Source organism: Pteronotus mesoamericanus, unplaced genomic scaffold (genome assembly GCF_021234165.1).
Source record: "Pteronotus mesoamericanus isolate MK-2021 breed Mesoamerican mustached bat unplaced genomic scaffold, CSHL_Meso_final scaffold_651, whole genome shotgun sequence".
Taxonomy (NCBI): Eukaryota; Metazoa; Chordata; class Mammalia; order Chiroptera; family Mormoopidae; genus Pteronotus; species Pteronotus mesoamericanus.
The window spans coordinates 43,700,875-43,845,053 of record NW_026555325.1 but is presented as its reverse complement, the minus strand read 5'-3'; the positions used below and the strand labels follow the sequence as shown (position 1 = coordinate 43,845,053).

The 144,179-nt window shown below is 35.1% G+C and overlaps 1 protein-coding gene across 1 annotated transcript; it reads right to left on the bottom strand.

Moving 5' to 3' along the window:
* Positions 1-59,614: 59,614 nt before the first annotated feature.
* FSIP2 (fibrous sheath interacting protein 2) lies at positions 59,615-134,048 on the bottom strand. The gene is made up of 19 exons (XM_054562722.1): positions 133,950-134,048; positions 133,527-133,652; positions 130,086-130,247; positions 129,309-129,398; positions 127,912-128,051; positions 126,689-126,830; positions 126,071-126,181; positions 122,998-123,124; positions 120,463-120,552; positions 107,739-107,836; positions 105,713-105,870; positions 96,321-96,357; positions 93,782-94,074; positions 85,029-93,667; positions 73,730-83,217; positions 70,143-70,532; positions 66,879-66,979; positions 62,665-62,711; positions 59,615-59,742 (listed from the first exon to the last, which is right to left on the bottom strand). Exons 1-19 carry the CDS (start codon positions 134,046-134,048, stop codon positions 59,615-59,617), a joined length of 20,466 nt encoding a protein of 6,821 aa, XP_054418697.1.
* Between the last annotated feature and the right edge of the window lie 10,131 nt (positions 134,049-144,179).

Below are 144,179 nucleotides of genomic sequence, written 5' to 3'. Positions count from 1 at the left end.
ACAAAACCCAACTGTCCTCAGCAAGAACAAAACAAAAGGCAGTGCCCAGAATTGCTGCTCCATTTAAAAGTACTGTCTTTTGGAAACTGTGGTGGCTGCTACGTGATCATCCAAGTAGCTTTATTCCCAGCTGCTTCAGGTTCCCTCCTGGAGGCTGCATGGGGAGCTGGCACTGCCACTGGCCATGTGGTTTCTAGGGCCATGAGGTCCCATGCTCCCAGGCTGGAGAGCATGCAAAGTCATCAGCAAATGCTTCACTGGGTTTGGCAGGGGGAGAGGCGGGGGGGGGGGGGGGAGAGAGAGAGAGAGAGAGAGAGAGAGAGAGACTCACTTCTAGAGGACATGGGCCATGTTACCTTAGCAGGTTGTGTCTGCTAAGGTCATGTGGCCCATGGAGGCGACAGGCCAATGCACCCTCTGAGTCTAGGTCTGAAGCATGGAGCTACAAACAAGAGAGAGATTTCTTTTTCCCCTAGAGTTTATATTAGTTTCAAGAGTGGGAAGGACCAGGTGCTTTCTCAGAATGACCAAATAACTTCAGATTCCTGACCGTCCACGTGCTTAAGGTGGGTCCACCTCCCAACCAATCCCTTCTTTCCCCTTCTTTCCTCTTTGGTCTAGCACCTCCCCCTGCTACCATTTTAACTTCTATTGTGCATGTGTCTGCCTTCCCCTGGTCACACACCTGATATGGTACTGGAAGGGGGTAGGAGGGCTTTTTCCCTCTTATGCAATTAATTATCTCATTAGCCTTATGCATGCTTAATGTAAGAACTTTTTTCCTGCCACCATCTTGCTGGGGGGTAGGAGGGAATGCTCTTGGTTCAACACAGAAATGCTGTGAAACTCAATGTCCTTGCCTTAAAGAACATTATTAAGAAAGTGTAAAGACAACCTACAAATATATTCAAAGCATATATCTGAAAAGGATATAATACCTGCAATATAAAATAACTAATATAAATTAACAAAAAACAAACACAATTTAAACATGAGCAATGAACTTGAATATACATTTTCCCCAAGAAGATATACAAATATTAAGAAGCACAAGAGAAGATGCTCAACATCACTGAGCTAAATGAAATAAGCCAGTCAGAGAAAGACATGTACTATATTACTTTACTCACATGTAAAATCTAATGAGCCAAAAAAGAGAGCAGGATGACAGAGCTGGGGATGTTGAGGGATTGATCAAAATATATATATATATATATATATATATATATAACAAACTCATGGACAGGGACAATAGCATGGTGATTGTAGGGGGAATGGGGGTGGGTGGAGGTGGAAGTGGGTATGGGGGAATAAATGGTAATAAAAAATTAAATTTTTAAAAACCCTACAGTGAGATTCCGCTTCATAAAATAAACTGATGTACAAAATAGAGACAGAGGCATGGATACATGGAACAGACTGACAGCTGTCAGAGGCGAGGGGTGTTGGGAGACTGGATGAAACAAGGTGAAGGGATTAAGCAAAAAAAAAAAAAGATATATGTGTCAAGCTATCTATCTATATCTGTCTGTATCTGTCTAGCTATATCTATACCTATACCTATATCTATAGCTATAATCTATATCTACATATACATAAACACAGACAACAGTGTGGTGATAGCCAGAGGGAAAGGGAGTGGGTATAGGTAGAGGTGGGCAAAGCGGGGAAAAATGGGGAGGGAAAGAGACTTTGCTGGGGGCAATGGGCATACAATACAGTGTGCAGATGATGTTTTATTGAGTTGTACACTGGAAACCTATATCCCAGTAATTTCAATAAAAATAACAATAAAGGAGAGAAATAGTAAATGTTTGCAAACATGTGAAATTGGAACCCTTGTTACATTGCTGTAGGAATGCCAAATGATGCAGCTGTTAGAGAAAATACTTTGGTGATTACTGAAAAAATGAAACATAGAATTGCCATATAATCCAATAATTCTATTTCCTAAGCATATACCCAAAGCTATTGAAAGCAGGTACTTGAACACGTATTTTTATATCAGTGTTTATTGCAACGTTATTTACAATAGTCATAAGGTGAAAACAACCCAAATGTTCATCAACAAGTGAATGGATGAATAAAATATAATACACACATTAATGGAATAATTTTCATCAATGAAAGGAATGAAGTTCTAACATATGCTGCAACATGGATGAACCTTGAAAATATTGCGCTAAATGAAATTAACCAGACACGAAGGACAGCTATTGCATGACTTCATTTATATGAACTATCTAGACTAGGCAAATTCACAGAGACATAATTCACAGTAAATTGGATGTTCCACTGGCTGGGGGAAGGGTAATGTTAAGTTATTACTCAGTGGTTACAGAGTTTCTATTTGGGGTAATAAGAGCATTTTAGAAATAGAGTATTGATGGCTGTACAACACTGTGAACGTAATTAATGTCACTGTATTATACACTTAAAATGGCCAAAATGGTAAATTTTGTTATATATATTTTACCACAGTTAAAAACAATGTATTATACATAAACAATTGAATTGTACACTTTAAATGGGTAAATTGTATCCATTGTAAATTACATCTTAACATAGCTTTTTTTTAAAAAAAATAAAGCTTTAGCATTAAGTAAATTATTCAATTCTGTTTTATCACTTAGCTCAAAGACTTTGGAAAACTTACCTAACCACATTAAAGCTTCAGTGTCCTCCTGTATAAAATGGGATAAACTTACAGCAAACTTCCAGAATGATTGTGAGAAATAACTAATGACTGTAAAATAATAAACCTAGCACATAGTTAGAAATCAAGAATCAATAACTTCTGACTGTGGTGGTAATGGTAATGATGAAAAAATAGCTGAGGTGGAGTGGAATAGCAGGAGGAAATAAGTTAGATGAAGATGCTGAGCAGGACATGCACTAAGATGTGGATTAGAATGGTACACTTACAGTCCAAGTAGAACCCTGATCCTTCATATTCTGACTATGTAGGTAGCATATTCCTTAACTGTCTTATTTTCTTGTATAAAAACTGGCAAAAACTGGAGAGTAACAATAGGTACGTCACAGGATTGTGTTCCCACAGTGTTGTTGATAGAGCTTGTTCTTAGTGTTCTTTACAAGTGATGATCGGCATTTATTGAGGTGTACTGTCAAGCAGGCATGAGACTTTCTGAGTTCTGCTGATGAAGGAATTCAAACACGGAGTGTTTTAAAAATTTATCCATGAGCACCTACCTAAAAATGGTGGAACTGGGACTCAACTCTAAACCACGTGGTTCCAAAGCCTTCTCATTTAATCAACTTACTTAATTATTAGGCAATGATTTTGAAACAGAATTCAGAAATAACACTTCATAATAACAACACTGCATTTCCCTCTTCTGCTCTCGCAAACCAAGAATTTTTCTTAAAATATGAGATTTGTGGTTGCATTAAGCAGCTAACATCAAGCACACAGGATTTTCATTTATTATTTCCTTTGTGGGCTGGGGATAACAGAGGGGTTGATCACATGCCTTTACCATTCCACTGTTCTCAAAAGGAAAATCATTTTAGCTTTGAAAACAAAATCTCCTAGAATAGTTACCAAGGCAACTTGTAATAAAGCAATACTACACAGTTGAAGGATTATAATAAAATGCTATTAATCAGTATGACTTGTACATTTATTTCATTACTTATTATTTTTATATGGCATTCATTTTCATAAATGATTCTCATAATTTAATGGCTGAATCTATTCACCACCAGGTTACATAAATAAAAGGTAAAAGCCAACCATCTCTGTGTCTTGATTGTTCAGGATCTAGATTATTGTTAGTTTAACACAACTATCTGACATAAAAGGAATTAAAAGATGAAAGGGGCAGCTTCCTCCTATAATTCTTTCATCCTGAAAACTGCTATGTGAAGCCCTCTTACTTTTGCATATATTCCTTTGATACTAAAGGGCTTTTAAAAGGAGATGAAGTGCACCTATACAAACTGGTGCATGCTAAAATAACTGTCATTTGAAGACTGAATTTATTTTTGTTTCAGAGCTTTAGGTTAATGTGCTGCAAAGACACTTTTTACTTGTTTTTTTACCTTTTCTTTTTTTATTTCAAGTTATAATGTCTTCAAATATTGTTAAGTTAAAAGTGAAGATGAAAAAGAATAAGATTTAAAGAAGATTCAAATACAATGGACTTATAAAAAATAAAGTCTGCCAGATACAGAATAAATAAAACTCTAAAGGAAAGAATTCAAATAAAATCCTTAAAAGATAAACTAATCTTTTATTGGCACTACAAATTGTTTGTTGGTAAATTATTTTCCCAAATGCATTACTTACCCATTTTAAAAAAACTCCCAAGATACATTACCAAGTTTTATGTAAAAATATGTGGTAATGACAACATTGCTATGCATTGGTAGTTTGTGAAAAACAAGGCAAATTAATTCTGCATAGATTCCATATAGATTGACTGTGTACTACCTACTTTAATAATTGAAAACATTATTATATGCTTTTGGGCAGCTGCTATTTATGAAATTTTATCTAGATTCATAGCAATGAATGCAGTCTTTCATTCCTCCTTTTGTTAGAGCCTAACACAAAATTATAGATTTCATTTTACAAGATTTTAAAGGCAGAGTACTTTTGATTTATATATACATATTTTAAAGATTTTATTTATTTATTTTTAGAGAGAGGGAAAGGGAGGAAGAAAGAGGAGAGAAATGTCAATGTGTGGTTGCCCCTTGAGTGCCCCCTACTGGGGATCTGGTCTGCAACTCAGGCACGTGCCCTGACTGAGAATGGAACAGGCGCCCTTTGGTTTGCAGACCCAGGCTCAATCCATTAATTGATATCAGCCAGAGCTTGATTTATATTTTTATAGCAAGGGTTTGGAATAATTCTGGGCATAAAGCAGGAGATAAAATATATTTATTAAATGACTAAACAGCTAATATAGGTAATTTAGTTTTTAAGAACTGGATAGGTAAGTCCTGAGAGGGGAATGCCTTAAAATTCAAGAATACCAGTGGGAATATCTTATCTATAAAAGGTGAGTTGAATATAAAATTAGAGTTTGTGATACCTCGCACAATTCAATATTAAACTTCTGTTGTTAATCTGTTTTTAAAATAATTTCTAATTTAGTGGCCTTTTAATTATATAGGAGAATTTTCCAGGGCAACAGATTTAAAATTTTATTTTGATCTTTGCTGTAAATACTTTAGATGCTCTTATAACATTGCTTACTGGAAAAATAATGAGAGAACTAGCACTTTTAGAGAACAGAGCATTTAGAATTTTGAGATTCTAGATATAGTTGTAAAAGCTTAATTATTACTCTTTTAAAGTAGTTCTGAGATTAAAACTCATATTTATAATAGGACCCTTTGGGTTCATTTTTTTTAAATTTTAAAATACTTTAAATTGATGTTTATATTCAATGTTATTTGATATTAGTTTCAGGTGTACAACATAGTACTTAGACAATTAAATACTTTACGAAGTGTTCCCCCTGATATTTCTAGTACCCACCTGACACTGTACATAGTTATTACAGTATTATTGACTATATTTCCTATGCTGTACTTTACATTTCCATGATTATTTTGCAACTACCAATATGTGCTTCTCAGTCCCTTCACCTTTTTTCACCTATTTGCCCAGCCTCTCCTTTGTCAACCATCAGTCTGTTCTCTGTATCTATGAGTCTCTTTCTGCATTGTTTGTTTATATTGTTCTTTAGGTTCCACCTATAAGTGAAGTCATATGCTATTTGTCTTTCCCTGACTTACCCCCTAGGTCTGTCCATGCAAATGGTAAGATTTCATTGCTTTTTATGGCCAAGTAATATTCCACTGTATATATGTACCAAATCTTCTTTATGCAATCTTCTGTTGATGAGCACTGGAGTTGCTCTCATATCCTGGCTATTGTAAATAGCACGGCAATGAAACTTATCTATTTTTTTTTCAGATCAAGACTAAATGTATGCCATATTTTTACATTAGAATGGGTAACATTATTTGGTCTTTATGTTAAATTCTACTTAAAAACTAATTTTTTTCTTGTGACATAAAATATATCTTTAGTTATAAAAGAAATGGATACTTACAAGCAGTAAACATAAATAAGTGAAAAAATAAAGGATAAGAAATGAAAACATTTACAGTGATATCATCCAAAGATAAATAATTATATTATTTTTATGGATTTCCTATCAGGCTTTTTCCTCTGCCTCATTGGAAGTCCTCCATCTGGTTCCTCTCTTTGTATTTATTCTTTCTTAGTCTCTGTTTTTCTCTGTCTTTGTTTATGTCTGTCTTTCTTTTCCTTTCTCTGCCTTTTTTCTCTGCCTCTTTATTTTTCTGTGTTACTTTCTCTGGTGTCCTCTGTATATTTTGCAATTAAAATGTGTAGAGTGTTTCATATTCATCACCTGATTTTATATTTACCAAGTTACTATAACTGTTGAAGACTGATTTGGAAAACATCAAGTCAGCCATCTTCTGGAAACATTCTGGAATGTGTCACATAAGTGAAAAATTCTCTCCACTGGAACAGGAATCTCTAGGGGCAGGGACTATTTTAAGGTCTGTTTCATTTTTAACAGACTATGGTAAACTGATGGAATCTCATGCTCTATTTCAGTCAGTTTTATTGAAGTAGAAGTTTGAACAGAATAAAGTGAAAGCTGGCTACTGAAATGATTTAAGACATGGACATAGTTGGAGATGTATGGGAGGACCGGTACGATGAACACAGTGAGACCGCGGTGACCAGGTGTGGGAGAGTAGGAATAGAGGAAGAGCACGTCAGTTAGTGAGAAGTTGACAGTAAATTCCTGGAGGTGGTGAGAGAAAGAAGAAAGAAGTTCAGTTTTTAGGAGCTAAGGAGAAAATCAAGGGAAAATAAAAAGAGAAGACAAGTGAGAAAATAAAGCACATAAAACGGAGAACGGGTAAGAATTGTTTGTTGAGTGAAAGAATGATAAAAATTGCCAAAATCTCCTTCTATATCAAGAAACTGAGTTTTTACATTTGTTTTTGTTTATGCACTTGTGTAAATGATAGACAGTTTTAGTTTTCAGGTTATTATATAATTCAATGTACATACACACACATGCACAGTTTTATCTTTATTAGACAACTCCTTATAAACATGTTTGGGCTCTCAAAAACCATATGGCATATTAAATATAAATTTGTAAGCCAAAGGCCAGATTCATTAAAATAGAATCTCTAGGAGCTTTCTGTATGATTAACAGGAGACCAAACTATTTTGTGTGATCATAAAAGCTCAAAAATATTATATAACTATTCAACCACTATAACATTTTCCTCTGTGAATGCCCCCTTTTAGGTAAAGTTGGAAAAATACTATATGAATTTTTCTTGTTATTGAATATTAAAATATCTACTTAAAATTTCTAATTCATACATAACAGAAATTGAACTGGCAAAAGGAAGTGGGAAATAGCTCTTTGGTACTATTTCATGTTGTTTTAATTTTATTGATACTCTAAGGCTGTAGTATGTAATAAAGTTGTCACTGGACATATGTGGTTATTAAGCGTGTGAAATGCAGCAAGTCCAAATTAAGATGTGCTGTAAGTATAAGATAAACATAAAATTTTGAAGTTATTACAAAAAAAGAGGAATATCTAGAGGTTTATGAAATTATAAACCTATAAAAAGTATGTTAAATAATTTTATAAGAAAATTAGTATGAAATAACAATAACAATTTTATGTATTGATTATATGTTGAAATAAAAGTATTTTAGATTTAGTAGGTTAAATGAAATAATAGCATTAAACTTAATTACATCTGTTCTTTTTTAGTTTTTTCAGTGATGCTGCTGACAAACGTAAAACTAGGTACGTGGTTCACACATTGCTAGGTGACCACACTGCTTTAAGCAGGAGTTGGCAAACTCAGCTGCTGCCAAACCCAGCCCTTCTGACTATAAAGCAGCCACACCCATGTGTTTCCACTGTGTTTATGGCCCCTTTCAGGCTACAGTTGGCCGAGTTAAGTGTGCTGCAACAGACAACATATGGCCTTTGAAGCGCCTAAAATACTATTAGGCTTTTTACAGAAAAAGTTTGCCAACCTCTGCTCTAGTGAATGAGGAAAAGTAGGGCAGATTCATTGAACAGCAATCTTTGTCTTTCTTTCCTCATTCCCACAAGAAGAATCTGTAGGTGAGCATATAAGTTAGAAAGTGGAAATGTTACCGAATAATGGGCCCATAGTGGGGAGAGCCCCAGATGCTATTACTGGAACATCTCCCCTCTTTCCCTGGGTCCCTTGGTTCTAGGTCCTTTGCCCACTACCCTTAAAAATTATGGCTCTCAATGGCAGAGTTTGGTGAAAAGGGAAGGAACTATTTATTCAAAAGTTAAACAAGTTTTTAATAATGGCTCAATATTGCTGTTAAAATATCAAAATCTCTTTAAAATAGCCAACAACACATAGTCCTGACTTCCCCCCTGCTTTGCCCAGTCAGGCCAGTCAGGGGTACCGTCCTTCAGAAGAAAAAGAACAGAAGTCCAGGGCTCGGCTAGGCAGGGCCCTCGCAGTTCCCAGCACCATCTGCTGTGCCACCGTGATCTCCAGCTCTTAATTCAGAACCACGTAGCACCTTCTCATGGTCCACTAGCAAGAGTCCTTTCTACTCTTTCCTTCCCGCATGGTCTCCACACTATGCCCCTGAGTCTGTGTCCGGTTGTCTCTCTCGCAGGCCCTGTCTCCCCTTCCCAGTTACATCCAGCTTTCTAAACTGTGTGTTCAAAGAGCCTCCAGCATGGCTGCTGCGCCTGGGTTTTAAACCCCTGCGCTGATCCTCTCCCACAACCCCATCTTCAACTCCTTCAGCAAGGGCTATAATCTGAGGAGCTGCTTCCCAGTTCCCGCTGGGGTTAAAGTTATGCAAACTTTCCTGGTTAGCCTGTTGATATGCAAAATAAACATCTTTGCGTATGAAGTCTGAAGCTATCCTCCTGTTATTGACATGCAAAATGACTCTCAATGGCCCTGCTCCCTGTCTTCCTATCCCCCATGGCAGCCTGCATGTGGGGAGAGCTGAGGATATTCTGTATTTTTCTTGGACACCCCAATTTCTGGACCCCATTACAAGTCCCCTTTGGGGGGTGCCCTTTCTGTTACAGAAAGGTAGCATATTCTAGTGAAAGGAGCTTCTCGTCATTTAAAAAATGTGCACATTCTAGTGCCTGAAATCATAGGTATTTCACCTGAAGAAAAAGATAATAAAACAATGATAACAAAATCAACCAAAAAATTTCAGTAATCTACATATACTTCATTAATTCCTATTCCTAGATGATGATTAGATGCATGTGTTCCCGTCCTGCTCTAACACGCTTCTGTTATATTTTTTGCAGCTAACTCCATTGCTGTCACATTTAAGAAAGACGGACTATCACTCATTGCCTAAAGGGCAAACAAGTGAGAGGCTGGTAATTTCAGTGGTGAGTGTACTACATGCAGAGGAAAAGTTTAAGACAGAAAGTAAAAGTAAACAGAGTTTGGAGAGACCTGAGGAGTAAAGATAAGGTGGAGATGAGCACTATTTTTCTATGTTCAGGGATGGGCTTTTGCCTAGTTATTTGTTGTTTTGCTTATATATATAGTGCTGTGTTACATTAACAAGGGATATTTCCTTCTAAACTTCTTTTAGCTATAAGAAGAAAAAAAATAAAACTAACAGTGCTTCAAGCACCTAATCTGCATCTCAAGGACTAGTCTGCATCTGAAGCCTGAAGCTGTGATCAGTGAGATTTAGGGGTTTTGAGAGAAGGGGATGAGTCTACTTTGCGTATTTTAGGGATGTGAATTAGCAAGATCTGAGGGGACTTTGGTGGACTGTTTTTAAAGATCTTTGCCCTCTGCAGTGTGATTTTGCCGCTCCTCCCATCCAGATTGGGCATTTACTACTCCACTGCTTGAATACCAAGTTAACTTCTAGCTTGCTGTCACCTATAGAATGGGATTGAAGTGACGTTATTTGACTATAGCATAGCGGCTAAACTTAAGAGACCTTGCAGCTTCTACTTTTATTCCCTTGTAATGCTTCCCTGGGGCCACTGTGTGAGAAAGGCAGTGTGTTAGTTACTATTGCCGCTTAACAATATTGCCACCAATTTGGTGGCTTAAAACTACAAACAGTTTGTCACAGTTTCTGTGGTTCAGGAGTCCAGACGCAGCTTACCTCAGTGTTTCAATTTGGGTCTCGGAAAGCTGTAATCACAGTTTTGGCTGGGGCTGCAGCCTCAGCTGAGGTTGGATTGAATTAAGATGGAGGAATTCGGTTTTTTGTTCCTAGAAGTTTACTGCATTCCTTGCCCTGTGGGACTCTTCCATGTAACTGTTTGCTACCTTAAAGTCAGTGAGGGAGAAAAACAAACTCAAAAGATGTCATGTAGTCATGTCATGTAATCACATACACATTATCACATACATACCATACTCTTTGCTATATTCTATTGGTTTGAAGCAAGTCACGGTTTCAACCCATACTCAAGGGCATGCAGTCCCATAGGGCAGGAACAGCAAGAGGTGGCATCAAGAGGCCACATTAAAACTGCCAATCACAACCAGTCTAGTTTATTGGAGGATGAAAGTTGTCAAGAATTGTGAATGGTCTGAGATTTTACCCGGTTAATCTCCTTTTCAAAGAATCACTTGGTCACATCCTTAGTGTTCTCTTCAGAACATGCTTTCCCATTCTTTACAGTCTGGAAAGGATAATATTTTGCTAAATTTTACATTTCTCCTCCCTTTTGATTAACAACACTTATTTAAGTCATTTCTCACACTTTACTGCGGGTATCCAAGAGAAGTCAGTGTTTTAACAACGCTTAGAAATAGGTTTAGCCAAATATCTAGTATCATTGCTCCCAAGTTCTACCTTCTGTGAAACAGGAGGGCACGAACACAATCCAGTCAAGCATTTGCCACTTTATAACAAGGGTCGCCTTGTAATGATGGAGAATTGTAACCCATCCTACCATTCTTTCAACATTGTTTCTGTAAATAGTGACTCTGACTAACATGTAGCTTGTAGGTAAACAGCATGTTTGTGTAAGAATCCTAAGAACTAACTTCAAAAGATACAGACTACCACTACAGGCACCCCAGCTCTGGAAGACTTGCTGACCTTCAACCATGGAGTCAGGATGACAGAAAGCCTAGATGAGGTGAAGCCATGATGACTAAACCAGGATGATGCACATGGGAGCATCATTTGTCTTATTGGAATGGACTGTGCTCTTCTGCACGTAGAGAACTTTTCAGGCCCCTTCCCTTGATCTCTTTGTTCTGCTCCTTCTTACTCATCTTATAAAAACCTCTCCCTGTACTGAGATGTTAAGATGGGCTTTGAGACAAGAGTCCCCAAACTTCCAGGTTGCCAGCACCTGAAATAAGCCACTCTCCTTTACACCAGCACCTATCGCTCGAGTACTGGCTTTTGAAGCAGCAGGCAGCCAGAACTGCAAAAGTTACAGCCTTTCCTAAAGTTTTCAATAACATGTTCCTCATTTCTATCTGTACTGCATGAGAAGGGCCTTACCATCCATATTTCTCATTCTGTTCTCAGCCACTTAGGTATTCTTTAAGAATACAGAGGCTCTCCTGCAGGTCTCCTGTTCTGAGTCCAAACCCAAATCACCTTCAATGGTTTGTTCATCAACAATATAAGTTTTTTTCTAGTAGGCAGCCTCTGCTCATGGCCCAGTTTCAAAGCTGCTTCCACACTTTTAAGATTTATTACAGCAACACTCCCACTTTTAGGTAACAATTTTTGTTTTAGCCCATTCAGGTTGTTATAACAAAAATATCACAGACTGGGTAGCTTATAAATAGTAGAAATTTATTGTTCACAATTTTGAAGGCTGGAAGTCTGATATCAGGCAGTGATGAACTCAGTAAGGTATATTTCCTAGGCTTCTTTGCAGTTATCCATATGACAGGTCTTGTCAATTAGACTAAGCAGAAGTATTTGGCATTTGGGGAAAGAAAGCTTCACTTTCCTCAGATAGGTTATACACATACTTTTATTTTATTATTTTGTTTTATTTTATTTTATTTATTTTAGTTTTACCTAAAATAGGAACCAATGTATAAAACTATCTGTTCACTTATTTGTTATGGGAAAGAAATAAACCCCTAAATTTCTCATTTATTTAACAGTACTAGGATCCGTTATATGCTGTCAAATTCAAATCTCTAATATACATACATTAATAGACAATTAAGTTCAACTGAAATGCTTAAAGACATGAAAAATAAAAAGAGGAAATAATCTTCACTTCCTTTTATATCAAAAATTTTTTAAAAACAGAGAATATTTATTGTTTATAAGTATGTATAAAAAGATGCTTTGACATAATTCTCATACATTTTAGTGGAGTGTAAATTAGCCAAAACTATTTAAAATATTTAAGATGAAAAAATTTAGATCTATAATTTCACTTATAAGACCTAATCCTTAAACAATATTTGTATTGGTATCTTTCTCCATTGTATATTGGTAATGCCAAGTGTTTTGTAATAAGAAAATTTTGCAATAGAAATGGGTGGAAGAATATGTTTCCTGCATGTAAAATGCTATTTCATTGTAAAATATAAACTAATAATAAACAATACCAATAACAACTGAACATATTTAACATTCATTTGTGAGGTATTGTATTAAAAGCCTTACATGTATTATCTGCCTGAATTTTTATTAGAATCCTATGAGTCAGACAACATTATCTGCATTTTATGTATTAGGAAATTGGACTTTTGAGAGATTTACACAATTTTCTTCTAAGTGACATAGCCAGTATGAATTTAAATGCAGCCTTTATGATTATAAAGACCATGCTATTCAATATGTTAACAAAATTTTAGACAGATGGATTTAGATATGTAGATATTGTATGTATATTTATATAATGTAGATATTGTGTGTGTGTGTATATATAATGAAAAAGTCATTTTATAGTTTCCATAACATGATCTGATAACATAAACATACATATATTTATATGTAAGTATATATTTTTTATATATGAAAGAGAGAGATTCAGACAGGCATAGATACCTAGAAATACATTTAGAGGGAAAAAAACATAAACTATGAACAATGGTTATCTTTTATGGATGGTTTTAATGGAGACTTTCACTTAGAACACTATCGTGAGTTGGAGTTGGAATTTTTACTTTTATTTATTTATATTCAAGAAAAACAATCAAGAATATTAAAGTGTAGTGAAATGGCATCATTTCTGTGGAGATTAAGAAATAATGCACTTACAATATTTTAGGACTTTAATACATTCACTCAGTCATTCCAGTGTTCATATTATGGGTGCTGCTGTGTTAGAGATACAAGTTCCTACTTTGCTCCCAAAGGTGAAATGCTTATATTGACTGCAAAATTGGCACTTAAAATAACAGGTGATTCCTAGCTCACATATCTGGATAACACAAAAGACTGTTTGCAAACTAAGCTCATCTTTGTCCAGTAAATATTTTATTTTCTGAATCAGATTTTAAGCTCCTTATAGGCATCCTGCTTATCACAAAATATATAACATATGAAGAGACCAAGTTTTTGTTTGTCTATTTTGTTTATACTATTTATTGTTTCTCTCTTTCCCCATGTAATTAAAGTATTATTGCTTGTTGGTGAAAAAAATTTTAAATTTTTGAGAATACATCACCTTAAAAAAACTGTGATCTTCTTATCCAGATGTAAAATTAACATTGTTTTATTTGCCTACTTTTAAAATTTTTATAAAGTTTGCAATCATACTGTATCTTGTATTTTTTGTTATTTAAGATTATACTGGTATGCCATTAGAAATTTTTCATAGACATAATCTTAATATTTGCATATTCTCTTAAAATGGTGTGATAGAACTTGACTAATAATTGCTCTTTCAATTATTCATCTATTTAAGTCTAATTTTTGTTTGTTTCTTGGGTGTGCATATCTCATTATTCTCCTAAATTCTTTTATTTTTATTTATTTATTTTTTATTTATTGACTTTTAGAGAGAGAGAGATTTATTGTTCCACTTATTTATACATTCATTGGTTGCTTCTTGTATTTGTCCTGACTGGGGATTTAAGCTCAGCCTTGGTGTATCAGGATGATGTTCTAACCAATTGAGATACCTGACCAGGGCTCCTAGATAAACGCTTTTAAAGTTGTTAGTTTTAAGGTTATAATTGCTTTAAACTTAAGAAACTACTAATTTCACAAGATACTATTCAAAACCAGTTACTATTATTTGGAAAGAAAATTCTTTGCTATTTTAATAGGTTAACTTTTGCTTCATTTTTATTTTTAAAAAAATTTTATAACATTTAAAAAAAATATTTATTTTTAGAGAGGGCAAGGGAGGGAGAAAGAGAGGGAGAGAAACATGTGTGACTGCCTCTTGAGCACCCCCACTCCTGGGGACCTGGCCTGCAAGCCAGGCATGTGCCCTGACTGGGAATCACACTACCAATGCTTTGGTTCACAGGCTGGTGCTCAGTCCACTGAGCCACACCGGCCGGCGCCATTTTTTTATTTAATAATTTGTATTTTAATGATGAAAAACCCATTTTTTCTTTGACTTTTTAAAAATCTTGTCTACCTCATAGATGGTTTCAAATCTTGGTAACTTTGTGTTGAGGGAAATGCTTGTAACAGTTGTTTTGATTTCCATAAACATAGCCATCATCATTGTCATCTTCATCACAGTATCAAAGGTCCAAAATCCCATTCTCTGATTAATAGTATTCTAATTTTTGTCCTGGCTGGTGTGGCTCAGTGGATTGAATGCTGGCCTGCGAAGCAAGGGGTCTCTGGTTTGATTCCCATTCAAGGCACATGCCTGGGTTGGGGGCCAAGTACCCAGTAGGGGGCGCCCACACATTGCTATTTCTCTCCTTCTCTTCCCCCTCTAAAATAAGTGAATAAACAAAAAATAGTATTCTCATTTTCTTTTTCATTCTATGCTAATCTAATCACATTCTCTATGGAATATTTTATGAATTGATTTCCTCATGGTCATTGTTAAATGCTTTTTTAAAAAAGCTACAGGTAGAAAAATTGATGAAGGTATCCTCTTCTTTTTCTAGCATACATGGTTATTAAGCAATTTTCTCACAGCCCGCTTAATACTTGTACTAGTTAGGGTTCTCCAGAAAAACAGAACCAATAGAATGGCTGTTTGTTTGTGTGTTATAAGGAACTGGTTCACACAGTTATGTGGGCTAACAAGTTCCAAGATCTACATGGTGAGTTGGCAAGCTGGAGAACTAGGAGACCTCATGGTGTCGTTTTATTCTGAAGACCTGCAGTCTCAAGATTCAGGGCATACTGATCTTTCAGTTTAAATCCCAAGTAATAAAGAAAGCTGATGTCCCAGTTAGAAGGTAGTCAGCCAGGAGAAATGCATTCTTCCTCAGGGTGGCTCGGCTTTTTTATTCTGTTCAGGTCTTCAATGGACTGGATGAGGTCCACTAACATTAAAGAAGACAATCTGTTTCACTCAACCCACCAATGTCAATGTTAATATCATTGAAATAGAGCCTTACAGAAATTCCCAGATTCATGTTTGACCAAATATCTGACTATTTTATGGTCCAGTCAAATTAACACAGAAAAGCAACCACGACAACATTCATTTATTGAGTGATTATTTTGGATTGGCCAAAAATTCTGTATGGTGCCCTGGCTGGTGTGGCTCAGTGGACTGAGCACTGGCCTGCAAACCAAAGGGTCACTAGTTTGATTCCCAATCCGGGAACCTGCCTGGGTCGCGAGCCAGGTCCCCAGCAGGGGGCATGTGAAAAACAACCACACACTGATGTTTCTCTCCTTCTCTTTCTTTCTCTATTCCACTGTCTAAAAAAATAAATAAATAAATACTCTTTAAAAAAATACAAAAAGTTGGTGTGGTTTTGTCCATGAAAATAAAAGATACATTTTTCATTTTCACCGATAACTTTATTGATTTGGATATTTTGCGTATGTCAGCTATCTTCCATGTGGTATGACACTGATTGTTTTCAATTAATGCCTCGATTTGATCACTATCAACTTCAAGGGGACTACCTGACAGCGGGGCAGCGTCCAGCAAGAGATCTCCAGCCTCAAACTTTACAAACCACTTTTGACACATTTGATCAATTACAGAAGCTTCTCCATAAACTGCACATTTTTTTTTGCCTATCAGTTGCATTTTTAGCTTTCTTGAAATAATAAAGCATAATATGCTGAAAATGTTATTTTCTTCAATCTTCAATATTAAAATGTCTATACAAAAATTCACCAATTTTGGTGCTTTTTCAAATGCACTCTGATATGACAGCTGTCACAATACAATCTAACAAAATTGTTTTGAATGAAGCTAAAGACAACTAGACAGCACTACAAGAACCATCTTATGGGAAAAAACAAACAAACTTTTTGCCCAACCCAATACTTTATGACAGTTGCAGGCATACCTCATTTTATTGTGCTTTGCTTTATTGTACTTCACAGAAGTTGCATTTTTTACAAATTTAAGGCAAGACTCTATACCAACAAAAAGGTTACAAAATATTTTATTGTGATACTTACTTTGTTGTGGTGGTTTGGAACCAAACTGGCAATATTTCCGTAATTTTATCTGGATTTTACATATATTAATTTATTGACTACTCATAACAAACTTGAGTTCCTATTACTTTTTTTCTATTTTTGAGGTGATGAGCAGTTTAATAATTGCCTAAGAGCAATAAAGAAAAAATCTGAAAAAACAGTGGTTTTAGTATTTTAATTACAGTTTTTAGAACTGGCACTCCTTATCACAATTCCAAACTGCCTCTCCAGACTGGCCAATTGTATTATAAATGCAGTTGTCAAAAATTATTATTTTTATCTGGGGTGAAAATATGAGCTAATGCTTATGCTGGGACAACAAGCATACATTGGGACTATAACCTGGAGATATATTCACCCCAACATAAATTTTTAGTAAAAAAAGCTATTGCATAACTATATAAGATTTCAAGCATATTTTTTTTATCCTTTTTCCTACTACTTGTAATGAAAGTAAGAATAAAAACTCACATTTGCTCTAGCATGCAGAAAGGACACAGCTGAGTAAAAGGTATTAATTAAAGGCAAACCGATTAGTCACAGAAGGACCTAAACAGGAAAGCAAATAGGTAACAGTTATCCCCAAGGTTAACAAGTAAATTAGGTAGTTGACCTTTGTGGAACACATTAGAAATTGACTGCATTGAAAATGAACTGATAAACATCCAGTACTTGAGATGTACTTGCAGCATTGAACATACAAAAGCTAAAAACTTAATACTAAAGGCATTGAAACAAGTGGAATTCTAATACGGATGCTATCAAGAAATAAAAGAATATTAGATCCACAAAAGAGAATCAGTAAAAATGAAACATACAGAATGGAAATCAGGGGAGAAAAGATATTCTTCCCCAGAAAAGGAAAGAGCAGAAAAGCTGCTAGGTTAACTTCTGTTGCTTTGCAGAAAACCTAAGAGACTGCTATTGGAACCATATCTACATTCATATAATTCTGTTCATTTATTTTAGTAATACTGTATCAGTTACATATTGTGCTAAAAATTACTTCAAAATTTAACAGGTTAAAACTGCAAACATTATTTTACAATTCCTGTGTATCCTGAGTTCAGGAACAACTTAAATGGATAATTCTGGTTTAAAGTCTCTTATTACATTGTGATCTTACTATGAGCTAGGCCTCCATTCTCATCTGAAGGCTTGACTAAAGTAGGATCTGCTTCCAAAGTCACACACAAGATTTTGGGCAAACTTCAGTTCCTTGTGGGCTATTGGACTGAGGGTGTCAAGGCATCCCTGGTTGTTAGCCTTTCTGTGTGGACCTTGCTGTAGGACACCTTACAGCATGGCAGCGGGCTTCACCCAGAGCAAGTGATGTAAGAGGTGTAAGAATGCACCTTGGATGTTTATAACCTAATCTCAGAAGTGATATATTACCACTTATATTGTATTTATTAGAAGTGAGTCACTAACTCTAACCCGCACACAAAAAGAGGGAATTATACAAAAGAGTGAATACTTGGAGGCAGAGATGACTGGGGGCCATCTCAGACGCTGGCTTCCACAGTCTGCTTTCTGACCGCTGATCATTCAAGTACCTCCCACATACAAAACACACTGTCTCCCTTCCAAGCTGCCCAAAGTCTCATCCCATTATAGCATCAGCTCAGAGTCCAAAAATCTTGCCTTTTAAATCAGACCTGGCTGTGGATGAGGCTTCTCAGATGAAATTTCTTAAGTAGAGCTCTTTGAGCACAGTTCATTTTGATCCGATAAATGAACAAATGAGTTATGTGCTCCCCACACACCTAACATACAATGAATGGTGTGACAGATATATGACAAGCACTATAGACAGTCCTGTTCAAAATGTGGGAAATGGGAGGCTCAAGTGACTCACTGGTCCTCAGAATTTCTGAAATCCATATAGAATGTTGTAAGTTGCTTGAATGGTCTGAAGGGTCTGAACTTTCTCATCAGGGCTCTTTTGAGCTGTACTGCTTTTTTTCGGGAAATGTAGCACGTGTTCACAGCTGATCAGTTCTCCTCAGTCTACTTCAGTTTTCCCATATTCATTGGAATCTCTCCTCTAACCATATTCCAATGGTTAGAATCTCATTCCTTCCCAATCAATGCCCTAAATTTAACAATGGAGACCCCGCAAGTTTAGGAGTTCAATTTGATTGTTTTGTTTTTTCAGAAATATGGGCCCTGTGACAACAGGAAGAAGACTTTCTTTCGTGGAAGTCATTAAGGCTTTCATGTTCCTTATTCAGGACCTTGAACTAGGAGTTTAAAGCTCTGAGCTCATTTTCTTTCTTCAAGCTCTGCAGTGCAGTTAGAAGCAACCAATCAGCCATTTGCATTATGCTGTTTCTGTTCAGCAACATATTCTATGGGAGCAAATACATAATCACCCAGAGCCTTGCCTTTGGCACGCATTTGATTATAAGCATCTTAGCACGATAATCTGAGTTTTTCCAGAGTATGTCATATACTCTCAGTGCTGCCTTTACTATTGGAAGCAAAGTCATTAATGCTTTTATATCTAATCAACTCAGACATCTCATTCCATAAATCCAAGAACCAATTCAGAGAACTCATCCTTCGTAGTCTGTTTCTCTGGAGTCGCTCTCAGTGCCAATTCTGCATCCTTCAGGTTCACTTAGAGAAGTAGAACCAATAATTGATAACAGACCACCCTTACTGGACCACTTTAATTCACCAATCTGAACTGTAAGTTCTACATATCCTTTTTCCCAAACCATATGAGCTGAGTGAAGAACTTTATGTCCTTTGTTGAACCTACATTGTAATTCCATTCTTTTCTCATGGTCAGTAAATTAATATCTTATATGATAGCAAATTATACCCCTTGCTCAGGGATACCCAAATCTACCTGATGGAATTCAAGAACTGTGAATCTTAGAAAGACCGAGGTTCAGTTTGATCTGCTTCCTTGCTCTCTCTCACCTCCAAGGAGAGGTCTTGTTTCCTTATTTAAATAGGTCCATTGCCTTCTGATTCCTGAATATTGGTAACAAAGCATAGTGCAGTCATGTTATGTTGAGGATTTTTCTTTTTTTTTTTTTGCACAATGTGTTCATTTTATTTAAATGTGTGTAAACTCAGAGTTTCTCAAAGGTATCTGAAGAACAAAGATTTATTCTAAGGTGATCTGTTCCTACTTACATAGGGGCATGGCCAGTAGCTTCTCCAAATTGAGAAAGAGCAAAGGAGTTCATTACGTTTGGTGCAACAGGGGAAAAATATTTCTGTTTTCCTGGTCTTAATAGTATCAAAATTCCCCCAAGTGCCTCCACAGTTTTTATATGATAGCTTTTTTTTTTGTTAGTATTCTAGAAACTAATAATAGAACCACAACCTGTAAAATTTATTATTCTGGATATTATTCTGAAGTGTTTTATTATTTAAAAATCCTGCCAGTTAAATAAAACTTTAGTAAAAAATCTACTTCAGAAAATGATACTGAGAGAAATTTGAACCTGCCAAATAGTAGTGCCCAAAGTACGTAAAATCAAATATGGAGGCTGCTTTGGAAAGATTTCTCAATCTGGTGACTGGAAAAACAAAGAGAATCCACTGAGGGTCCTACATTTGTTAATAATAAATGTAGTTTGATAATAATATATGTAACTCGATAAATTACATATATGCATATATGTAACATGTATATATAAATGTGTGTACACACATGGATTTTCTTGGGAGAGTTAGTTGGTACTTATAGCACATTCTCAAAAGCATCTGTTAGCTCAAAAATGATTAAAAACCACTGGTTTAGAGAATTCTGTCTTGGCTGAGCTTATATTACAACTATAAATAGTGTATATTTCTGGATTTTAATTAGATGATGTGAAGACTGAATTGTAAATGCTCTGTGGCAACAAATTAAAGAATTTAAAGGAGACCTGGAAGCAACAAGGAATCTGAAATTGTGAAACACATTTGGTGAACAAAACAAGGAGAGACGCAGCCTACGGATGTTTGGTGTGGTGCACACTTCTCTGGGAGGTAAGCTAGTGGTTTTCAACTTACATTTGAATTGATTTCTGTACTTCTCCTTAAAATGTGAATATAATCTCAAATTTAGAAGAAACAGAAAAACGTTACATTAATTTGAAGGAGAATTATTGGTTTGTAAGCACGTTTTTAAAACTACTAAATGAAATGAAAAAAAGAATCTTATAGTCAGATATTATCTGCATAGTAATTTTTATATCATGAGTGAAAAAAAATTTAAACAGATGATGCATTGACTTGAGCTCCAGTTTAGCCTTTATCAGTGTTATGAGCAAAATTCACTCTCAATCAGTACAATCATAGACGTAGGCCACTGAGCTGAACAATTAGATCTTGATATATAAAACAACAGGTAGTTTTTTTGAAGCTGACTGAAAACATCAAGCAAATACTGCACATTGAAATTTTGTTTTGTTTTAGTTTCCATGAGATGATAAACCAGTATATTCATTTACCAGAAAAGAAAGAGGTTTCTATCTTTTTATTATTTATGCATTTTCATCCCAAAACTTGAATCACGCATATTTTCTTTGACTAACAGAATTCTCCCACCCACGATATCCTCAATTTTGAATTTATTTTTAGAGCATTTTAATTTTATATTAAAACTTTAGCTTACAATGTTGTTTAAAAATACCAAAAATGTAGTTTGAATCTTTAATATTTCTATTGTATTTATATTATTAGGCACTTCTACTTCTAAAATATCACAGTGTATTTAGAAAGTGAAATAATAGCCAAAAAGCCTGTTTTTCAGATGTGTATGTTTTTGTTTATTATTGAGATATAACTAACATGCAAGAAAATGAACAAATTTTAATTGTATATTTGACGGCTTTGTCAAATCAAGGTATAAAGCATCCTAATCATCTCAGAAATTTATGTTCTCCCCATTTACCCAATATCCTAAAACCACCCAAAAGCAGTCACTCTTCATACTTTTAGCACTTTAGCTTAGTTCGTTGATTTTGAGAAATTTGTGTAAATGCATTTTATACCATGTGTTCTCTTTTGTCTGGATTCTTATGCAATACACAGTGTTTCCCAGATTTATCCATGTTTTTTCATGAACCAGCAGTTCATTCATTTTTACATCTGAGAAATATTCCATTATATGAATATACCTTAAGTGTTTTATTCATTTATCTGTGGATGGACATTTGTGTTTTTTTTCAGATTATTAAAAATCAATTTTACCAAGGTAGAGTTTACATAAATTAAAATGATCAGATTTTTAAAAATTATATTTTATTGATTATGCTATTACAGTTGTCCCAATTTTTCCCCCTTTGTCCTTCTCCACCCAGTATCACCCACTCCCTCAGGTAATCCACACACTGTTGTTCATATCCACAGGCCATGCATATAAGTTCTTTGATTATTCCCTTTCCTATACTGTACTTTACATCCCCATGACTATTCTGTAACTAACAAATTGGACTTCTTAATCCTCTCACCTCTTCACTCATTCCTCTAGATATCCCTCTTTTCTGGCAACTATGGAAACATTCTCTCTATGCTTCTATTTCTGTTCTATTAGTTTGCTTACTTTGTTTTTTAGATTCAATTTTTTTTCTTAAGATTTTATTTATTCATTTTTTAGAGGGGAAGAGAAGAAGAAAAAGAGCGAGAGAAACATCAATGTGTGGCTGCCTCTCAAGTATCTCCTCCTGGGGACCTGGCCCACAAGCCAGGGATGTGCCCTGACTGGGAATCGAACCAGTGACCCCCTGCTTCACAGGCCAGCAGTCTATTGAGCCATCCAGCCAGGGCTCAAATGTTGATAGATGTGTATTTATTGCCATTTTATTGTTCATAGTTTTGATCTTTTTTTCTAAAGTAAGTCCCTTTAACATTTCTTATAATAATGGTTTGGTGTTGATGAACTTCCTTAGTTTTATCTTGTCGGGGAAGTTCTTTATCTGCCCTTCAAATCTAAATGAAGCTTTGGTGGGTAGAACAATCTTGGCTGTAGGTCCCTGCTTTTCCTGACTTTGAGTATTTCTTGCCAATCCCTTCTAGCTTGCAAAGTTTCTTTTGAGAAATTGGCTGACCGTCTTGTGGGAACTCACCTGTAGGTAACTAACTTCTTTTCTCTTGCTGCTTTTAAGGTTCTCTCTTTATCTTTAACCTTTGGAATTTTAATTATGAGGTGTCTTGGAGTGGGCCTCTTTGTATCCATATTGTTTGAGACTCTCTGTGCTTTCTGGCCTTGGCATGCCTATTTCCTTCACCAAATCAGGCAAGTTTTCTTTCATTAATTTTTCAAATAGATTTCCAACTTCTTGTTCTTTCTCTTCTCCTCTGGTACCCCATGAGGCGAATGCTGGACCTCTTGAATTTGTCCCAAATGCTGCTTATACTATCCTCATTTTTTTGGATCCTTTTTTCTTTTTGTTGTTCTGATTGGTTAGGTTTTGCTTCTTTGTGTTCCAAATCATTAATTTGATTCTCAGCTTCATCTACTCTACTGTTGTTTCCCTGTAAATTGTTCTTTATTTCAATTAGTGTAGCTTTCGTTTCCAGCTGGGTCTTTTTTATGCTACTGGGGTCCTTGCTAAATTCATCAAGCATCCTTGGAACCAGTGTTTTGAACTTAACATCTGATAAATTGCTTATCTTCATTTTGTTTGGCTCTTTTTATGGAGTTTTGATCTGTTCTGTCATTAGGCCATGTTTCTTTGTCTCCTCGTTTTGGCAGCCTCCCTGTGTTTGTTTCTATGTATTAGGTAGAGCTGCTTTGGCTTACTGTCTTGGTAGAGTGGCCTAATGTAGTAGGTGTCTTGTAGGGTCCAGTGGCACAGCCTCTTATTATCCAAGCCTGGTACTCAAGGTGCACCCTCTGTGTAGGATGAGTACCCCCCTCCTTGTAGTTGAGCCTCAGTGGTTGTTGGCAGGTCAATGGGAGGGATTTACCTAGGGCAGTCAACTGCAAAGACTGGCTATGAACACTGACTATCAACCTCTGCCCTCCATGGAGGATCAGCTATGCCAGGGCCCATTCCACAGAGCAGGACTTACTTCAGCAGGGCTCTGGTGTCTGCTGAGTCTGCCCCTAGAGTGTGTTGTTGTTGGGGTGGTTGGGTGGTGGTGTTCTGACATGGTCTGTAGCTGTCCACTAAGTACACAGGCTCTGGGTTTTCTTGGGCGGTACAGTCCAAGGTTAGGTACTGCTTATGTTCTATCTGGGGCCGCTTGGCATAAGCTATAAAGTGATCTGCAGGTGGCTGCTACTTGCATTGGACGTGGAGGTACCCAAGTGTGACCAGGCTATGAACTGTGGCCTGCTGCTGTTAGTGCTGGGCCTAAGGGCACTTAGCAAGAGTTATGGGGACTTGCTGTGGCCAGGTACTTCTTGTTTGAATGGATTTAGGAAGATCTGAAGCATGAGACAAGCCAAGCCATTTGTATGGAAAAGCCACTGTTAATAGTTTGGGTAGGCCTGTAAGTTGGGTGGGATGGAGCTTCAGGGAATCACCAGGGTGGAGCCAACAGCGTAAGCAACATTGATGGATTCTCAGATATGGTGCCTTTGCTTTATGGCTCCCTGAAGGGAGGGCTCAGAAAAGAAACAGTGGCCTATGCCAACAGTTCTGAGAGAAACTGTCCCCCATCTCTTGCTGAGGCTTTAGGACACACTGGGTGGAGAGTTGAAAAGGGAAAACTCACCTTAGCTGGGCTGCCCCTCAAGGTGTCCGAGATGAATGGGAGTGAGCAGCAGAACCTGTAGGGGAGCCGAGAGGCAGGGGCTCTGTGGAACAGGGCAACCTGCTGCCTGTCCTGGGAGGCAGAGCTTGCTAAGTGCCGTTTCCCAGTGCATGGAGCTGAGGCTCTTCTGCCTCAGCACACTGCTCAACTCTGCCGTCCTCAATGCCTGGGCGGAGGAGTTCTCTTCACTCTTACTCCAAAGCTGCGGATAGGGAATGTTTATCCCCACTCACCTCTCCAGAGACAGGAGCTTGCAGGAGTAGGGGGAGGTCTGAGCCAGAGAACGGAGAGGTTGGTAGGGTCCTGAACTGGGCTCTGGCCACGGGGAACGTTGTGGGCAAACAAACAGCAGCAATGGGCCTGGACAGTCTGAGGGCAATGGTGGCTGTCCCTCACCTCCCTCCGTCTATTAAGAGCTGACAAGGCGCCTGTCTTGACCAGACTTGGTCCCTGCCCTAGGATTCTCTGACAAGAACAGGAAGTTTACACATAAAGAAAAGAAGAAACTAGCTTGCAGGTCTGGCTGGGGGAGTTGGGGCAGGCTTCCTGAAGGAGCTAGCCAGAAGCAGCAGCAAGAAGGGAGACGCTCCAGGCAGAGGGAGCAGAAGGGAGGTGGCAGCGATGGCAGGGCACAGGCCAGGCGGCCTGAAAGGTGTCAGCTCCTGGAAGTCTTTGCAGGGAAGAGTGGGGGTAACCGGGGGAGGGAGGGGATCGCCCTTGAAGCCTGTTTCAGCAGGTGTAAAAAAAAAAAAATAGTTTAGACACTTCAGTTCCTTCCCATATGCCACTGGTAACTTTTAAGCTGCTGCCTTGTTGCTGGACCTCAGAGGGAGTAGATCTGAGTAAGTCCATGCATGGGGTCTTTAAGAGGAACTGCTTGGGACTCCTGAAGTTTCTTCCACCAGCTAAATCCCCATTGGTTTTGATAGCCAAGGGTTATGGGGACTTACTTTCCTGGTCCTGGAACCTTGGGCTGGGGGACCTTGTGTGGGGCTGGGGGGCCTGGTGTGGGGCCGAGAACCCTTGCTCCTAAGATTTCCCTCCTGATCTTTATCCATCACATGTGGATATGGGGCCAGTCTGTTTTGCAGTCTGTGTCTCCATGTCTCTGCCCTTCCTACAGTTTGGATGAATGCGGTTTCTTATTTAATTCCGTATTTGTGGACTTCCATTCAGCTTGACTTCTGATGGTTCTGAGTGATGATGGTTGTTATAATTTAATTGTAATTTTGATGCTGTTGTGCAAGGAGGCAAGCCATGTTTATCTAGGCCGACATCGTTAAAAAAGGATCAGATTTTAAGAACACAGTGTAATGAGTTTTGACAAATTTATACACTGTGGAACCAAAATCTCAATCAAGATAAAAATTATCTCTACAATCATTGAAAGCTTCTCCTGATTCTTTGCCTACAATGCCCTGACCTCTGGGTAATTTGGTCTGATTTTATCCTTATAGCTTTGATTTTCCTATTCTGGAACTCAATATAAACTAAATCATAAAGTATTTCTCTTTTGGCTTCTCTAACCTCTTGTCAATGGGCATTTGTGTTGTTTCCAGTTTTTAGCTATTATGAATAAAGCTGATTTAAATATGTTTACAAATCAAGATATGTCAGAATGCAGAGAGAGTAAATCCCAAAATACAACATAAATTCAAAGAAAACAAGTTTCAGTCATCTAATATGATTTCTCTTATAGGCTTATGGTTTCATTTCTTCCTACATCATACTGTATGCTCCAAGTATCTTTAATTCTTAGCCTCTGAAGTTACTCTTATGGATTTTAGTTTTATTATATGGCTAGGTACACACACCATAAACAAATACATAATATATTAATGATGAAAAATATTAAATACTAGTTTCCCCAAAATATCATGGAAGTAACATTAATAAGGCAAAGGTAAGATCACGATTTTCTGTGATAAGAGAGAGCAATGTATAGATTCTTAGCAAGTCAAAGCAGAGAAGACAGAATTGTGAACTTTTATGAAGTTTTCAAACTTCATCTTGATTAGGACTTGGTCAAGGTCATGGCATAATAGTTTATTCCTGGTGGATACAGCAAAATGAGTGTTTTGAAGAAAGGTTTAGAAGAGTCTAGGAAAAAAACTATCATTTGAAATTATTGATAGAAAGATTATTAACCTGATGTTCAGTGAAATAAGTTTGTCAAGAAGTTCCTGATATGAATAACAGAGTTATTTCTAACTTTTCCGGGGCAAAAATATTCTGGAAAACACAACAACTACAACAAAACATCAAAAGCCATACCACTTTCTGTCCCTTTGATTGTGTTAATAAATACCATGGAAAATTAAAGTCATTAATACAGGCAGTAAACTGTGTGGATTTACTGTAAATGGCTTGAATTCTCACATGTCTTAATGGAGCAAAATAAGGATGGAGTGCCTGTGGTGGGGAGCCTGGTTGCGATTTTAAACTGGGAATTTATGGAGGATTTTGCTGAAAATAAAAGTGAAACATTAAGGAGGAAAGTGATTGCTTCTCTGTGGTGAATTATCTCCACAAAACTGCTAAGGCAATCTATTGATTGCTGTGGTGCTGTCAGATAACAATAAAGCCACACAGATGCTTCAATTGGAGCAATATAAACTCTCTATCTTTGCTCTATAGTCTCTGCATTTTGAGACAGAAATTCGAAACCTGATATTTCAAATGTCAGGCAGTAAACAGCTGTCCATAAAATCTGATAAGTGCCTCCATTTACTCTTATTTTGGCTATTATTTCAACATTATGTTTTATTTTCTTTAAAAAAAAGAAAGCATTTAATACTTTTCTAGAAAGCTCATTTTTTTTCAAAGTGCAAACAAAATTGTGTTGTTATTAAGCCCACATTTTGTCATTACAGTTTCTTTTCTCTCCACCAAGTTTGAAATAAGTTGTTTTCCCCTCTTCTTGAACTAGTATAGCAATATGTTCCTCTCATATAGGAACAAAGTTTCTTATTTTGAAGTAGGAAAATGTTAAATATTTGCTTTCTATTTTCTTATTAAATTTCCTTCTCTGTTGTAATTCATAGAAATTTTATGAACGAAAACTTGTAGAATATTTTTCTTTAACTAATTTTACTGCAGTAAAATTTCTCTTATTTTTTATAGCTTATCTGCTACATAATCCAGAAATGTGACCCCACATGCCCAGGGTCTGAGATTTAGATTTGTGGGCCTGAGATTAATATGCAGAGGTCAATACTTTTTATTCCTGTTCTGAACTAGGGACTAATAATTTAAGCAAATAAGGCACACACTATTTAGAAATATATAAACTAGTAGGTTAACTTAATTTATAATAAGAAATGAAATGGAAATTGCATTAACATAAAATGGATTTTGTCAATAAGCATTCCTTATTAAAAACTACAGACATCTATAAGAATAATGCACTTCCTATCTTTGGTTTTCAAGTCTCCTGATAATTTTTGATATTTGTTTTTTTAAAGTAAAATCCTAAATATAAAATAATATAAAAATGTAAGGAGATGTTTTGCACGAGAAACAATCTCTGAGATGTCCCAGAGAGGCCCTGGAAAATCACAAAGATTTGTTCTTACACTTTACAGAAAGAGAGGTGTTAGAAATAATTAAGTTTATTTGCTGTGTTACTATTGATGAGTTGCATGAAGAGTGTCAAATGAGAAGAGATGGTATCCTTCCTCTAGGTTAAATTTGCATGCATAAAATGTTATTTATATAAATATTTTAAAAACTATATGCTATATGAGAAGTTCCTAAAGATTTTTTCATGCCTAGCTATTAATGATGCATTTCTATTTATCAGACTCCTGGTAGCAGTATTGACTTATATCAGGCATGAACAACTTAATATTATCATCCATGTTTTCAGTTATTTTTTTAAATGTTAATTTGTTGCTATTTTACTTCTTTAATTTGAATTTTGCATCATTTAGGGCAGTGATTTATATTTGGGGATTTATGTCACTTACTTATTGAACTTTATTAATATACATATGTTTATATACCTTATGTCAAACTTATTGAACTTGTTAACTGATATTCTTGATGTATTCTTAATATAGTCTAACTATATTCTTTGTATAATCATAGTATTTCAGGGGGACCCAAAAAATGTGTACTTATTCTTTATGTTTAAACTTCAGTCACTTTCAAAGTATTCTCCATTTGATGCAATATGCCTATTGATACATTTTTCCATTGCTCAAAACAGTTTTTGAATTCATCAATTTTGATGCCTTTTAGTGCTTCTGCCATTTTTTGTTTTACCTCGTCCAAATTGGCAAAATGTTTCCCTGTGAGGACCTTTTTTCATCTGGTGGGGTCAGGGGGAGTTGTTGGAGGTGATGTCTGGTGAATAGGGTAGGCAGGGCACAGGGTCATGCCGTTTTTGGTCAAAAACAGCTGAACACTTAGCTTGCTGTGAGCAGTTGTGCTCATAAAAAACCCATCGTGAAATGGACAAGTGCTTTGAAGGAGTCTTCAAAAAAAATTCAGCTAAACCAAATGCAGCCTCTCACAACAATGCCAGCTGGTGCACTGATACAGATGGGTTCTGAGAACACTCACCCAGCTGGGGAAGCCTGTACTAAAAGGGCCCCACCCTCTATAAGACAATTCCTCTTTTTTGTTCTCCCTTGTGTTATGTCTCAGGATTATTATACATTATGTCAGAAGATTTTTTTTTCTGTTATAATTATATTCATCCACCTTTATAAATTAGATGTAATATTCACTCTTCTTCAAAAATAGGGGTAATCATAATATTTATACTATTTTGTCTAAAATGCTTTTGGACAGATTCTATTATCATGTTCTGCATGCCACAAAAACAACCAGTTTTCATTGTCAGTTCCACTCTTCATATGAACTTTCAAGAGCGTTTACTTTGGAAAATTATCAGTGGTAAGTTAACCACAGCAATTTAAAGTTTTTTTTGTCATCTACCAATAGTTTTTGGTTTACTCTTATGCTTCCCCAAAAGCACTTGTCTTCAGCTACCTGCCATGGCACTTTGACTTAAACAAGGAAGTACTCTCTCAGAGCTCCTAAGAAAAGGACTATGTCAGGTACTTTTGGGTACCGCATATCATTTAAACAACATTGAAATTTATGACTGAGTAGTAGTCCATTATGTATAATTATCACATCTTCTTTATCCAATCATCTATCAGGGGACACTTTTGTTGTTTCCATGTCTTGGCCACCATGAATAATGCTGCAATAAACATAGGAGCACATATATCTTGTCAATAAATATTTTCAAATTTTTTGGGAGATATCCAGAAGAGGTGTTGCTGGGTCATATGGTAACTCTACTTTTATACTTTTGAGGAACTGCTATACTGTTTTCACAGTGAATGTACCAGTTCACATTCCCACCAGAAGTGACTGAGGATTCCTTTTCTTCCACATCCTCATCACACTTATTATTTATTGATTTATTGACGATAGCCTTTCTGACGGTATGAGTTGATGTTTCATTGTGGTTTTAATTTGCATTTCCCTCATAGATAGTGAAATTGAGCATCTTTTCAAATATCTGTTGGACACTTGTATACTTTATTGGAGAGGTGTCTGTTCAGGTCCTCTGTCCATTTTTTAATTTAATTGTGTGAGTTTTGTTGGCATTGTTGTTGAGTTGTTCTTGTTTTTACATAGTTAGTTTGTTATTTCAGATTTTATAGTATTTTAGTTTTCTTCGTGTTTGTGTTATGAAAATAAAGACTATTAATATTTTTAAATTTTTTGTCACTGAAAGCAAAATGAAGAACTTTAGTGCTTATTATATGGCATCAATTATGCATAGAGTTTTATTTCACTATACTCAGAAAAATTAGCTTAAAGATATGAGAAAAATCTGTGTAAATCTGTCAACTGAAGTGAACATCAGGTGTGCATTTAAGATTGTAAGCTTTTAAATGTTATTCCATAAATTGAAGTTTATTATCTCTCCAAAGTGGATAATAGTTTTACAAAGTAGAATTATACACAATTTTAAATTTAGAAAGGATTCAGCAATTTATTTCAGAAACAAAGGAAAAATGATTCATGTGAAAAGTCCTGAGCTTCTCCTTCTGGTTATTTAGAAACTACTTATAACTTATATTAAAACTTTTTATTTATTTCATTTAATGGTCTATGAGAGAAGATCAAGGAACATGAAGTATTTATTTCTATAATGGCTGCTTACTGTGGTTTTTTAATATGAACAAGTTTTAAATTCTTAGGATACTTTGAATTTAAATTTTTGATATTTTTAAAAGATAATGCCTTTTTTAAAATTTTTTTATTGTAATGTTATCTGAACAGACCCTTCTCCAAGGAGGACACACAGAGGGCCCATAGATGCATAAAAAAATGCTCAACATCGTTAGCCATCAGAGAGACACAAATTAAAACCACAGTGAGGTACCACTTCACACCAGTCAGAATGGATCATCAGCAAATCAACAAACAACAAATGCTGGAGAGGTTGTAGAGAAAAGGGAACCCTAGTACACGTTGTTGGGAATGCAGACTGGGGTAGCTACTGTGTAAAACAATATGGAATTTCCTCAAAAAACAAGATGGACCTGCCTTTTGATCCAGCGATCCCACTGCTGGGATTGTACCCTACGAATCCTGAATCACCAATTCAAAAGAACTTGTGCATCCCTGTGTTCATAGCAGTGTTATTTATAATAGTCAAGTGCTGGAAATAGCCTAAGTGCCCATCACTAAATGAGCAGATCAACTTGTAGTTCATTTACACAATGAGATCTTAGGCAGCAGAAGAAATAAAGGAACTCCTTACCTTCGGGACAGCATGGATGGAACTGGAGAATATTATGCTAAGTGAAATAAGCCAGGTGGTGAAAGACCATATGATCTCACCTGTAAGTGGAACCCAATCAACAAAACAAATGAACAAAATAGAACCAAAGACTTGGAAATAAAGAACAAACTGATAGTGACCAGAAGGGATGGGGGGAAGAAGGGGAAGGGGCAAGTCAAGGAACATGAATAGAGGATTCATGGGCATGGGCAATGGGGGGAATTGACTGTGGGAGTGGGGGGGATGGGGTGGGGAGAGCAATGGGGAAAAAGGTGGGATGATTGTAACTGAACTAATTTTTTATTAGATAATAAAAAATATTATCTAATTATAAGATTGCTGATTACACACACATATAAAAGGAATGACTACTGTGACAGCATTTATAAGAAAAAAATTTTTCCCACTCTTAGAAATTAGGATATTTTTTCATAATTGAAAACTTTAATTTTCACAAAATATCCATTTTTTCCAACAAATATAGCAATGGATAATATACTCTGGTTTTGAATACTTCTCTTCAATACAACAATAGCTTTTCATTAATTCAAAGATACTAATTGAATGGCTAATATATGCCAGCAAGATCTGTGCCAGGAACCAGGTCCACAATGGTAAAGACATATCATGCTTACCCTAAAAAATTTATAATTTTCTTATGAAAAAATAAAAATAAATATACAAATAAATACACAAGGAAATTTTTGGAGGTGAAAAATATGTTTATTACCTTGATTTTGGTGAACTATCATGATTGTTTGACTATGTCCAAACTCACCAGATTGTATATGTTAAATACAAGGATACGTTCAATTTTTTTGTAAATTGTCTATTTCAATAAGGCTGTAAACAAAAATAATACAAAAAAACACTATATTTTAAAACAAATGTAAAATTAAGCAATTCCAGCATTCTAAACACTTATATAATTTAAAAAGTCTCTAGAAGGAGTTCTGCTTATGCTTCAGTAGAAAGCGGTAAGAGAACATCTTTGCCATCCTGAGAAAAGGTCAGGTACTTAAAAACCATACTGTTACATAAACCCATCAGAGATTGATGTTATTAGGCAACCAAGTAACCTGAGGTTTAAAGAATTACAAAGCTCTCCAAAGGGAGACAGCTCACAGGAACTGTTTCAACTTAGAGCGTGTAATGGTTGACTGCCATCAAAATAGGTGAGAAAAAATCAATTATTTTAACTAATGTCTAAATACTATGTGTAATTAGTGTTTTAACTGAGGATGGCTAGAGTTTCAGATACAGAAATTCACAATGACTTGCAAAGTCCTTGAGAGTCACTGGGGTCTCAGAGAAAGAAGAGAGAGACCTGTGCAGGAATGCAAGAGCTGCTCAGGGGCAGGTACAAACTGTTGCATGCTTCCACAGACCCTTGATGGTCCATCTGTTTAAATAATTTATTCGTTTCACTTATATTATAAAATGCATGGCTTTAATTTTTTCATAATTTATGTTAATCTTTAATTTTTAGTATTCCTTATATTGATACTTTTAAACTTGTTTCTATTCTTTTCCCCATCAGTCTAGCAATGATTTTTCTATTTTAACAGCTGTTCAAAGAATCATATTTTTAAAATTATACTTTAATAAGGGCTTTGACTCTGAATGAGATAACCTTGGGAGTAAGTGGTGTGCAGACAAGATCAGATCTGAGGTGAGCATTCCAACAGCTAGAGGTCAGATAGATGATGGGGTACCACGAAGAGAGACTAAACATCCATAGTTGATGAGGGGGAGGAATACGTGGAGAATGATATCCTGAAAGAAAGGATGTTCAGGGAGGATGAAGTGATAAGGTATATCAAACTCTGCTGATAGGTCAAGGAAGGGCAACTGGCCATTGGACTTTCTACGTGGAGGTAGTAGTCTATGTTAATGTATTTGATACCTGGAGCAAATCATTTCTTACCACATTCCTCCTCTATACAATGAAATTTTTTTCAGTTATAATCATGAAAGATCCCCAGATAATAACAATAACCTAAAAGAAATACAGTGAAATTTTCTTTTATAAACTTTATATATATAGTCATACTAGAAGTTGTTACATGAGAAACACATTTATAAAACACATTTATAAAACAAGGATGTGCAATCATCCCTCAGTATCCATGTGGGGATTGATCCCAGTATCCCCATGGATACCAAAATCCTCAGATGTTCAAGTTCCTTATGTACAATGGCATAGTATTTGCATATAACCTACATACATCCTCTGGTATATTTTAAACCATCTCTATATTAATTATAATACATAACACAATGTAAATGCTATGTATTTAGTTGTTACACTTTATTGTTTAGAGAATAATGGCAAGAAAAAGCAGTCTGTACAGGTTCAGCACAGATGAAATCATTGTTGGCCTAAGTATACCCGCAACAAGGTAACATCTTTTTTCCAAGTATTCAATCCATGGTTAGTTGAATACACATGTATAGAGGGACGACTGTTCAATAAGCTTAGATTCAGGGCACAAGGGGAGTGTTTGGCCATATATAGGGCCTAAGACAGATGAACCATAGTAACATGAGGAAAGGCAGAGTATACAGAAGAAACAGATTCAAGTAGGTAGTAGACATGATAGTGGGAGTTCTGTTTGTTTTAATGTATGTAATAAGAACCAAGGTTATTAGCTGAAAGCAAGTGAGAAAGAGACATTGGAGGTGAGAGAAGAGAAAAAAACATAGGAAAGAGTTGAAGATAGTTGGAGAGTGAGTGACAGAGGGAAATGTAAATAAATTATGGAGAAGCACTTCCTTGAAGTTAGTGTGACTGCTCGGTGTCTGCGTGTGTTTGTGTTTGTGGTGATATATTTGATGCCTACTGAGGCATATAACAGAGAAAAATATTTTAGTCATCACCTCCTATCTATTTGGGGCCTGTAAGAACTTGAAAGCAGGAACAATATTTTATTCGTACTACATACTTTGTCTCTGCACTGAAGGGACTAATAATATTTTTCTGCAAGACATATACATATTAATTATATTTAAACAAACCATAAGTGTCAAAACATAAAAAATAATATGAAAAAATATATAACACTACACAAAGAAGTATGTTGTCAGTATTTTCCACTATACATAATGTAAATTATTGGTGCAGTTAGAGGTGAATAAATGTAAGTAGTCAGGAAAGGTATCAAGGTACAGGTGGGGTCTGTTCTGGGACATCAACGAGGTATAGATTTTATAATTAGAATCACCAGAGGATGCCGAGTGATATTAATGTATTTGACACCTAGAGCAAATCATTTCTTACACATTCCTCCTCTTTACAATGAAATTTTTTTCAGTTATAATCATGAAAGATCCCCAGATAATAACAATAACTAGATGAAAAAAAAGATGCTAAAGTGGTACCTAACACATAGTTGGTATTCAACGATTTGAGCAAATTACAAATGACTTATGTGACAGTAAGTAGACACGTGATCTTTAAATGCAAACTTTCTGTAAGATATTAATGGAAAATATAGATGAAAAATGATGTTGGCAAGATTGTAAAAGACATTAAGTAAGATAATGAATGTAAATATTTTTCCTACAGACAATGGAGAATTTATGACTCTTCAAAGAAATTATTTGAGGGTGCTTTTGAAAGAATAAGCAGATGGTATTACGCTGGGATAATTCAAAGGAAGGAAGCTGGTGGTAGGGAATGTAATGGGAGATTATTACACTATTCCACAAGTGAGTACATGTTAATTTTGTCTTAAGAGGAAGGACAATAAATGGATATTTATGGATATTTATTGAATATTCACATTATGTGATGCATTATGTTGTGTGTTTTTTGAAAATTATGGTCACTTAACACTGCACTTGCCAACTTATATTTAACATAACTGAAAAGTTGCAGCAGTGTTACCCAGTTAGTTAGTTAGACATGTTATTTTTAGGTTATATCCAGATAAGCTAAAATGCATATTTCAAACATCTAATTCTTCTGGATATAAAAATTATAAACTTGATTCTAATTTATTAATTATTTACCATTCTACCCTTATAACTGGACATGTGAAAAGAGTGAACATCTTTCTTAAAAAGGTTAAAAAGGATTATAAAACATTTAATTAAATCTAAGCGTTGCAGTTGTAATTTTGTGGGTAACTTGGGATGCAGTGGTTAATGTGATTTAATTTATTGGCATTGAAATCCTAATTAATGAGAAGAGAAAAGCCTTTTATAATGTGCTAAATTAACTTTGTTTGATGTGGTGCATGTGGTATATGACTTATGCAAAAATATTTATAATACAATCATGAGGAGAGGGAGAGCCTATAAAATTTTTAAAACAATCATTAAACAACACTGGTTTGTTGACCAAAAAGCTATTGTAAGCGTTTATAAGTTTTCCTATTTAGGTTAGTTTAAGGTTAAGTGGAAATTAATAAATACTTGGAAGCAGTTTTGCAAACATGTTACTGTTTAATAGTATTAAATAAAAATTCATAAAAATTATTGAATATATCTTTATACCGAATTTTCTGGAAAAAAAGAATTTACAGCAAATTGTGCTTTAAAACATAAGGTGGGCAAAAATAATCAGTAATTTGAGTTATAATAAAAAATCTATCAAATTTTACTTGGAATTATAATTACTAATGTATATAATATATTATTAATGCACATGTCAACTTCTTGAAAGGGGTTTTTTGTCGTATCTATTTTTTGTGGTCCCTATAGTAATTTTTATATTTTTAATTTATTAATTGCTCAATAATTTTTGATGAATTTATATAGGAAACTGTTTAGATCAAAGTTATAGTCGCTAAATAAATGTACATTTATCATTATGTTTTAGAGTAAAATTTATCAAAAATTTACCTTGTAGTTTGTGTTTTTTAGGCACTGTATAAGAAACTCTTCCCATTTCATAAAGTCATCATAGCTTTATCTTCTTGGGCTTTATGATTATGCTTGTCATATCTAGGTATTTGATCCACCTGGGGCTTATTTTCATATAGGATGTGGGTTAGTGATAATAAAATCTTAATTCTTTCATATAGCGAGTCAAATTTCCCAAAATAATTTCTAGAACATTATATTATTTTCACATTTATTTGTGATGATACCTCTGTACAAACCATAATGATATCTGGATTTTTTTTTTCTTTTTTGGTTTATTTGCCTATATCAGTTCCTTATTGTTTAATTGCAATGGTTTCAGACAGCTTAATATCTGTTTGGATGTGTTTTTCTTGGTTACTCTTTGTGTGTATTCTCTTAATTGCTCGTTGTAGGTTTTTATTTTCCCATATAAATTTTAAGAATCCTTTATATAATTTTATGTTTTGGTGTGTATCTATTCACATTTATATTTAAATTATTTTGGAGAGAGTGGCATCTTTACAATATTGATATTTTTCATCACATAGTATATGTCTGCATTTATGTAGCTATTCTTTTATGTTCTTTAATAGAGATTTAAAATCATATGTAAAGTTCTTTCATATTTTTGTTAAGTGAATCTATTTATGCTATTATGTTTTGTTTTTTATAGTAAAAATACTATCAATTTATAAGTTTTTCTTAGATTCAAAAAACTTTCTTCTATTAATAGTTATAGCAGTTTGTTTCTATTTGTGCCATAAAATTTAAACTTCTTGGGGCCTTTACCCATATATGGCTTTGAGTCATATATTTTCATAAATACCACTGCAGGCTTCTGACTCCTCATTGATATACGTCACTCATAAAGTTTCTTGAATAAAAACTTCCATAGTGAGCCTGTTGCTCATTTCTCTTACAAAAATGTTGCATTCTCTTTCAAGATAGAAATCTTTGTTAGAGTGAGAAATAGCAGAATTTGCAAGGTGGCAAATGTTACCGTATCTTATCAGAAGAAAAGATATACACTACATAGTATAGAAAAAAAAATCAGAGAAATTTCCTCTTCCCAGCCACACCTGAGTGGAGTATGTAGCATACCACCCTTTGGGAAATCACTCTTTCTGACAAGTTGCTTCATCTTAGGGAGACATTCCAGGAATCTAGACTTCCAGGTTTTAGAGGAACAATTACCAAGATCAGGCTAATTATGGCTTCTCTTTCTTTCTTGTTTGTCAAAAAATTGGGCATGTAACCTGAAGAGTGCTAATGAGACACACTTTTAAGTACCGATTTTAAGAAACATGAAGAAAGTCCCCTCCAAACCTGCTATATGAAGAAGTATGACAATGGGGTCTCCTGTGGTCAACCTATCAATATGAACAGTGGAAGCCTATCTAGAGAGATCACAAGGGCTGTATGGTAAGACTAAAGCCAAGTTAACATGAAAAGAGAAGCTTGAATTCAGTTCCCCTCATCAAATTCTCAAGTTAGACCCTATATTTTCTTTTTCTTTTTTTTTTAAAAATATTTTATTTATTTATTTTTAGACAGAGGGGAAGGGAAGGAGAAAGACGGAGAGACGCATCAATGTGTGGTTTCTTCTTGAGCGCCCCCTACTGGGGACCTGGCCCACAACCCAGGCATGTGCCCTGACTGGGAATTGAACTGGCAACTCTTTGGTTCACAGGCCGGTGCTCAATCCACTGAGCCACACCAGCCAGGGCTGTATTTTCTTTATTACAACTAATTTGAAGTGTATTGCTATCATTTGCAGTCAAAATTTTCCCAAGACTTAAATCTGATACTTGGAAGTAAGGTGTCATCTGACAGGCTCTAAAGTATAAAATTTTTGATGCCATTAGATGGATGTGGATATTTCTTCACTAACACATGGGAAATTGGTAATCTTTATTTGCTAGTAAAGCAGTTGGTTAAATGATCTCTGAAATATTTCAACCTGGTACTGTTTGTGCTGAGAGAGCTGAAAGGGCATTCAGGGGTCCCCAGGGAATCAGAAGGAGTCAGTATTTACAGATACGTTAGGTTATTTGTTTCTCAATTTGTCTGGTTGATCACTATGAGACGGATATTGGCCAATTGCCTTTCATAGTTAGTATGTCGACACTGACCTATATATCTGAAACTCTAACCACTTCTTACTACGTCCACCACTACAAACCTGTACCACTACCATTTCTCAGTTAGATCATTATTACAGATTCCTAACTGGATGTTCATTGCATTTCCGATGTCCATTCTCTACCCAAAAACCAGAGTGAGGCTTTAAAATGATTATATTAAATCATCTAATTTTACTATTCAAAATGATTTAGTAGCTCTCCATTTCACACAAAGCATAAATCAAAGTTCCCACAATGGTCTGCATGATATTCCAATGCATCTAATTCTTAGTAAAGTTATGATGCTTCTACCTCTTTCAAGAAAAGACCACGAGAATAAGCCAACAATTCTACAGTCTGATATTTTTCTATTTAGTTCTCTAAACATCCAAACCCTGTAGGCATATGATATATGCCCTTTCCAACATACACTCACATGCACACGCACTCAGAATACCAAAGCAGCATAAAGCTCCCTACCACCTCTGAGTGCGGAAACCAAAGGAAAGAGGTGACATTACCTGGACCTAGTGGAGGGTACATCCTGCATCTGATGCTCTGGCCTCTGAGAAGCTGTCGTTTGATGAGTTCAGAGTGCAGAGGAGAGGTGGATGTATCTTGGTGTTTCTGAAACTGCAATTCCTGAGTGGTTGTTTCTGGGCTGTTATTTATAACGGAGAAGGTGCGGGGTATGTCAAAAGGAGCTGGGCTCTGGACTTACCTGTCCTAAGCAGAGTAAGATCAACAAGACCAGGGAACTGGAAGCTCTTCTCCTAACTTCCAGCCTTCTAATCTTTCACCACTGGCTACTACTAGGAGAGATTAACTCTCAGCTGGTAAGGAGTTAGCTAAATACAGTTTACAGATTTCCAAAGCCAGCATCACTGAGAGAAATTTTGAGGGGTAGGTAAGCAAGTGCTCCCTGATAGAATGTTGTAATGTTCATAGGTTAGTAAAACCTATGTTGCTACAAAGACCCTTGATTCACTTAGGTACTGGTTTAGCAATGTTGTCACAGGTCAGGTTCTAATGAACAGGTGCTGAGAAAGAACTGGGATGTCAGTCATGGAAAGAGAGAGGAAGAAGGATTGAGATCAGTTCTCAAACATCAGAATCATCCAGAAATTGTTGCTACCCACTCCTAGAATATCTTATTCAGTTGTTCTAAGACTGGCTGAGACTTTTCATTTAAAAAAAATATCCCAGTTACTGTTGTTGCTGTGCGGTATGGCTTTGAGTAGAACACTCAAGCTGTAATGGAAGCTCAAGAAAAGTCTTGGTTAACCTGGCAGGTAGCTCTCAGGAGTATGTTGCCCGTCGGTTGGTAGCCTGTTGGGCCAAAGAGTCTGGCCTTTGTCTCCTTATTTCTCTCAGTCATAGGATACAGGGAAAGGTGTGAAGTAAGCGCAGGCCAGCTCTGCCTCTGAGTCAGGCTCTGAAGAATTTACAGTCTTCATATCTTCTTTTCCACTGTTACACAGCAAGTTTCCTGATGGTAGATCTTGTGGTACATCACATCTAACAAAAAGGAGGAATTAGTTTCTTCACTATGGACTACTGTAAGTCTTTAAAATTTTTAAATAAGTTAACATAGTATCCAGTATTCAAATAAAATACAAAATACAGGACTATAGTTCCCTACACAACCATGAAGTACAATGAAAAGAAAAACGTGCTTATAAAATGAATGTGAAAGCTCCGTGTCCTCATATTGTTCTGAAACAATCATGTGATAAATCTATAAAAAAGAAGCATTTTGCAAAAATAATACAGAATGCAATTAAGGATGTTAGAGCTCTTCTGAAAGATAAAGATGTAAAGTCCAGGTATAATGGGTAAAATTTATGATTTAATTATGCAAATACTTTCTTTGTTGCAAGCTAAACTATGTTCAAACTGTGTTTGGTCTAATTATGAATTCATACTGAAACCAAAAATAAACTCATTGATGAATTATAACATATTTCAACATTAATATATAAAGTATATTTAAATACACTGTATCTTCAGATTAAATTCTTAAATCTAGAGACATTTTAAAGCACTAAAACTTTATTTTTATATAAATCCAGAGCCATAAAAATATTTTTTTAATACAGAAGGTAACTAGCAGGAGGTTTTATTATGAGAAATTAATCAAATATGTACTACATAAAGTTATTTCTTCTATTTAAAATCTAATCATTTTAACAGAATAAGTTAGATTCTCATTTGCTTCAGTTTGCAAATCCTATTGTTGCTGTGTATATACCTCACACCTGTTACATACTGGCCACTCAGAGATAGTTGATTCCAGCTCCAAGACAGTAGTAAGTTTGTATAAAAGTTGCAGTGAAAACGCTAATGGCCAGATTAAAAGATGAAAAGCCTAAAATGATCATATAAGTGACCAAAAAAGGTGTCAATATCTAATAAGAAACATACAAAAAAGTTCCATTCATCATGACATTCACTTTAAGGACTAAAAGTGACTCCTTAAAGATCTGGAGTAAAACATCACCCAAGAAATAATATATTTTAAACAAGACAGAAGAGATATGCTATATAGTTGCCAATGTCTCAAGAATTTTTATGGATATTTTATATTACAATACTAAATGTAGTTACTCAATTGTATTTTGATATTCTCCATTATATCACACAGATGTTTAAAGCATGAGAATATATTAATATGGCAAGATTATTTAGATTGATATTATTCCAACATTTATAAGTGCATTCCAGTTATACTTATGTATGTATATGTAAATGTATGTCTATATGTACATTTGTGTGTATGGGTCTTTTTTATAGGCAGATATGAAGGGTTTCAATGTGATGTAAGAGTGAGAAGTTGTGAGAATGAGAGAAAGTGGAGGGTGTCTATGAATGGATTTTTGTTTAAGTAGTTGATATATTTCTTTTAATGCTGTCCCTTATACCTATAATTATTTATGCATATGGGTATGCATGCAAGTGTTTGTATTGTGGTATTTATCAAAAGCTTTAATATTAATACTTTGGTTTAAATTCTATTTAACAGATATAGTGACAAGTTTTAAACTCACTGTGCTTGCTTGTAGTTTTGTTAGCAACACTTCAAGTGATTTTTTGAAAAATTAGACTGATTTGTAGATGTAAAAGTTTTTCAAACACTAGGAAGCTGGCTACATTTGCAAGCAGCTAAGACTAAATTTTCAGACGTAATTTGAATCATCTCAAAAACAGATAAAATCAAGTTTGTAAAAAAATGCTAGATGTTTAGGAAAATTTCTCATCAAAATGAATATTAATTGAAACCACAGTGAGATATCACCTCATACCTATCAAAATGGCTACCACCAATAAATCAACAAACAAGTTGGTGAGGATGTGGAGAAAAGGTAACCCTAGTGCACTGTTGGTAGGAATGCAGCTTGGTCCAGCCACTGTGGAAGACATTATGGAGTATTATCAAAAATTAAAAATTAAACTCTCTTTTGACCCAGTGATTACACTGCTGGGAATATATGCTAAGAATCCTGAAACATCAATACAAAAAAAATATGCATCCCTATGTTCACAAAAGTACTATTTATACTATCTAAGATCTGGAAATAACATAAGTGCCCATCAGTAGATGAATGGATAAAAAAGCCATGGTACATTTATACAATGGAGTACTATGCAGCAGTAAAAAAGAAGAAACTCTTACCTTTTGCAACAGCAAGGATGGACCTGGAGAATATTATGCTAAGTGCAAATGAACAGTCAGTGAAGGACAAATACCACATGATCTCACGTATATGTGGAATCTAAAGAACATAATAAACTAATGAACAAAACAGAAACAGAAGCACAGAAGTATAGATACATGGAACAGACTGACAGCTGACAGAGATGGGGGACTAGATGAAAGATGGTGAGGGGATTAACCAAAGAACATCTATATGTGACCCATGGACACGGACAATGATATGAGGATTGACAAAGGGACAGGAGAGGGTGGGCTTGGGTAGAGGTGGTAAAAAGGGGAAATAAAAGCAGGAACAACTGTAACAGCATAAACAAAAATGAAAAAAAAGATTATTAATTGAACATTAAACATGATTCCACCTATATAAAGTATCTAAAATAATTAAACTCATAGAAGCAGAGAATAGAATAATAGTTGATAGTGGCTAGGAGTGGGAGAATGGGGAGTTCAATGGATACAACATTTCAGTTATGGGAGATGAATAAATTTTAGAGATCTGCGTATAACATAGTACCTACAGTTAAAAATAAGGTATGGTGCACTTCAAAATCTGTTTAGGATGTAGATCTCGTATAAATGTTCTTATTTAAAAAATAGAAATGGAACACAAGGAAACTTTGGAAGGTACTAGATGTCTGTTATCTCGACTATAATGATGGTACCACATGAGTTTGCCTACGTCCAAACTCATCAAGTCATATACATTAAATCATTCTTTGTATATCAATCACAACTTAATAAAGTTTGATTAAGACAAATATCCCAAATAGAGGTATTTAGTGATAACCCACGTTACTATATTTATAATGGAATGTACCAGATTATAACCGTTTTTAGAAGTGTAAAGGAAAATATATTTTTAAATTTGTCAACTGAATAAATTGAGCACTAAAGAAAACACAAACAATCATAAAGCTTCTTTATCTGACACAGAAGCCACATGTCCCCCGGGGACAAAATCTCAAATAATGAATATGCACAGGGCTCAAGAAAATTCTCAAACAACCACACACATGTGCAGATGAAAGGTCATTTCTTCTCTACACATAGTTTCTTTTTCCTTACAGGCCCTCCCAAAACCCTTTCCTGGAGTGAAGGTAAAGGAAAATCAACAGGAAAGCTAGGCTTACTATAGAAAACAAATTAGTTCAAGAATCTTTCAAGGGAATATTCATCCTCTCTAGGTAAAGAATGCTTTGTCTCTCTGGCTTCTCAAACTTAGGCTTTATCTATAAACAGTGAGAGGTGTTTGGCTGCGTGGTTTATGGAATCTCTTATTAGGGTGTTGGGCAGGACACTCTGCGTCCTCTGGGCAATCTTTGCCCAGATAGACTTTTCAGTCAAAGTCATTGCTCAGCACTTAGAATACTTCATAGTTTCCATTCCACCAGTGTGGCATTGTTGTACTTGGGACATATAAGGAATGCACTGAAATATACTTGACACTCCAAGTTTGTTCTGTCATATGTATATTCTTCTACTCCTCCATGTGGCTTTTTCCCTCATCTTTCAGGTCTCTGATGAAAGGTTACTTTGTCAAAGAGTTCATCCTGGAATATTCCATATAGAACACTCCTTTGTACCACTGTACTCTAGCTGTTACTTTGCCCTAACCTTCTTAATAGCGTTTATATAGCTCCAGAATACAACTACACACCAGGGACTGTGTCTATTTGGTTAATTATTGTATCCCCAGTGTTTAAAACAGTGACTGGAAAGTAATAGGTCCCCAATTCTTATTTCTTTTTCCTTTTAAATTTTATATTTGTTTCAGGTGTACAGTGTAGTTGACAATTATGTAATTTACAAAATAATCCCCCTGGTAATTCTAATACCCACATGGCCCCATGCAGAGTTACTACAATATAATTAATTATATTCCCTAAACTGAACTTTACATCCTGGGACTATTTTGTAACTTCTACGCCCTTCACTTTTATTACCCATCCCTCTGCCCCTCTTCCATTTGGCAATTCTCAGTCTGTTCAGTGTATCTATGAGTCTGTTTCTGTTTTGTTTGTTTATTTAGTCCTTAGTTTCCACATATGAGTGAAATCAGATGATGTTTGTTTCTTTTTGTCTGCCTTACATCATTTAACATAATACCCAATGGGTCCATCTATGTTGAAAAGATATATGCACCCTTATATTCATTGTAGTGTTTTTAAAAATAACCAAGATATGAAGCAACCCAAGTGCTCATCAATAGACTAAAGAATATGCCGCATCACGAATAAAGATGTGGTACGTATATACAATGGAATATTAATCAGCTATAAACAAGATTGAAATCTTACCATTTGTGACAACATCGATATTTATTTCTTATGTGAATAATATATTTACAGCTAACTTTGAAGATGTACTAATCTAGGTATGAGGTGTTATATTAAGTGGTTTAAATATATATTGCATAATCATAACAAGAATCCCTTGTTGTAGAGAAAAGTGACCAGTTTGTTAGTGGCAGAGATAGGATTTGATCTAAGGTGGTTTAATTTCAGAGAGTACACTATTAATCATCATATCAAATCAGCAGGCTCTGAGAAATGTCTTTTAGTATTAAAAGTACAGCATTACTTTTTCTTCTTTGAGGTTTTGGTATTCTTCACTCTTTTATATGAAGGAGCAAATGCAATGACATTTATTTTTACTCTACCTGAGAGATAGCTCGAAGTTTTGTTTGTTCTCCAGTCATTATTTTATCAGTGCCTTAGAGTATATGTCTTCTCTAACATGCTAATCCAAGTTTTTTTTTCTTTCCAGAAAAAAAAATGCAGCAAATTAAAAACATAATTTGCCCTTAGGAATGCAAAGCTGCTGATCTTGTATATGAATTAATTGTGAATTACATTGCATTTGCACTCCTCTGGGAAACTCCAGGCTTTGATTTTTTTTCTGCTCAGGGTTTCAATGTACATTCAGGCTTATTGCACTTAATTTTGTGCTTTTTGAGCACTTTTCCTACTTTACAATGTAATTTTAATTCTAATACATATAACATATTAGCGTTGCTTTCTTTTCACGTATAAAGTCTAGTTTTCAGAAAACAGTGCAAAAGAATATATATTACTTAACCTATATTCAGAAACTGACAGTGTAATTGGGTCATAAAATTCTGTACTAATGTTCTACTGCATTTTCACTGAAACACTGAATATATAAATGAGTAATAGCCAGATCATGTATAAAGTCAAATTCTGCCCCTCAACCTGCTGTAAGCAAGTCTGAGGAAACTGAGCCATAGCCTCACAAGACATTGGCCCTAAACAGTCAGAACTTGATCGATAACTGACAGCTTCACTAATTTTTGCTCCTGCTTTCAACTTAGGACCAACCGGGGAAAGCCAATTATGTACAAAGAGCCAATCATATAGGACGCCCTGCTTCCAGTTAGCCCACTTACAGTTTCTCTATGGTATCAGACTCCAATCAGAGGATACTTGAAACTCTTCTGTATTTGTCTGTAGAAAGCTTTCCCATTCATCTGTCTGCTTTTGAGTCTCTGCCAAACAAAAGGGTTGGGGGCTGACTCCCTTGCTACATAGCTAGCTCTAAATAAACAGCTTTTGCTCATTCTCATTTGGGTAATCTTTGAGTATTTCCACAGTTCCCTTATTAATACAGTCATACTTTAATTTTAATTGGTTTTAGATGATATATTCCTAACATATTAAAATGTAGACGTTTACTTATTTATAAATTGCATGTATGAACACCCAGTTTTGAGAGTTTACGTGTGGAGGGAGTGGCAGTCAGGGACACAGCCCCCAGCCCCTGGCAAGCCACGCTCATGTGCATATCAGCATTTCTAGCCCAGGCACCTCCATTCAGAGACCGCAAGAGCTGAAATCTCCTTCCTAAGAAACTTTTCACCACTCTTATGCAGCAACATCTCACTCTTAACGATCCTCGTTCCCCTCCTTCCGGCCACCTGGGTCGATGAAGAGTAGGAGAGAGATTTTTCCCAGGATCCTCAGCCCTGAGATGATCTCCCCCCACTGCATTACATATTATACAACTGACCCTCTCCCAATACCATTCCATGGGAACATTGGCAAGCCTGTGCTTTTCTTTTTTTTTTTAACCTCTTGGCTGCATTATCTCAGTGTTACGGGCTGAATTGTGTCCCTGAATAGTCATATGTTGAAGTCCTAACCATCACATGGCAGTACCTCTGAATGTGACTATATTTGGAAATACAGGCTTTAAAGAGGCAATTAAGGTTAGATGAAGTCTTGCAATGGGCCTTAGTCCAACATGACTGGTGTCCTTATGTTACCAGTGAAAGTGGAGTTCTTGTGGGGGTAAGAGGAATAGAATTTTCCGAGACCCACATGAGAGGATAGGGTTCTGTGGTAGACGTTATTGATGATGTAAAATTAAGGGGGTTCTCCTCCTAACTTCCCAATGTCCCATCTCCATCTCACCATGTAAAATGTCCCATATTATTTTCATTGGGGACAGAATAAAGGCCACTGTCCAGAGTTTCTGCTCCATAGGCAAGTCCAGTCCAGTCCAGACTCTGGTTAGTTTAGCATGCTGTGGTATTCACAGTCTCCCCCGGATCCTGTGTGTGGGGTTCTCACGGCCATGGCCATGCAGCTGCTAGGGCCACGTGACCCCGGAGAGAACAGGGGAGTGCATGATGCAAGTATGGGTCACTGTGCGGGGAGGGAGGGAGGAGGGGAGAGAGAAAGAGAGAGAGAGTTTCTTTGTTCTCCTGGGGTTATAACCAGGAGCTTGAGTTTGGGATGGACCAGGTGCTTTTTCAAAAAAACCAATCAACTTCCCAAGTTTTTCCAGGCTTTTGATAGATCCACCCCCTTGCGCCCCCTAGTTAGACTGACAGGCTTCATTTTCCAGCACCGCCTCCTTTGCCCCGCAAAAAGCTGGTACCAGGTCGGGGGAGGGGGAAACGGAGGAGTGTTAATCCCCTTGGCGGAGCAATGTTGTAATCCCCTGGGGTATAAAACTGGAGTTTCCTGGCTAAGCGAGCAGGCTCATGTTCCCCAGTTTATTAAGCTCATTGTCTAGTTCCCTTTGCTCCCTTTTTCTTATTATTAATCAACTAACTAAATACTGATGTAACACTTATAAAAGAGGAATTTAGGACAGAAACTACTGAGGGAAGACTATATGAGGACAGAGGGAGAAGATGCTCATCTCTAAGACCAGGTGAGAGGCCTCAGAAGAAACAACTCTGCTGACCTTGAACTTACAGCCGCCCAGCATGTGGGCTTATTTATGGCAGTCCTCACAAACTAGTAAATACATGAGGTAAGTGAAGAACGCCTTGATTGTTACTTTTGGTTTGGCTAATTGTCCTGATTTACCACCTTGGCACCTGGCAGCTCAACAGCTTTTCCCTGAATTGTATAAATGATGCCTTTTGAAGAAGAGTTTTGTTTTATGAAGTCCCAAATTATAATTTCTTTCTTTTATGTTTCATGTTGTGTTAAGCTTATCTAAAAAATCTTTGCAAGATCACACACTTTTTTTTCAAGGAATTTTCCGGTTCTGGTTGAACATTTAGGTATATGTTTTATTTTGAGTTAATTTTTATGTGCGGCATATGAAAAATGAGAATGCTCAGTATTTATGCATACAGATTAAATTTAATTGCTTTGGAATCTGTCAAAAACAAATTGACACTGTGTATATGGACCTCTTTCTGGATGCTCTATTTTTTTACATTGGTCTACATATATGTTTATCTTCTCACTAATACTGTTGTCAGTGAAAACCAGGCTTTTCCACGGGATCACAAGGAAAGCATTCCAAGGATCCATGCATGGAAAATTATGGTGTGGCATGATGGTTTATTCATGTGGAAGGCTCTCCTGTGTCTCCAATGTCCTGTCTCTGTCTCTCCCATCTTGGAAAAAGTCCCACCCTGTCCTTAGAAAGGCCAAAACAAAAGCCAGTGCCAAGAGTTTCTGCTTCACGTTAAAGCTTAGTCTTTTGGAGCTCATCCTATCTGCCGCAAGCTCTGTTAGTTTTAGACACACATAATCAAGTGCTCCTGGAGGAGAGAGAATGTACAAATGCACAAGCTTGTTCCTTACCAGGTTGGGGAGGGAGGGGTGGGAGGTAGGGGGAAGAGAGTGAGAGGGAGGGAGGGAAAGAGAGAGAGAGGGAGAGCGAGAGAGAGAGAGAGAGAGAGAGAGAGAGAGAGAGAGAGAATGCTTTGTTTCCCTTGGCTTATATTAGCTTGTGTTTGGGATGAACCAGGTACTTTTACAAAAAATCCAATCAATTTTTCAAGCTTTTGTAGCCTTTTTGTTGGTTCCACCTCCCCTCTTTCCCTAGGCAAGATTGACAGGCCTCTAAGGTCAGGCACCACCCCCTGTGCCCCCCAAAATTCGGTACCAGAGTGGAAGAAGGGAGGAGTGTTAATCCCCTTGGCAGGGCAATGCTATGATCCACTGGGGTGTGAAGCTAAACAATACCAACTATTTTCGTTTTGTAGCTTTATTTTTAAATTTTGGTAGAATAAACCTTCTAACATTTTCTTTTTATTCAAAATCTTTTTTAGAATGAGTTTGTCAATTTGCATAATTGGAGCTGCATTAATGCCTAGTTCAAATTGGGGTGAAATGTTGTTCTCAATAAAATATTGAGGATTATAGTCCATCAATATTGATTATCTCTCCATTTAGTTACATCTTCTTTATTGTAGAGATATTGTACATCTTTTGCTAGATTTTTTCCTAGACATTTTACTTTTTGGGTATAGTAATAGAAATTAAATATTTTATAATTGTTGCCACTGGTTATTAAAAATATGACTGATCTGATATTATTATTTTGACCTTTTTTCCTTGAACTTTGCCATATTCCTTCATAAATTTTATTAATTTCTTTGTAGATTCCAGGGAATTTTTTTTTTATTTAAACAACTGTACTTTCTGTAAAAGATTTACTCCTTACCTTTCTGTCTTCTTGTCTTTTACTTATTTTTTGCCTTATTGCAAAGGCAGGGACAATGTTAAATGGGAGTAGTGAAAGTGGGAATCATTATCCTTTTCCTGATTACACAGGGAAATCATTCAGGTTTCCTTTATTAAAGAAGATATAGGCTGTAGATGTTTCTTAGATTCACTATATCAGATTAAGAAAGGTCTCTACTATTTTTAACAGCTTTATTGAAGTATAAATGATATACAAAGAACTGCAGATATTTAATGCGTATAATTCTGAGTTTGGACATATGCAATTACCCATGAAACCATCACTACAATCAAGTTAATACCCATGTTTAGCATCTCCCAGAGTTTCCCTGTGTTCCTTTTTTATTTTTCATTTTGTGGTAAGAACACCTAGTATAAGATCTACTGTTTTAACAAATTTTAGTGCACCATACTATATTGTCAAATATAAGTACTATGTTGTACAGCAGATTCTCTAGAACTTGTTCAACCACAATAGTTAAAACTTTATATCTACCTAATAACAATTCTCGATTTTTCCTGCTTTAATGAAATTGACTCCTTTAGATTCCTCATTAAAGGAAACCGTACAATATTTGTCCTTTTGTGATTGGTTTAACATCACTTAGCTTAATGCTCTCCAGGTTCATCTTTGTTGCAAATGGCAGGATTTCTTCCATATAAAAGCCAAATAATATTCTATTGTATGCATATACCACATTTTCTTTATGATTTCATTTGTACAGGGACATATAGGTTTTTTCTGTATCTTGGCTATTCTGAATGATGCTTCAATGAACACAAGAGTGCAGATAACTCTTCAAGATCCTAATTTCAATTCTTTTAGATATATAATCAGAAATGGAATTGTTTAATCACCATTTTACATTCCCATCAACAGTGTTCACGAGTTCCAATTTTTCACTTCTACCAACACTATTTTTTTAAAAAAATAATAGCCATCTTATTAAATGTGAGATGATATCTCATTGCAGTTTTGAACATTTCATATACCTGTTGGCCATTTGAATGATATCTTTGGAGAAATGCCTGTTCAGGTCCTTTGCTCATTTTTTAATTGGCTTCTTTATTGTTGGTTTTTTGTTTTTTTTTTAACTTTTCAGTTGTAGGACTTTCTTATGTATTTTTAATAACCCTTTATCAGATTTTTGGTTTGTAGATAATTTCCCCCATTCTCTAGGTTGCCTTTTCATTTCATTGATTGTTTCCTTTGTTGTGTAGAAGCTTTTAGCTTTTGTAGTCCCATGTGTTTATTTTTGGCATTTGTTGCCTATGCTTGTGTTAAAGGAAATTAGTGTAAAGGTCAATGTTCAGAAGATTCTCTTCTGTTTCCTTCTAAGAGTTGTACAGTTTTAGGTCTTATATTTAAGTCTTTCATCCATTTTGAGTTTTGTGTTATTGGGCTGAAATGTTCCTTTCTTATTATGTCTTTGTCGAGTGAGGGTATCAGGATAATTTTGGTCTCTTAAAAAGAGGTAGGATGTGCTTTCTCCTCTTCTGTTTTTTGGAAGAGTCTGAGAAGGATAAGTATTAATTTCTCTGTAAGTCTTTGGTAAAATTGACCAGTGAAGCCAAGTAGTCTTGGACTTTTCTTTCTTGTAAGATGTTTGATTACTGATTCAATCTTCTGACTAGTAATTTTTCTGTGCAGATTATATATTTTTCATGATTTAGTTTTTGTAGATTAGATGTTTCTAGGAATTTACATATTTCTTCTAAGTTGTCCAATTTATTAGGGTAAAGTTGTTCATAGTAATCTCATGATCATTTGCGTTATGTCAGTGGTAATGTCTTTTCTTTCATTTCTACTTTTTATTTGAGTTCTCTCTGTTTTTGTTGGTATGTTTAACTAAAAGTTTGTCTATATTGTTTATCTTTTCAAAAAATAGCTTTTAGTTTCATCTTTTCTATTGCCTTTTTGGTTTGTATTTCATTTATTTCTGCTCCGATCTTTATTTTCTTCTATGAGTTTGGGCTTAGTTTGTTCAATTTTCTAGTTTATTGAGGTATAAATTTAGGATGTCTTGAAAGAGTCTCTTGAAATATTATTTTTTAATATAGGAGTTCATCATTATAAACTTTCAAAATTACATTTGATGAATCCCATAATTTTTGTTATGTTGTGATTTAATTTTGATTTGTAGCAAGATATTTTCTGATTTTCCTTTTGCTTTGTTTTTTGAGTCATTAGGTTTTTTATGAGTACGTTGTTTAATTTCCACATATTTATGAATTTTTAAATTTTTGACCTTTACTGGAATTGTTTACTTGTTTTTTCCTCTACATTAAAATATTCTACTCTTGATATAGATGTTTTAGGCAGTCACCAATATAATGATTAATTAAGTAATTGTCATGAATCTAAAAGTTCTTCATGTATAATGATGAAATATCAAATTAAATAACAATTTTGACCCACATTATTAATATTAATTTTTACTTTATTCTCCAATGCTTAATGATAGTTTATCAGTATTTTCAAAATATTGGGAAATATTAAAAAATGTTTATCTTAAAACTCTTAACTACTGCACCACAAAAGAGAACTCATTAAATTATATCTAGCATAAGCAGAATCTGTTCCCCTTTGAAAAGATAAATATATTAATTATGTACCCGGTATAGCATACTCTAATAATTTAGGGTAGTGGCTCTCAAAATGTGGTCTCAGTAACTTTTTAAATTCTTAAAAATTATTGACAGCCTTAATGTGTGTAAGTTCTCTCTACATTTATGATATTATCCAGTTAAATGGAGAATTTTTAGAATATTTACTTATTAATTCATTTAAATATATGCTATGTGTAATACATGACAAAAAATAAATAATACAAATGTATTTATAAAATGTTTTATACATTTAAAGAACTATAAAAATAATATTATTATACAAAGCAAAAACATAGCAGGAAGAGTGGTATTGTTATATCATTTTGAAAATCTCTGTGTTTGGTCTAACAACAAGAGCTTTTTCACTCTCTTGTAATATCATTCACCATGTGATCTGGAACACTTATGAAGTATAAAAAAGACAAACATATTTTTAAGAAAAGTTTTGCAAACCGATGTCATTCTAATAAATTCAATTTAAAAAATTAAAAAAGCAAACATTAAAAAAAGGAAAATAGTTTTGACCTTACTGATCATTTCATGCAATGTAGAAAATCAAGAGGCAGCCTTTTGAAGCTACCTACTAGTTTGCTATGGTCATTTATTATACCATTTGACAGCTATGGAAAAATTCTTCTCACTGAGGACAATTTTGTCCAATTTTGTCCTCAGTGTCAGACCTTTGGGGATATATAAATCCTGATCAGTGTTGCCTGTTGAGCATTTAGCATCTCAAACAAATTGACAAGAATGTCAGTATATTCAGAATAGAGAATTTATCTACAAATTATATGCATAATAATGGGGTTTTTATGTATACAAATGCATTTCTAGCTATTGTATAAAAAGATATAGGATGAAATATTGATGAGAACATACACGTTCATTGGAAATGACTTTGTAATCAACTCCTTTCTCTGCTATTTCTCTACTATAAGCTCTTTTCTTAGTTCTAGCATTATTTCCCAAACTTGGTATATTAATATTATGATGACTTATTTTGATTGTTTTTGTGTACTTTATCCTCTTCACAGTCTAGCAAACACAAAGACCGCAACAGCCTGTTACTTATCCTTCTGAAATTAGAGGTCTTATCTCAAATGAGGCAATAATGCTTTCTACATCTTGCATAGGTGCAAATTATAAGGTGATATACAAATAAATGTTATAAATATTTCAATAAAAGTAAATGCAATATTATTCCTTTGTTTTATGTAAACTCAAGACATATACATGGATCCATGAAGAGATGATGCCTAGATCACTAATATCCAAATAGTAGTGTGAGAATATGATAGCTGGTTGAGAGTTGATACATAGCTTTTGGGTAGGTGTGTGGTTTCTCCAGTTACCAAGGTCCAAAACTCAGATTAACCATAGGTCCTTATAGGTTAAGTGGTTGCTAGAAAATACAATTAGTTCTGAAGACACTTTAGGAAATTTTAATTTTGTTATAGTAGTGTTACTTCTGATAGTTGATAAGTAAGGGGAGAGTGTGCGTGTGTGTGTGTGTGTGTAAATTGATGAATTACCTGACAGTGTCCTGTTGAAACATGCTCTATTTTCACAACCCCTAATGGTTCTCGAAACATAATTACCTTTGGAAATGTATATAGTTTTTATTTTTTGCATAAATTGTATGAATTTAGTACATTTCTTCTTATTTATCATTAAAGAACACTGTGGCCTCTGCTTACAATAGAAAGTGGACATTAATTGCTTTGTGGTAGCATCAATGAACTGCATTCTGTCACTCAGCTGATACCAGTGACCAAGTGAAATGAGATAGTTTCTTGGTAGTGAATTCAAAAGCTCTGGAATGTTTTCCTCAGGAATGTTAGTATGCCCTTGTCAGTATAATATTGCTGATATAGTGACAACTTAATTTCCCAGTAAGTATTCACTTTAGCCATACCAGCTGCTAGGCTCTACCACTGTCTACTGCTTTGATATTAAATAGAGATAGTCATTTTTGTAAAGAAGTAAGTTGCTTTATTTATTACTGATGGTGCTTGTGTCAGTTATTGAAACACTTTGTCACAGCTGGACAATGCAGCTGCTTTCTTTTCCCCTATGTTACAATAAAAAATAAAAGAAATACACTGGAGAGTAAAATAGTTTATTTAGTGTTTAAAATAGGCTTTCAACTAGTTAGAAATATATAATTTTTGGAAAATGAATATGTAATTTAAAACAAAACATATTGATGATGATCAATTATTTTAATTGTGTTGTAGTATTATTTTAAAACTTATTTCTCAGTTAAAATAAGTGAAATGCCCACAATTCAAACTTTAAAGAAAAGTGAAGTTATTGAAATTTGGAATCATTTGTGTAATCATCTACAAAGGATGATCAGATGTAAAATATTTTATAAATATATTTAATTATATCAGAGCCTGGCATGTTAGCAAGGGGAAACTTGAAAACACAAAATGTAATTGTTCCTGAACAACATGATGAACTGGTTTAGAACATCAAAAAATGATTTATCTAAATCGCACTTCTGAAGTCAATACAAAACAAAACTCATATACTTTAGGTTGTTTTCTAAAGTCAAATATATTTAGACTTAGTGGTTCAAACCCAGAGGGAATTCATGTGCACAACTGGGAATGTATATAAAACCCTCTTGATTATGACTGAAGGATAAAACCCTAGTGTATAAAATACTTGTACTGGAAAAATCCATAAAATATCTTAATATATTAGCTGACCAGAACCTGGTAGAAAGTTTCCAACTGAAATTACCTAATAGAATGCTAATGAAATTAATTTTTAAAAAACAGAGTAAAAAGAAAACAGTGATTTCCCTTTCTATTCATGACAAAATAATCAACTGGATTAACTCTCTCTCTTTATGCAAAAACAAAATCTAAAGGAAAAAAGAAATGTATGAAATAATTGTTTTTAGACATTGGGCAAAATGCAGTATAAACCCATAATAATTTAGGAAAAACAAACAGGGCAAGTCCTGCAAATTTTCCCATATTATTACCTTGGAACACTTTTCTCACTGCAGGGCAAGAAGGGATTCTGAGAGCCCAGTCAGGGTAGGTGAGATTTTCACATTCTCATGTTTTAATGGAGTATATACCATCTCTCTGCACAAGCCTCAATGGCAGGGTGAGTATTTCTGGCCTGCAAAGATATACTAAGGCATTGTTTTAAATTGCAGGGTTTAGTATATTTGATCTGAATGAAAACTGTCCATGAATTATACATCTTCATTCATTAACTTTAGAAAAAAATGACAAAATGGTAAATTCAACTAAAGTCTATTAACATGTTTCACAGCTGAGTAACTATTATTTAAAATAAATTGCTGTAAATCAAGCTTTAAACTGAGCAATCTGTGACCATGGATCAGTCTATTAACTTTTCTAAGTCTCAATTTTCTCATCTGTAAGATGCAATTGATAAACAGAATTGGTAGTTGGTAATAATTGAAAGTGATAAGAACAATTATTCAGCATCATGTACATGTCTCAATAATTCTTCAAAACATCTCTATGAAATAAGAATTCTTAGTATCCCATTTTACAAGGTAAAATAGCTGGTAGATGACAGAGAATGAATATGCACCCAGTTGTAATTGTTTCCCAACTCTGTTATTATTCACCAGATTATAATGCTTAGGTATAAATTAACCAAAAACCATATACTTGGACATGCACTTCATAATAGAAGGAAAACACAGTAGTAGATGGTTAATGTAAATAATGAAAAAGGAAGATTGATGCTGTTATACGAAATATTTACAACACCAAATTCTAAAAACATAAAGCTACAGTCTGATCTCTTGGGCCAAGCTATTTTGGCAATCTAGTAAACTTTAGTTATAATGATGCCTCTTTGAACATTAGGAACAAGTTCTGGTTTTAGTGGAGCTGATTTAGACAACTGGATTAATTTAAACTCATATTGAAAGTAAACCATGTTTTAATTTTCTATTTAGAAATTATAAAATTAGAATAATTTTAGAAATAAGTTATTCTAATTATTCTAATTCTAAGGATGTTCATCCTTATACAAAGTACTTTCATTTATTTGTTTTATCTGATTCTTGCTATAATTTGTACAAATAATCCACTAAAGTATATAATTCTATGAATTCTGAGCAGTAATATACCTGTAGAGTCATTCCCACAATTAAGAAAAAGACTGCATTCAACAAGACAAAAAAGATTCCTTATGCAAATTTGTAGCCCATCCCTTTGTGTGCCCCCAGTTCTGCAGACAATCTGATTTGCCCCTTGTCACTAATATGTTTCATTTTCTGAAATTTTATATAAGTGGAATCATGTAAGATACACTTTTTGTGTGTCTATTTCATTTTGCAGAGGAATATTATCTTTAGATTTCACCCATGTTGTCGCATGTATCAGCAGTTCACTTTTTATTGTAGTTGTATACCATGTGTAAATACACTATCATTTTTAAATCTACTTACCTGTTGAGCATCTTATCATACAATTACTGACCAACCAAGAATTTTTTTTGTGAAGTGTCTGTTTAAATATTTTGTCTACTTTCAAAGAAATCTTTCCTTACACTAGATGGCAAAGAATTTATCTGATATTTTCTTCCAGAAATTTTATAGGTTTAGCCTTTGTGTTTAGATCTATGATCCATTTAGAGCAAATTTTTGTGTATTATGAGAGGTGATAGTTGATGTTTATTAGTTTTTGCTATGTGGATATGAATAGGGAATAAATTTAAGTATAAGTTTGTGAAAGCCAATTCATATTTTTTTTTCTATTGCCCCAACACGTCAGCTGGCTTCATTTAACATGTTACTATTCTTAAATGATGGTGGTGGCAAATTTATCTTCAATAAAGTTCTCTTTTTTCTCATGTTCTTTTATGCCCTTTATCCTTGAGTCATAATACAGTGTCTGGTCCCCAAATACAAGAAAATATTCTCCCAAAAACTCGTTTGGCCCTGTGTTTGGATTCCTTTCCTTCATTTTTGTTCTTTGTGTTTACAGAACTATGTGGTGGGGGTAGAAGGTGGTTTTTCTGCTTTATGTAGTCTTCTGTTGATTCCATCTAATGTTTCTTCCTTTGTTATAGTATTATTCATTTCTGTCAGATTCTTTTTTGTTGTTGCTGATTTTTTTTTATTGCATTTATTGGGATGATACTGGCTGAAATAAAATTATATATGTTTCAGGTATACAGTTCTATAATACATCATCTGTACATTGTATTTGTGTGTCTGATTATTTTTTAATGTTTTCTATATCCTCTTTTTGTTTCCTGTCTCTTAGTTGAAGTTCTCACAGAGGTCATTTATTCTTCCCCTAAGTTCATTAAGCATCCTTATAAACATTCTTTCAAACTCTATATTTTGTTTATTGTTTGCCTCCATTTTGATTAGTTATTTTTCTAGTGTTTTATTCTGTTCTTTCATTAGGGACATCTTTCTTTGTCTCCTCATTTTGGTTGCCTCCCTGTATTGGTTTCTATTTATTAGGTGGGTCTGCTATGCCTTTAATCTAAGCTTTGCGGCCTTGTGTAGTAGGTGTCCTGTGGGCCGTAGTGGCACCGCCTCCCTATTCACCTTAGCTGGGTGCTCCCGGTGGGTCCCTTGTGTGGATTGAGTGTACTCTCCTATTGCAGTGGAACCTTGATTACTGTTGGCATGTCAGAGGGTGGTATTGCCCCTCAGGCTGACTGGCTGTGAGGACCAACAGATGAGCTATTGTGTGGGTGCTGACCTGCTGTGGAAACTGACTCTACTGAGTGATATTCACTTTATTGAGGCTCTGGTGCCCGCCAAGTTTACGATGTGGGTGTGTCATTTGTGTAGCCAGTAGGGTGGTGCTCTGGTGTGGTCTGGGGCAGGCCACCAGGTGTGTTGGTTCTGGAACCGCTTGGGAGGGGCTCTGGTGTAGGCCAACTCTTGCCCATGTCTGTCTTGGGGCCCCCTTGTAGGAGCTACAAAGTGATCTGCATGTAGTAGCTGCTTGTGCTGGACTGGGAGGTGTCTGGGAATGATTACACTGTGAACCCAGTCTGGCTGCCACTGGTAACTGGCCTGAGGCTGCTTAGTAAGAGTCACAGGACACAGTGAAGCCAGCTGCTGCTTGTTTGGAGTTTGCAGACTGTTGAGAGTTTTAGGAAAGTCTGCAGCATGGGCCCAGGCCAGCTGCTTGCGTTGATTAGCTTCTGAAAGATCTGAGGCTGGCATATGGATTGGGTGTGGCAGGGTATCCCAGAATCAATGGGGGCGTGGTGGTGAAATTGAGAATGATGTTAGCCAAATTTGGTGCCTACATGTGCCTGCTGTGTGGAGGAGGGATCAGATCAACAAAGAAACAATGCTTCCTACTGAGGCTTTAGTCCCAGGGAGAGCTGCCCCACTAGCGCTTCCCCTGAAGCCAGACAATTCATTTTTCCTCCATATTGTTCTGGCATGTTCATGGTATTTACTAAGTTGCTGTCCGTTCTCTGGAACTTAGGTCAAGTGTTTGTGAGTGAGCCTGTGCCTGAGCCTTCTAAGAGGATGCCTGAGTCTCCTGCAGCCCTCCATCTCACTAGGTGCAAGTCCCATTGATTTTACAGCCAGATATTGTGGGGACTCTTGTTCTCAGGACTGGGGCTGGAACCCTTCATCCCTCAGAAGAACCTCTGCAGCAGAGATATCCCTCCTGATCCTTAACTGCCACAAGTGGGTATGGGACCAACCTGTTTTGCATCTCTACCCCTCCTACAAGTCTTGATATGGCTTCTTCTTTATGTCCTTAGTTATAGGAGTTCTGTTCACCTAGTCTTCAGGTGATTCTCAGGGTGAGTGTTCTATAATTGAGTTGTAATTTTGACGTTTTCGTGAGAGGAGGTGAGCACAGTGTTTACCTATTCCACCTTGACCAAAATCCTACTGAAAATAGCTTTAAACTGGACTGCCAGTCTTTTCTCATCAACTGTCATTTTTGAAAATGTCTTTGTCTATAGGTTAGATTATTTTGTATGATCTTTGAGATTAAATGTTATGAGATTATTATGAATTGACTAAATTCCTAATTGGATAACTTTATTATCATTAGAATGCAAATATTCTACTTATATAATCACATCTTTTTCTCTGGAGCTCCCAGTCATACCCACACTGACTAATTTTATTAGAGGAAATCCAATTTGGTAAAATGAAATTTTCTCCAATGCTTCTGCTTTTAGCACAGGCTACTGTCAAGAAAATTTTGGGTAAAAAAGAAGATACCACACTTCTTAAAATTTATAACTCAGCATTAGGGCTGATAAGTGATGATGACTGACACTCTGCTGTTTGGTCCACCTTTTTGAATCTTTTAAACAAGGCCCTTAGATTCCAGGGGCAAACATGCTGAAGTTGGATCAATATCACAAAGTATCAAGTTAACTGATCTTGAAAAATTTCTTTTGTCACTGTATTAGACACCCACTTTGTTAAATTTTCTTCTTTACTTTTTTTTTTTTACAAATAGAGACTTGATATCCATTTTCATGTTAAAATACTTACATAAAGGTTTTAATAAATTTACTAACCAATGATTTATTTAGAGATGTTATTTTATCTACAAAGGTATTATGTCTGAAAAGGTTTTTTTTTGTTTTGTTTTGTTTTGTTACGGGGTCAGTTTATACATTTCTAGTATTTTATATGCAGTAATTAGTTACTTCTATATGGTGCTTTATCCATATTTAGATCTTTTTTGCTTGGGAGATAGATATATTATAAAATGATGAAATTTTATCTTCAGGTGGGAACAACTGATTTCTTATATCTGGTATAAATACTTTTATTTGAACATACACCCTTAACAGTGAACCAATTGGTTTTATAGCTGTGTCATAGAATCCATCTTGAGTTTTATCTGAATTTGCTAACTGTTTTGGTAAAAATACCTCTAAAAATATAACAGAAAAAATTCAAGTTCATTTTCTGGTGGTAACTGAGGACTGACTGGAGTACTAGATACACTTTTTGTCTCTTTATCCTCATGGCACACAGGTAAGGCTAGCACTAAACATCTTCTCAAACCAAAAGGCTTATCAAAAAGATTTACCAAAACTTTTTCTTACACAGGCCTCTATTTTACTTTCTTTTGCCCTTAATTTTTTGCTCAATATTATGTAAATCATCTATAGGACACTATGTTATGCTTTAAAAATTGTTTTATTTTTCTAAGGGAAGTAAGCAATGTTATATCAAGTATAAAAGCTTCAGTGTTTGTCCTGGTGAGGTGGTGATGAGGATTTGGGGTTTGTTCGAGAAAACACCTTTGACAGAGCTGAAGATACCTTTGCCAGCATTTTAGATCCATGTTTGGAAATACTGGCCTTGGGAGTTTCTGTGGATGAAGCAAAAAAGTAATATGGATATTTATTAGGTTTTTTAATACTACAGTCATATTACAGCATTGGTTATTTTTTATTTTAGAATTTAGAAAATGACACATAAAATACTTATGGTTTTAAAATCATTTACAAAGATTCTTTGTTTTCCTGTGAAGGAAATGGGAAGAATGGTATCTCCATTCTTGAGCACTGAATATTGGTGAGGTCAAACAACTTGCCTAAGGTCACACAAGTGAAAAGTGGCCAAGGCGGGGACAGGGTCCAGCCTTCCGATTCTCTTTACATCATTATACCTGTGGCACTCTGAGGCTTCTTCAGTCAGGTGTGCAAAAATTGCCTTCCATTTCCTAGTGGGAAACTCTCTGAAGAAGTCTGATGAGCTAAACTCACATGGAGAGCTGGCTTTTAATTCTATACAGTTCAGGTGTCTATTTCAGAGTGGTCAAGTGAAAGCAGACGTGCATGTTTTAAGATATTTCAAACAGATAACTGAGCATAGACTGGAGTAGAGATATCTAAAGCACTCCTTCTTATCATTTCTGCATAATAGAGTAATCTATTATGAGTCTTAATATGGTAATAATATGAGTCTTGGATCACAAACCACCAATTGAATGGAAACCCCTGAGAGTGGGGCAGATACTGATATTCAAAAATGAATGCCCACATAATTCTAATGTGAGAAAATTAGAGTTGAGAATCCCTAATTTAAAAGCGGGGAGCCGATACTACCATATGTCTCAGATGAGTAAATACACTTAAGTTCTGCTGAGAACCTCTGTCTTTCCATTTGATTTGAGCACATTTGCCATTACTTCATGGAAATTTTTATAACCAAAGCTTTAAAATTTTTGTCTGACAATTTTAAAATCTCAGCTACATTGGAGATGGACATTGTTTGTCCTCTATCTTAAAAGTTGTAGACATTTTCTTGGTTGTTTGAAGAGTTGCTGAAAAATTCTTGATAGTTGAGGTGTTCAGATATTCAGATTTAAACTATTTAGATTTCATTGTATATTTTATATAAAACTAAAAATGTATATTTTCAACCCTCACCTCTCCATTGAACTCCAGACTCAAATATCCTATTGCTTCCGTGATACCTCAACCTAAATATTCTAACTGTACCTCAGTCTTAACATAACCAAAGCAGATTTTTGTGTCCCTCCCCTTAGTCACTCCCATAGTCTCTCCTATTTCACTAAATGCCTCCTCCTACTATATGCCTGTTTTAGCCTCTAGAAAATACAGCTGCGATATTCATGGAGCTTACATTCTAGGAGGAGATGGTAAAAAACAAGTTGACGGTCAGATAATAACAAATGTCAGAGAGAAAAATAAGCAAAGAAGTGGAGTAGGTAGTGTCACGCTGGGAATGAGGTTATGATTTCAAAAAGCTTAGTCAAAGAAGACCTAAGTAGGTGACATTTGAGTAAAGATCTGAAGGTGAGGACGGAACAATGCATAGAGGGAAGACATAGAAGGAAGAGAAGTGCATGAGGATCAGCAAGAGCGAGGGCCCCTGAGGCCTGGGATGTATAAGGAGCAGCAAGGTGGTCAGCGAGGCTGGAACAGAGTGAGTCAGAGAGAGGAACAGAGGAGGTGCTTAGAGAGGTGAGAGGGGATTAGGGTAATGTCCAGACAATGTAGGATTTTGCAAGTCATCAGTTTCTTTGGTTTTTATCCCAGATAAGCTGGCAAGCACTTATTATCTCAAACTAATGTTCTTACCCTTTGATGCCCTGCCCCAAGTTACAATGTAAATTCTGTGACAGCAAGGACTTTGTCAGGTTTGTTCACCCATGGGATGTAACACTGAGATGATCAGTAACTTTTCAATTGAATGAATAAATAAATTATTGAATTGGACAGCTGTAATACCACTAAAGAATTAAGCATGATGATGACAAAAAAAGTAGGAAGAAACAAAACAAACTGAATTTATGAGTCTAGACTGGACTCTGTCTCTGACTCAAAGCAACCTTGAACAAGTCCCTTGCTCACCCTCAACTCGAGTCTCCTCATGCAAACAATTAAGGATATTGTATTAAGTAGTTTCTGTCTGACTCTAACAGCCTATGATTCCATAATACAGGTATAATACCAGTGATTACTGTGACACCTTCTGGTTATGGTGTGTTCAGAGAATTCCAGCACACTGACTCCTGCCGTACTATGAGCCATCTTAATGAAAATGCTTTCCACCTTGACTTTCCGTGAGAGAACATATTTCTTGAGTGGGCTGAATGTTTGAAATACCCAGGGTAAACCTGCGGTTTGAGTTTCAAGGCTACTTAACAGTAAACAGCACTCTATTGTGTTGCACATGCTATCACTGTTAGAACCACACTGATCCTCTAAGGATTCAACAAATAGAACACCAAAAAGTCCTCACAAGTTATCTAAGGAGTAGAGACTAAGAGATTTTTTTAAAAAGGGAAGTCCATACTAGCCAGATTGTAATGCCAGCAAATAAATTTAGCTCTGAAAGCCCCTTGATCTCCATTTTTAAGTATATTTTGGTAGGGCTAAGCACAAAGGAAAAATCAACTTTCAAAAAATTGTTAAATCCTAGTATCATAGATTCTAGCTCTGATGGTAACTATGGTACGATAGACCCTATTTGGTGGATATTTCTCACAGGAGCATGGTAAATGTAAATTCATATCATACCATATTCTTGATCAAAATCATTAATAAAATCTTAGTAACAATTTAGACAAGGCAAACTATTTGGCTTATTTAAACACCTGAGTGGTGTAGGACTAGATCATATTTCTTAAAGTAGTTAACACTCACAGGAATTAACAACACAGTATAAACTTTAGATGTGATAACTAAAAAAAATATTAAAGCAGTAAACAATGTGCTCTTTTGAATACTTTCTACTTTAAGTTAAATAAAATAAATCTAACCTTCTAATATTTTAGCATGTGCATCAGGAGTACAATCTTCGGTCTCACTAAAACAAAAGAAAGAGAGCATTTAATTTTCTGTGTATTTAATGAATAAAGGAATTACTGGTTAAACAAAAGAACAATCTGCCAATCAATCTTCATATAGAAATAAACTTAGAATACTATATTACTGAATTTCCCAATTAATAAATATGACTCTTAAATTGACTTTTTTCCACTTTCAAAAATTTGGTTAAATATACATAGCATAAAATTTAACATTTTAACCTATTTTAAGTGTACAGGTCTATGCTTGAGTACATTCACATTGCTGTGCAATCATCACCATTATCCAAGTTCAGAATTTTTTCATTTTCCTTAACTGATACTCTGTACCCATTAATTACTAACACCCCATAGTCCTCTGTCTCCATCCTCTGAAACCACTATTTACTTTCTGATTTGACTACTCTAAGTATCTCATGTAAATGGAATCATGTAGTTTGTCCTTTTGTGACTGACTTATTTCACTTAGGTATAATGTCTTCAAGGTTCATACACATTGAAGCATGTCTCAGAGTTTCCTTCCTTTTTAAGGCTGAATAATATGCTATTGAATGTGTATAACACAATGTATTTATCCATTCATTCACCATGGAGTGGCTCCCATGATTTCTATTATGTATAATTTTGCTGTGTACAAATTTCTGTTTGAGTCTCTGTTTCAATTCTTTTGGGTGTTTACCCAAAAGTGGAATTGCTGGGTCATGTGGTAACTATACATTTTATTTTTTTGGAGAAACTGTCATACTCTTTTCCACAGTGACTGCACCATTTTAAATTCCCAACCACAATGTGTGAGGGTTTCAATTTTTTTCATATTCTTGATGACACATTATTTTCTGATTTTTTAAAAATAACTAGTTTAATCAATGTGAACAGCATCTCAGTATGGTTTTGATTTGCATTTTCCTAATGATTAGTGATGGTGAGCATCTTTTCATGTGCTTATTTCCCATTTGTATATCTTCTCTGGAGAAATAGCTATCAAGTCCTTTGTCCATTTTTAATCAGGTTACATTTGTTGTTGGTGGTGATGAGTTATAGGAGTACTTTATATATTCTGGATATATTAAGTATATGATGTGCAAATACTTTCTCCCATTGTATGGGTTGAATTTTCACTCTATCCTTTGACGCACAAAATATTTTAGTTTTGGTAAAGTCCAATTTATTTAATATTTTCTGTTGCTTGTACTTTTAGTGTCACAGCTAAAAAATGATCACTAGTTCCAGTTGTGTATGGTTATATAGTTTTCCCAACACTATTTGTTAAGAAGACTGTACTTTCCCCATTGAATGGTTTTGGCATGCTTAGAAAAAATTCACATGACCAAGGAAGAATGATTTGTTTTCAGACTCTATTCTATTCCACTAAAGAGAAACCTAGTTGTAGGTTTTCTATATATAGCTTTTATTATTTTGAGGTAATTTCCTTTTATTCCTAGTGTGTTCAGTGTTATTATCTTGAATAGTTTTAAATTTTGTCTAATAGTTTCGATGCATTAATTTAGAAGAGAATGTGTGTGTTTCCTTCACCCTGTTAATGCATTGTATTGTATTGATTGATTTTTATATGTTGAACTTCCCTTGTGTTCTTGGGATAAATCACAGTTATGGTATGTAATCTATTTAATGTGCTGTTGAATTTTGTTTGCTAGAATTTTGTTAAAAGGTATTTGCATCAATATTCATCAGAGATATTTGTAGTTTTCTTTTCTTGTAGTGTCTTTGTCTACCTTTGGTATCAAAGTAGTACTGGCCTTATGGTTTGAAGCTATCCCCTCCTCTCCAATATTTTGGAAAATTTTTTAGGAGCATTGGTGTTAATTCTTCCATAAATGTTTTCTAGAATCTGCCAGTGAAAACATCTGGTTCCGAGCTTTTCTCCTTAGTAGGTTTGTGATTCCTGGCTTAATCTCCTTACTTAGTCTAGGTTTGTTCAGATTTTCAATTTCTCAGTGATTCAGTCTTGGTGGGTTTTGTGTCTCTATGAATTTATCTGTTTCCTCTAGGTTATCCAATTGTTGTCATATAATTGTTCATAGTACTCTCTTATAATCCTTTCTATTTATATAAAATTAGTTGCAATGTCCCTTTAGATATTTCAGTAGTCTCTCTTTTTCCTTAGACAATCTAGAAAAAAGTGTCAATTTTGTTCATCTTTTTAAAGAACCAACTCTTGATTTCACTGATTTTTCCCTGTTGCTTTTCTAGTCTTTATTTTATTTGTGCTCTAATCTTTATTATTTCCTTCTGCTAGTTTTTGAGCTTCGTTTTTCTTTTTCTAGTTATTTAAGGTGTAAAGTAGGTTATTGTTACGGTTTTTTAATGAAAAAATTACAGCCATAAATTTCACTCAGCACTACTTTGACTGCATCTCATACATTTTAGTACTATATTGTTTTAATTTTCATTTGTCTTGAATATTTTCTACTCTCCCTGTGATTTCTTGTTTGACCCATTGGTTGTTTAAGAAAGCATTGCTTAATTTCCATGTATTTGTGAATTTTTCAGTTTTCCTTTTGCTTTTGAATTCTAATTTATTCCATTGTAATTAGGAAAGACTTTGCATGATTTATAGGCATATGTCTTTCTGGACCTATTTTTGTGTTTTTTCTTTCTCATTTTTCCTGATCTACTTTTAAGTGTTTTATTTTCCAGGGGTCTTTATCATGTTTCTTCACAGGACCTTAGATGTTCTATTGTATTTCTCTGCCTACAGTCACCCTCTTGCTCTCAGGCGCTTATGCACCTGCAGTTCTCTATGATTTTCATGCATTGTGGCACCCATCAGCCACCTTCTGTGGTTTCTAGGCCTAGATCCAAACTAAGCCACTGCTCCCAATTAGATCTTCTCCTCAGGCAAGAAGGAAAACATTCCCTCAGAAAGTCCACAAGACAGGCCAGAATATTGCTGATCAGTTAAAATCTAGTTTTTCCATTCTCAGGGAAGAAACTGGGAATTGGGCTAACTCTTCCTAACTGTGCCACATCATGTTACAGAGGGGGCTGAGAAAGGGCAAGTAAAAATCAGTGGAATTTCCTACATTTTGAATGTGGCTTTTCCTTGATTGAGCATTCACTTGATTGCTGCTAATATTTGAGTGGTTTCCAGAGTTCCTATGAAGTTGTTTTATCAGTCTGATTTATTTTTTGTTTCCTTGACCAAACAAGGGCCTTCAGTTCTCTGCTCTTCCATCTTGCTCTAGACTGACATTTATTTGGTATTTTCTGTGTCTTTGTCTTCATGATTGAAATAAACAATAGGGAGATGCTTGCATTACTAATCACATATGTTTACATAACCATTTTGCAGGAATAAAAGGCAATAATGGTCCAGGAATAAATGTCCCCAAAATAGTGTCAGTGTCAAAAAGAAATAATTCCTTTATGTTGTGTGGAAAAAATATATAACCAGGTATATTTTTCTTCTTATACCCATTGTTTTCCCACAACAGAAAATGTTACCCCTTCCAGCTTAGGCATAGTCTTATAAACTTAAGAACAATTTTAGATAAGTTTTAGCTTTTCTAGATAGAGTTATTAATCCGTTGTTAAGTCTAGAGTGTATTTTGCTCTCTGTCCTCCAAAAACGCCACACCATCCATACTCTGCTCCTGCAGTCATCCTAATTTGGGTTGTCTTCTCCTCAAATAAATGCTCTCCAACCTTACAGTCCCACATCAAAGTCCATTGCTTTCTAGAATTTATTTTGGTATGCTCCAACTTACATGGCTCCTTCTCTCTTTTGGATTCTTCTTACAAGTAGTTAGTTATAAGACTAGAACATTTAATTACTAAAGAGATTTGTGCGGGAAGCCTTTGGGCAGGTGATACAAATATGACTGTGACCCAGTACTTATCTCCCAGATTAAAATGAACAAACAAACAAACAAACACACAAAATGTACTAGCAAGTTCTTGACCCAAGACACTGCTAGACTAGACAGAATGTATAGACTGGGGAAATAAAAATGGGATATCAAATAGAGAGGTGAGGCCTTAGGAAGTATCTATGGTGGGGAGAGATGGGAGGTAAGAATAAGGGATGAGGGGAAGTCTAGGACTAAATACTTGCCCAATCATCATTCTACCAGGGAAGCCATTCTTTCTATAGGCATTGCTTTCATCTCAGATTTCTACTTTTGTATTGCTTTAATTTCATGTACCTGGCAGATGAAGTCAAATCTTCTTGGTTGTATGAAGATGAACTCATAATTCTGTGTATGAAGTAACGTGTTGGTTCAGTAATAGTATATATTTCTTCTTCCTGAAAAAATGAAAACCAGATATTACTGCCCACTAAACTACAACATCAGAAAAGATTTTTATAGATTATTTAAAAGATAGATGAATGTTACAGTTCTAATTAAAATATCTTTTTCTAATATAATTCTCTAGAATTGGCCCAATGAAGATGACCGATTATTATAATATTGGAGTTTGATAGATTTTAAAGACAAACCTAACACAATGTTGAAGAATATAGTTTACCATTCCTCCACTTTACTAATATTTTAATCATATCTTACTGAGTTCAAAAATAAAAGGAACAGATATAACTCTGGGCAATTCAGAAGCTTGTTAGGTCAGTCATCATAACCAGAGTTCTGATCTGTTTGTTGGGAAATCATGTGCAATTTCATGGCCATATTTTTTATGAGAATGTCTTTATTTTGATGTTTGTTAGAATCTAAAAACAGGCTACTATTACTAGGATTTATATTCATACAGTCTATTATGACTTTTGCTAATGTTACATACTAAGACAATTTTAAAAAAATGATATGTTTCAGGTATACAACATTATAATTCAACATTTGTATACACTAAAAAGTGATCACCCATATAAGTCTAGTTACTATCCATTTTGATACAATTGACCACCTTCCACCCTGTCACTAATCTCCCTACTTTCTTACCTTCTCATCACCACTGATCTGTTCTCTGAATCATACGGGTTTTTTTAATGTTTTGTTTGTTTTTCTGGTTTTTTTTCCCTAATATTTTCACATATGAGTGAAATCATGTGGTACTTTTCTTTCTCTTTCTGACTTAGTTCATTAAACATTACACCTTTAAGGCCCATCCATTTTGCCAAAAATGGCAAGATTTCATTATTTTTTTTTTTGGCTGATCAGTATTCCATTGAATATTTAACCACAACTGCTTTATCTGTTCATTCATTGGTGGACACTTAGGTAGCATGATAGTTTTATGGCATTGTGGCCAGAAAAGAAGCTGGATAGTTTCAATCTTCTTGAATTTATTGAGGCTTGTTTTGTGGCCTAACATATAATCTATCCTGAAAAATATTTTAAGTGCACTTGAGAAGAATGTGTATTTTGCTGCTTTTGGATTGAATGGTCTATGTGTGTGCATCTATAGGGTGGGGCAAAAATAGGCTTCCAGTAGTGACTACATGAAATAGAGTGCCTTCTTACATCTTTATTTATTAATTATTTATTATTTTTATATGAAGAACTTTAAGCCTACTTTTGACCCATCCTGTGTATATTCATCTGGTCAAATGTGTTATTCAAAGCTGATGTTCCCTTGTTGATTTTCTGTCTCAATAATCTATCCATTAATGTAAGTGGGGTGTTAAAAAGTCCCCTGTTATTATTGTACTGCTGTCAATTTCTCTCCTTAGAGCCATTAATATTTTGGTACTCTTTTACTGAGTTCATGTATATTTATAAGTGCTACAGTCTCTTGCATGGTTGCCCCTTTTAACATTATGTAGTGCTGTTCTTTGTCTTTTATTACAGTCTTTGTTTTAGTGTCTGCTTTGTCTGATAGGATTTTAGATATAGAACTTTTGTTTTCATTTGCATAGAATTTTTTTCTGTTCTTTTACATTCAGTCTCTGTGTGTCCTTACTCCTGTAGTGAATCCCTTTTAAGTAACATATAGATAAGTCTTGTTTTTTTAATCCATTCAACCACTTTTTTTTTCAATTGGTAGATTTAGTCCATTTACATTTATAGTAGTTATTGATAAGTGTGTATTTATTGCTATTTACTCATTTTCTGGTGCTTTTGTATTTACTCTGTTTCTTCTCTCTTTGTCTCTCTTCCCTTGTGGTGTGATCACTTTGTTTAGTGTTATGTTTAGAATCCTTTCTTATTTTCTTTTGTGGGTTTACTCTAATTTTTTTTATTTGTGATTACATACATAAAACATCATAAATATATAGCGATCTAGTTTAAGCTGTTATCAACTTAAATTTAAACACATTCCAAAGCTTTATATTTTTATGCCTCCCTTTTATTTTTTTGATGACACATTTTACTTTTTTTTACTTTATGCTTCCCTAAACTAATTATTTTAATTTTGGTTAATTTTACTTTTGTTTTTTGATTATTATTCATGCTTTATAGATGATTGTTATAATATTTTTACTATGTGTTTAACTATACCACTGAGATTTTTTTTTTTACTTCTATATGTTTTCTTGTTATTAATTAGTGCATTTTCTTTTCAGCTTAGAGAGGTCCTTTCACTTTTTTTTTTTTTTTTTGTAAGACTGGCTTAGAGTGTTTAAAGTAGAGTGTTTAAAGATGATGAACGTTAGCTTTTGCTTATCTGGAAATCTCTTAATCGCTCCTTCAATTATGAATTGATAACCTTACCAGGTAGAAAATTCTTGGTTGGAAATTTTTCTTTCTAGCACTTGAAATATGTCATGGCCCTCTTTTTTGGTCTCTGCTAAAAATCTGTATATATTCATCTGGTCACAGACTGAATGTAAAATTCCTTATGAAATTTCCCTTGTATGTAATGAGTTATTTTTCTCTTGCTGCTTTTAATATTCTCTCTTTATTTTTATTTTTTACCATTTTAATTATAATGTATCTTGATGTGGCTCTCTTTGGGTTCATTTTATTTGGAATTCTCTGAGATTCCCAGACCAGGATGTCTATTTTCTTTCTAAGATTAGGGAAGTTTTTAGCCATTATTTCTTCAAATAATTTTCAACTCAGACCTATAAGTTCTGAATTTGTGTGGATCTTTTTATTTCCCTCTTACTTTGGCCCACTTTCTGGTCACATCCTACCTGCATAAGTCTTCTGTTTGCAGAATTTTCAATGGGTATTTACTAAGTAAAATACAAAAGGATTGGAATCTATTAAGTAATAAATATAAAAATTAGCTTTTATTTTTCTTACTTGGTTTCCATTTTTCTGTTTTCCTTGGGCTTCTAACTAATTTTGGTCTCTTTTCATTATCTGCTTTCCCTCAATTGAGATTTATTGCTTCATCTGCTCATTATTTCTCTTAGCCTGTAAATGTTCCCAGGCTTAGGAAAAGACTAGAACCATTTCACTCTTTTTTCCTGCCTAACTAAAGTACATTTTTGAACAGAATTTCTGAAGATCTTTACTCTTTCCATTTCTATCTGGTCATGGACAGTCATGTGTCTCACTCACCTTATGCTGTGGCTTTTTCTCCCCAGAGGAGTCTGTCACAGCCTTGGCTGTTGAATGGGTGGACACATCAAGCTCAGCAACAGATCTTTTCACTTCTTTCTCCTTATATTGTATTTTATGATCTGAGGTGGCTTCAATGCTTTCAATGTTTGTTTTTGTGGTTCCTTTTACTTGATTTTCAAGTTGTTCTCCTTTAATAACCTCTCTCAAAACAACTTCATATTCATCAGATGTTAGGTCTTCTTCTTTTATGTTACTTTCTAAATCTTCTTCAATATCATGAGCTACTAATCGGATGAGAAGATCTTTTTTGTTCTTAACATCTTTTAAAAGTTCCACCTTGCTGATATCAGGCTTCCTTATATTCTGAAATGAATTTCTGCAAACAATCTGAAATTGAAATTACAGTAACAAATCCCTCAATCACTTTTCCTATGGTTCTATTGTAATATAACTAAGTTAGTATGATTTTTCGTTTCAATTAGGTAATATTGAGTGGTATTCACATGCCACTCGCTTGTAGTTAGCAATGTTTTAAGAAGCTACAAATGAAAATTATAAGAAAATTTATAAGAAATATTTTGTGTCTATTATTTCTTTTACACTCAGAGATCACATTAATCCACCATAACATTTCAAAGTATAGAAGGCCTAACACAGTTCCTTTTTTCTTAAACTTTATATTTTATTGCATCATAATTTACTTTTTGAACATTTACTTCTAAAGTTTTGTGACAGTAGACATGATCATCTGTTTTTCTAAAATTCTAGATAAGAAATCATACAGAAACATGGTTTTTAAAAAATAAAAAATCTCATTATTATTTAATATTGACTTTTGAAAAATGAATAACCAAAAGCATGACGTTTTTGATTTCTTCATTCATCTCCTTTAACTCCTCATCCTTTGGACATAATCTCACTTCCCTAATCAAATCTCATTTTCTATTTTCAATGACTACAACAGTTCAAAAACAACTATAATTCAATATAGAACTTCCCCACTCCTGTAGCCTTTGATGATGCCACAGAACCTCCAAACTGACTTAAGTTAATAATCATAGACCTCACCATGTCTTTGTAACATGGTAAGCCAGTTTTCAGAGAACGGTGCCCTGAAAGAATATGTTCTGTTAAAATAAATTATAGAAACTGCCTCCATAAGAAATTAAAACAATCAAGTTTGATTTTCTGTATTAGTGGAGGGAACCAGTGGTTTAGAAAATCTGAAATCATTCTATATGGCTTTGAAATTTGTTATATATTTTTTTACTTTTTAATTAACAATTTTTTACATAGTTCATTTTTGTTGTTAGTTTTCCATTATCATTCACCCCCCCCATATACCCTCTTCCATATCCATTGTGTATATGGTTAGTGTGCTGGGAAATCATGGTGCCCCAAAAAAAGATAGTACAGCATTGAGGAGAAGCCAACGTGCATCTGGGTTCTCTGATCTAATTTACTGCTCTTTGTCTCTTCTCTTCCTCTATGCTGGAGATAGACAGTATTGGTATCTCAATTAGTACAAATCACATACCTTAACAGAGTTTGCTATAAGGGGAGGCCCCCCCCAAAAAACAGAGTTGATTTATAAAAAACTGTATTTATTCTTCTATGTTTAAATTTCAGTCACCTTCAAAGTACTCTCCATTTGATGCACTACACCTATCAAGATGTTCTTTTCCATTGCTCAAAACAGTTTTTGAACTCCTTGATTTTGATGCCTTTTAGTACTTCTGCTGCTTTTTGTTTAACCTCTTCTACATTGGCAAAATGTTTCCCTTTGAGGTCTCCCTTTTATTATCCAAGGAAAATTAAAAAAAAAAATGTTACTGGAGCAAGATCAGGCGAATAGGGAGAGTGGGACCCAGGGGTCATGCCATTTTTGGTCCAAAACTGTTGAACACTCAGCATGGTGTGAGCAGGTACACTGTAAATCACCCATCATGAAATGGGCAAAAATGTTGAGTAAGTCTTCAAAAAAATTTCACAGAGGCTGAACACAGCCTGTCTCAACACCAGCTGGTACACTGATACAGGTGGGTTCCTAGAACACTCACCTAGTGGGGGAAGCCTATACTACAAGGGGCCTGCCCTCCAGAAGATAATTCTGTTTTTGGGGGTTCCTCCTTTTATGTCTGCTTCTTTATTTTTTTATTTTTAGGATGACTTTTCTTTCCCTTAAGATGACAGGGCAACTACTTGATTAAATTATTTCCTTCCTGCTTTCTAGGGTCTATAAATGAATTAAGCAAAGAGAGCTGGTAAATAAGTGTAAAATTTGTGATAGAAAGTTCTACAGGTAACTAAAAAGTGATTTTGAGTCATTATTCTACAGTCTGGCCATACAAATTTTACTCTTAAGAGATTACTTGTATATAAATGAAGACTACCAAATAATATGCTAATACAGTGATGAGAACTCATATGGAATAGCAAATATTTGAGCTGAAAAGAACTGTCATCTAGTCCAAAAGGTTTAGGACAAAAGAGATGAAATTAGTGTGTCAGTGTCTGGGTTTGAAAATGTAAGGCACTCATTAACATATGTGTATTTACCAGCCCTGAGGCTTAGTTCAGTGGGCAGCAGGGCAGTGCTAGAGAAAATCCACTTTAAGTTTATGCCCCAGGGGAGAATGGTTCTATAACTTTTTTCTCATTTTCCAGGCCACAGATTATATATCTAAACATGCTTAGAGCTCTTATGAACAAACACCATGAGTATGAAGAGCTTTGATAAAAATCAAAACGTGTAGCAGATCAGAGTAACTCCATTGCCCAGATAATCCCTTTGTCCTTGGTGATATAGTTTCCTTGTAACAACGACATCATTTTGGCATTTTAAAGTCCTGATTAGTTTAATATATTTGGGGCCTATGCAGAACTAGGTCTGTGGTAACAGGAAATGGGTTCATAAAAATGTCAGCATTAGAGCCGCTGGATCTAGAACAAGGATAAAAGAAGAAAGAACTGGGTACTTTGTTCGAGTATAGAAGAAACTGAAAAAAGTTAATATAATTAAAGTGAAAATAGTAAGAAACAAGTATAACTTGAGTTTGTAATCTAATGTTTGTTGATAAATGTTGTTAAAAGAGTACTACTGCTATAGAGCCTTAAGTTTGAGAAATTAAAACATATATATATTTTTAAAACTTCATATATCCTGATATTCTAACTGGCCCTTCTAAACACTTTTAGATATCCAAAAAAAAGAAAGAAAAAACTATAGGAACTACGTGAGACTATGTTTCTTCTGAATCTTCAAATGAAAATTTTAATCGGTTAGCTTGATGTTATTATTAAGGGTATGTCCATATATTCCTATTATATAACTTTTTTAAAAGCAAGTTTAAACTGACTATCTTAAGAACACTAGCCTGAGACCTTTAAAGTAACCCACAGATAGGTCAAGTCCAGTAAGTCATGTGACTACATGGACGAACCAGTACAGCCATTCCTCCTATCAGACTGGGCAATAACAACAACAACAAAAAATGCATTCCAAAATACTTATTTGAGGAAGGGAATCAGAAAACTACCATGTCTCACTTCACCTGTTTTTCTATGGTTGCTTTTGCACTTACCTCTAAGGGTTTTATATTCAGTCGTCCTGTGTTATTCAATGAGGTACGCCTTTCTCTCTTTGTCCTTCCCATATTAGATGTGTCTGAGGAAGAGTAAGTTCTCCCATTTATTGATGCTCTTCTCACTTCTGCTATGCTATGTCCAGTGTTTCTTAAACACTCCATCTGAAGTTTTTCAAGAGGTTGAGTTTTTATAGAAATTACTGCTAAGTGGTCTGAAATAATGTCTGGATCTACTTTGACTGGTTTATTCCCAATATATGGAACTATTTTAAGTGGCACTTCCCCTCCAATTGAACCTTGATCTGACTCTTCTTTTTCCACGTCAGGGATCATTTTACAAGCATGTTCTTGTGCCTTTTCAACAATTTTATTAAGGTCTAGATCTCCAAAGAGATCAGCATTTGAATTCTTTGAGTCATCTGTGTCTACTGGAAATTTTGAAACTTCATTAATGATTAAACTAGCTACTTTTTTAGGGAAGACTCTGTTTGCACCTTTTATATCATAGTAAAGATCTTCATGGGTTCCTGACTGATGCAGCACATTACTATAAATAGAGTCAATAACCTGAGAAATCATTTCTACACTTTCTGGATTTAAAAACTGTTCTTCAGGATCAGCAGCAACAAGACTAATATTACTTTTGGAAATTTCAGCTGTCACAGATTTTGTCAGTTGAGATGCAATTTTATTTAACTCAGGCTTTGATAAGTTTTTTGCATCTTTGCTTGAGGCACTAGGCAACCTTATTATTTTAGCCAAGAATAAGGCCAATGCTTCCTCCAAAAATGCAGTATCTAGCATAGAACCTTTTTCAGATGAAGACTTTTCCTGGGACTTAAATTCATTAAGAATTTTGACCACTTTTTCCATAATTTTGACGGCTTCCAGAACTGATTCTGAGCTTGATACTTCTTCCTTTGCTTGTGATTGAAATTCAGAATTGGAAATTTCCTTCACCACTAAAAATCCTATTATATCAGAGAGGACATTGCTCTTCCCCATTAAATCTTTGAATATAGAAGTATGTGAGCCAGAGTGGTTTAAAACACTGGTATAAACAGAATTAACTACTCTTTCAATAGTTGCATTGTTAGCTAAAGTTACAGTAGGCAATTCCTTTGCTGGTGGTATAAGTTTAATCTTACTTTTTGAGATAAATTCTTGTATTGAATTTAATATTTTTGTAGCTATGTTTTGCATTTCAGTTGGTAGAGATTTGTGTCTTTCCTTATCCACTTTTGGAAACATACATAAAAGCTTTGATAAAAACTTTACAGCAATTTCTTCTATTATGTCATAAGGCAGTATATGAGCATGCGATGGTTGTGCCTGGGGAACATCAGTAGCATGTATAACATTTTTAAGAATATTTTCAACAATGCTGTCAACTTCTGCACACTGGTGTGGAGTTAGCTCTCCAGAAAAATAGTTCTGCAACTGATTACCAGCCACTTCCCGTAAAACTAAATCAACTATGGTTTCTGAAAGGATTCTGCATCCACTTGCTACACAATTTTGTATAATCTCTTGTGATCCAAACTGTGCCAAGAGATTATTATAAATAGAATGAACCACTAATTGAATAATTTCATCATCATTGGGATGTAAGGATTCCACGTACTGAATAATCATATCTTCATCGTTGGAGATCTCTGTTGTGACTGTACTTAATAACTTCATTTGAAGGAAATCAAGTTCCGTGAGCCAGTTGCCCTCAGATGTTTCTGCTTTGGTTTTGGATACTATGGAGAAAATTTTAGATAATAGAGAAGAAATCACATTCTCTAAAAATTCATGAGGCAGCATGATGGTATATGGTGATGACGTTTGACATTCTTTGCTGGCTGTTTGAGCTGCATTTTGGACTTTCTTAACAACATCCTTAGATTCCAGAGGCAAACATGCTGAAGCTGGAACCTTATCACAAAAGAGCAAATTAAGCTGATGTTCACAAATTTCATTTACTAGTGCACTAGTTAATCTTCTTGCTAAATATTTCCCATTGTTCTTTATATTCTTACAAATGGAGTCTTGAGATTTATATTCCTTCAAAATACTGCATACAGAGGAGTGAACAACTTTGTTAACCAAAGTTTTATCGATTGATGGTGTTCTATCTAAGAAAGATATGTTATTTGGAGGACATTTTTTAGTTACTTTATGCATATGTGGCATTTTATCCACAGTTATTTTCTTAGTGTTAGATGATGCTTCATCTGTAGTTGATTCTTTATGCTTGTGAGGAAGTTTAGAAACTGATGACACTTTAGCTACTGGTGGAAAAGACTCATTTTCCTTATTTGGCTTAAATACCTTAATTTGAGCCTCTGAAAACTCCTTTAACAGTGAATCAATAAGCTTCATAGCTGTGTCATAGAGTTCAGCTTGATTTTGGTCATCACTCACACTTTGACACCTACCTTGTGTTTCTGGTGAGGTAGAAAAGATCAATTTGTTAATCATTTCGATGATAACATCTTCTAAAAATTTAGCAGGAAAAATTCCAGGTTTACTTTTTGGTGGATCCCGAGGACTGTCTAGTTTACTAGATTCACTTTTAATCACCTTAACTTTCACTGGCTCTTTTTCTTTCTCTTGTTTTTTCTCTATTTCATTCTCTCTCTCTTTCTCTTTTTCCTTCTCTTTGGCGGGGAGATTTTCACTAATTGACAGGGATAAGTCCTTTACTGAAACAGGTTGTGCGATATCCTCACTAACCTCTTGAGTTACAGAAAATGTATCACATAAGGGACTTCGAAGATGTGAATTGTCTACTGAGTCTTGAGAAAAACCTACTTCTAAGATATTGCCATAAATATTTTCAGTGACATTTTGAACACATTCATGACCTGAGTATTTCTCATTTATATTTGTTAGAGGTGGATTGTCGTTTTTCGCCTCAATGTTCGGCTTTAGGGTTGCTGTTTTCTCTGTTGTTTCTGTTGTGGTCCCTGCATCTCTTCCGTTGGGTGTCAAAGCTAACTGAAAGGGCTTCTCTTCTTTTTTAAATACATTTTCTCTTGTTTTGCCAATCTTTTCATTGTTTATTTCAAAGTCTGGTCCAAGTACTTCCTCTTTAAACTCTGTATCATTAGTAGCTGCTAGAATTTGTGTGTGTACCTCATTACCTTGCCTCTCTTTGTCTTTTGAAGCTGATTTGTGTTTCTTCTCGGTTTCATCATTTTTAAGTGTTACCCCAAAATCTGGCTCCTGAGTATCTTTACTTTTCACACTAGTAGTTGGAGATGTAACTTTTGATACGTTCCCAGTATATTTTTTAATTGAAGTTGCCACTTTATTTTCATTCTCTTTCTTTTTATTTGTCACTCCTGCAGCCGACCCTGAAGCCGGCCCCAAACACAGGTTTACAGTGTTGTCTTTCAGAGTTCCAGTTATAGAGGTAACCTTCGGATCTTGAATGTCGCCTTTTTTAATAGATGTCTCCTCAGTTTGGAAACTTTTCTTTCTACTCATTTCAGTTCTATCTATTTTCAAAGTGTCCAACAAATTGTTCTGGTCTGAGGTTGGAGGAGAAGTGTGTTCATATGGTTGTTCTGAAAAAGTAACTTGGTTTCCTTTTGCACTTCTCTTCTGTGCAGAGGTTTTCTGTGGTAGGTGTTGAACCCTTTGTGTAATGTTCTCTGGATTTAGAAATGAAAAGAAAGTGGATGACCAGTCTCCTGAAAAAAGTGGCTGAATCTTGAAAGCAGAGATTGCCTTTTGGGCTACATCAGCAATCATTTCTATTACACTGTTACTTTTATCATCCTTCTGAATTTCATTAGACTCGCACTTTCCTATGAATTGATCATACACAAAATTGGATATCTTATCAACTGTTTCTTTATCAATTGGTGGAAAAGAAAACACTTCTTCAGCATTTTGTAGAACTTTAATTTCATTTTTCCTAAATTCTCCTATCAGAGAATTTGCAAATTTTATAGCCAAGCTCACAATATCTGTCTCTGGCATTTCTTTTTTCTCAAAATATTTAGTAATACTTGGAAGAGAATACAGTTTGCGAACAAGGTCAACAATTACATCTTCCAAAAATGTAGCTGAATATAGAGAAGTCTGTGTCTTTTGTTCACCAGGTTTGGTAAGTACAGAGACATGGTCATAATCACTACAAGAGGATTCTTCACCATGTAAAAATGGATGCAGGTGATGATCCATGATTTCCTTCATAATGAAACCAGCTATTTTACTGAGGAATGAGCCCCCTTTTTTGTCTGCATCTTTCCTCACTTCAGCTTGAAATTCAGATTTTTTCAAGATATTACCACACATAGAGTCAACCAAATTCTCAATCACTTCTAATTGCGTACTTTCTGCATTGTCTTCTGCCGTGGCAATACGGATTTCATGTTCAGAAATTTCTTTGATAATTTCATCAGTCAGTTTTGAAGCTGCATCCGCAAACTCATAACCTGGTGAAACATCTTCCTCTTTTAGCTCACTCTCGGTGTCAGCTGAAGGGAAGAAATGCACTAGAAGCTTGTAAATTATATCTTCTAAAAGAGAGCGAGGCAGCACAGTAATACATGATGGGAAGGTGTGACTATCCTTCAAGATGACATTTAGCACTTTTCTGATGATATTATCAGCTTTAGGGGAAGTATAGGAAGAAGACACTAATTCTCCTGAAACTAATGATTGCACCTGATAATCATAAATTTCTTCCAGCAGCAAATGATATATTTTCCTTCCAAAACAAATGGTGTCACTTTGTATAGCTCTATATACTTGAATCAGAGATTTATATTCATCTAATATTTTTTCATAAATTTGGTTGACTGTTTTTTGAACCATTTCTTTGTATCTTTCTGAAAAACACATACCATCATCAAAATAATCTGCAACTAAAATCTCTGATGTGGTGAACTCCAGAATAATTGATTTTACTAATGTTGTAACAATGCCAGTAATTTTGACTTTTACTGTATCTGGCTTTTCAGCAGCCAAGACATTATGTGAGAATGCATAAAGGAGTTTACATAAAAGTTCAGAAATTACTTCCTCCAGAAAGACAGCTGAGTTCACAATAAAAGACAACTCTCTTTGTTTAGGATCGATTGCTTTTTGTCTATCATTTTGATCAAATGAAGATGAAATGAAAGTTTTATCTCCAGATGAAAATGACTGAAGATGATGGTTAAATATTTCTTTTATTATAAAACTTGCCATTTTTGAAACAGGAATGTTACTTATATCTTTTTTATCTTTTGTAAGAGATTGGTAGAGATTTGAATATGAAAGATCAGCATAAATGGAATCAACCATAGACTGGATATCTTTCTCTGAAATCATATTTTGTTTTTCATTGCCATGTTTAATAATACATATTGCATGTTTTGAAATTATTGATATAATTTCATTTATCAGTTTTATGACTGCATTACTTAAGTCTGATTGGGAAGTATCTATGCATTCTGCACTGGAGGCCAATGGACTCAGTTGAGATATAAGTTGAGTGACAATTTTTTCCAACTGAGTATGTGATAAGTTAGTTGTATATAGTGTTGATGCCTGTCTTCGGAATCTTGATTTAGTAATGTCACATTGAACTCTATTTATCAAGACATTAACATTTAGTTTGGAGAGTGACTGAAAAGGAAGCTTTCCTATAATATTTGGATGAATTTGGAAATCAGAAATTTCAGCTAGCATGATTTTAGTTATCCTTGCAGCCAGTGTCTTTGCATCATTTAGAAAGTCATTATTGGCCATTATTTCCTTATCATATTCTTGCAAAACTTTGCTGAACACCACATCAATAATGTTTTTGACTATATCTCTCTCCACTGGAGGCAAACACAACTCTTCCTCTGCATTCTCTATAATGCTAATTTGGGCTTTTGAGAATTCCTCTGCTATCAAATGTATGAGTATTTCAGCTTTATCAGAAAGTTCATCTTCTAAATCTCTTACTGATTTTGTCTGTACAATGCCTAACACCCTGTGGAATATTTTGTACAAAACTCCAGAGACAACATCTTCCAAAAAAGTTGAGGAATAAACACTGGTATAAAACCACTGCCTTGTCTCATTGTCTAGATATGTGTATGATGATGAAGGCAATGACTTTCCATCCAGAAATGGCTGAAGATGTTGTTGACAAATATTCTTAATGATGAAACCTGCTATTCTATCAATAAGAACATCATTACTTCCTGTGATATTTTGCTCAATTGATTCTTCAGACTCGGAGTTTTGTGAAATATTTTTGAATACTGAGTCAACAAGATGCTGAACATCATCTTCTGAATAAACAAACGTGGTTTCTTCTCCATCTTTTGAAAAGTGAATTTCATGTTGAGAAATTTTCATCCTAATATCACTGATTATATTTGAAGCAATTTCATTGAAATTCACTTTTGATCTATCTTTTAGAGTTTCTGTGTTCAGGACAGTGTTAAATGCAGAAGGAAAGATTCTAGATAATAATACTCTGATCATGTCTTCTAAAAATTTGTAAGGCAGCAAGGTGTTATATAGAGATAAACTCTGACTTGGCCTTGTAGATGTATTGATACTACTAATAATATCCTGAAGTATATTCTCAGCTGTGGAAATAGAACAGGAAGATGACAAATCCCCAGAAAACAGTGGATGAAGAAGGCAATCTGAAATAGCTGCTACAATTAAATTGGTAATATTTTCCACAAAAATTTCACTTTCTGTAGTCTCTTTATCAAACTCAGGGTCTAGACCATGCTGTTTTAAAACATTTCTATAAACTGAGGTGACAAGTTCATCCACAATGTCTGTGTTGACAGAGGGGTAAGACTGCTGGTCTTTGCCATCACATAGAATAGGAATTTTAGCTTTGTCAAAATGGCTATTTATTGAGTTCACTATTTTTTGTGTAATGTTTTCCAGCTCAATTTCAGCGTTATGCTTTGGACTGAAAATCTTTGATAAAAGTCTGGCAACAATTTCCCCAATGAATATGTCAGGGTAAATACCTACATGTGATAGTGTCTTGGGTCCATGTGACTCTATGACTTCACTGAGGACCTGTTTAACCATGTCTGATATTGCATCCAATGGAGTATTTGGACGAGGCGAACCTTCTTCACACAAAAATGGTTGAAGATGATTTTCAATAACCTCTTGGATAATAAAACTAGCTATCCGGTCAACCATAGTTGGGCTTCGGCAGACTATACTTTTCTGTACTGAAACAAGAGAGTCAGATGTTTGCATGATATTACTATAAATGGAATCCACCATCTTCTGGAGGTTTTTCCCTGTACATAGATGTTGACTATCATACATGGTGAACCAAATTTTATGTTTGGAAATGGCTGATATAACCTTCTTTATTATGCAGTTAGACATTTCATTAAAATCTGAACTCATGAAATATTTTTTACTCAAAGAAGAAGGCTTACTGGGTGGTACAATGAGTTGAGATAAAAGTCGTCTGATGACATCTTCTAAAAATGAGTGTGACAACCTTGTGCTATAGCATGTTGAAGACCTGGATTTAGAAGTAAATTCTCTCAGGTTATTTTGTAGTTTCTGCAGTATTATTTCAGCTTTGAGAGGGTAATATAAATTAGGTATAAGCTTCTCCCTGATGCAAGATGGGAGTTGGTAGTCCAAAGTCTCTAATAGTATGCCATTAGTTATTTGTTCTGCCATTGAGGTATTGTCATGTGCCACGTTACCACCGCAGCTTACTTTCAATTTATATTTCTGTAAAACATCATAATAAACTGAGTCAACAATCCTACTAACAGTTTCTTTATGGACTGGTGGAAAACACAGCCTTTCTTCAGCATTCCGTAAAACAGTGACATGTGCATTATTAAACTCATTCACTACGTTGTTGACAAATAATGTATTCATCTCATTAAGCTGGGCCTCAGTAATGTTTTCATTTTTGCCCCACAATGAAGTAGAGAGATTAAAAAACAGTTCCGAAATTATTTCCTCTAAAAATGTGGCTGAATAAACTCCTGTATTCATATCTCCCAGATTTAGTTTATTGTGGATGGCTATTGTATCCATACCCTTTGTTCCCTGACTTTTAAAAGGTGACACAGAAGAGGAATTCACTGAACACTTCTTGCCAAATGTTGCTTGTGTTGTGGAGCTAACCATACTGGGATTATTCAGGGCTCCTGTCAAAGCAGTACTGTCATAATGCATGAATCCTAAAGAACTTGTACCTTGACCTAATTCTGCTAATTCTGGCCTGTTTGCTTTTATAAAACTAGACTGTATTTCTCCTGTTCTATATTTTAAATGCTTGTTAGCAGTAGGTGGACTCTGGGGGAGTTGCATACCGTGACACAATTTGTTCATCAACGATTTAACCAAACTGTGGGAAATGAGAGTGAGCATAGAGTCTGATGACAATAAATCTTGGTCCATTTTTGCCAGATGTTCCAAAAGATCTGACATATAACCTCCTTGAAATTGTTCATGGTCCATTGCTCCCTTACAATCAAATTCTTCATCTTCTACACTTTGAAGTATTTTTAAAAGTTTACATTCTTCTGCTGATATTTCATCAGAAGGAGAGTCATTATCAAGAAAGACAGTGCTTGTGCATTTTTCCAAAAGTGTCCTAATAAGTTTCTGACACACAACATTGAGAAGAAAAACTGAGTTGGGGGTGAGCCCTAAATTATTTCCAAGTATGCTATTACTTTGCTGATCATTCAAGAATGAGGAAAATTTTCTTGCTTTTTTATCAGAATCCATAGTGTCACCTGCGTGTTCATCTGGAGAAAATAAATCTAAAACAATTTTGAAGACTTTATTGACTACTTCTTTGGATTCACAAGTTTCTAGGTTGCTAACTAGCCTGTCTAACTTATATGCAAGATAATTTAATTTATTTTTTTGAATGAGAGGATCCTTTTGCTGAGTAGATGATTCCCAATCTCTGCCACCTATCTGTCTTTTCATGGTATTTGTTTTGTTGAAAATTGGGACACTATTGCTTCTGAGCATAGAAAATGATTTACTTCTATTGCTTTCAACGTGATGAGTTATTCCTATTTCTTTTGACAGTATATGAATCACTCCTATTAAGAGATCCTGAAAGAGATTATCAAAGTCAGCAGCAGCTATTCCTGGGCAATAAATGTACTTTGTTTTTAAAGAACAAATTTGCTGTTCCATGTCAGCCTCTATAATGCTACTATTAAAAAGGGTTTTAGTAATGATTTCAGAAATACTTAAAGCAAGTTCTCCAATAAGAATTGACCTGTTTTCAAACACTTCAGAATAAATTAAAATAATCTTGTTAAATTCTGCATTTTGGCTTTCCCATGCTTTCTCCTTTTCTCTACCATCTTTGGTGCTATCAGAAATGCTTAAACTTAAATGGTAAATGACAGACTCAGTGAGATGTTCACAAAATTGATAAAGTGAAGAATCACTGTATAGGCTTCTTGGAGGCTGTTTTGATTTGTATTTTGTCCTTGATAGTGTAGAAACAATAGACATCTTTTCACTGGAAACTTAAAAAGAGAACACAATTATTAGCACGCAGTAAGAGAAATATGGAAAATGCAATATATCGATAATTATTTACATAAAAATCTCATCTTTGGAACAGCTAACTAAAGAAAAAGAAAAACATAGTCAAGAAAAAAATTGGTTTTTCTTCCAGTATTTATTTTCCATCTTGCAGAATGTTAATTTTAGCTAGAAAGTTGGTAAAAGAATTCTAGGGAATTCAAACTTCTGTCAAGTGCTGATATCTGCCTTGCTTAGATGGTTATGGACTCTAAGAAGTTGGAAATTCTGGGGTAGAAAAATGATTTTCAAGTTGAGTTTTATATACTAGCATTTCTGCAGTGATCTACAGAGACCTCATATAATTACATAAGGAATAATTTTAGTCAAAACATTTAATGTTATTTTACGTATTACTTTTAGGAAACTGAGGAGCTGCGTTGCAGCAACAACTTGACCAAAATAAAAGTGTGCTAACTCGAGAAATGTAAGGGATAGATGACTATGTCAGTAGTACCTTCACCTCTAGATTGCAGTTTTTCACAAAAATGGAAGACCAAACCAGCACAACGTAGGCTCTATTCTTTCTTCCATTCTACAGAATATTTACTGAAAATCGTGTGCCTGGTTGGGATGGCTAACTTCTTGGAATGGTGGCGAGAGCAACTCTTCTGTCTCAAAACTTCCTCAGAACTTAATCATCTATTGTACCTCTCTGCATGTGGAATCAGGCAAGTCTTTGCGAGGTGGGAGGCTTTTTGCTGGGCTTTGACTGCTCAGACAAGATTTGCCCACATCGAGATGAGTGGAGCGAGGAGTGAATATTCCCCAGGAAAGAAGTAACCTGAGTGAAACCACTAGAAGGTCCTGGACATGTCCAAGAATAGAGGATTGATTTGATAGAACAGCAAATGTCAATGGGATGGAATGATGAATCCTCTTTTGTTAGTTTTGTTTTGTTTTTTACTAAGTTCAGTTTTGGAGAAAATCTGTTTATGAGCTTGGAGCTGCAGTCACACAGCTGTCCACCTTGAAAAAAATGCCAATTGTAAGAATGGAAAATTACCTCTTCCTGTGGGTGTTAGGACTGGTAATATGCTCTCTTACTTGAATGTTGGGCAAGTGATTTATCTGGACTAGTAATATAGCAACCACTTACTGGCAAATGGAATTATTGCTCCAGTTATGGTCTATTATAGTATTATTAGATTCCATTTTATGAAATTGTTAATAATCAACAGGTTTGCACATTCGAAAAATGGCTATTACATGTAGTTCACTCTAACATGTACAGACAAGCATTCTTAGAAAAGGAGTGAAAATATCCTTGGAAGAATATGTTTAGAGTATTATACCTCAAAGAAATTCAAGAATACTGCTACATAAACAAAACAAGATGTTTAACACCACCGTTCTTATAAACTGTGAATGATAATGGCAAAGATTTCAACTGTACACCTTGAAAAGACAAATAACTAACCTCCAATCAATTGACTTTGGCTTTGGTATAAAGAAGTCATGCATGAGAACTTTAAAAACTCTTTGGAACTCATACCTCATGCTCAACACTGCTTTATTATAGTCCCATTTTCTCTCATCTGCAATGGACCCTTTTCAGGTTCAAACGATGTGTTTAACTTTTTTTTTTTTTTTAAGTATCCTGATGTATTAAGGAGTATTAAATACCTCAGCTCCAACCAAGGCTGTTTTCAGAAAAACAGTAAATGTGGCTTCTTGGGACAGGAGATATTTAGACATTTCTATTTTTTTTTCTAAATCATGCCAATTTTAAAGTAAGTTATCTCTTGCTTACCTCTAGTTTTGAAGTTCTGGAAATACGTGACCACAGATGTGGTTACATGCCTTGCTACCAAATTAATTTCATTTGGACCCAGTTCATGATCAGCAAAAGCAATGACTTCAAATTCTTTCAGAGTCTTTATCTTTGGATACTTAATATTTTCCCATTTTTGCAATAAAGAAAAATCTCCCCTGCTTGCTTCAGAGTTTTTGTTTTTCTCTTCAGGTATACAGCTGATTCTTTTATCCCACATTCCTAGCAAACCTTTCTTCTCATTCTTTTGTCCTCCAGGGTTTTGCTTTGTTATGAAAAAAGCCTTCATTGTTTCCATGCTTTCATTACTGGGTGGTTGACTTGGAAAACCATAGCTTGCCAGCACAGTATCGACAATATTTTCTGCAGCTAAGTATACTTTGAGTGGAGAAACAGCTGTCAATATACTTTGAGTTTGGTTCGGTTCAACAACCGGTTTTAGGGCCTCATAATGAAACACTTTTGGATTTCCACCTTTTCCCATTTCTATGAATGACATGCTTTGCTTTAGTGATTCTTCTGTAGATTCATTCACTTTTCTAAACAGCTTTTGTAAGATACTGCCTTCAGGAAGGGAGCTATTTCCTTTTGTGGCTTGATCAAATAGCCATTCCCTTGCTCCACAGTCTTGTACTTTGTTTCTAAAGCATGTTGGTATATTTCCTGAATCAGGCCTTTCCATTGGTTCTGAGCTTTTAATTGGGTCTTCTGTAGAGGCTCTGTCATATGAAGATAAATTTGATGATGCCCTATAATTTTTTTTCATATCTTCTGCAGAATGAACTACCAAACCAGGTACACTGATTTGTGGAAGATTATTCACAAAACTAACTTGCTTTAACTTTGACCTGGGAATTTTCATATTAGTTGCCAGTTCAACCTGATTAACAATGTAGGTATTTTCCACTCCTGGGAACAAACTTTCCATGGGAAGTTTTTTGATTAGAGATACATTGAAATAAGTACACTGGTCTATCAGTGTGCCAATGATCTTACTTGCTGCAATGTTCTCGTTCAATATGCTAATTGATGATGGTTCTGTTTGAGTTATTTCTTTATCTAGCTCATTCTTAATTATACCAAGCATGCTACTGATGATATTAATAGCATATGTAAGTAATTCTGAATGGAATGAATGAACATGTAGAAGAGTATTCTGTACATTTTCCTTAGAAATAATAGTACTTGATTTAGAGTAGTCATCAGAAAACTTTTTTAATGGTTGTAATTTTGGCAACATCCTTTTGCTTACTAGTCTCTGTTGGACAGGGAAAAGGTTTTCTATAGGCATTTTCACTATTTCAGAAAACTCATATTTAGAGATATGTTTAAATTGCAAGTCTACAAATGACTCTAACATGTTTAAAACCCTTTCTACAATTTCTTGAACAATTTGCTTGCTAGCAGCCAAAGACATTTGGTCTTTTGTGCTCATGTTGTAGACGGGTACACTGCTGAGGCTCTCCTTGGTTGGAAAACTACACTTTCTACTTGCTAGAGTTTCTTTACTATCTAGGATGGGTATCTGGGACAAAAAGCACAGCTGTAATTTTTCAAACAGCATTTCGACAATTTCCCTTCCAAACATATTAATTTGTGCTTTGGTATCCTCAGCTCTGGTAGAAGTTCTTTTAAAACAATTATGGAACTTACTTTCACAGTCCTCAAGATGTGGCAAACTTAAAAGTGAAAGAGAATATTCTAATTCTTTGGCTTTCACTGAAATTGCAGTCAAAACATTTTCAGCTATCATCAATAAGTTACATTTTTCACTTTCCATGTCATTTGATTCTGCTTGCCATTTGTCAAACATTTTTTTAAATATACCGTCTTTAGGAAAAATCTGTTCTAGCTGTGAAGAAACATTTTCCAAGTAAAAACATGCTTGTGTTTTGGCAAGAGACTTGGTACCTGTATTGCCCTGTGAATGCTGGAGGTCATCCAGATGTAAGAATTTGATTGGATGAGCCAAACTGTGGTTATTTGTAGCATATAATCCTTGCAAAACTGTATTAACTATGCTACCTGCTGCCGCGATCTCATTGAATGGTAGAGCTTTCACATTTACCATGGTTCTAGTGTGCGTCGCCTTTTCAAATTCTGTCATAGTTGTTTCCAGGATATTACTTACTATACGCTTGGCATACATTTTGAGCTCTGAAGCCGGCAGGTTCATTTCTAGTAAGCTGTGGGCGTCCCCTGCTGTTAGCATGTGCGGCTGCCCAGTGGCGGTCTTGGACTGGCTGACCTTCGGAGTCTTCTCCCCAGGTCCTAACTTGGTCTTGCTTTTGGCCTTTATGCTACTAAGTCCTAGGTGTGGTTTGGTTCGAAATTTAGGCAAAGGAGTAACTTTTGATTTTGCTTTTAAATTTGTCTTAAAACCTGTCTGGGGGATGCCCTTAGGGCCCACTTTAAAACTATGTAGACTTAGAGGCTGCAAGTCATCAGAACAACCTTCAGGATGTGAAGCTTCTCTTAGATGAAATGAAGCGAAGTCTGTGATCTTATTGAGAACTGTTTGGACCAAATCTTTCCTCACTTGCAGTGGTGAATATTGCAGAAAACTGTTTTCTAATAGAGAAACATTTTCATTGCCTGTATAAGGATAAACGTGTTGTGTCCCATATCTAGTGGAATCACTTCCTTTTCCTGTTTGTTTAGTTTCTGAGGCACATAATGGAATCTTGGGTAAAGTATCATTACTGTCAGAGGCTTCTTCTTTTTTATTACTTTCATATAAGGATGACACAACTACAGAGTACATTTCCCCTAAAACAATTTCGATTATGTCATCTGCTACACTGTTAATATGTGGTTGAAAAAAGTCTTTTTGTGTTATGTCTGATGTTTTAATTTTAGAATTAGATACAAAGTAGGGGGTTTCATTAAAAGGGGGCAAATGGCCTTTAATATCCAGTGTTCGTCGGTACACTTTATTTAAAACTTCTTTCACTGCATTGAGCAAGGCAGTTTTTTCTTTTTGTTTTGATTCTCCATTTCTCATAAATATTTTTTCCAAAACAATTCTCTGGCTTTCCTTTTCCAATGTCATTTGGTTTTGTTCTAATGGATACTGTGAAAACAGAGATAATTTGGTGTTTTCTTCCTGCTCTCTTTGTTCCAACAATATTTCATTTGACAGAGTTAACTGTGAAAATAAATTAGGATTGTCTTTTGAGTAAAAACTAATTTCCTTTACAGATCTTTTATCATTTAAAGTCTTTAAGATACCGTTGACAATGTCACTCACAATGATGTTTTCTTGGAAAGAATTATTGTTTGGATATAGAGATGCCTTTTGGATTTCTAGGTCTAAGTCATTTTTAATAAGCTTCAAAATGACACTGGCAATGATGTCAGCATATTCCTGAAGACTAGCTTGTGATAGAGGAATTGTGGGCCCAAATTTTTCTCTGTAACTGGCAAAAGTGGAATCTGTGAGCTCTTGGCTGATAAGAGTTTCAGTGGGTATTTTCAAGACGTTCACATTTGATTCAGTTTGGCTTGATTTATGAAAAATGTTGTCATCTTGTTTACAAGTTTCTAGTTCCAGACTAACAAATGACTTTTCTTTAGGCAGGAAAGCAAGAGTAATTAATGAATTTACTCTTTTTGTGGCAAAAGATTCTAACTGCGTAAAAATAGTTTTAGTAATGAAGTCAGCATTTTCCTCACATGGGTCAGGAGCAGAGTTCTTGGTGTCTTCTTTCTCTGTTACACTTATCTGACTACCAACAGCATAAGCTGATTTCAGGTTTCTTGAAGATGAAAAACATTCTGTTTTTCTTCCACTCTCTGCTTGTGGAAACATATCACAAAAGGTAAGGGGCAATCTTGCAGAAGCAGGATCCTCTGCTTTTATGCCAAGCATGACAGCAGAACGGAGCTTATGAAGAACAATATCCACAATATCACTGGACATCAAAATGACATCTGATTTAGGAACTGAAAGTTTTGGAATAATCTTATTTACACCCTCCATGTACATTTCAGAATTTGCTTCAGAAAGTTTACCAGCTATATTATATTTTGGAGTGGGCGTGGCAAATGAGAGATTATTTTGATACAGTGTTTTTTCATAAATATCACATAAGATACATTCGATGGCATCTTGTATTTGAAACTGAAGTATGTTTCGATATTCAGTCTTATTAAACATCTTTTCGATGATACCTTCTTGCTGATCTGAATTAAGCTCTTTGTCAAAATTGTTTTTGTCGCATTTACTTTTAGATGATATAATATCTAACACTGTATTGACAATTTGACTTGCAATACCTTCAGAGACCGTAATATTATGTGTTAAGAAAGGACTTTCCTTTTCTCTGTCTAACTCATGTTTGATTCCTTGTAAAATTTTTCTGGCCACTTCTGTTGCATGTGTATTTAATTTATTTAAAGAGAGCTGGCGTGAGCTCGTCTTTTCTGACATAATCTGATCCACTGTACAGCAAGAAAACTGGTCATTAGAGCATGAATCTTTGACTGATAATACTTGGCTTAAGGTCCTCTTATCCTGATGAATAGGTAAAGCTGATGGAACTGTGAAGTTGATTTGGGGATGAAAGAGAGATTTTATTTTGGAAGTAGCAAAAGTTTCTAGATTTGTTAATACTGTCTGTACAATATCTTCAGCTACATTTACTTTAACTTGTTTGTCAGTATTGACTCTGGACTGAACAGCACATGGATTCTCATCCAGGACAGTAAGAGAGGATTTTTCTCTATAGGTGTGTTCATGAAAAGAAACATTTGCTGAAAAGGTGATGGTTTTATACCTATTTTCACTTTCATTTCTCCGTGTCATGGCAACTGAATAAAGTTTATGAAATACAGTTCTAACAACATCATCTACTACTATGACTACATCTGCTTCAGACACTAAGGGATCCATCATTTTATCTGTAAATGGAACAGATGTTTGAGCAATTGGCTCATCAACATTGTGAGGGATGCCACCTAAATGAGAGTGGGAGAGAGAAAGCACATTTAACTGATTGGCCAAAGCACCTTGAAAAATTTCATTCAAAATATTTCTAATAATTGGAATGAGTGGAGACTTCCTTGGTTCCTTCAGTTTCACTTCAATTTTGTTTAAGGTTCTTTCTAGAATCCATTGTTTAAAAGAATCTGATTTAGTTTCTTCTCTTAGTGATGTTCTCTCTCTAGTAAATTCTTTCTCTATATGTGCAGGGTCTTCTAGAAATGAATCTGACTCGGCTCCTCCTGGAAGAAAATTCCCATAAGTTGGTTTGTATCGAAAAGTTTCGATGTCTCTCTCTTCAGATTCAGTTTCATTGAACATATCGGAAGATACCAAATCTAAAATTAAATTGACTATGTTCTTAAGAATTTGTTTCTCAGGTGGTGAGGTTTTTGCACTTGTCCTCAAATCTAATGAATTCATATTTAATTCTGTTTGAATAGCTTTCAAAATAGTACTTGCTACCTTCTTTGCATGTATGTATAACGCAGACTGCAATAGTTCTTTACGTGTGTCTGTGAAAGCACTGAGACTTTCACATTTTAAGTCCATCTTATTGCTTTTTTTATTTTCATCACTAATGGAATCCAGCGTTTCTAAATTTCCATTGGCAAATCCTTCCAGTTTAGCAAAAACTGTATTAAGAATATCGGAAGCCATAGCTTTCAGTTTATTTGGCTGTGTTTCTTTTGTGCTTCCTGTTTTGGAAGATGCAGAAGAAGAAACAGTTTTCCCCCTTTTTTTAGCCCCCTTTTTATTACTCTCCTGAACCATCCTGGAAACTACGCTGGCGATTATGTCAGTGCATTTGGCCATTTCCTGAATAATTGAATCAAATGACAGGCTATCGATATCAAGAAACTCTGAGACAGCTTTAATTCCAGAACTTGCAAAACTAGTATCCATGTCAACACTACATAATTTTGCAAGGATATATTCCAAAATTGTTTTGGAAATGAGCTGAATATTAGACTGCAATTTAGTAGCTGTTTGCTGATTCTCATTCATCTTCTCTCTGTTTAGCTTACTGCAAGATAGCTGGCAGTCAGGATGCACTCTTATGAGCTTACACAACATTTCATATAGTACTTCCCCAATAGTATCTAACACTTCCAATCTGGCATTATCTCTGAGATCTGTTCCATGAAGGTAACTATGGAGAGCACATGGCGTAGCTAAGTATTGGTGAAAAGATTTTTTATCTTGACTACTGGGCAAAGTGTTTTGTTTTTCAACATTGTCAGGGCCATAGGAAATTGAAGGCTTTGACTTATTTGAGGGGAGTGAAATACTGCTTTGATTCGAATGTTCACTTGATGATAACATTTCGCAAATGCAAGTTAATAATGGAGATGCCATAATGTCATCACTGAAACTTGAGACAAGGGATTCTAAGTTATCAGTGTCAGCAGAAAATTCTTTACCCGTCCGGGATTTGGTGTGTTCTGTATCCTGAAGGTTTAGGCTTTTCTCATTGAGTTGCAATTCATTTTGGATAGCATGCAAAACAATGTTAACTACCTTAGTTGTGTAAGTAGTAAGTTGAGAGTGCAGTGAAGATTGCTCTGCAAGTGAAGGTTTGAAGCCCATTTTCAATTTTGGATAAATGAGCAACTTCAGCTTTTTAAACACTGCATTAATGATGTCATCAGTAATGTCTTCTACAGGTTTATTTTCTTCAGACCTTAACAAGGAAGGTTTTGCAGGATCTAAGTTGAGTGAAGATAAATATTTCATTTTCTTTTCACTGTCAAACCATATATTTAATGTTTTTTTACTTGGTGCTTCTTTGACCATATCTGGAGTATCAGAGCTATCAGGAGAAGTTTGATGAACTGAGGATGAAATGGAGCTTTTGGTGCTATTGGGAATGCAGCTCGATGCCTTGTGAAGTATATTTAACACAGCATCTGTTATTTCTTGAGCCACTGTATTAATTTCTGACACAGAGAACATCTGGTCTATCCATTCTTGAAGTGACAGGCCTTGAGGTTTTTCTGAAACAAGAACGGAAGCTTCTCGGCCAGTTTCAATGCCTAAGTGACTGGGAGGAACAGAAGATAAGTCCTCAACCATTTCTGTTAAAATCCTTTTGACTACGTTTTGTGAAGCCTTTTGTATCTGAAGCTTTTGATCTTGGCTAAAAATTAAAATGTCCTTATTCGAACAGGGTTTTCTCTCTAAAAGTGCTTTCTTATTAAAATGTGGTAACTCAGTCTTTAATCCCCCTTCACAAAATGCAACTTTGTTTTTTGGAGAAGCCGGCTTTGTGGGTGCTTTTCTATTTCTTTTGTATTCAGGACAAGTGTTTCCTTTTGTAAACCAATATTCAGGGTTCTGTTCTTGTGATTTTGCTTTTTCATCTTTAATAGATGAATCAAGCACATTTTTCACAATTTTGTCTATTTCTTCATTATCGTCTTCAGAATAAAGAACCATACCAGGAACATTAATAGGTGGAAATCGTTTTCTAGACCTAGGGTCACCAGATAATCTAGTGCCAGTTAGTCTGTACTTTTCTTCCATGTCAGAAGGGTCAGAAAGATTTCTCAGTCTAGAGTGTCTACTTTTTTGAACATCTGATTTTACTGGCTTCCGCTGGAGCTGTGTGAAAATATCATCGAGTAGCTGGAGGAATACTACTGTTTCTTCAGATGCAGTAAGTCTCTCATTGTTAAGTTCAGTTTGTACATATCCTAGTATAGTGCTGATTGCTTCCTCTATATAGCCAACCAAAGAGGACTGGGAAAAAATATTTGATATTAAATTTTGTATTTCTTCTTTAACAATTAAATTAGCTGCATCAGGTTCAGGACTCCATTTCCTTTTGTCAGCTTTTCCAAGGAATGTACATGCTGGGTCTGTCATATGCTGCTGATAGGAAAGTTTAGTTGCATCTTTGAGATGAGGAAGTTCATCCTGCTTACAAGATGCAAGTGTCATCAGCTTTTCTAAAATGGCATGAACCATATTCTCTGCAATATCACACATGGGGTCCATAGCATAAGGCAGCGAAGCTGTAAGAGGTTTTCCACTTGATGGAATAAGGCATTCTTCACTGGGTGTTAAGCTTGGATTTAGGTCGGGTGACCAATCTTCTTGTGTAATCATCTCAACACATTTTTTCTCAATGGCAGACTGTAGCTTTTCAAGCATATTTTCCACAATCTCTGAAGCTACTGAGCTGATATCAGCACTGGGGGGCAAGTCTCTTTTTTCAGGCTCACTTTGGTCAATAAAAACTTCAGCAGTAACAGAAGAAATAGAGGGAATGGCCTGGGTTAAATCAGACATTATTTCTTGAAAGATACTTTCTAAAATCAATTCAGTTTCCCCTTTTAAGTGACATTTAAAGTTAACAAAAATCTTCTTTAAATTCATTATTTCAGCTTTTGCTTTCTGATCAGCCAAGTATGGACTCTGTAAGCCATCTGTTTCAGTGGTAGCATCCTTAGATTTTTTTGTGCCTGTTTCAAATGATGCTAAGAGGTAACTATCTGATTTACAACTTCTGAGCCTAGGGTATGCATATGTCATGCTGGTTTTATGACATTTGAGCTCAGAAGTTATAGATTGTCCTTTCGTGTGATATGTTTTTCCAACAACTGTTCTTTCCACATGGGCAGGAGGTGGTCCTGTCATGTGATATGATTCTTCAACAACTGTTCTTTCTACATGGGCAGAAGGTGATCCTTTCATGTGATATGTTTTCTCAACAACTCTTCTTTCCACATGGGCAGAAGGTCGTTTTAAAGATGTAGGTGGTTGCCTTACTGAAATGTCAGCTACAGAGGCACAAGGCTCTTCTGGAAATGTTTTAGTTGTTGCAGATGTATAACTTCCATATGTAAACTCTTCACTGCATGTGCTACAGAAACTTGAACTATCTGAAGAAAGGACAGACTCTTCAGACACTGAGTATGCACAATATTGCAACCTTTCTTCATACTTTGTGATGGCTGGGTATAATATACTTGTCACTGTAGCCACAACCCAGGTCATTATGTTCTGAATGATACTGTTCAGTTCTTCAGAAGTTACCTGGAGAGGAGGTGAGCAAGAATGCAAAGAAAATCATGTAGCAGCTTACTCTATTCTGGGATAGAGGGTTTCATTTATTTTTTTTATATCAAGCAATGTATAACTGGATACCATCATGGTTATAAAGTGAATGTGTATAGACTCTATTTAGAATTTCAGATTAATTTCAAATTGGTTTATTCTGTATCCCATAAAATATGTTTATATGCATTCCCATTTCGTTCACATTTCCTCAGAACTTTTAATCCCAACATTTATTGTTGGGATATATGACTGTTTGATTTTAAAAAAAGAAAAAATAATCACCAAATTCTCATCTAGAATCATAACATGCAAGTATGGTAGCAAGAAGAATCATAGCATCTATGATCCAGAAAATTTCTAAAACTATACCAGATTATTTCTAATACAGTATTTCTTAAAAAAGATATAATAAAAGGCATTTGGGTGCCTTTAGAAGCAACTGTGTAGCTCCCCATTTCCTGATGCAGAGATGAGACTATGATCTGTATCTATGGAAATGACTGCAGCTAGTTCTTGAGAATTATTTAGTAAGAGACAAAAAACTTAATGCTTTGTGGAGATTGAATGCCTTTGTATCCAACAAAATAATATCAGTGTAAACTGTATTAGATAGGAAGCCTGAGGAAAGATGATGCAATAAAGGAATCATTGATTTAGACAGAAAATAAAAGCCAATCTACAGCTGGATCTTTAAGAGTCAGGAGGGATGAACAAGGGTAGAGAAGGTGGAGAGTTTCTTGTTTTGAGCTGATAATAAAACACAGGGACCATTTTTGGATGACCATTTCTTTATATATCAATGGTATTGTCACAAATTAAGCTGGACCAAGAGTAGAAACCGAATGCATCTGTACAATTCTATATCCCTCTGCTTATTGAAAATCTACTTTGGGCTTGCAAAACCCCTACTGCCTGTTATAAAGTAGTAGACTGTTTTTAAATTGTAATTACTCTTATGACATAAAGGCTGTAAACAGTAATTGGCAGCAAAGAGTGCAAGGCTGGTCTGTAGGTACCAAGATAAACAATAGCTCTCTTGTAATGGGGCTGTTCACATCCCAAATATTGCCTTAAGTTAGCATGGAATTATTCATGGTTCAGGCTAACATTCAAAGAAAAGTTAACACCCATGTAGCATACTCTCTCCCGATACATTCGAGAGTGCTGGGGGCACACTAGGGAAAGCTATTTTATTCTGTTCTAATTACCTAATCTAATGATACTTTTTCACTTACTGTACAATTGTACAACATATTTTAGATGATAGCATATGTTGTATAACACTTGTCTCACATAATAGCACCCTAAAACAAATACATTAAGAATCAAATTAAATTTTAAAAGAGAAAGTAATTGCTCTAATCCACTACAGCATGCATAAACTAAGGCATTCAATATATATTATTTTTCTTATAATCAGAAGTAATTAACAAAAGTCTAACATTATTATTCTTAAGCTAAGTGGGAGAAAGTGTTTCCCACCTTGCTATATAAAAAAGAGCTATTTTTAAAGTTTTCTACGGAGTGAAACATGGTAAATAGAATCTAGTTTTCAGCTGCATTCCATTATAATGGTGCACTGAAGAATATTCCCTTGAATCAAAGCTTTCATATTTATTATGCATTCTATCAATTGAGAAGGTGTCCATGTGAAAAAGCATGTAAGAATATGCTGTCCTCTAGTCTCTTTCTCTTTTCTGGCTGGTCTGATTAGATCCAGAGTTGTGACTTAAAAATATGCCTTCTCTATCTGTTTATTCAAAGTCTCAGTTCATAGGTGGCAAGGTACCTTTTCATGTGAACTTCATGGGTGACCAGCTCCTTTCTTATGAAAATGGCTAAGGACAGACCCAGGCATCTCAGCTCATCAGTCAAGTCTGCAAAGCCACGTCACTCAGTGGCTTCTCATGGTGGTAGAATGGTTTTCTAGGATCTGAGGCTGTTCTTATAATGACTGGGTCTCTCAATATCCCTTGTCCCTCCTATTCTCATGAGATCCCTTCCTGCAAGGCCAACATTATCTTTTGATAAGAACTTTAGACCACTGCAAAAATCTAAGAATTAATCAAAAGTAAACATTAAGAAAGAAAAAAGGGGCAAAGAGGGAAACTAACTAATAGCAATAGATGATAATGCATTATTTGATTCACATTTTTTTCTATTATGACACATTAGAAAGTATCATTAATATCTGTTTTATCAGTGGGTTTTATGATACATACTTTGTTTTGCAAGCAATTTTGTAGGAAGTTCTGTTGTCTGTAAAGAAAGGTAATCATTTTGTTATTATTTAGGGTCAAAAATGTATGGAACTTTGTCCAAAATTTCTAATCATTGAATCAGTTTCTTTATATCTGAGAATCTTTCTACAGAGATCCAAAAGGAAGCATAAACTTTTTGCCCAATCCCCCCAGATCCACCCATTTCTCCGCATCCTTCAACACTGACCCACATGCTTTATTACTCTGAGGAGTAATAAAATATGTATTCTGCATAAAATATACATCTATCTGAAAATGCTACTTCTGAACAACCTTGTTTATGCCTTCTTTGTGGATCTTTGAGGAATGACATAGAATTGGAGGGAGAGGGTAGTCTAGTCCTTTCTGTCTTCTAAAAGACATGAGGTAGCAAAGCATCTGACCAGAGTTTTCTGATATTCCTTTACTACCTCAAATCCCATAGCCCCATCTACATTCTCATCAAATATTAGAAAGGGAATATGTGGATGATTATTCAGTAACTGTGATTAAAACCATAGGTTTCTAGCCATAGTCAATACCAATTGATATGTAGCCCCTTCCTATGTATAACAATTCTATCATGTATTCTAATTAGAATCATGACTGTACACTGGTATAAAAAACAGAATTTTCTGAATTGTAACAAGTAAAAGAATAACTCAGTAAATAAAGCTACAGAATAAGAAAACAAAGAGTTAATAAGATAAGATCTAAAACTGTAGTTCTGGTTTACTTTCACATATTTCGGATATATAATATTTATTTTCATATATTTCAACATTTGCCCTTTCCTTATCTTCTTTCTACTTTCTTATAAGAAAATTGACACTCCATTTTCATTTTTTCTAGGCCTGTACTTTACATTATAAAATTTGATTTTCCCAAAGCCTATAATTCAATAATGAGAGACATTAAGACTGAGAACTATATCCTAAATCTTGGCAGAAAATGCAACCTTACTGGTTTTAGCTCAGGAATTGGCTTAGATCAGTATTTTCATGGAACCTGGAGTATGAGTGCTGATATCAGTGACATATTCACTATCCTTTGCCCTCTTTCATTTTTACAGAATCTGGTTTCTTAGGTTAACCTAAGCATAATTTTCTTCTTTTAAATATTCTCCAACCTAACTCTCCCATATTTATTTTCTGTTCTCTTCACATTATACTGTAGGCAGCAAATGGAACTCAAGGAGTCCAATATATTGTTGGAGGAAGTTCTGCCTCCTACAGTACTCAATGAGCTTCCTGCCTCAATGAGCTTCCTCCTCAATGAGCTTCCTGCCTCAAAGGCATGCATAGACATCTAAACAAAGAGCAGAGACCTCAGAATAAAATTAACCAAATAACGGAGAAAACTTCAATGATGACCACAAAAAAAAAACAATTGTAATAACCAGATAAAAATGAAAACTAAAGAGCTCTGAAATTTTTTTCCTTCATAAAAGTATTGGGTTAACTGGAAATTTTTTAAATTTATGTATTTATTTATTTATTTTTAGACAGAAGGGAAGGGAAGGAGAAAGGGAGAGAAACATCAATGTGTGGGTGCCTCTTGCACACCCCATTCTGGGGACCTGGCCCACAACTCATGCATATGCCCTGACTGGGAATTGAACTGGTGACCCTATGGTTCTCAGGTCAGCACTCAATCCACTGAGCCACACCAGCCAGGGCTGAAAAAAAGTTTTCATCCTCACCCGAAGACATGCTTATTGACTTTAGAGAGAAGGGAAGGGAGGGAGAAAGAGAAGGAGAGAATAATCAATGAGAGACAGGGCCATCAATCAGATACTTCTTGTAGGTGCCCCTAATTGGACCAAACCCACAAACCAGGCATGTGTCCTGACCAGGAATTGAATCCATGACCTTTTGGTTTATAGGATGATTATCTACAAACTGAGCCACAATGGCCAGAGCTGTAAATTTTTTTTTTCATAATTTCATGTAAGTGTTTTCATAATTTTCAGAACTCTAAAAATTACTTAAAGGTATTCAGAATTCCAGAATGTGTTTTTTAAGAAAAATGGCTCATCTAGGTAAGAATAGTGAGCTTCGTTGTATTTCAACCTGTCCTCCTTTCAACTCCTTTTTCTAGCTCCGCAGTGTCCTTCAAAAATAACCCTTCACTATCACAGGGACATATTTGTTCATTGTTTTATCTGCCTAACATCTAGCATTATATTTTGAACATAGTAAATTCTCATTAAATGTTTGATAAATAAATTCCCATTTAAAGTGTTTTGGATTTGGACTTACTCTCTAACACAAAAAGATGTCTTTGTGCAGGTCACTAACAGATCTTTAGAATGGTTCCAAGTTGTTTAAACTTTTCTTAGGTATTGCTGCCAGAGTTATCCATCATGTATCATAATTTGACCATTACATTCCATCTCTAAACCATGTCAATAAATGACAATTTATTAATGTCACCCAATAAATAAACTGTGAATTTCTGACCATACTGGGCAGAGCAGCAAATGTATTGCCTTCTTTACTCTGTCACTCCTCATATCTTCCACCTCAATAACATGAATTTATTATCTAACTATAATGCTTAGTTTTTGCAACTCTGGTTGCCCCACTGTTCATATTTACTTTGTCTTCATTCTCTGGGTTCTAAATTTAAGTGTCTATTTTATAAAGCTTCCTGAATGTATATTAACAGTAGAAAAATTAGAACTAAGCAATAGGGAAGAAGAAGGTGGATGGTAGAACAGAAGTGATGATTCCACAGTACAGCCATGAAATTTGAAGCTAAATCAGGAGAAGAATGTGGCATATGTAAGATGGACAGAAGGAGATTAAGAAGTATTAGTAACTGTTATTTTGTGTGTACTCGACCCAGTGTAGGTTGGGTGAGTGCAGCTAAAAGTATTTTATTCCTGTCAATTTGGCAGGGAGTGATGAAGAATCTCCAGGTCATGAATAGATTTATTCATCATAGCTGAACTAAAATTTTAATGAGAGTTTGCAAAATATTTGTTATGAAATATTCAAGTAACTCTGTAGTTCTGTAATCTTGGGTGGGGGAAAAATAAAGAGGCAGGAATTATAACTTTATTATAAGCCTCCTCTGATTTTTTTAAAATAAAGGGACAGGCATATTTTCACTAAATAAAAACTTAGTAAATAAAAAAAAATGACCTTTTTGTGCATGTAGTCATCATTCTTTCACCATGGTCTATTTATTTAACCAGGGCTAGTCATTTCTCTCCTTTCTGCATCTGTTACAGTGCTGTGGATCCCATGAATCCTCAGTAAGTCAGTGAAACTGACATTCATCAGTCCCAAAGTGAAGACCCTTCAAGGATTCTTGGTCTGCATAAGTCTTTTTACTGCCCAATACCTTTTAACTTTATCCAACCATTTTTGTAGAAATTTGGGATTGGTAAAGTGTATACCTTTGACCTTATGTGGCATATTGATTTTTTTAAAGGTGATCATATTGGGTCTAATATAAAGTATCTCTCATTTAAAGTTGAGAAAATCATATAGAAACACCAACAGAATAGGTGACCACCAAGATTTGAGGAGTAAATATCTTTAAGATTCCTAAAATTTCTTTCTCAAAGACTAGTAATTTCTATAATTAGAGATTATTATTTTGGATTATATAGCAAATATAATAAATTTAAGAAAGGAATGACTATTTAGTCATTAATACTTACAGTAACATCACTTACCATCCTTAGGAAGCTACTATCTGTGAAAACTTAAGGAATAGTATATGTGTGAAAGGGGAAGAAGGCAAAAGGACAAGTCCAAATCCTGAAAAGCCATTCAAAGAGGAGAGGTCATGGTAGCACATACTTGCCAGTGGCATGAAGGTTCTGAATATAGGAAGGTGTAGAACCACAATGAGGATAAGGAAATAGAGAAGAAAGACGAACATTTACTTTGTCTATTTTATAATTTAAGCTTACTGCTAAGAGTTATCAAAAGATAGACATCACAAAATCCAAGTAGAACTACAAGAATGAAGGATCCCATATAATCATTTACTGCTGAATAGAAGTCATATAATTATTAAAATATTAATTTATAATTACTCATTAATTTCCTTACATACTTACGTATTTATGAGAATATCCTGGGCTATGGCAGGAGCCTGAGGTCCTATTTATCAGAAAAAGAAAATTATAGTTTGTTTGTGTCCTTCCCCAGCAACTTATAAAATTATATCCTCTAGCAGTGTTTATTTTCTGTTGTCAGTGCCTTGTTTAAAAGCCTGTAGAAACTCTCTACCATGATGTCAACGTTTTTTAGCAAGGCAGAAAATATATCACACACTCTGATATTCTTACCTACCTGTCCAGTGTCTTCTCTGACTAATCTTTCAGATGTATTCTATGGTCCAAACACAAAATAACTTATAACTTCCTAAATATATCATGTTTTCCATGCTTATGGGTACTTGTTTTTGCTGTTTTCTTTGCCTAGAACGCTTTATACCTTTATTTAACTTCTCATCTTTGTAAGTCTTCTAGAAAACCTTCCACAAAACTTGCCTAAGTAAATATCCTTCTTTATTTTTCCTAAAGCATTCTATATGTTTCTATCATAAAACTCATAATGCTATATTGTACTTAACTGTTTACTCTTCTGCATTCCTGGCTAAATTTGTCACTATATCTTCAGAACTTAACACATATTAAGTATTTAATAATGTTTATTTGTTGAATACATAATGTAATTAATATGTTTCCTCAACACTTATTCATTGGTCTGTCATTATTTTCTTCCTGCTCAAATATTTTATAACTTGCTTTGTATGCAATCTAGCAAGATTCCATGACTGGATTTTAGTAAATACTATGGATGAAGATGACATAAGAAGTCTTTGTGCAGAACACTTCTACAGGCACACTGGATTGCTAATTATGCATATACTTGAAGGAAAGTTTTAAGACAGTCAGTCCTGTTTACAGAAGGTAGTATTAGGAATTAGAATCAGATCAAAGTCGAGTTTAAATTGTACCATTTGTTTCTTCCAGTAAATAAGTGACTAATAGGTACCCATAATTTATATAAAAAGTCTTACTCAAATCCTGTGAAACCTTTTGAGTTCATTGGAGTAAATATTTTTTTGTGTGTGTTCAGTTTTGGAGAAAGAGCAACTGGAGTAAGGGTGCGCACACCTTAGTTAAGTATGAAAGTAATACTATTTTAAAAGCAACATAAAAAAGCAAAAAAATGTCCTCTGCAGTTTTTAGTAATATGCTGGAGTAAATATCCTAAAATAATTTATGTCTACAATTCTGTATGAAACATTACAACCATCCTCTTATCTGAAAAATAGGTAAGTTTTCAAAGGGGTAGGATAAATTCTTGAGAGTAAAAATTGGGGGAAACACAAACTCAGAGTGGTTAGGAAGTGTTGAAGCTGGCGCCTGTCTTACAGGCATTGGCCACATCTGCAAACTTAACAGTGGGTCAGAAGATTTAAAACAAGACATCAGGGGTAAACCAGATGGGGAGTTAAAGCTGAGTCTCCCAAAAGGCATATAAAAGATATTGAACATCACTAATCATCAGAGAAATTCAAATCAAAACCACACACCTGTTAGACTGGTCATTACCAAAAAAGGTAAGAAATAAATGTTGGCAAGGATGTGGAGAAAAGAATACCTCTTGTACACTGTTGGAGGGGATGCAACCTAGTGCATCCATTATGGAAAACAGTATGGAGGTTCCCCAAGAAATTAAAGATAGAACTACCATATGATCTAGCAACTCCATTTCTGGGTATATCCAAAAGACATGAAATCACTATCTTGGAGAAATATATGTTCTCCCATGTTCACAGCAGCAGTATTCACAATAATCAAGATATGGAAACAATCTAAGGATCTGTTGATGAATAAATGCATAAAAATGTGATATATACATGTGTGTATACATATACACATGCAGACATATACCCAATAATATTATTTGGCCTTTAAAATAAGGAAAGCTAACATTTGTGACGACATGGAAAACCTGTAGGACATTAGGCTAACTAAAATAAACCAAAGACATATACTTTTATGTAGAACCTACATTTTTTACAGAAGAGTTGAACTCCTAGACACAGAGAATAGAACAGTGGTTGCCATGGGCGAGGGCATGAAGGAAATAGGGAAAGGCTGGAAAAGAGTCAAACTTTAGTTATGAGATGAGTAAAGTCTGGGGATCAAATGTATAACATAGTGTCCATAGTTGATTGTGCTATATTGCATAATTGGAGTTAGACTAGAACTTATGTTTTCTCACAAAAATTAAATTAAAAAGATTATCTTTATGAACATTGGCTAGGAAAAGATTTTTTCTACAGGACAGGGAAATAACTAATCAAAAATAAAATATAAATTGAAAAATAACCTCTTATTCAAAATCCATAATAAAAAAGAGAAAAGGAAAGCTATATAGTGTGAGACTATAACTGTGTCACTATACCCAACAAAGGATTCATTATCTGTAATGCAACAAAAGCTGATTACATATCAGTAATCAACAGAGCACAATATGATCGTAAACTAGGTAAAAGATTTAAGTAAAACCTTCAAAAACAGGATCTCCAAATGGCCAATAAAGATATGAAACTAAATTAATAAAGATTCATTATTAATAAGAGAAATGTTAAGTCAAACCTCATGGTATCATGAGATACCAACCTGCCAGAATGGCTAAAATTAAATGATAAAGTATCAAGTGTTGAGGATATCAAATCACAAGAACTCTCCTGTTATTTCTGAAAGGGTGCGACCCCTTCAGAAAATTCTTAAGCATCATCTACTACAATTGAACATACATACATATACTGAATGGCACTGTGGTTTTATTCTTAGATAGGTATGCAATAGATCTCTCTCTCTCTCTCTTTTTCTCTCTCACACGTGTGCGTGCACACACACACTGGATAGTTCATAAAGAATTCCTTATATCAGCTCATATCTGGAAAAATCTGAATAATTATGAACAGTAGAATAAATTGTATAGTTCATAAACTATACAATAGTGAAAATAAATTACAACTACACACAAAGAAAGTGATGATTTGATTCTCAGAAATATAATATTGAGAGAAAAATACAGAAACATAATATATATACCTTGATTTCATTTATATAAATTTCAAAAACAGGCAATACTAATATTGTGTAGAAATCAAGAGAATGGTTATTAAAGAAGGAGGCTGGATGTTTTGATTTGAAAGGGGAAAAATGGCGCTTTTGCAGTGCAGATTATTTTATGTTTAACATTTATATCTGAAGTTATATAGATTTTTATGCTTTGTGATTATTTACTGAATACAAATTTTTGTATTCCCTGAAAGCTTTTAATTCTAACTAAAACACTAAAATATTAGTGTAAGATATGTATTCATAAAATGATGTATTATGAATGATTTTATGCTGGTACATTTGAAAACTTAGGCGAACTAATTCCTAGAAAAATATAACTTACTAAGAATAACAACTAAATGATCATATATTTAAAATTTTTTAAATTGTAGTTAAATACTAGGTAACAAAGAAAACTACTCGCCCAGGTAGCTTCACCGGTAAATTCTGCAAAATCTTTAAAGAAAAAATTAATCCAATATTCACCCAGCTCTTCCAGTTGAAACTAAAGGATAGACACTTATGAGGCGAGCATAACTTTCATATGAAGAAAAATTATGAGAAATGGAAATTATAGGCCAATCACTACCGTGACTTCAGAAATAAAACTGTAAAGCAAAACATTGGCGTATTGAATCCAGGTACATAGGGAAGGAATAATACATATAATCAAATGACTATTATATAATATAATGATTTTAAAAATCAACATAACTAATAGGATAAAGGAGATTTGATTTAAAATATTAAAATTTTACTATGACAAAAACTATTTCTGAATTGGGAAGATAGTATGTCTCAATTATGTCTATTCTTTTCTTAAAATGTTTTATTCATTGATTTTAGAGAGAGAAAAAGGGAGAGAGAAACATTGATTTGTAGTTCTACCCATCCATGAACTCATTGGTTGATTCTTGTAAGGGCCCCAGCTGAGTATCAAATCTGCACGTCATAACCAACTGAGCTACCTGGCCAGGGCCTCAATTATGTCTATTATATAAAAGCTTCCCTGACTACCCCCGGTAGACCTAGGCACTGCCTTCTCTCTACTCACTCTGGTTTGTATGCACCTATTGTCTTTACTGTGCTTATTATATTGGGTTGTGGTTATTGTCATAATTATTTCTTCATTTCACCTTAACAGCCCTGGATAAGAACAATGGGTTTTCTTCTTTCAATATTCAGCACCATACCCAGCATAAATGAGGAGCTCAGTAAATATTAGTTGAAAGAATGAATTGAAAGACCACATAACTTACTTAGTAGTTGTTGCTGATATTTACCTGATTCATAGAAGAAGCTTGATTTCCTGTTTTGCCTTTTACACGCATCAGCATTTATCTCCTTCTGGATAATCCAAACAACAAAACAAACCTCCTTAAATGATTTTTTTTTTCAGGATTTGAACACCCATGCACACACATATTTAAATGCACAAATTTAAGGTTTTGAGAATCTCCCTAAAGTGTCAATTTTTAAGAAGTACATGTATTTTTGCTGTTTATATTACATCTATAATTTATAGAATTTAAAATGTCATAGTTGTATCATAGGTGGTTCACAAGACTATTCACACATCTGGTGATTTGTTAAAACTAACAGGACTCAGGGTATTTTTGTGTTTACATCTAAAACTTATTACAATAAAAAAATACACTATAAGATAACTGAGGGGAAAATAAAGAGGCTGAGTCTGGAAAAATCCATGCGTTGTCTTCCTTATGCTCTCTCTCTCCTGTGGGAGGACATGCTTGATCATGTTCTTTTCTCTGGCAATAAAAAAATGCAGAAATGTGTATTTTTTATGCCCAAGAAAATACAGTAGTACCTTAGCACTCAAGGTTTTTACTGAAGGGTGGTCATGAAGACACCCCTAGCTTACTGAGTACCAAAATTCCAACATCCCAAAAGGCAATCAGATGTTCAGCAAAAATTACATTCTTTGCAGAGTCTAAGTACAGTGTCCCACCTACTGAATTTGGGAAAGTTCTATGTCAGTTAAGGAATGTCAGTTAGGGAAAAGCCAAATTCCCAAACACTAGCCAAAGGCCAACCTTGCAAGCACGACTTTTTAAAAAAAGGCAGTTTCAGGCCTGTTGTGTTAACTCATTTCTGCACAAAAGTATTCACTGGTCTTCTAAAATTAACTATCTCTGGAGTTCATTGATTAGTAACAAAGTCAATCAATTCAATGGGACAAAGGAATAGGTTTGTTTTTTTAACAAAGCTAACAATATAGAAAAATTTAAAAGAGCTGGAATACAGAACGGGCTCGCTGAATACATAGGGATGTAGCTCTGTAGGCTTCTCCAAGAATTCAACCTGCTCAGGGAGGTAAATCCAAAGCAATAGACCCCTCTTTCTATCAGTTCTGAAGGATGAACGTAGGCCACCTGAAGTACACTTTCTGACAGTGGTAGCCTGTGTACAACATGTTGGAAACAGGATGAATAATTACATTAATAAAATGCAATTTCTCATAAATTAGATATTTGTCAATATTTTGATACTCATCTGAGATAATATGAATGGCAAATTTAATAACACACATATTACCAAAAAAGGTCAATTATATAATTTTGAAGGAGTTGTTTGGTTTGTTTGTATTTAGTAAAATCCATAGCCTTAGAAATTTGTTGCATAATATGAGAACTTTGTCAAAGTTAAGAAATATTTTTATGAGTCTTAACACAAGTAGACATTGACATAGAACATTGAACTTTAAAATATTATTTATAATAAAATTCTCCTACAGAGAAGCATGCCATAATATGCATAAGAATAAACATACTACATTGTAAAAGTGATGCATAATGTAGTCTGCATATATGAGGTCTGTCCAGAAAGTACCCTGCCATGCATTATGAAAAATAGAGACATTTATTGAAGGAGATACAGGATACAAAAACATTGTATATAGGAAAATGATGCCTTGGTCCCCTTCAAAGTATGCACCTTGGGACCTCACAGAGTTCTCTCAATCAGCAGCCCCATCATATTTTCCTGAATCTCAGACCATCGGTAGTCTGAAATCTCTTCCCCTTCAAAGCTAATTTTAGTTTTGGGAAAAGCCCGAAGTTGTAGGATGCTATATTGGGGCTGTAGGGGGGCTAAGTCACCTGGTGATTTCATGTTTTGCTAAAAAACTCTGCATGAAATGTGTTGCATGAGCAGGCACATTGTTGTGATGAAGCTGTCAATCACCAGTTGCCCTTAGCTGCAGCCTTCTGAATTATCCGAACAGTGTCCACAGAAGAATGTTCAAGCTTAACACAAAATTTGATGCAGATTCGTTGCTCTACTCACTCGCTCAGTCATTTTGAATGCTATGGCCACAAAGTACACATTCTCACTCAATGGCATCTACGACCCCTACTAACTAGTACAGTGAAGTCATCATTGTTCACACATGTGCATTCTAGTCCATTCTCCTTGGCTGCCAAATTAGACATCGATGTCGTGCAAACTGTTCTCATTATATTAACAATGGGTGGATTTTTTCTAGACAGATCCTGTACTCTGAACTAAAGCAGCAGTCCCTAATCTTTTTGGCACCAGGGACTGGTTTCATGGAAGACAATTTTTCCTCAGACAGGGGAGGAGCAAAAACAGGAGATGGAGCTCAGGCAGTAATGCAACTGAAGCTTCGTTAGCTTGCTGCTCATCTCTTGCTGTGTGGCCTGGTTTCTAACAGGCCATGGACTGGTACCAGTCCACAGTCCAGAGCACAGGGACCCTTGCATTAGAGGGCACAGAAAATGGCACCAGGATGCCATTTTTTCATCCTAATCTGTAGAATTAATTTGGAAAAATTTAATCAATCTTCAGTTTATTGAAATCTCTTTAAAACCATGTTACCTCTTTAAAACAGTTTAATCAGTTAACACTGTGCTACTAGTGGAATGGAAGATGTGATTTTGACACCTATAATAACAAGCTGTATCCTGAATCTTTGCTGGTAACATTCCAACAGCAGGTAACTAACCATTGGTCAAAAGGGAATGGGGAGGGACAGTATGGCTGTCTCTGAACAATCTATCAGTACTAGGCAAAACCAATCAAAGAAACCCATTTGATAGGCCCTCTTAATGTTACAGGTACATGCTGTGAAATACCATGTTGTACCCTACGAAGACTATCATATGGCTATTAAAATGTTATTATGGCATAATTAATTTCAAGGAATAAAGCTGTTCTGTATGGTCACTGTGAATAATTTTTTTATACCAATGATAAGATGGTGCCACATTAATTCCATTTGCATTTGGGGCAAAAGAAATACTACATACCACAGGACCCAAATAAGACTGTGAAGATCTGGGGCAATTTCTTGTGGGTGAAGTTTGAGCTGAAATAATTGAATCTTGAGGTGAAATGTACAGAGTTCCTAGAAAAAGATGAGATACTTTTAAATATGAGAAGATAATATTGCTGGAATAAGGGTGAATATTAACAGAATTGATCCCGTGTTCTTCCTGCTGAGCTACCACAATCACTGGATTACTCCAATGAGGGATTTATTTGAATTCAGGAAGTATCTAAAAGGATAACATGGCCTTTTTTTATGTTCATGGTCTACAAATAACCAGTACTTCACCACTGGTTTGAAGGACAAGTCTCAAATTCTTAACTTCTGATCCTAAGTTATTTAATTTTAAGACCAGCTTAATCCCTACAACTAATCAAACACTTTGACCAGAAATAACTGTTTGCATTTCATTCAGTCTGCAAAGGAACACCACTAACTACTTAAATAACCAGAAATGTTTTTTAGAAAGAATACTGTCGCAACAAATGCATGATGAATTTAAAAAAGGAGAAAGAGATTGGAGGAAGGGTACTAAAATATTAAAAAATGGAGGAAACAAGGCATAAGCTGTGGAAATGCAAAACAGGGGAGGGCAAGTTAAATTATGAAGGTAGATTATACAGAAAGTAGCAACTTTTTTTATAGTATCACTATAAATAGCCACAGCAGGGACCCCAACTTTCACACTTTGCAAATTTCAAAAGCCAGATTCCTTAAGCAATCAATCAAACATTTGGGCTAATTATAACATCTACAATCATAAACAATTTTATATGATGCTTTATTTTCTAAAATAACCATAATTTATAAAATCAGGTAAAATAAATAGCTTGAAAACTATGATGAAGCCATAATTATATCCTTAACAAATAACAAAACAATTATATTTTTCATTTTCTTACCTTTATCATTACAAATACTTGATTTTTTATATACGAATCCATCTTTCTATATGGTAAAACATTAAAGAAAAAAACATTAATTAGTAACTGTACTTTTGAAAAAGATTTTGCCTTCTATCAAACAAATGCAGAATCCTCTGCCCTTCATTCCCTAACTGTCTCATGAAAATTGTCTCAGGAACAATGTACCTTATGAACCTCCTCGAGTACTTTTCACAGGGATCTCAAATTTAACTATTTTGAAATTGAGTTCAGTGCGTAGCAATGTCTAAAAGTGTTTTTCTTCCAATATTCCATACTTTGTTTAAATCATGGAGTCCATTCAATGATTGGTTCCAAAACTATAGAGTAATTCCGTTTGTTTCAGGGGAAGAAAATTCCATCTAATGTAATGCTCATGAATGTACTGCTTAGAATCAAGATAAAACTTATTACCTCAGAATCTCATTTTGTTGTAAAAAAACATTTTACAGTGTCTCTCTGGCCCACTCAAAAATGAGTCCTCAAGTGATTGTCTTATTCACCTTTGTATCCTATGTGACTCAATTTTCTCATTTTCCCTTTCCTCTGGCTTAGCAAAGGACTAGCCAACAGTAGATACTCAATAAATATTAGCTAGTATTATCATCATTGTTGCTAAGTGTTTGTCTAGATTAGTTTCTGCTTAGTTATATAATGAGTATAGCATAAAGTTAACACAGCACTTTCAAAGATCATGTCTCATGAATAGACCTTAATATTACTAATCAATCAGTTAGGAATAATGGCAGTAGGGAAAGAGGTAGTTCATAGAAGTGAAAGTTAACTAGATAAACTAATAATCATCATATAAAAGTTTGACACATAATTTTATACCTTTTGTTCAGTACCATTATCTTGTATATTTGACTGACCAGCAACTGGAGTTGTTGGTTTTTTTACAACATTCTTTGAACCACTTAATGATTGATGAATAACATTTGTTCCGGGTTCTAAAAGTGAATGAAAGAAAGAAACACCATAGTTTTTTTTAAAAAACAATTTGTCGAAGTATGATTGAAGTACAATAAACTGTGCTTATTTAAATTGAATGGTTTTATCAATTTTAAAATGTATACAACTGTGAAATCATTACTGTAATTAAAATAACATTTCTAATACCCTTAAAAGTTTTCTTATCTACCTGTGTAATCCTCCCATCCCTTGACAACACTGCTCTGTACCTCTTACACGAGATTTTCTTGAATTTCCTGTAATTTTATATGAATGAAATTGTACAGTATGTACTTTTTGTTTTTGCCTGTCTTTTTTCACTCAACATAATGTTTCATGAGTTAATAATTTGTTTCTCATTTCAAATAAAAGACCTAACACTACAACTTCAAGAACTGGAGAAAAGCAACAAATAAATCCTAGAGCAAGTAGAAGGAAGGAATTAATCAAGATTAGAGCAGAACTGAATGACATAGAGATGAAAAGAACAATTCAAAGAATCAACCAATCCAGGAGATGGTTCTTTGAAAAGATAAATAAAATTGACAAGCCTTTCAGCAGACTCATCAAGAAAAAAAGGGAGAGGACCCAAATTAATAATATCAGAAATGAAGGAGGAGAAATAACTGATACCACAGAAATAGAAAGGATTGTAAGAAACTGCTATGAATACTTATATGCCCAGAAATTTGAAAACCTCGATGAAATGAACAAATTTCTAGAAAAGTATAATCTTCCAACACTGAAGGAGAAAGAAGCAGAAAGCTTGAACAGACAGATAACAGCTGGGGAAATTGAAGCAGTAATCAAGAAACTCCCGACACACAAAACCCTGGGCCAGATGGTTTCACAGGAGAATTTTACAAAACATTCAAGGAAGAGCTAAACCCTGTCCTCAGACTATTCCCAAAAATCCAAGAGGAGGGAAAACTCCCAGACTCTTTTTATGAGGCCAGCATCACCATAATCCCAAAACCAGATAGAGACCTTACAAAGAAAGAAAATTACAGGCCAATTTCGCTGATGAACATAGATGCTAAAATTCTCAACAAAATATTGGCAAACCGCATCCAGCAATACATTAAAAAGATTATCCACCATGATCAAGTGGGATTCATCCCAGGGATGCAGGGATGGTTCAATATATGCAAATTAATAAACATAATACATTACATAAACAAAAGGAAAGACAAAACCCACATGATCATCTCAAAAGATGCAGAAAAAGCATTTGATAAAGTACAGCACCCATTTATGATCAAAACACTTAGCAAAATGGGAATAAATGGGGCATACCTCAATGTAATAAAGGCCATATATGATAAACCTACAGCCAAGATCATACTCAACAGGCAAAAACTAAAAGCTTTCCCACTAAGATTGGGACAAGACAAGGATGTACACTTTCACCACTTCTATTCAATATAGTGTTGGTAGTCCTAGCCACAGCAGTCAGACAAGAAAAAGAAATAAAAGGCATCCAAATAGGAAAGGAGGAAGTGAAGCTACCATTGTTTGCCAATGACATGATAGTGTACATAGAAAACCCTGTAGACTCCACCAAAAAGTGCTCAACCTAATAAGTGAATTTGGCAAAACAGTGGGATATGAAGTCAATATTCAGAAATCAAAGGCATTTTTGTACACCAACAATGAAATAGAAGAAGAAGAAATCAGAAAAAAAATACCATTTGATATAGCAACAAGAAAAATAAAGTACCTAGGAATAAATTTAACCAAGGAGGTAAAAGACCTGTACCCAGAAAACTATACAACATTGAAGAAAGAAATTAAGGAAGACACAAATAAATGGAAGCATATATGGTGCTCATGGATTGGAAGAATTAATATCATCAAAATGTCCATACTACCCAAAGCAACTTATAGATTCAATGCAATCCCTATTAAGATACCAATGATGTATTTCACAGAAATAGAACAGACATTTCAAAATTTTATATGGAACGATAAACGACCCCCAATAGCTACAGCAATTTTGAGAAAGAAAAACAAAGTAGGAGGGATCACAATACCAGACGTCAAACTATATTACAAAGCCTTTATACTTAAAACTGTCTGGCACAAGAACAGATCCATAGACCAGTGGAACAGAAGAGAAAGCCCAGAAATAGGCCCAGGTCTCTATGGGCAACTAATATTTGACAAAGGGGGCAGAAGCATAAAGTGGAGTAATAATAGCCTCTTCAACAAGTAGTGTTGGGAGAGCTGGACGGCTACATGCGAAAAATTGAAATTGGATCACCAGCTGACACCATACACAAAAATAAACTCAAGATGGATAAAAAGACTTAAATATAAGTCGCAACACTATAAAAGTCCTAGAGGAGAACATTGGCAGGAAACTCTCAGATATCCCATGCAGCAATTTTTTCACCAATATGTCTTCTAAGGCAAGGGACATAAAGGAAAGAATAAACAAGTGGGACCTCATCAAAATAAGAAGCTTCTGCACAGCTAAAGAAAACATCAGCAAAATGAAAAGGGAGCCAACCGTATGGGAAAATATATTTGCTAATGATATATCAGATAGAGGTTTGATCTCCAAGATATATAAAGAACTAGCTCGACTCCACTCCAAGAAGGCAAATGATCTAATCAAAAAATGAGCAAAGGACCTGGGCAGACACTTTTCCAAGGAAGAGATACAGAGGGCCCAGAGACATTTGAAAGGATGCTCGGCATCACTAACTATCAGAGAAATGCAGATCAAAACCACAATGAGATACCTCCTCACACTGGTCAGAATGACCATCATAAGCAGGTCAACAAACAACAGGTGCTGGCGAGGCTGCGGAGAAAAGGGAACCCTAGTCCACTGTTGGTGGGAATGCAGACTGGTGCAGCCACTGTGGAAAGCAGTGTGGAATTTCCTCCAAAAGCTGAAAATGGAACTGCCTTTTGATCCAGTGGTTCCTCTGCTGGGACTATACCCTAAGAATCCCCAAACGCCAATTCAAAAGAACCTATGCACCCCAATGTCATAGCAGCACAATTTATAGCATAAATTGCCGAGTCAGCATAAATTGCCATAGCAGCTATTGCCAAGTGTTGGAAGCAACCTAAATGCCCATCAGTAGATGATTGGATCAAAAAACTATGGTACATTTACACAATGGAATATTACGCAGCAGAAAGAAAAAAAGAACTACTAACACTTCGCGACTGCACGGATGGAACTGGAGAGCATTATGCAAAGCGAAATGAGCCAGAGGGCGAAAGACAAATACCATATGATCTCACCTATAAGTAGAACCAACAAAACAAAGATGCAAGGAAAATAAGACCAGCAACACTGAAAGAAAAAAGAAACCAACAGAGACAAGAGGGAAAGAGGGAGGGGTCAGTGGGGAAAAAGGAAGGGAAGGGGCAAGGCAAGGAACATATAGCAAGGTCTCATGGACAAAGCCAAAGTGGGGAAGGATTAAGGGAGGGAGAAAGGAGAGGGGGGCAGGTGAAAGTGATGGGGGGAAGGAGGAGACAAATGTATTTGAAAAAATAAATTAATTAATTTAAAAAGTAAAAAATAAAAAATTGCAAGGAAATGAAAAAAAATTTTGTTTCTTTTTTCCCCCTGAGATTGCCAATGCATACATCACAGTTTTTTATCCACTCCCTGTTGTTTGGATTATTCACAATTATGGCCTCTTGCAACTAAAACTTTATGACTTTCATGAACAAGTCTTTGTGTAGACATATTTTTTTTCATTTATATTGAGTAAATACCTAGTAGTGGAATGACTGGGTCATATGATAGATATGTGTTTAACTTTTAAAAAATGCTACACTGCTTTCCAAAGTAGTTTTATCATTTTACATAGCATTCACCAGTGCATCAGCATTTTAATTCTTTCATATCTTGTCAATATTTAATAAGCACAAGAAAGAAATTGGTAAAGATCAAAATGAAAATCAGAGAAATAGAAAAGCAAGAGAAAAAAACAAAACTAACAGCTGACTCTGAAAAGTTCATAAAGGGGTAACCAGATTGGTCAGAGGAAAAAACGAAGACACAAATTCCTAGTAACAAGAAAGTTAGAGATAACTACACAACAGAGTTTACAGAAAATACTACAAATAATAAGTAAAACTGAAAAAATGTACGACAATAATTAAAAAAATTTATATGCAAGGGACAAATACTTAGAACAATATAAACTACCAAATTTCATTCAGGAATAGATAATATGAAGAATATCATATCTATTAAAGAAATTAAATATGTAGTTAAAAGCATTTCCATGAAGCCAACTCCAGGCTCAAGTGACTTCAGTTCTGCATTATACCTAATGTCTAAGAAGAAATTACAGTAACTCTATACAAACTCTTCTGAAAAATGAAAGAGGAATGAATGCTTATCCCAAATGATATTTTGGAACCAGGATCGCTGTGATACCAAAATCATTACAAGATATTATAAGAAATGAAAACCTCAGTCAATATGCCCCATGAGCAAAAAATATATATAAATAAAATAACCTGAAATAATAATACATAATAAAGACAATGCATAATAAATGAGGTTTATCCTAAGGATGTAGGGTTGGTTTAACATTAAAAAAATAAGTCAAAGTAATTCACCACATTAAGTGGAAAAAAGGAGAAAATTTAGATATTAGGTCAAAGATGCATGAAAAATATGATAAAATTCAACACCCATTCATGACAAAACCTCTTAGTGAACGAGAAATATGAGGGCTTGTCCTTTCTCTGAAAAAAAGAGTCTAGAACTGATACTCTAATTTATATCTGTTCCTTCCCTTAAGTTTTAGAACAAGATTAGGATGTACACAATCACCATTTTGATTAATACCATCTTGGAGGTCCTGGCTAGCAAGGAAAAGAAATGAGAAGTGAATCCAAATAAAATTCCAGCAGACTATGTTGTAGAAATTGAAAAGCGTGTTCTAAAATTTCTATGGGAATGCAGAGGTCCTAGCAAAGTAAGTTAATCATAAGCAATAGCCAATGTTGGAGAGCTCAAACTGCCAAATTCAAGATTTATTAGAAACCTACAGTAATTAAGAGAATAATGTATTTACATTAAGAAAGATAGATAAAACAGAAACTAGTGTCCATAAATAGGTCCATCTATGTATGGTCACTTTATCTTTTCAAATATGCCAATAACAATCGTATTGAAGCAATTGAACATATACAAGATATGTTTAGATAATCCTGTCTTCCCAGAAAGAAAACAAGCTATCAAAAATCACTCTGGGTGATGTCACAAAGGACTCAAAAGAGTTATAGTGAAGGGGCTGCCACTGGCCAGAGCTGTCACAATCTCAGCATTAGTAAGCATGATAACAGCAATGTGTGGAAGAACATCAAATTTATTTAAGTTTGTGAATTCTTACTAATACACACACACAGATAATTGCTCAATGTTGGAAGATGCTACCAAATCATTTTTTATATTATAAGTTGATATATAATGATAAAATGTTGAGCATCAGTCTGCTTTTCCTAGGTATTCTATACCACATTGTAACCAAACAGCAGTTGAAGTTACTTTTTATAGAAGTATTTCAGCCTATTTATAAAGAAGGAATGACATAATTTAAAATACGGCAATTTTGCAACCCCTAATTAAATACTAGATCTAGGTTTTGAATATAAATGTCTGCTAACATCACGGAGAGAAAGACAATGAGATATTACATGCCTCCTGATGGAAAGACACACCATCGTCTATGAATCAGTTACTAAAAAATGGAACCTGAGAGTGTATTGATCTAACCAAGATTTTATACAAAGGAAATAACATACATTACTATACCACAGAGATGTAATCAGCAAAAGTCCACTCCGTGAGGAACTCAACAGGACAAGCAATTCAGTTTATTCAACAAATACATTGTAATTTATAAAAAGAGGGAGGGAGAGTAGAGAGATATATAGGACAAACTATTGCTATATGTGCCAATGTAGATTCAAACTAACATCAAAATGTTTCAATAAAATTCATGATATTAGAAAGTTAGTAATTAAATATTTAATCACATTAAGGAATTATTAATTTGCACAATGTGAAAATGGTGTTGTGGTTATGTATCAAAATATAACCCTTATCTTTTAGATACATACTGATATATTGATGGATGAAATGCTATTCTGTGCGGGATGTGCTTTAAAACAATTCTGTGACAGCAGGAAGAGATTGAGTTCATAGACAAAACAATTTTCCATGAGTTATTGTTGAAGTGAAGTGAACCCATATAAGGGTTCTGTTGGGTTTTTTAAAGTTTGCAATGTTTAAAAAAGCTAAGGAAAAGTCATTGATGAAACTGTAAGAATATTTGCCACATAAATTAGACAAAAGGGTAATCAAGGAGAACGCATACAAATTGACCTCAAATAAAAAGTAACTACATATACAAACTACGAAGGAAAAAAATGCTAAATTATATTACATTGAATTAAGGACTTTCGTATATCAAAAAATAAAGAAAGTAGAAACAAACCATAATTTGGAAGAATTTTATTATACCATATATATGTTTAAGAGTGTCTAGTAGGACTAAAAAAATCTTTCAACTCCATAAGAACAATCCAGTAGGCAAATGGATAAGATACTTGAAAAGAGAATTTCTCAGAAAAGGAAACATGACTCAGAAACGCTATACTTGGCATGTAAACCCTAGAGAATCTCTTGCCCATGAATACCAGGAGTTTTATATGAACAAGAATCTTTAGTGAAAGATTGTTCAAGTAACATAATCCTATCAACAAAAATGTATAAATTGTGGTATATTCACATAATGGGATTAGAATAGAAATGAAATAAAGTGTCAGGCAGCACAGAGACGAAGCTTCTGTAACAAAAAACTGAGTGCAAAAAGCAAGTCACAACAACATCAGTTACAATAAAGTATCTTAATAATAGTATTTATATATCTCTATATGTAGTTTAAGGGGCATATATTCATGTAGTAAATATATTGAAAAATAATGATTATGATAATCACCAGATTTAGATAGTAGTGCTCTTTGTCAGGAAAAAGTTTGTTTGAGGGAAATTTGGCAAAAGATAAAAACAATTTAAAGAAACTCAGTGAAGCTGAAGGGTGGGAGGAACAAAAACAAACAAAAAGAATCCATACCAAGATATACCATAATCAAACTGCTAAAAACTAGCCCCACCAAAAAAATAAAATCCTAAGAACCATAGAAAAATGTTACATTAATTATAGAGGATTAACTATTCAAATACTGTAGTTATTTCATTAGAACCATGGTGACTACAATGAAATGTAACAACAATTTTATGATCTGGGAAAAAAAAACACCTGTAACCTTACAATTTTATATCAAGTGAAAGCAGTCTCTTTTAAGAATGAAGGTAAAATAATGATATTCTTAGATGAAGAAAAACTAAGATAATTCGGTGCCAGAAAATCTGTTCTAAAAGAGAGGTTAAGGGAAGTTTTATAGACTGAGGAAAGATATAGAAGGAAACCTGAGATAACAGGAATTAAAGGACCAAAATGAAAACTATTTAAGTATATATAAGAGACTATGCTTCCCTTATTTAGTTATTTAAAACCAAATGTGTTACATAGTCTAAGTGGATATTTGGTGTATGTAGATGCAATACATAACAACTATAACAAAGGTGAGAGGGATAAAGAGACATATATATCAGTTAGGTTTCCATATTCCACTTAAAGAGAGAAAAGATTTATTCATAATTGATTGTAAAAAGCTAAGCACCTTGTTATCTAGAACAATAACTTTAAAAAATTCTGTACAAAAAGACAAAGTCTGCTAAACAATAATAGCCACGGATAATTGGAAACTAAATTTTAAAAATACCACGTACAATAGCATCAAAAATTGAAATATCTATGTACATACATATACAAGATCTTTATGCTGAAAACTGTAAAACATGCATTCAAGAAATCAAAGATGACCTAAACAAATAGAGATCCCCTATTTACGGATTGGAAGACCGGTATAGTAAATATTTTTTCCCCTCAAATTGATATGTAGATTGATTTAATGTGCTTCATTCAAAAAATTCCAGAGACATGGAAATAAAGAACTGACAGGGATCAGAGGAGAGCGGAGAGGGGGAAAATGGGGGTAGTAAGAGGAGGGAGGGTAAAGTCAGTGAACATGTGTAAAAGACCCAAAGACAGCGGGGTCGGGGAGGACTGAAAGTGGAAGGGGGGGTCGGTAGAGCATGGGAGAGCAATGGGAGAGAACAGGGACAACTGCAATTGATGACAATAAAAAAATGGAAAAAAAATCCCAGCATAACTTTTGTAGACAAGCTGATTATAAAGTTTATATGGAAAAGACAAATGAATTAAAATAGCCATAAAAACTTTGAAAAAGAAAAAAATACATGTGGTATTATACCTGATTTAAAGACAATAAAGAGCTACAATAATCAAAGCAGTACAGTTTTGGAAAGGGATAATCAATAGAACAGAAAGGTGGAAAGGAAAATCACAGAGAGAAAATTATTTACAAACCACATATCTGAAAAAGGCTTGTATTTAGAATGTATAAATAACTCCCAAAACTCAACAGTGAGTAAACTACTTAATTAAAAGTGAGCAAAAAGTTTCAACAGATACTTTACCAAGCAGGATTGACAAAAGGCAAAAAGGTATATGAATAGATAGCATGATTATCTGTCAGGGAAATGCAAATGAAAACCACAATGAGTACCACTACACCTACAAGAATGGCTAAAATAAATGTTACTGATAATACCAGTGGTTGCAAAGATGCATAGCAAATGGATCTCTCTTGTATTACTGATGGGAATGCAAATTATTACAGTATTCTGGAAAACTGGGGCAGTTATTCATAAACTTTAACATACACTTACCATATGACCCAGTACCTGTTCATGCAAAATGCTGAATACAAATACTGCTTATCTTTTTATTCATAATCACTAAAACCTGGAAACAACCCAAATTTTCTTTAATTGGTAAATATATATAAACAATTTCTAGTGCTTGCATACAGTGGAATACCACTCAGCAATAAAAAGGAGTAAACTAAACTACTGACATATGATATAACTTGAATGAATTTCAAAGGCATTATGTTGAGTGAAACAAGTCATTATCAAAGGCCAAATACCTTACGATTCCACTTACAAGACATTCTCCAAAGGGGGAAAAAACTATAGTCACGCAGAACATATCAGTGGCTCTTCGGGGTTATTAGTGGGAGGGAGGAAGGTGTGACTGCAGAAGGGAATTTTTAGAATGTTGGAACCATTCTTACGTGATTGTGGTAAAGGCCACACCGATACATACACGTTAGAATTCATGAAATTGTACCAAAAATTCTATTTTGCTTTAGGGTGATTTCTAAGCAAAATACCTCAGGATCTTTCTTCGAGAATGAAAAAGTGCAGAGACAAGATCAGAAGCAGGAACCATACAGAATTCAGAGCTCTTAACTCTGCTTGAGAGTTGCTGACCCTAAGGGTGTATGGGCAGCGACACTGTACAGAGCCTGTCCTCAGGGTGCAAGGATAAAATGAAACAGGAAGGTTTGGCATTGGTGAATGGGAAAGACAGGTACTTCTAATAATACCTAATTTGTGATGTAACTACTGTACATTTCTAAAATTCACAAAATAGAATCCCTCACATGCCATTCTTCTTAGAGTGGAGAGTAGATAAATTCCCTCTCCTTCCCGATACTTATCAATATGGTTTCAGAATTCATCATTTAATAGAATATGTCTCCCAAATACACTTAAATTTACAGGTCTGATCCCTGGACAGTTGTCACAGATAGACAGGTAACCTGATGAAGTTGAAAATAATACTTTCCATCTAGCATCCTTTCCTTCAACACCACTGAGATTTTTTGATCAGTAAGATGTGTCCAGGCTGCACTAAACACTAGAGTTTTATTGTTTAGTAGATCATGCTTCTACTAAAGATCATGCTATGTGATATAACTGGTTTAGAGACTGATAATTTAGTTTTACTGTTTACATTTTAGTAGATGCGAGGCTAGTGTGGTCATAACTGCGTGTGTTGTAAGAACTCTTTGGTCTGTTACACAAAAATCTTTGGAATTTAAAAATGGGATCCAAAAAGCTTAGAGATGAATTAACTCAAACTCAGTGGTACTGAGAGTGAAAAACAGCTTCAGCTAAGGCAACCCTGTCTCTTCGCAAGTTCCTGAATCTTAATGAAACTGACCAATCAAACTACTTACTTTTGGATTTTGTTCCCCTTAGATTTTAACCAATAAGAACAAAGGGATTTAACTATTATACTTTAATTTTTCCCTGGAAATTTAATAGTGAAAGGAGATTAATATTGTTTAATTTTGAACAGTCTCATACTTTTGATAGTGTAGTATTTGGAGGATTTTCACGCCATCATTTGGGTTCCAGTGAGCTCTAATAGACAACATGAAGTAACACCATATGAGATAAATAATAAAGTGATATTTCAGTAGGGTTCATGGTGGCTTTGCAGTTAATGTACTTTATTTATGACTCACTTCAGAGTTTTCTAAAATCATTTTGAGCATTCTAAAAAGTATTTTGCAATTTGTTAGGTTTCATGTACTGTTCACTTAATAGCAACAGACCCATTATTTAATTTTTCTAATATGATGATATAATGGTAAGTTCAAAACACTAAATCAATAACTAGAGATCAAATTCTGAAAGCAATATAGGTTGTATCACTGTTGGCAAGAATCATTGTGAAACAATCATTTGAGGATTTATCTGCATTTAAGCAAAAGAAGCCCTCTAAACACAGCCTTTCCCCAAATTACTATGTAGTATTTCTTATCACACAGGTAAATTACCATAATCACCTTTATTTGCTTTCTGGTCATCAACAGGATAAATTATCTTTATATCATCAGGAGTCTTCTTCTTCTTCTTTGGAGAATAATCTTAAAGAAATGTAATACAACATTTATTTTTAATAATGGTGATGACAGAATACCCAAGATAGACTATTTCTTCATTCCCTAGAGTAATTAAGCCATATCCTAATTTACATGTGGGACTATGGGGAGGTATTGGAGAAAATGGAGAGATGTGAAATACAAAGAAAGACAATAGCTCTTGAAATATGATCCTTTCAAGTTAAATGATATACTTGGAGGGACAGATTTTTCTTCTGGCAGAGAGGAAAAGCTACAGACAGATCAACTGTAAAATGTAATTTCCTCTGTGTGGGGATGCATATCAACATAGCTACCGGTTAGAGACCTACCAGCGCACAGTAACTATTGCAGTTGTTAGATGTGCCTCATAGCCAGGCATAAACAACCATATACATATCCCGTCTTCATGACAGAGGTAATTATAGTTCCTGTTCCTAACCACTCATGAAGGCAAAGGATCCTCACAACATGTGTGCTCAATGAGTTTTTATTAGAGATGTAAAATGTGATAGTGATCTGTCTTCCCACTGGAACAGATTCACCTGACAGTCCCTTACTCTCCCATTCTCTTTGTGTACCCTGCACACTGACTACTTTGTGGAAGATGGCAACATTACTACAGATGTATTATTTAATTTCATTTGTGAAACAAATATTCTTATCTTGTGTCACCTTGATAATACAAATTAAGTTTATATTTTACTTCTTCAAAAGAGGAGGATTTGAGGTAACAAATGCTAAAAATGTCAACTTGAGACTCTCTTCCTATTAAACGAAACAATTATCAGTTGAAGAGTAAGGACCATATATAGTTACTGCAGTGATTTTTTCTCTCAAACATGACATTGCTGTCATTATCTCAATGAGCTGAATAGATTGAATTAGCTCATTCAGCAAACATATATTTAGTCTATACTTACATACATATGTACATACAGTACTGGGTACTCTATAAAGTACAAAGATTACAATATTATGGTTGATTAAGACAGAAGTATGTAATAAGCGTATCAAGAATAACACATAGTACTATAGGGATTCAAAAGAGAGGGGTGTTCCAATTAGGGTTATTAAGAAAGACTTTATGGAATTTCATTTACAGTGGAGCTTAAAGAATTATAGGATTTAGACAGATGGTTGGTGAGCATGTCGTTCCAATCTGAGAAAATTGGAAAAGAGAGGCACAGAATTTATGAAAGGTTATTTGTGCTTCAGGAATGGTCAGTCATCTCATTTGATTGGATAATTAAATAAACTGAATGTTCACTATGGGCTAGAACTTTTAAACTCTTTACAGGAATTATTTAGGACTATTATCTTTGTTTTCAAATGATGAAACGGTGGCTTATAGAACTTAAGCTATCTACATGGTTAGAAAAGGGTAAAGCAGGACTTGGACTTCAGTGGTTAGTCTCAAGAGTCTATATGCAATGCTTAGATCACAGCTGCCTTCTTCAAGGAGATATGTGAAATAAAGTAAAAAAAGTTAGATATCGTTTGGACTCTACATGATGAGGAATGATTGCCTAAGAAGTCTGAGCTTCATTTAAGACATAAGGGAGATATTTAAGTTTTGGGGCCAGGAAAAGAAACCATCAGAACAGAGTTTTAAGTATAATTAGGTAGCAGTTTAAAAAATGGATTTGAAGCAGGTTAAATTAAGAGCCAGTGGAGACTAGCAGTAACCTGCTAGAGTGAAATAGGTAGATGCCCAGCTAAAAAAAGGGGGTTAATGGGACAAAGATAGAATTGATGGGGTAATATGACAACCTCATGGAAGATGAGCATGTTTTTCCTGATACTACAGAGTCACAAATATTTTTAAAAAGTCTATATTTTTTCCATTCTGGCCATGAAAATTTAATTAATATCATTCATTAACTTGATTTTATAAACCTCCCTATAATCTTATGAGGTTATAAATAAAAGGAAGCTGGGATAGTTTGGGCATAACAAAGTTGTGACTTGATGTTCCTCCTTTAAACCTTCTTCATTTCCTTCTTTTTTTGCCTTCCATTTTTCGTTACTTCCTTTCCTTCTCTAACTCCTCCCTTCCTTCTTTCCTTTGTTTTTCCCTGGTACTCTCTACTATTCTTTCTGGCTGGCAACATAGCAGAAAACTATGTTGGTATATAATAGTCATATCTTACATATAACTTTTTCAAATTTCAATAGAAAAAAATACACTATTTTAAGTATAGAGAAATTGGTTAGAACTTCAGTATAGGTAAGCTTGTTCACTGACCACTTGGTGGGATTATTTTGTTTTAATTTTTACATGTATGTCTACTTTTCAACTTGAACCGTAATAGGGAAATGCCTAGAACTGTGCCTAGTATGAAGCAAGTATTGCAAGGAAAAGTAAACAATGTTTTACAAAGTAATTTTTAAGTAAATACATAGAAAAAGTACTTTCTACAGAGCCACATCAGCTTTCAATATTCTTACATTCACAATGTGTTCCATCTTGTCCTCTGTAATCAGATGTATTTTTTCCCATCTCTTCTCTATTAAAGCCATTTTCTTGCATTCTTTGTAAATGATAAGCCATTTTTTTCTCTAAAAGGGCTTGTTTCTAAACATTACAGAAAATATATTGGTTAACATCAACTTGCTACTTACAAATATTGATAATATAATAGTATATAGGAAATGAACAGTTATTCCTGTTTTCTAACTTGTAAGTTTACTCTGAGTACAAATTTGAGAGGGCTTTAAGGGGTAAATTTATATTTGTAGTCAAACATGATGGCTATACACATTCAACACATAGATGCAATTTACTTCACTGTACATATTCAGGGAAGTTGTCCAGTTTCAGATCAGAAAGGATGGTCTCTTAATCCATAGCTATTCTGGGAATTTAAGGAAATCTATAAATCATCTTTAACTGGAGGATTACTGAGTGATTTAATCACGTCACTCAGACTTACCATTGGCAAACATAATACATGAAATGTGACTTCCCTTTGTGAATCTCCGGACTAATATCTATCCTGGCTGTACCAGAAAGGATATAATTGCACAGAGCAAGAACCCCCAAACTCCTCAGATGATTCCCTGACATATTCAGCAAGAAAATGGATCAGTACCTATAGGTGAAAAAACAAAAGAACAAAACTACTGAGGCCACAGAAAAGACCATCCTAAAGGATTAGAGAGAGCAGTGCTCCTCACCTACCTATCATGTCTATTCTCACCAGCCACTCTGGAAAAATTTCATTCACAGTGTACTGGGTAAAGTATTAAAATGAGTGTTGCCTCAGTAGTGAAGAGTTACTAGTCCCAGATTAAACATGGTTCTGGTTCCATCTAACACATTTTAAAAAGTAAGACCTATAACAATCAAGCTGTTTCCAAATAAGTTATCTACATCCAAGGAAAAAGCTAAAAATACTTATAGGAATATAAAAATACTCAGCACCTAAAAAATAAAATTCATGGTATCTGGCATCCAATCAAAGTCTCCTAAACATATAAAGAAGCAAGGAAATATGACCCTTAAAATGAGTAATTAGTCAATCAAAACTGACCCAGAAATGACACAAATGTTAGAAATAAAGATAAGAACATTAACATAGATAACATAACTACATTCCACATATTTAAAAGGTAAAGGAGAGACATGAAAGATGTAAAATGGACCTAAATCAATTTTTAAAATGTGTGAGACAGTAAGGTAATGGGTATATTAACAGCATAGTAGACAACTCAAAGGAAGAGATTAATTAATGTCTATAGAGAAAGAGAAACCATCCAAAAGGAAAAGACTAAGAGAAAAAAATTGCAGAAACAAAAGAGTGTCAGTGAGATGTGGGATATCAAGCAGCCTAGGATGCTTGTTGAGAGGAGAGGGGGCAAAAAAAATTTTTTGATGATAATGTTTAGTATCACTGCTTCTATTCCACATTATTCTGGAAGTTCTAGTCTGTGCAATCAGGCAAGAAAAGAAATAAAAAGAAAAGAGAATTTAAAGAGAAGAAATACAACTACCTTTATGTACGGACAATATGATGTAACCCACTCCACCTTTCCCTTGAGATTTGTCTGTTAGTGCTGACTCAGACTAATACGTAGCTTATAGATAAACAGTATGTTTGTGTAAGAATCCTAGGAACTAACTTCAAAAGGTACAGGCTCAAACCTTCAGGCATCCCAGCTCTAGTGATTTTCTGACTTTCAGCCATGGATGAACCCAAGATGATAAGAATCCAAGATGACTAATGCAAGATGATGTACAGTGGACCATCACCTGCCTTACCAGAATGGACTGTGCTCATCTGCACATAGGTAACTTTTCAACCCTCCTCTTTATATCTTTGTTCTGCTTCCCCTCTCCCTCCTTATAAAAACCTCTGCCTGCCCTGAGATGAGGAGATGGGCTTTGAAACAAAAGTCCCCCATCTTCCCAGGGAGAGGGACTTTGAGACACAAGCCCCCTATCTTCCCAGGGAAATGAGCTTTGAGACAAGAGTCCCTCATCTTTCAGATAGCTGGCATCTGGAAAAACTACTTTTCCTTACATCAGTACCTGCCTCCCGAAAATTAGCTTTTGAAGCAGCATACACCATGGACCTGCATTCAGCTACAGTGCTACTTATTTAAAGAATTATTGAAGATACAATATTTATTTGTTGAACTACATAAGCATTCATAGAAATATTATGCAAGTTTATATGCATGCATGTGTGTCAGTGTGTACCAATAAGTTATGTGGAGGTACTAGGACTACACATGATTTCTCTCTTTATACAGATTTAGACTTTAAATCATAAAATATTATATATTATTTAAAATTAAAAGCACTAACTAAAAATTGGTGGGTAAAAACTGAGAACTCTTCCAAGAAGTTCTGATTCTAAGAAACAAATCAATGATGTCATTTTTTTTTCTGTAGGAATTACAAGTACAGTTTATGATTTAAGATAAAGTCAAAAACTGTTACATCAAATAATAGGGCAGAACATCATATAGCCCAAATATAGTAAAATCTAAGTAACTTTGAGCTTTGTATAATGCATATCTTTGAGGGGAACTGGTCCATTGTTGTCTTATATAGCGTACTTTCAAAAACCAAAACTACCATATGATCTCACCTATAAGTGGAACCTAACCAACAATGCAAAGAAGCAAGGAAAATATGACCAGCAACACTGAAAGGAAAAGAAATCAACAGAGACAAGAGGGAAGGGGGGGGCAGGGAAAGGGAAGGGAAGGGGAAAGTCAAGGAACATATAGCAAGGACTCATGGACAAAACCAAAGGGGAAGAGCTGAGGGAGGGAAGGTGGGAGGGGGCAAGGGAAAGAGATGGGGGGAAGGCAGAGACAAATGTATTTAAAAAGTAAATAAATTAATTTAAAAAATTTAAAAAAAAGAAAGAAATGTACACTTGAAACCTATATAATCTTATTAACCAATGTCAAGCCAATAAATTTAATTATTAAAAAAAAAAAAAACAAACCAAAACTAGCAAAAGCTTCTCCTCTAAGAGACCAAATTAGAGGTTAAAGTCAAATCTACCTTCTTGTCACTCTCTTCTCTGCTTCTACGCCGTTGTTCCTCTATCCTAGCTTCTCTTTTAACGTCTTCTCCAATCTTAGTCAGAAGTAACATCTCTTTTGCCTTCCATTCCTAGAGAACACAATGTTACTGTACTTAGGGTTTACAGTAAACCTTTGTATTTTGTCTGCCACCAACAAGTGAATTAGAACAAGTCACCAGCCTAACAGAAATCAGGTCAGTATAATGAAAGGCATACACTGGCTTTTGAATGGGCTTTTCTTACTGTATTTTCATTAGGAATGCAGACCCGGTTATTGTTGGCATGGATATTTTTTACTAAAGCTAAATTTTAAAAAGTACCCTCCTCCCCATGAGGGCTATCGGGAGTTAAACGGTGTCTAGTGACCTTCAGAATCATCTCTTTAAGAGCCAATTTTGGCTCACATATATAGTTTGTGGTGTCAGCCTCATTATTTTATGTAACAACTTGTATATTATAAGTGTGAAGAAAGATTAATGTGGATAAGTTATTTAGGCCTTAAATGACTTTAAGAAGCATGAGAGAGAGCTAAAATTATTTACAAATAACACACTGTACACAATTTTTCTCTTAATATGTTAAATGTATCTCCTTACCTCTTCAATTTTTCTTCGAAGACTAAGTTTTCTTCTTGTTTGTTCCCGCTGTCGCCTTTCTTCTCTGTCCATCTGGAGTAGGCGCTGCTCTTCTGCGGCACGCTCACGTTGTTCTAATTCCCTACTTATCATATCCAAATATCTAAATAAAAGTGCAAATGCAAGTAAAGATGAATGGGGTGTTTCCCTTAGAGTAGCATCAGCTGCTTCGATATGCCCAAACCTCCTCCTTGCTCACTTTTTAGTTCTTGAACTACAGGAATTTTACAGTTTTTCTGTCACTTCTGTTCATGGACTTGTAAACTAGCTCTCACCATATTTTGTTTTACAGATCTCCCTACCATGCAAGTATCTGTTCTTGTGGCCAAGAGAATGGTAAAATGTGTAGCAGACCCATTAAAAAATGTGCACAGCAATTATTTATAACTCATGGCATTTATGGATATGAGTTGGCAAAGAAGGCTTAAATAACTGAAAAACTGACTTCAAATCTAGAAAAAAAACATTTAAATCTCCTAAGAAAAAGACGTATCCTGGGTCCACTGTGATTTACAAAGTTTTGGACAAATTTTCCATCTATAGTCTGGTTCTCTGGTATATCACTGTGCATTATGGAACTGTCACAAAAGGAAACCATGGAATATAGAAGTCAAGCTATAAAGCCCAATCTCTCACCTTAATGAAGGAAGAAAGAGGAAGAGGAAAAAGAGCTATAATATCCATTCACTTCCTAAGATATGAGCTTGACTACAGAATGGCAATAATTGAACATGAGTAGGTAGTATTTGAAGAGCTTACACATTTCCTTTTAGGGACAATGCATATTTATATTGGTATTAGAAACAGTTTTACCAACTTCCATTTCTGACTTTGCACTTACTTCCTCAAATTTAATGCCCTCCGCTTTTAAAGATGAATCATAAAAGCTACTGTTAGAGGCATATGCTAAAAGATACTTTTCCTCCATTCCCAGCCACAGGAAGCATTTTGGATTACCTCGTGGATGCTCAAGAAGCCCTGTCACTTCTGGTGGAAATTGTTCTTTCTTCCCTTGGTGTCAAAGCTCCCAATTTCTGCGCCCCTTGGTTTCCCTTCCTCTCATACTGAGGGCAGTAGTGGAGTTGAATTGTGTTTAGGACCTAAAAAATTCCTAACTCCAATTCTTTCTAGTATTTTCCCAACTTGCACAATGTATATAAAATATGCATTAACTACAATCTTACCTGTGTCTTATTAACCTTTCCTGGTCCTTAAAAGATTGAGTGTCATCCTGTAACAACCAGTTCTGGAACTGTGAAACATCAGAGTGTCCAGGCATTTGATTGTTTTCTCGTAGTTTATTAACTTGTTTTGCAAGCATTTTCTATAAAAAAAAAGAAAGTGTGTATCATATACATGCATATATCTCTATACGTATATGTGTATGTAATTTTTTTAATTTACGAGAAATAAAACTGTCTTTTGCTATGCCTTTTTATATTTAATGTTTAATAAAATTCTTGTACTTTCTAAATAGTTAATTCTGTTTAACTGCATTTAAATCTATTTTGAATCCATTACAGACATGGTTAACTGAACTAAAGATTTCTCTCTCTGAAAATGAAAGATAAATATCTTCATAGATTTCCATCCGTTCTGAAAAAATTAAATTAAAATATGAAAGAAGGGCAGGAGAAACTCTAGACACAGAGGGGAAAACAGGGAAAAATATAGAACACTTAAAGGGATTAGAAAGTCATTCTCATTTCTATACCACTCTCTCAATATTAGAACATAAATTTGTAAAAGTACACATATACCTTTCTAATTTATTAAAGCTTTTATTTATTTGTTTTTAGAGAAAGGGAAAGGAGGGAGAGAAACATCAATCAGTTGTCTCTCTTATACACACTCCCAACTGGGGACTTGACCTGCAACCCAGGCATGTGCCCTGGCTGGGAATCAAACCAGTGACGTTTTGGTTCGCAGACTGGTGCTCAATCCACTGAGCCATAGCAGCTAGGGCTATACCTTTCTAATTTTTATTCAGCTCTCTTGACCCTAAGACTGAATTCACTCATGGACATGCGTGTGCACGCATACACACTCACTCACTAATTCTGAGTCAAAAATTGAAAGGAAGTCACTCTTTATACCCACTCACTCTACACGCAGTCATTTCACTTTACCTTTATAATCTTGTACCGGATGACACAGGTGTGGGTACAAACACACAATGTGCGTGTTTTTTGAGTCGCCCATAGGACAACATAACTATTCACACTGATCCTTTCCTGCTACTTAAGCTGTTTTGGGTTCCAGCTTAAAAATCTGTTGCCACAGTGGACTCCTCCTATTGGCCCCAACTCAGAATGAACACATTAGAGTAGCAATTTAATTACTAAATTACGTCAATTACCACTGGTATATTGATAGATGACCTGACCTGGTTCCTTTCCTTTTCTCGCCCCAATATAGCAACCCCAAATTCTTTTTTATTCCTGTTCTAAATTTTCATTTGCAAAGAAGTATTTAATTAGTTTGTCAAATTAAAGGTAAAAAATATTATAAGAAAATACAGTTCATACAAACTTTTCTTCCAAACCCTATGTTAAAAACAAAAGTTAAATATTTAACTTACTTGTTCTCTTACATAGTTTCTTTCGAAGTCTAATTTTAAACTGGTAAGATATTGCCTGTACTTATTCAATTCCCTCAAGTTACATACAATCTTAAAAAAACAAAAATAATAGAAAGTATAAATACATTTAAAATTCATAACGATCACTTTCATGAGGAAAAATAGTAATAATATACAATTTGATAGCATTTTAGCAATAAATTGCTAACAATTTTGTAAGTAGTATCTCTCTACAATTGTTAAATGACAGGTGTTTTTATTTCAAGTTTTATTATTTATTAATATGATTTATAAATTTAGTACATACAATTGGAGTTATTAGAATGAAATACCAATTAACAATAATATTCAACACAAATTAGTATATACAGCTTTCTTATGTTCTATGAGGATTCTATCAGGCTAATTTTGCTGTGTTTTTATTTTGTCTCAACTTTTTAAAAAATTCAGTAGTACATAATCCTTGACAAGCATATGGTATCATTAGCAACAGAGAGAACTATGGTACAGTTGGGGGATTATCTTTATATCCTCAAATTATGTAGTAATCATCTTTGATATTACAAATAAAAACGGTAGAAGAGATAATTTAGAAACAACTGTCATCTGACTTCTCTTGACCTAAAATACTAAGTAATTTATAGAATTTCCCATTAAGTATCTCTCAGGATCAAGTTAAAGGTGAAACCCCATCCCTTCCCCAGTGAGGTATAGAAGCAAGCTTATATCAAGTCTTGGAAGTCTTGAATGATTAAAAATAAGTAATCTTCAACCCACTTTATTATTGCTGGTGATGTAGCCACCTTTCTTTAATCTCCTCAGGATATCTTTGCGTGTATGGTATGCTCTTAAATGTGGATCATGGAGACTTTTATATTGGTTTTCCAAAAGTCGACAATAAGGATCAGTCAGGTTAAAACCATAAGAAGGTCGAAAAAGCTGCAAACACAGATTTAAAAATATAACAAGTGTAAAATTAATGAATTTCACTTTTAAATATCAATCTATTAAAATACCTAGAATGTTCATTAAAAATAAAGCATGCAAGAAGGATTTGAAGTGAGGAAAACTGGCAACAGAAAGATTTGGATTAACTAATGCTAATTGCTTCTTCCTAATTTTCCCCCTACTGACCTGAATTAATCTAAAAATCCACTCTCACTCAATTTCTCCACTGATGTCCATCAGTCCCTGTCCCTGAGCCAAAGAAAGGAAGTGAGGAAGAGAAAGAAAACAGGATAAAGTTTGTTTAAATGTATAAAGCTTATGCTAAGGTCCTCTACTTTTTCTCCTCTCACTTCCAGGTCAAGGCACTGTATTCAAAAGGTAAAGAGATAATATTAATTATGACTGTTACATCTCAATATCCTGAAAATGAAGAAAAATGGAAAACATTTTTTCAAAATCCATGGAAACAAATTTGTCAAAAACAGAAGTAGAACTCAGATGTTAATGATTGCGGATTAAAGACTTAACGATATCTTGGGGTCTTATCTAATAAAAGAAGCCCAACAATTTCTGAGTGTTACAGTCAGGAAAAAGTTCAAGATCTAAATTATAAAGTTCAATGTATTGAAGAACCAGGTATAAAGGATATTGATAAGAATTGAAATTTTTTTTTCATGTGTGTGAAGACCAAACATAACCTTGTGCAATAGCCATTAACATATAAAAGAAGGAAAATATCAGCTGGTAGCCATGTTTCTATATTTTACTTTAGAGAAAACAGCTCAGTTATTTAAGCTCACTTGTAAATTAAAACATTGCAAAAGTGGGCTTTATGTGTTTGTGTGTATGTGTGAGTTCTTCGTCCATTTTTCAATAGCAGGCTGGTGTTAATGCATTAAGGGAGAACCTGTGAAAGAGAAAAAGTGGAGAATAGAAGTAGGTGTGGACATTGTCCTAATGTCTTTACATTATTTTAGTTTTCCAGAAGTTTTCGTTTAAAGTAATGCCAAAGCAGGAACTAGCTCAAGTGAAAGGCGCTGGAAAGTGTGGGAGATGTGGCAAAGCTGAGAGCACCTGCGCTGTTTGCAGGCATCCGATTCAGTGCAGAAGACTCCACGCTTCTGACTTGTCTGCAGGTACCCACATATGACTGCTCTGCTGTTTTGTCTGGCCGTAGCCACCTGAGTCAAACTCTGAACACTAATGAGGAGACTGGCTGGGTGGACCCTAAAAAGAACTCCATTAAGGTAGGTGGGAGGATGCTTTCTATGTGGGAAAAGGGGCACATTGGTGACACCTGACAGGATGGTAACTTTCCTTTTCCATTTAAAGTTTCTTGGAAAGTTTCTGTTTTCTTGCTTAACACCAGACTTTAATCTCTTTCAAGGAGCCTAAATCATAAAGCATAATTCCTTAATTACCAGTGCTTCCCTGGGAAGGCAAAGAAGATAATTCTATAGGGCAATGCCTTGAATTCAGTGAGAGCAGATATGAAGCAACCAACAATCATGAGTCAAGGATTGGACTGATTGTTTCTTTTAGACATTGACATTTAGCTGTTGACTTCTTTAAGACATTGACTTTTAACTGTGATGAGCTGTTTCTCAAGATCGAACCTGGGCTACTGACTTAGGAACAAAGAACATCTTTCAAACAAATCCATTCACTAGAGTCAGGGTAACCCTTTTGTTGTCAATTAAAGTAGTTGGTTTTTTTCTCTTTAAAAAAAATTTTAAAAAACCCAAAAGTGTAAATATAAAGCATTACTTCATTGAGGAGTTTTACTGAAAGAAAAGGAACACTCTCACAAACTCAGTCTTCAAAGAAATAGTATGGTGCCTAATTATAATTAAATGAAGAAAATTTGAGGGAATGAATGTAATAAAAAACAGAGAGAACACCTTTTTGAAACATAGTAGACAAGTGAATTAATATTCAACAGAGAAAATGATAATACAGCAAAAAAAATATATTTGAGGAAGCAGACAAGAGACAGCCATAAGTTTTGGGGACAAAAGGGAAGTAATACAGGCTTCAGACATGCTTCAGGAAAGCTAGTTTGTATGAATGTGACTCAGATAAATTGTATGAGGTAGATATGTTTTTAGTTAGCTTGCTCTTTTCTAGCAGAATGGATTTGTTTTAAAAAACAAGTATTTTTTTTTCCAGAAGCAGAACTTACTTTGAGAGATCATGCTAATTAGGCAAGTGTGAAATATCAAGAGGCTCTACTCATTTTTGATATCATAGAGCACAGAAGGGTAAGGGGATCCCTCAGAACTCTTCCTTGTAGAATTGTTTGCAACAATAATCAAGTAAACCGTTCAAAAAGAATGTACTGAACCTCGTTCAGTGTTAGTTATTGAGTCAAGGGAAGTTCAAGGGTGGGAGTATTGGTGAGGACTAAACACGTGCAACAGTTATAGGATTGTAGTGCTTAGAAAACTTATAAAACCAAGGACAATGCAAATTCTAAAGAAATATAAGCTCATCGGGGCCTATGATGGTTCAGAAACAATTTTAAAAGCTGGCTGAAATTCATAGATTGAGGAGAGGAAAGGGTATGCCAGGTTTGGGGCAAGGTGAATAAAGGCACAGAAGCACTAACATGGCATGTGTGAGTACATACAGAAGAACCCAGCTGGAGAAAACTGGAGGAAACTGGAGTTAGCTGGAGTTAAGACTGGATAGCAAGGTTGGGGCAAATCATGGAATCTCCTCAGGGAGGCAGAGCCTTCCTTCTTCCATTAAAGTGAGGTTAAAGCACATGTTAACTCATTTCAATTCCTTTTTTCCCCCCTCACTTTTGTGTATGAAATAGACATTCATTCAAAAACCAATCATAGAGAAGTTTCTGTAATGAGAGTTTTGTCCAAGTTATTATTGGTTAAAATCATAACATAATTAAGTGCCAGACAGCACAAATAATTGTCCACCTTTAAACCAAACATTTATTTTTAAGTAAATGAAACCTCACTAAATAGGTGCATCTTAATTGTTACTATAATGAAAGTAAAGTGCTTCTCTAAATGAAGAGAGAACTAAGAATCTAAACCTTCTTGCCCATGATTCCGTGTAAGTTGTACTAGATGAAGTTGCTTCGCATAAATCCTAAACAATACCTTGGTATAGATGTGGGTTTGATTTTTTTGTTTTGTTTTGTTATGACTGTTAATACGAATTCCCTTAATGAATTTTGTATAATGTAGCACCTGACTTTAACAGCAAGTAGAAATGGGCAAAGACAGCCAACGCTAAGACAAAAATTACCTTTTCACTTAACTTTGTAGTATAGTATAAAGTATTGCTCCCTGGGATTACAGGCAGCTTGACCCCAAGAGGCAGATCCAGCAGTTCGGCCGCTCCGATCCCTGGGAAGTGGGTTTTGTGCACGCCCTGTCGGGTACAATCGGAGAGTTTGGTCTTTCCTTTTAGGCTTTATTTACGTAGTTCAGCCCGATTGACAATTACTTTAACCAAAAGAACCTTAAGAGTCATACACTCAGGGTTGAAGGGGCCTGCCCTGGCCGACAGCCCGGAAGACCTCCTGGTCACCAGCCAGTTGCTGCCACCGCTACCAGCTGCGCCGCACGAGGGCGCCCTGATCACGACGGTTAAGAACCAAGGGACCTGCCTGGCTCTCCTTCCCCTGTCCCACCAGAAGACAAGGACGCCAGACCCCCTGCCACTCACGTCTCCGCACTGCTGGCTGTCTTCGGCCAGGCTGCTGGTGGCCGTCTTGGTGGCAGCAACGCTGGCAGCCTTGGAGCAGGCACTGAGGTATAGGTCCATGGTTGTCCTGGATCCCTCCTCGTCCCTTGTCCGGACCGGACCGGGAATGGCCAGTATCCCCGCGTCCCCGAGGCCCCACCCCCCGAAGCGTTCCAGTTCCGAACGTGGGGGCCCCCAAGGGCGGAACCCTCAGGGAGTTGGCCCCTCATGCTGAGGCTTGAGCGCCCAGACTGGGGATATCAGTCCTAGGTCCCTGGCCTGAGAGGCCCACAGTAGAAATACCATTTCTTTCTGAAACTAATGGTCAAACCAAAAATCTCAACATATAAGGCTAATTTCTCCTGGCCTCCAAAGACCTATGGTTCCATAAATAAATAAATAAATACAAATCCAGGAATGATTGTATCATCCATTCCAGGGCCAGAGGCCTTTCTACCTGTCCGCCTCCTAGGCACTGTGAGCACACCCTACCCCTGGCTCCCACAACCGCTTCCCACTCCGGACGTTGTATAACATGCTCTGGTTTCCTAATGGGCTCGTTGCCTTCTTCCCATAGGCTTCCGTTTTTCTTTCTCTTTTCTCTCTCCACTCCTTCCTCTCTGCCTGCCTTGCTTTCTCCTGTATCCCTCTTTTCCCTCTCAGCCATTCAGCCAAAATTTATGAAGTGCCTGACTCCCTTGGGCCAGTCATTGAGTCAGGCACCAGAGATTCAATGGTGGGTAAAATATGCCCCTTTTCTTCAAGGAACTAAGTAGACTGTTAAGTTCATTGAGGGCAGAGACTTACATGATTTCAGGAATTTGGACTTAGCCTCTTAGATTCTTTGGCCCAGTTGTTCTCTGTTATTTCTAGGCCATTGATTGAGAAATTACTAACTCTAGACACTGTGCTAAATACCATATTTAAACTTGACAACAGCCTTGTGGATAATAACCCTTTTTTATTCAAAGATTAAAGAAGAGTTATAATCACTGTTAAATAGTGTCCCCAGAGGCAGTTTCTTAATCTATACATGCTCCTTTAGATTTGCTCTATTTGTTTTGATGCTACTCACAAGCTTAGGACTCCTAAATTTGAAATCTAGCCTTGGGATATAGTCCACTGCCAGCTCTCCACATGAATGTGTCACAATCATCTCAAATTCGGTGTACTCAAATCTCAACCCACCACAATACCCTCCACTACAACAGGACAAAACAAAGGCCCTATTTTTTTTCTGCAGTTTCCATCCCAGTGACAATACCAGTATCTTCCCAAGTGAGAAATTGAGAAATGCTCCTAAATACTTTCCCCTTATTTCACACATTCATTTGATCTCTAAGTCCTACTGATTTTATCACTGAAATTAATTGGTTCTCTCTGGTCTGTTTTTATAGTACTCCCCCAGTTAAACCACTCATTTTTTTTTTTTTTTTTGGTCTGTGTGATTGCCATAGCCTTATAACAAACATCTCCCTACCACCATTTATTCCCAACAATCCTTCTTTTAAATTGACCTTTGATACCACTTCTCTACCCTGCATTAAACTCCTCATTTCTCCTAGGAAGACTTAACACATAGCATATAACAGGCTCTGTGGCTTGGTCCTCGTATTAGTTTCTTATTGCTGCTGTAACAAATGACCACAATCTTAGTGGCTTAAAACAACGCAAAGGTATTATCTTACAATAATTGAGGTCAGTAGTCTGAAATGAATCTCACTGTGCTGAAATCAAGGTGTTGGCAAGGCTGCATTTTTCTGGAGTCTGTAGGGCACAATCTATGTCCTTGCTCTTTCTGGCTTCTCAAAACTTCCCTTTCCTCCCACTTCAGATCCACTATGCAGCATCATCAGATCTCTCCCTGACTCAGACTTCTGCTTCCCTCTTCCATAATTAAAAATTTTTTGATTATGCTGAATCCACCTAGATGACCCAGGATAATTTCTTTATTTCAAGGTCAGTTGATTAGCAACCTCAACTCCATCAGCAATCTTAATTCCCCATTGCTATGAAACTTAACATTCACATGTCTTAGAAATTAAGACATAGATAACTTGGGGGATGTCATATTACCTACCACAGATCTTTTTTTTCCCCTTTCTAAGACACAACGTCCCTAGGCTACCTTTTAAAACTGAACCTGGAAGGATGTGGAATTGTTTGCGGTAGTTCCCTACACTGAGCCTGGTGATTCCAGGCCCTGTGTCTTTGCTGTGCCGTTTGACCTGCCTGGCAGCCCTTTGTATGTCAACGCTTGGCTAATTTCAATCAGCTTTTCAGATTTCCTCACTGTTGTCACCTCTAGTAAGTTTTTCTGACAAATTTTCTTCCTGTTTCCCTCCATGTAACAATTTTCACATTACATCAAAAATATCTCTTTACCTGTCAGTCTCACTGTAATAGAATGGAAACTCCTTGAGAGCAGGTATTGGCTTTTTCAGCTTTAGCATAGAGCTTAGCAAGCATTTAGTGAGCCCTAAGTCTATTTTTGTTGCCCTTAGCAGACCTGAATGAGAACCTATGGAAAGTTTTTAATTTTAGAAGATTACTCTGGGGATGATATGGAGGGTGTATTTGTAGAGGAGAAACTGGAAACCTGGTAGGCTTCGTGATGTGTAGTTGCATAAGCAAGAAACCATCAAGTACTAAAATGATGAGTCAAAGGCGATTGGAATGAAGGGAAGAGAATGGATTTCAGAAACATTTGAGGCAATGCTGTCAGAACTTGAGATTCTTTCTCATCTTACCTACTTTACAAAACAACTGAGTTGGATGGAATGCTTGCTGTTGTGAAGTGGATTAGGGTAGATGAGAAACGTGGATTCTGGAGGGAACATTTAAGCCAGAAAGCTATATGAATTCCCTAAAAAATCATATCAAATATGGGAGTTCTTCTTATAAGAAAAGCACTTTGGAAACTGAGAACAGAGAGACAATAATCTATATTATGTATAAAGAAGGATTTGTTGCATTCTTGGAGTTGTTAGAGGAGTATGTGGTTTGGAGTCTTTTCAGAGACTGTATGCGCTGGCATTTGCTTCATAACAAACCATTCACAAAATTTAATGGCTTTAAGTAATGATTTATTATTTCTCATAGCTCTCTGGGTTGGCTGCATTTCTTTTGGCCTGGGCTGTCTCAGCAAGGGCTGAATTATCCAGTATGGCTTCATTTACATGTCCAGAGCCTCAGATGGGATGGGATGGCTGGAATGGTTGGGCTTGCTGGACCTTTTCCTACAGATGTTCTTTTCGTCCTCCAGGTGGTTAGACCATGCCTTTCGCATGGAATTTTAGAGGTCCCAGCAGCAGGAGAGGGTGAACATTAATGTGTTTTTCAAATCTTTGCTAGCATCACATTTTTCTGTCTTTCCATTGGCCAAAGCAAGTTACATAGCCAAGCTCAGAGTCAACATGGGAGGGAATTACACGAGGGTTTAGATACAGTAAAGTTTGCTTCCTTGGGAGCAGGGGTCATTGCTACTAAAATCATTATAGTTCATTCTTGGGATCCTATGATTCATGTTCCTTCCATATTTAAGTACTACCACTTATTAGACTACAAAAAGTTTCATTCAATTGTTATTAGCTCAGTATCTTGTGATCAACAGTCGCTTCTAGGGGAAGCTCCCTAGATATTGTCCTTGTTAATTCAGAGATCTCTGAACTTAATTATAGCGAAATAACAACTTTCCCAAAAACTTTAGTCTTAAAACAACACTAATAACATTATCTCTCGTGGTTTCTGTTGTGTGTGGATTCTGATGAGGCACAGAGGAATCAATCAGTTTATCTCAACCCTGTGCTGTTTGAAACTTCAGCTGGAAGAGTGATGGCTTAGAGCTGGCGTCAGCTCTTTTAAAAGTTATTATGAAACTGCTTTGGGATATTATTATTATTTTTAAAGATTTTATTTATTTACTTTTAGAGAGAAGGGAAAGGGGGGAGAGAGAGAGAGGGAGACAAACATCAATGTGTGGTTGCCTCTCACATGCCCCACACTGGGGACCTGGCCCGCAACCCAGGCATGTGCCCAGACTGGGAATCGAACTGGCGACCCTTTGGTTTGCTGTCTGGCACTCAGTCTACTGAGCCCCACCAGCCAGGGCTGGGATATTATTTTTAAGATTTGTCAGGAAGGACAAGAATAGTCTAGGGTTAAGTTTTTGCTCAATTCAGAGACAAGATGCTCTTGTGTATTTTATGCAATGCCTTGTGGGAACAGATGCTACTATTTAAGCTCTGTTGTGAGGCCCCAGCACTGGCTCAGATCCTTCTGGGAGGTTCTTTCCATGGCACATGGTGGTTCCCTCACACATGCATGCTGTGTGAGCAGTAGGCAGGGAATCTTAAAGATAACCTTGTGCACATCTTGGGAGTTCTTGTTCTGAGCATCATTTGACTCCCTAGTTCTCTGTCATGTGCACTCTAGCAATTTAGGTCTTCCTGGGTTTGGGAGATGCTGTGGTCTGGAAACTCTCTCAAGTTGGTAAGCAGGGACAATACAATGTGTCATCTCTTTCCTCTTTTGTTTACTGTCTCTAAGAGATCATTGTCCTATGTTGCCTAATGTCCAGTGACATGAAAACTGGCACTTTATATGTTTGTCTGACTCATAGAGATTCTCAATCAATAGTAGTTTTATTACTAACATGACTTTGATTGAATGGCATTAATAGGGGCATGATTAATTTAAATACTGTGCAGTCTGCCCCATTTCAGTGTAGTACCGGCCATGTTACCACGTCTTCCAGCTTAAAATCAGAGAGACATGGAGGGACTGGACTTTCTGATTATTATAGATTTATTTCTTTTCATTTTAATTGTTGGAATTCATTGTCCCCACAATCCCGATCACTGTTATTAATGGGAGGATGTTGTATACATTTGGTGTGTTTGGAAAAAAAAAAACAGTTTGAAAAAGAGTTGGAAAATATTATCTAGCAAAAGGAGTATTTTTGCTCTATTAATCAAGTAGTTGTGGTTTGTTTTTAAAATATCAGCCCTGGCCAACAGTTTGATTGCAACCTTCTGAGAGATCTTGAGCCAGGTGCCTGTGGAAAGCTGTGTCCAGACCCCTGAGGCTCAGCAACTGTGAAATACTAAACGTTTGTTGTTTTAGACTGTTAAAACAGGGACAATTTATTACATAGCAATAGGTAACTAATGCTTACTGTGTACCATTCATTGTGTTAGGCAGCTACCAGGGTGTATATCATTAAACCCTTTCATTAACATTGTGAGACAGTTCTTACAGTCTCCATTTTATAAACAGGAAATTTGGGCTTGGAGAAATTAATTTGCCTGTCATTATAAAGCTTTAAAATTGGCTTATTTCTAAGGAATTCTTAACTGGCAAATAATTATCCTTTCTCCTCATCATTTTTCTAAGTAAAATTATTTTTTACATCTTAACTCTTTTTTTCAGTTTTGTTGAGACATAGTTGATATGCATCTCTGTATAAGTTTAAGATGTGCAGTATAATGGTTTGACTTTCATATATTGTAAAATGAGTACTTCAGTAAGATTAGTTAGCATCCATTATCTCATACAGACACAATAAAAAGAGAAAGCAAAAAAGAAAAAGAAATTCCTTTTGATACGATGAGAACTGTCAAGATTTACTCACTTAACAACATATATATATATATATATATATATATATATATATATATATATATATAAATACAATGGTGCTAACTAGAGTCATCACATTATACATTGCATCCTTGGTAGTTAGTTATTCTATAACTGTAGTTGGTAACATATTCCTCCAATTTCCCCTTCCCTTATATCTTGAAAAACTATGTACATATGTTCTTCTCATGTGGTACTACACTGGCATAAAATTAGGGAAAATAATAGAAAACTAGCAGTAAAACCACCACGTGGGTATAGCTTCATTATCTATACTGTGCACTATTGTGACCTTAACAAAGCCTGAACTAGGTGTCGGTGTCAGGTCATAAAAGGACTGATGTACTGATTATTCTCCTTGATTTTACCTCAGATGTTAAAGATACAATCTCTATACTACTTTTCATACTGTAATAATTCATTGTGATCCATTCATTTATTTATCAAAATCTGTTTTATTTTCATTTCATTAATTTTCTGTGCTTAATACAATAGAATATACATTCACTATATTGTGAATTAAACATTAATTTTTTCTTGGCTCTTAAGAGTTAACTCTCTCTCCTCACTCAAAGGTAAATATATTTGATCAACACATGCATGGTAGCACATCTTGTCATTTGGAAAGGAAAATGCTAAGTTGCAGGTCTTTCATAGAATCTCTTTCTTTACTGTGGGCTCTCCAGGGAAAGAAGAAAGAAGGTGACCCAAACTAATCCCCTTGTAAACATACTAATGATAACTCTCTGTAACAACAACAAAGGTTTTGCTAGCAAAAAAATCTTTTTCTATAGAATGCTTTTAGCAGGATATACCTCATTCACTGTAATTGCTTATGCTAAGCAAACTGGAATATATGGATTTATGGAAAATGGCTGATTAGAAGATGTTACATAATCTACGTAAAACTCTGAATACAAAATATAAATGTCTCATAAACCTAACTGGCTCCTTCTATGAAAGTGAGGTGATTGCACACTTCATAGAAACATCATGTAGTAAGTTGGGCCCGAGAGCATCTGATGTGGCATGATAGGATTTAGGCAACTGCACTCGAGTTCTAAGCTTCTCTTTGTGCCTTATCACTATATTTCCTTGAAATCATTAGTAAAATTTGATACTGGGTAAGAGCTGTGGTCCCTGTGAGCCTGAATTATCAATTTGACTGTGTTGTATTAAATTCCAAGATGTATCGATGTCTATCATAGTCCCCAAATTTTATTCTGTCATCAGTTGATTTAATTGCTGTGGTGTCCCTCAGAAGCACAAGAGACAGAATTTTGTATTGGTAAAGTGATAATATGTATGGGTAAAAATTTAAACAATAAAAAATAAAGTAATTCACCTTCATTTGCAGATCCTAATACTCTTAATCAGAAGCAAATAACAGTAGTCTGTGTATAATTATACCTGTGCAGGCATTTCTTATGAAGTATTTAGTGCTGGTTTTCAGGTATTACATTTTTGACTGAGTAATATATCTTGAAGATCATTCCATATGGGCACAACAATTTAATTTAGTTTTTAACTATACATTATTGTATATAATCTATAAATATCATAATTTAACTAGTCTTCTATTTATGAATTTTTAGATTTCTTTCTGTTACAAAAATCTGTAAGTATCCTTATATAGATTGGTGGATGAAGGGTATGTTGATTTCAAAGCAGTTGCACTAGATTATCATTCCCTGATTGGAGATTTGATAAAGTATAGACCTGCTATTAGCGTCTTTTTTTTTTAGTCCTGGGTAGATATTGCTCACAGATTATGATTTCAAGTAATGACCAAACTAGTTTTTCTAATTTTTTTGTTTGTTTTGGAGACAATAGAGATTCTTTTTCTCTCAATTTTCACTCTTTGTACTTATTATTTTGTATTTTGAAAACCTTGCTCTGCTAACTGTAAGAAAAATTGCTAATTCTCTGTTATTTAAAAAATTATATAAGTTTAGTGGATAAATAAAAGAATTGTTCAAGTTACTTATTATAAAATAACATGCAAGACATTATAATTTTTGTAACCTTTAAAAATCAAAGCAAAATTTAATAATCATAACAAACATGCATATCGTTGGCCTAAAACGCATCAGAAGTTAAAAATAACATTGAATTTGTCAGCCTGACTACATACAAAAGGGTTAAGACAGTAGGCCTGAGACTGCTATCTTTCAGAAAAGCCTAGTTGCAAGGTTCTTTCTGGGCTGGCATCTGGTACATTGGCAGTTGAGCCATTAACACACTGAAACCCCTGGTTCATAGTACCTAGACTGTTTGTAAAGACAGTGTGATTTAGACCGAATACATGCTTCCTTCCTGGGAGTTTGGAACTGTTATGCACTGAATTGTGTTCACCTAAAATTCACATGTTGAAATTCTAACCCACAGTACCTCAGAATGTCACTGTATTTGGAGAGAGGACCCCCTAAATAGGTCATTAATTTAAAGTGAGGTCATGGGCCCTTATCTCAAAGGACTGGTATCCGTATAAAGAGATTAGGACACAGACAGGCACAGAGGTAAACCCATGTGAAGACATGAGGAGAAGACCATCAAGTCAAGGATAGAGGCCTCAGAATAAAACAACCCTGGCAATACCTTGATCTCAGACTTCTAACCTACAGAATTGGGAGAATATAACATTTTGTTGTATAAGCCACCCAGTCTGTGGCATTTTGTTATGGCAGTCCTAGAGAACTTAATCTAACTAAACTAATGATCTGAGTCTTTAATGGGTGCCTTGGCAGAAACATTGCATATATTTTACTGCATTTTTTACTGCTGGAGAAAAGAGTATGCTTAGTGTATTCTCCTATGGGCAGTAGAGAGCATTTAACTGAAACTTGTCTTTGAATTTTTCCAGACTCCACTTGAGTCTTTTTGCCTTGTGACCCTATTATGCATCCTTTCACTGTCATAAACCCTAGAAGTGAGCATAGCTATAAAGTCCACGTGATCTTAGGGATACCAGACACACTTACAGAGCCAAAAGAATGGTCCAATGAATCAATCTTGTAGGCAGAGTAAAGTTTTAAATTTTTTGGCAAATAATCACTCCTTTTTTTTTTTTTTGGTGGAAATCTTGCATATCCGAATCTTTTTCAGACTTATTTTTAACTGAAACCGAAGGTGGGACTCTGCATGTAGTTATATTTGTCAGTCTTGAGTTATTTGTCTCATTACAATAAAATAAAGTTTTTCGTGAAGATTTTTGTCTGTCTTATTTAATGTACTCTTCAATAACTAGAACAGTGCCAGATAATTATTATTAAATAGAAAGGACTCAATAGTAGGTATTCAATAAATATTGCTTCAGTAAGAGTGAATCAGTTATTTATTTATTTTTTTGGTCATTGCTTAAATGAACACTGCTAATACTTGCTTTGGGATATCTTCAGGTTTTGATTTTTAACATTTAACTCTGAGCAGTGATCCTTTTGACACTGTCTTCTTTTGTATCGTATCTCATGTTTTTAACCCCTAAATTATTGTTTTCCTACACAATGTTATGAACATAAACTATGGAATATTAAAAAGTGTGTTATGGCTTATCATTCCTTTTTCACCCATTTATTTATTTAATGAATATGTACATTGTTTACTTTGTTGCATGCTTTATTTGGCTGCAACAGAATATTTTAATTGTGACCGTTCGCTTTCATACACTGAATTTTATAAAACCTATCAGTAACCACAGATTAAACTGAGTACAGGGTTTACTGCTCTGCATAAAGATGTAGTTATTTTGGTTAAATGGAGGGTCAAAAATTGTAAGCTGTGGAGTTAGTGGATCAAGGGCAGTATTTTTAAAGATAAAACAAAAGAGAAAGGAAACAAAATATTGTTCATCACATTTAATAAGTTTTACTTTATGCAAATTTGTTTTAATTATAGGTATATAATATACATATTTTGTTCATGTAAATATATAAGATATATAATGGGTGTGTTATAAGTTGAAGGAAGGAGAATTTGAAAGTTATACAAAATATTGGATTAAGAGTGCTTATTTTTTAGTAAAAGATTTTTAATATTAAAGACCCTTCAAAATTTTAGTGGACATCATTGAAAAGGATGCATTCATTTGACAAATAAGGATTCAAGAGATCAGCAATATAAAATTCTTTTCTGAAATTACAAGGTAGATTAGTGGGAGTTTTTAGCTTGTAACTTAAGTTTTCCATCAATTTTCCATCAAATCATAGAGCTTTAGAGAATATAGTACTTTATGTTTACCAAGCATGTAACTTTGGAGCTGCTCTACTCATTAGACTGAGTAAACACATTTGTTATAGTAAGTACAATCACCATAGAACATGGCTGAATTCTTCAATTTTAAAAGAATGAACATTCATTTAAATGTTTATTAAACTTAAGGACAAAAATTAAAGAGAGTGTCTCTAATTGTAGTTATATATTTTTCTTTCTTTTTTCTTCTTTTAATATTGCATTAAGATAAATTATTTTTGTTAACATAGGATAATTGTCACCTTTTCATGTAGTTGGTATTGTAACTATTCTAATATAAGTGTTGAGGAAAATGCACCAATTAAAAAAAGTGCCATGTCCTTA

Excerpts from the sequence above, each read along its gene's own strand:
- FSIP2 (XM_054562722.1), bottom strand. The coding sequence starts at position 134,048 with ATGGACCTATACCTCAGTGCCTGCTCCAAGGCTGCCAGCGTTGCTGCC. Across the intron at positions 94,075-96,320 it reads AAAATTGCTTGCAAAACAAA|GTAACTTCTGAAGAACTGAA; the intron begins GTATGTATCATA and ends CCTCCTCTCCAG. Across the intron at positions 83,218-85,028 it reads CCAGAACTTCAAAACTAGAG|TTTCCAGTGAAAAGATGTCT; the intron begins GTAAGCAAGAGA and ends TCTCTTTTTAAG.